The sequence below is a fragment of the Odocoileus virginianus genome, chromosome 21, assembly GCF_023699985.2.
Source record: "Odocoileus virginianus isolate 20LAN1187 ecotype Illinois chromosome 21, Ovbor_1.2, whole genome shotgun sequence".
Classification (NCBI taxonomy): domain Eukaryota; kingdom Metazoa; phylum Chordata; class Mammalia; order Artiodactyla; family Cervidae; genus Odocoileus; species Odocoileus virginianus.
In genome coordinates, this window is record NC_069694.1 from 18,116,731 (window position 1) to 18,260,909 (window position 144,179).

The 144,179-nt window shown below is 39.8% G+C and overlaps 1 pseudogene; it reads left to right on the forward strand.

Annotated features, from left to right (window-relative positions):
- Positions 1 to 10,450: 10,450 nt before the first annotated feature.
- Positions 10,451 to 83,019, forward strand: LOC110139640 (large ribosomal subunit protein eL22 pseudogene; annotated as a pseudogene).
- The last annotated feature ends 61,160 nt before the right edge of the window (positions 83,020 to 144,179 follow it).

Below are 144,179 nucleotides of genomic sequence, written 5' to 3' on the forward strand. Positions count from 1 at the left end.
AGTTTAGGTTAACTGAAGAACAGAAAATAATAAACTTTTAAGAAAAATAGGCTAAAGATATATAGACATTGTTATACACCATCATTCTTGGGCTAGTCATCAAACTCTGCTTTAATTCATTTCAGTACCTAATTTTTCAGCCCATATATTAGTATAAGTAAGAATATTACAAGGAAGAGTGATTAATAAGTTGCTTTCTAATGCCTGGATATAAATCATTAGGAAAATGTATACTATTAAAAATGTAAAGAAATGGTCTAGTGAGCTCTCACTGCTGGCTATTTCCCCCATGCAGCACCTGCAAATTATCTTTGCCAAGACTTCCTGCGTGCTCTTATATTTGCTGCTATCAGTAGGGATAAAAACCAAAATTAAAATCCCCATTTGCTATCAGTAGGGACTAAAATCGAAGTTAAAATCCCCATAAGTTACTGTGACTTGTGGAATCAAAACAAGAAGTTATAATTGTATTTTCAAGGATCTTCCTGAAACATATTTTCTCGGAGATATTCCATTTATGATATATATTTTGTTTCTATGGACTTCCCAGGTAGATCAGTGGTAAAGAATCCTCCTGTCAAGCAGGAGACACGGATATGATCCCTAGATCCAGAAGATCCCTTGAAGAAAGAAATGTCAATGTACCCAGTCGGTATTCTTGCCTGAGAAATCCCATGGGCAGAGGAGGCTGGTGGGCTAACAGTTCATGGGGTTGCAAAACGAGTCGGACATGACTTAGCAACTAGACGACAGCAACAATCTATAAGCTGATTCTTTGGTGGTTATTTATAAATAAGCTCTTATACTGGTGTCACTTCACTGGCATCGATAATGTGATTTGCCCCATTAGCAAAACCATAATTGTGGAATTATTTGCATGTTCATTCAGCTATTGTTTATTAAATGTCTGAGATGCACTGGGCACTGTGCTAAACAATGGACACTACAGCATAATCAAGTAAGACACAGTTAGAGATTTGTCACAATTTCTTTTCTTACACAGGATAGGAAGTGAGAGAGGCAATAATGCTGAGGAAAAGTGTTAGCGTTATAATAGCCAGTGGAGCATCTATCAGCAGGAACCCAATCTTGCCTATGATATCAAGGAAGGCTTCTCTGACAAAGTGATACTTAAATTGAGATATTAAGAATGGGTAGAATTTAGCTAGATGAAGGGGTATTGGGGAGTAGTTGAGGGAAGAGGGTAATAAATTCTGAGCAACAGAACAAATTTTAACAGGATCAGAGGCAACGTGAGTTGAATAAAGTAAGATAGGAAACATGGAAACATGAGTCTGTAAGATAAACCCAAACCAAACCATCTAGAGTCATGTAACTCTTGTTAGAGTGTTTTATGTTAAGTTACAGTACTGAGTGATTTCATTTAGAAAGATGGGAACATCAAATACACAATTTCAAAAGATTACCCACTACATATCAATTTCTTCATATGCAATAGAGGTAATGTGGTCTCTTGTAGCTTTCAAATTCTGTGAGATATAAGTTAAAAAAGTCTTCGCAGATTTGTTTAGCAATCTATGTATCTGAGTAATGATGGTTCCAAAAGACCATTGGCTTAGGTGACAAAATTCATTTTCTGAAATGCCAAAGAATGTCTAAGGAGAACTGTCTGGAAAAAGATATGAACTTATCTCCTCATGGCTTCCTTTGGCTGAGCAATGGCAGAACAGTAGATCTGACCAAAAAAACAACCATTCTGTACGTGCTACCTGACCATGGGGTCATATTTTACCCTTGCACATAGAATATATGTTCCTTTTTCAAAAAACAAGAGTCCAGAATTCTGGGTCCTTCACACCAATGAGATTATAAATAAAGATATTACTATGTTTTTTTCAGTAATATATTGATGCTTTAATGTTCAATAATCCTAAATGTACTTACTTACTTGCACACTCTTGTCTCACTTAAGTTATGTTTTGGGAAGTGAAAGATAGGGGTGCAAAGTTGCCTCTGAAAGCATGGGGTTCACCTGGCCTTAGGTAAATGTATAGAAGCCACAGTCTACCCTGATGTAGTACTGCTCCCACCTCTGTATTACAGTGTTGAATTAGGAAAAGACAGTATATTTTGTGGCTGATTGGTTGGTTAAATTCCAATTATAAGCTGATGTACAGCAATAAAGAACAAGCTATTTTTTTCCATACAATTCAGAATTTTTTTCACTTTAACTATTTTCTTTTTTCTGGCTGGAAATTCTTGTGCTTCCTCCAGGTGTTAACACAATTTTTTATCAGCTCAGGTTTTCCTGCAGGTCACAGGGCTGAATTCTAGCAGAGAGAAAGTAGGGAGAAAAAGAAATGCCCATTAAGAAAAATTTCCATTCACACATGCTTTCATATCCAGACACAGAGAATTTTAAGTCTGAACAGGGATACTTCACCTGCTTTATCTCTGTCTTCACCCTTCTCTCTCCAAAGAAGGCAGTGAAACAGTGTAGATTTTGCATGCAGTTGCAGGACTGTTCATTTACATATCCTAGCTGACTTAAGTCTTGGGGAATGCTTCTTCCCCATTTCAAATGATCCCTTCCCTGCACAGATATACTGTTATTATAATATTCATGGCATCTCTTTACATCTTTTTCTTTCCCAGGGGAAAATGACTTATCTGAATGGGAATTTGCATGTGAAAAATTGTATCCCAGGATCATATTCTCTGACAATGAGATAAAATTAGAAAATAAGGATAAAATATTAATAATTAGGAACTCATGTGTTTAAAAATATATAAACTTCATTCCTTTTTTAATTTATTTTTTTATTGAACGATAATTGCTTTACAGAACTTTGTTGTTTTCTGTCAAACCTCAACATGAATCAGCCATAGGTATACATATATCCCCTCCCTTTTGAACCTCCCTCCCATCTCCCTCCCCACCCCACCCCTCTAGACTGATACAGAGCCCCTGTTTGAGTTTCCTGAGCCATACAGCAAATTCCCATTGGATATCTATTTTACAGATGGTAATGTAAGTTTCCATGTTACTCTTTCCATACATCTCACCCTCTCCTCCCCTCTCCCCACGTCCATAAGTCTATTCTCTATGTCTGCTTCTCCACTGCTTCCCTGTAGATAAATTCTTCAGTACCATTTTTCTAGATTCCGTATATGTGTGTTGTTAGTACATGATATTATCTTTTTCTTTCTGACTCACTTCACCCTGTATAATAGGTTCTAGGTTCATCCACGTCATCAGAACTGACTCAAATGCATTATTTTTTATGGCTGAGTAATGTTCCATTGTGTATATGTACCACAACTTCTTTATCCATTCATCTGTTGATGGACATCTAGGTTGCTTCCATGTTCTAGCTATTGTAAATAGTGCTGCAATGAATTATGGGATGCATGTGTCTTTTTCAGTTTTGATTTCTTCAGGGTATATGCCTAGGAGTGGAATTGCTGAGTCATATGGTAGTTTTATTCCTAGTTTTTTAAGGAATCTCCATACTGTCTTCCATACAGACTGTATCAATTTACATTCCCATCAGCAGTACAAGAGCGTTCCCTTTTCTCCACACCCTCTCCAGCATTTACTGTTTGTAGACTTTTTGATGATGGCCATTCTAACCAGTGTGAGGTGATATCTCATGGTTTTGATTTTAATTTCTCTAACAATGAGTGATGTTGAGCATCATTTCATGTGTTTGTTAGTCATCTGTATGTCTTCTTTGAATAAATGTCTGTTTAAGCCTTTTTCCCACTTTTTGATTGGATTGTTTGTTTTTCTGGCATTGAGTTGTATGTATGCTGCTTCTATACTTTGGAAATTAATCTTTTGTCAGTTGTTTCATTTGCTATTATTTTCTCCCATTCTGAGAATTGTCTTTTCACCTTGCTTATTTATAGTTTCCTTTGCTGTGCAAATGCTTTTAAGGTTAATCAGGTTCGACTTGTTTACTTTTGTTTTTATTTCAATTACTCTAGGAGATGGGTCATAGAGGATCTTGCTTTGATTTATGTCATCGAGAGTTCTGCCTATGTTTTCCTATAAGAGTTTTATAGTTTCTAGTCTTACATTTAGGTCTTTAATCCATTTTGAGTTTATCTTTGTGTATGGTGTTAGGAAATGTTCTAATTTCATTCTTTTACATGTAGCTGTCCAGTTTTCCCAGAACTATTTATTGAAGAGGCTGTCTTTGCCCCATTGTATATTCTTGCCTCCTTTGTCAAAAATAAGGTACCCATAGGTGCATGGGCTTTCCATCTTGTTCCGTTGGTCTATATTTCTGTTTCTGTGCCAGCACCATGCTGTCTTGATGACTGTAGCTTTGTAGTATAATCTGAAGTCAGGAAGGTTGATTCCTCCAGCTCCATTCTTGTTTCTCAAGACTGCTTTGGCTATTCAGGGTCTTTTGTGTTTCCATATGAACTGTGAAATTTTTTGCTCTAGTTCTGTGAAAAAGGTCATACAACCCAACAATCCCAGTGCTGGGCATATACACCGAGAAAACCAGAACTGAAAGAGACACGTGCATCCCAATGTTCATTGCAGCACTGTTAACATTAGCTAGGACGTGGAAGTAACCTGGATGTCCATGAGCAGATGAATGGATAAAAGCTGTGGTACATATACACAGTGGAATATTACTCAGCTATTAAAAAGAATGCATTTGAATCAGTTCTAATGAGGTGGATGAAACTGGAGCCTATTATACAGAGTGAAGTAAGTCAGAAAGAAAAACACCAATACAGTATAGTAATGCATATATAGAGAATTTACAAAGATGGTAACAATGACCCTATATGTAAGACAGTGAAAGAGACACAGATATAAAGAACAGATTTTTGGAGTCTGTGGGAGAAGGCGAGGGTGGGATGATTTGAGAGAATAGCATTGAAACATGTATACTACCATATGTGAAATAGATCACCAATCCAGGTTCTATGCCTGAGACAAGGAATGCAGGGCCAGTGCACTGGGACAACCCTGAGGGATGGGGTGGGGAGGGCAGTGGGAGGGGGGTTCGGGATGGGGGACACATGTACACCCATGGCTGATTCATGTAAATGTATGGCAAAAATCACTACAATATTATAGAGTAATTAGCCTCCAATTAAAATAAATTAATTAATTTTAAAAATGTCATTGGTAATTTGATAGGGATCACATTGAACCTGTAGATTGCATTTGTTAGTATAGTCATTTTCACAATATTGATTCTTCCTACCCAGGAACATGTAATATCTCTCCATCTGTTTATGTCATCTTTGATTTCTTTCAATAGTGTCTTATAATTTTCTGTGTACAGTTCTTTTGTCTCCTTAGGTAAGTTTATTCCTAGATATTTAGTTCTTTTTGTTGCAATGATGAATGGTATTGATTCCTTAATTTCTCTTTCTGATTTTTCACTGTTAGTATATAGAAATGCAAGTGATTTCTGTGTATTGATTTTGTATCCAGCAACTTTGCTAAATTCACTGATTAGCTCTAGTAATTTTCTGATACTATCTTTAGGGTTTTCTATGTACAGTATCATGTCATCTGCAAACAGTGACATCTTCTTTTCTAATCTGGATTCCTTTTATTTCTTTTTCTTCTCTGATTGCTGTAGCTAGGACTTCCAGAACTATGATGAATAATAGTGATGAAAGTGGACACCATTGTCTTGTTCCTGATCTTAGGGGAAATGCTTTCAGTTTTTCACCATTGAGAATAATGTTTGCTGTAGGCTTATCATATATGGCCTTTACTATGTTGAGGTAGGTTCTTTCTATACCCATTTTTTGAAGAGTTTTAATCATAAATGGGTGCTGAATTTTGTCAAAGGTGTTTTCTGCATCTATTGAGATTATCATATGGTTTTTACCTTTCAATTTGTTAATATGGTATATCACATTGATTGATTTGCATATATTAAAGAATCCTTGCATTCCTGGAATAAACCTGACTTGATCATGATGTATGAGCTTTTTGATGTGTTGCTAAATTCTGTTTGCTAAAATTTTGTTGTGGATTTTTGCATCTATGTTCATCAATGACATTGGCCTGTAGTTTTCTTTCTTTGTGCTGTCTTTGTTTGTTTTTGGTATCAGGGTGGCCTCATAGAATGAGTTTGGAAGTGTTCCTTCCCCTGCACTTTTTTGAAAGAGTTTTAGAAGGTTAGGCATTGGCTCTTCTCTAAATGTTTGATAGAATTCTCCTGTGAAGCCATCTGGTCCTGCGCTTTTGTTTTTTAGGAGATTTTTGATCACAGCTTCAATTTCAGTGCTTGTAATTGGGTTGTTCATAATTTCTATTTTTTCCTAGTTCAGTCTTGGAAAATTGAACTTTTCTAAGAATCTCTCCATTTCTTCCAGGTTATCCATTTTATTGTCATACAGTTGTTTGTAATAATTTCTTATAATCCTTTGTATTTCCGCATTGTCTGTTGTAACCTCTCCTTTTTCATTTCTAATTTTGTTGGTTTGAATCTTCTCTTTTTTTTTTTTCTTGATGAGTCTGGCTAAAGGCTTGTCAATTTAATTTATCATCTCAAAGAACCAGCTTTTAGTTTTCTTAATTTTTACTATTGTTTCTTTCATTTCTTTTTCATTTATTTCTGCTCAGATTTTTATGATTTCTTTCCTTCTACTAATTTGGGCTTTTTTCTTGTTGTTGTTGTTGTTTTTCTTCTTCTTCTTCCAGTTATTTTAGGTGTAAAGTTAGGTTGTCTATTTGATGTTTTTCTTGTTTCTTGAGGTAGGACTGTATTGCTCTAAATTTCCCTCTTAGAACTTCATTAGCAGCATCCCATAAGTTTTGAGTTGTCGTGTTTTCATTGTCATTTGTTTCCAGAAATTTTTTTATTTCCCTTTTGATTTCTTCAGTAACCTGTTGGTTATTTAGAAGCATATTGTTTGATCTCCATGTGTTTGTGTTTCTTAGTTTTTTCTTGTAATTGATATCTAGTCTCATAGTGTTGTGGTTGGAGAAGATACTTGATCCAATTTCAATTTTCTTAAAAATACTGAGGTTTGATTTGTGACCTAAGATGTGGTCTATCCTGGAGAATGTTCCATGTGCACTTGAGAAGGTGTATTCTTCTGCATTTGGATGGAATGTCCTGAAGATATCAGTGAGGTCCATCTCATCTAGTGTATCATTTGAGACTTGTTTCCTTATTAATTTTCTGATTTGATGATCTGTCCATTGGTGTGAGTAGGGTGTTAAAGTCTACTACTATTTTTGTGTTACTGTCAATTTCTCCTTTTATGTCTGTTATTGTTTGTCTTATGTATTGAGGTGCTCCTATGTTGGGTGCATAGATATTTACAACTGTTATGTCTTCCTCTTGGATTGATCCCTTGATCATTATGTAGTGTCCTTCCTTATCTCTCGTAACCTTCTTTACTTTAAGGTCTATTTTGTCTGATATGAGGATTGCTACTCCAGCCTTCTTTTGCTTCCCATTTGCATGGGATATATTTTTCATCCTCTCACTTTCAGTCTGTATGTGTTTTTAGGTCTCAAGTGCATTTCTTGTAGACAGCATATATACGGTTCTTATTTTTGTATCCATTCAGCCAGTATGTGTCTTTTGGTTGGAGAATTTAATCCATTTACATTTAAAGTAATTATTGATATATATGTTCCTATTGCTATTTTTTTAATTGTTTGGGGTTGATTTTGTAGACCTCTTTTCTTCTCTTGTATTTCTTGACTATATAAGTCCCTTTAACATTTGCTGTAAACCTGGTTTGATGGTACTGAATTCTCTTAACTTTTGCTTGTCCGAAAAGCTTTTTATTTCTCCATCAATTTTTTTTTATTTTTTCCATTTATTTTTATTAGTTGGAGGCTAATTACTTTACATCTCCATCAATTTTAAATGAGATCCTTACCACACACAGTAATCTTGGTTGTAGATTTTTCCCTTTCAATACTTTAAATATATCCTACCATTCCCTTCTGGTCTGCAGTTTCTGCTGAAAGATCAGCTGTTAAGTGTATGGGATTTCCCTTGTATGTTACTTGTTGCTTCTCCCTGCTGCTTTTAATATTCTTTCTTTGTGTTTAGTCTTTATTAGTTTGATTAGTATGTGTCTTGGCATGTTTGTCCTTGGGTTTATCCTGTATGGGACTTTTGAACTTGATTGACTATCTCTTTTTCAATGTTGGGGAAATTTTCAACTATAATCTCTTCAAAAAATTTCCCACACCCTTTCTTTTTCTCTTCTTCTTCTGGAACCCCTATAATTCAAATTTTGGTGCATTTGATATTGTCCCAGAGGTCTCTGAGACTATCCTCAGTTCTTTTCATTCTTTTTACTTTATTCTGCTCTTCAGAAGTTATTTCCACCATTTTCTTTTCCAGCTCACTGATTTGTTCTTCTGCTTCAGATATTCTGCTACTGGTTCCTTCTAGAGTATTTTTAATTTCAGTAATTGTGTTGTTTGTCTTTGTATGTTTATTCTTTAATTCTTCTAGGTCTTTGTTAATCAATTCTTGCATTTTCTCTGTTTTGTTTTCAAGGTTTTTGATCATGTTTATTATCATTACTCTGAATTCTTTTTCAAGTAGTTTGCCTATTTCCTCTTCATTTATTTGGACTTCTATGTTTCTAGCTTGTTCCTTCGTTTATGTAGTATTTCTCTGTCTTTTCATTATTTTTTTAACTTATTGTGTTTGAGGTCTCCTTTTCCCAGGCTTCAAGGTTGAATTCTTTTCTTCCTTTTGGTTTCTGCCCTCCTAAGGTTGGTCCAGTCATTTGTGTAAGTTTTGTATAGGGTGAGATTTGTGCTGAGTTTTTTTTTGTTTGTTTCTTTTTCCTCTGATGGACAAGGCTGAATGAGGTGCTAGTCCTCTCTGCTGATGATTGGGTTTGCATTTTGGGGTTTTTGTTGTTGTTGTTGTTTAGATGAGGCATCCCAAACAGGTTGCTACTGGTGGTTGGGTGATGCAGGGTCTTGTGTTCAAGTGGTTCCCTTTGTGTGAGTTCTCATTATTTGGTCCTCCCTAGGGTTAATTCTCTAGTAGTCTTGGGTCTTGGACTCAGTGCTGGCACTCCAAAAGCTCAGGGCTTGATCTCTTGGTCAAGGATGAAGATTCCACAAGTGGTTTATTATGGCATTAAGTGAGGTTAAAACAAGTACTGAAAAACAAGAAACCAAAGATGAATCCCAGACAAATGGCAGTTACAAAATCAGGCAAATAATAATTAAAATAATAGAATATACACATATACATATACACCCATGAGCAAAATGAAAACAATCCAACAAAAATAAAGTACAGTGGATTTACCTGGCAAACAAAGTGAATCAAGAATTATATTTACTAATTAAGAAAAGGTAACTAAAGCACAAACTATAAAGCAAAACTAGAGCAAGGTGCCGACTGGAGAACAAAGCAATGAAAATAAAACTAACAAATATGTTGAAAGGAAAGGAAAGAAAGAAAAGAAAGAAAGAGTAGATATACAAAGTTATATAAAGGTAGATAAAGAAAATTTATATACATTAAAGATTGACTTTAAGGGGAAAGAACAGTAGGAAAAGCAAACAAAATAATAAATGTAGAAAAAATAATAAGTTTAAAATACTAAAAATTAAAACTAAAAAAGAGAATAAAAGACAAAAAAAAAAGGAAAACTCTACAGAACTGCAAAAGCCCAATGTAGAGGCAGAGGTTTATAACAGCAATAAAAAATGTGACTAAAAAAAAAAGCTCAAAAGCTTTCATAGTGCCAATAAAATTGACAACTACAACAGGGGGTGGAAGGGGGGAAGGAAAAAAGAAAAAAATCCAAAAGAATCTACAGAGCAAGCCAAAAGATAAGAATAATAAAGGTTTTTCTTAAGTCACTGCTGTCAGAGTCCTTTCCCTCGCTGGGGGTCACAGTCCACCTCACCTCCCTGGGACGCCCTCCATCACTGTGATGATCTCTGGACCTGCTGTGGGGGCAGCTCAGATTCTAACCTGGTCCTCCTCCTCTGTGTTCTTGCCTCCAGTGCCCACAGCTAGCTGAACTAGTGCATTTTCTTTTGCAGGAGCTCTCAATGACCTTTTATATATTCTGTGGACACAGAGTCTGCCTAGTTGAGCTTGTGGATTTAATCTTCATCTTGCACAGCTGGTGGGAGGGTTTTGGGTCTTCCTTACCCACACTGCCCCTGGGTTTCAATTGTGGTTTTATTTCCACCTCTGCATGTGGGCCGTCCACTGGGGTTTGCTCCTGAGGCTGCCCTGGAGGACTTGGGTTTGCCCCTGTGGGGCCAGGTGTGGAGGTGGTGCAGCTGCTTGGGTCACAGGGGTTCTGGCAGCACCAGGTACTCGGGGGAGTTGGCGGCGAGGGCAGCAGGAAATATAGTGTTCTAGAAGGGAATGGCAACCAGTATTGGCCAATACACTCCAGTATGCTTGCCTGGAGTAGCCCCCTCCCTGACAGGCCACAGTCTACAGGGTCCTAAAGAGTTTGACACAACTAAAGTGACCCTTCGTGCATGGACGCAAGACCCTTTTTGCCCGGGGCAGCTCTGCCCCAGGGAGAGTTGAGCATGAAGGTGGCTCAGCTGCTTGGCTTGCGGGGACCCTGGTGGCGCTGCGTGTGCAGGGACGTGGACCGCCTCCACCTCAGGAGTTACGGCCCTGTCAGAGCCTTTTTTTGAGCCTCTTGTAGTTGGCGATCAGAAGGCCTGTTTGGCCACTCTTTCTCCATAGCTCCGTTTGTTCAGGCACTTAGACGGCTCCCTGGCCTGGGGTCCTTCTCTGTTGTTTGGCGCGTCAGGCACATAGAGTGGCCGCCCCTGGCTGGGGTGCTACTCTGTAGACTGGTGTGTCAGGCACTTAAAGGGGCACCTGGGTGGGGTCCTGCTGTGTAGTTCAGTGCCTCGGGCGTTTGATGGGCCAGCCTCTCTATTGTTTAGGTGCCGCCGCTGGCGTGTGGGGAGAGAAAGGCTATGGTGATGGCTCCCCCCCATACATGTGACTCAGCAGGATCACCTTGCTTCCATGGCTGCCGGGCTTTCCTCCACCGGCATTTCGCACCACGATCTCCTCCCTCACCTTCCCACCATCTCTCTCTCTGCAGTCAACCGCATCCCTTACCCTGGATCGCTCCACACTCCGCAAATTCCAGCTCCCAGCCGCTGCACCTTCCAGGGGCCCTCATCCCTGTCCGGGGTATGTATGGCTGCAGCAAGGACTGTCTGATTCTCTTTCCATTTAGGCTGCCACAGATCAGCTGTTTCACTCTCAGCCTTAAATGTTTCTCCTCTGACTCACACAATTGCCCAACTGTGGGGATCAGACCTCTGCTTCAGTTCCCCCACCCACCACAGGTCCAGTCATACTAACACTCCTAGTTCCTTCGTCCTACCGAGTTTTCCATGGCTCTATATTCTTTTCCACTGGTCAGGTACTCCTGTTTGCTCTAAGCTGGTGAGAGCATGCATGCACTTCTGTGTCTGAAGGTGTATTCCTGATGTATCCATGCAGAGAGATGTACTCCACATCCACCTACTCTTCTGCCATCTTGTTCTTCCCTCCATTCTTTTAAGTAATTTATTAACCAACTATTGTGATGAATACTAGAAAATATTTAGAACTGAAATAAAGATTAAACATTACATACCAAGTTTTGTGGGATATAGATAACAAATTATCAAGACAGGAATGTATAATCTTAAATGTATACTTTAGAAAGAAGGATAACTGAAAATTATTGAGGTTATCGTTCAACTGGTATAAAGAACAATATAGCAAAAAACTAAAAGCAGGCAAAAGAATGAATATAATGAAAAGAGGATGAATTAGTGAAATGAAAAATCACCATAAATATAATTTGCTATTTGAACAAAGTAATAAAACATATAACCTTTTAGTATGATTGATCAAGAGCAAAAGAGAAGACAGAGACTTGCTATCAGCATATTATAATATTACTCATATAGTAGATATCTTTCTGTGACAGCATAGTCACAAAGATGGCAACAGTCCCCATAATAATCTCTATAGTAGATGCAATTGTAACAAAAATTCTAACAAGGATTTTTTCACCAAACTTGAAAAATGCATCCTAAAATTATTTTGGAAACAGAATTAAAATTTGACAAAATGATATTTCAACATGACAAAGGAGGAGGAAGTAGAAGAAAAAAGGAAACAGAAAAGAAAGAGGGAAAAAAGCAGATCAAGAGAAAGAAATATTCTTTCCATCAGCTTTCCAGAATTTCTACAAGGTTATCAAAATTAAAAGAGAATACTGATTCAGGATAAAAATAGATTAACAAGTATAAAATTGGACCAATATACAAATGGCAGCCTGGTATTTAGTAGAGGTTACATTAGAGATTTATTGATATATCAAATAAAATCAACATGCAAAAGTGATGGTTGCTTTAAAAATGCCCAGTTCATGACAATTTTACTAAGAGCAATTTCAGTAATGCTTGTTTAGAGTGAGATGAAGAGAGAATAAACAGTCTTTATCAAGTCTTTTTAAAGACTTCTATCGTTATAGACATGAAGATACACAGAGGTAGAAATGGCATGGGGTCAACGGAGTACTATTTTTTTAATCTGTGAAAAGCCTTAGAGTCCAACTATGTTTTAATGTGGTTATCCAACATCGGAGAAATTGTTAATGCAGGAGAAGCGGGGGGTAATTGTGTAAGCAAATCCTTGAGTAGATGAGAGAAGATGAAATACAGATTATATGTGGAGGAGTCACTTTACTAGTAGGGAAAATACTTTTGCAGTTACACAAGAGAAAGAAAATAAACAATATCTCCTGGAGGAGGGCATGGCAACCCACTCCAGTATCCTTGCCTGGAGAATCCCGTGGACAGAGGAGCCTGACAGGCTCCACGGGGTTGCAAAGAGTCAGACATGACTGAACGACTAAGCGCACACACACAGCGCTTTCTTAAGGCTACAGCTAAAAAAAAAAAAAAAAAAAAGCTCACTTTCCCATTTTTCCTATTCCTGACCCTGTTGGAACACAGAGGAACCTCCTACTTTTGATGAAATATCAGGGTATTAATACCACAGACATGTTTTAAAGGACAAATCCAAGATGTCTCACCGTCCCACCCACTTCGCTCCTCACCGCTCATCAGTGGCTGTTTACCCACGCACATTCTTCCCATGCCCTCTGTCCCACACCCAGAGTGGGAAAGATTGCCAATTTCCAGGACGGAATAGTGCTCATAGCCTTTGCTGCATTCACAATACGCCACCTAAATTCAAGAAAATCAAATCAATTCTATTTTCTTTCTCTGTTGAAAACTAGGTAGCTCAATTTCTTGGGCTTGAGGTTTTATTTCGGAAAAAAAAAATGATAAAACAAAGTTCTCACAAACAAAATTCCTTAGAGCTCAAGTGTTTGGAAATATTACACTGTTGGTCTTTTCATTTTCAGCTCCTCTGGCAGTAGATGCACCATAAGGGGTCTCCAATACCTCAGTCCTGCTGCTCTTAGAGTTTGATTTGACATTTTAAAGATTTGAAGAAAGTAAAGGATTCTAACCTTGATATGTGTTTCAGTTAATGAAACAGTATCATCTATCTGATATCAAGCACAAAGGGAAACTTTCAGAATTATACACAGAATGTTTATACCTGGAGGTAATGAGTTTCCCATCATTAACACAATTAAGCAGATGTCAGACAACTATTCCATGAGAATGCAGGGAGCATAGTGACCTCCACTGTTCTGTTTGCCCAGCATTCCTCCCCAATTCTACGTAAGATGCTTTTTTTGACATTCCCATCACTGGCTTCCAATGGAAACATTCATGTTTTTATTTGACTCTGAATGCAATTTATTGGCTTAGTAGTAGGAAAAAAAAAAATCAAAAGGGACCATCAGGGAATTTTCCTGATGTCATACTGGATCTGACAGAAATGCTAGGGTGTTGAGTTAAAATTTTTGAGCTGTTGAGCCAGACTCCCCAAGTTCATATTAGTCCCTCCACCTGAAGCTGAGAATAATCTGAAAGACGTAGCACAGAGGATTTTTAGTGCAGTGAAAATACTCTATACGATACTGAAATGATGGATACATATCATTGCATATTTGTCCAAACCCGTAGAATAACACCAAGAATGAGCCATAGTGTAAATTATGGGTTTTGGATGAAAACAATGTGTCAGTGTAGGTTCATCAACTGTAATAAATGTTCTACTCTGATGGGGGATACTGATAATGGGGAAAAATAAGTATGTTTGGGACCAGGAGGTATATGTAGGAAATCCACATACCTTCCCCTTAATAATGTGAAGTTCTCCCCCAAAAGTCCCTAATTTTAAAACATGTTTTTAAAAAATTAGAAAGCATTAACATTATGATTACTATCAACTCTTCATTGGCCATGCATTTGTTGAAGCAGAGCTAGGTGACGAAGAGGGAGAGTCTCTGGGCTTTCAAGCGTGTTTCTAGGTATCCATGAAGCCAAATATGTCTTTGATCTTCCAATATATTATTTTTGCTGAAATAAAAGGAAACCAAATTAAACAACATTTTTGGTCAATGTCAGGTGGTCAACAACTCTGCCACTCTACTCTTCAGTGATCCTGTCTACCTCAGATTGACCTACTTGTAAGACCCTTTGGCCAGGCCTTTGCTCTCTGTTATCCTTCCATAACTCTATCTGAGCTTATAGTGTGTTAGCCAGCTATAGACATGTAAATCACTGCAGCAGAAAAAATATTCAGTCCTTACTTTCCAGAAAGAAATTTATAAGGTTATGAGAACTTAAAAAATATTCATACGTGGTAGAAAGATACTGCATTGTCAAGGTAAAAATAAAAGTCGTTCTTTTCCTCTTTACCTAGGAAATGTAATATCTTTATCTAGAATCCATTCTCTCTCAACCTCTAGGTCTTAAATGCCATTTTAGCAGATATTACCCTTTTATTTTTTTTTTTTTCATTTTCAGTAATAAAAAATTACCTAAAATTTAAAAGGCAGAGGAAAACTGGGCTTAAGATCTTGAAGTAAGAATTTAATAAATACTCTTAAAGTCTATTTATCTATCTATCTACCTACCTACCTATCTATCTACTATTCAGTGGGGTTAATTGCTACCCAGATTAAATGGGTAGGTATGGAAAAAGGTAGGTGCCAAATATTGAATATAGAACTAGAATAACTTCATGAACTTCATTTTAGGGAGATATTTTAGTATAAGTATAGGATAAACTCATTGAAAAATCTGCATGTAGCTAGAAAGGAAGGGAATAGAATGCATTAGTTGAGAACAGATATTTCACTTTTTCTGAAATCTCGGAATTGTACTTCTATTTTGTGTTTATGTATAAGAAGTCATTGGTTGAAACATGATATTATCTGGAGTACTTCAAATATCCATAAACCTATAATACAATGAAAATAATGGAGAATTGAGTTTAAAAGGTAGAGTTTCAAAATCAAGCTCTACCACAGCTATTGTTGGGCAATAGTTATTTGGGCACCAGTAAGCACATTTTAGTCATCTGTATTACAGAATAACACAATTTGCTATAGTATTATTATAATATCTAAGTGATAAAATATAGAAAAATATTATAAACTATGAAGCATATATGCAAATAAAGATAACTACACTCTGAGTCTTTAATAGTTATGGACTTCTGCTTTATTTATCTTTATGTTCTTTCAGCATCTAACATAATGTTCCCAATTTTCTAGTAAGTAAAATCCAAATTTCTTAATATTAGTTTTAAAACATCCTTCATAATCTAGCCCTTGATCATGTGTCTTGCATTATTTCATGCCACCTTTTTAAAATCATATTCTCTAATTGTAGTGATTCTGCCATTCTGAGTTCATGAAATAAATGGTCCTTTAACACCTGGGGTCTTTGCATATATTCTTCCCTGTGCCAGGGGCCCTCCTAATTCTATTCTCTCGGTTATATCTTACTCAAAATTCGGCTCATTCTTTCTACCATTTTTTGAAGGATGCCTTTCACGATATCCCATAGATGGGATTTGGTGCTTCTCCTGTGTGTCTTTGTAATATTCTATATAACTTGCTAACATATCACTTCATACTCTGCAGTTTACAAATGTTCTGAGAAAAAAAGTGTCAGTCTTATTCATTTTGAACAAAAGCATAGCAAAGAGCCATAGGGTATGTTCTCAGAGAGATATTTTTAGAATGAATTCTAGTGTGTCTTAAGAAAATATTAATAAATGAAAAAAATTCTAATTTTATCTTATGGGGATCTGATATTATTTAAGAAACAGTTCTTGAAAAGAGTAATTAGAGGATGTGTAACCTTCTGAAAGGAGAAGGCAATGGCACCCCACTCCAGTGCTCTTGCCTAGCAAATCCCATGGATGGAGGAGCCTGGTAGGCTGCGGTCCATGAGCTCACTAGGAGTCAGACATGACTGAGATACTTCACTTTTACTTTTAACTTTCATGCATTGGAGAAGGAAATGGCAACCGACTCCAGTGTTCTTGCCTGGAGAATCCCAGGGACAGGGGAGCCTGGTGGACTGACGTCTGTGGGGTCGCACAGAGTCAGACACGACTGAAGCGACTCAGCAGCAGCAGCAGCAGCAACCTTCTGAAAAGATTGTAAAGAGAGATGTGTATTTTCAGATATGATTTCTTGTCAAATTTGTGAACATATTAGTAGACTGACATTAAATTCAAAGTTTGTGTGGAGAGGCCAAAATATAACAGATATTAGATATCTCTAACAGTTAGTGAAGACAGTTCTTCTTGAAAAACTCTTCAGAGCCACTATTTGAGAACTAGTTACATGTATCCTGCATCTGTCATCTCATATTGAGGATGTAAAAAGGACACAGAAGGAATTTGTGAGGAGGGGTTTTTTGCAGAGAACCAGTGGAGGGCTGAGTCTGTTTCTCTCTCCCTCACACTCCCTCTCCCACAGATATCTGCACCTGAGGGAAGGGTGGGGGAATCAACCTCCTTCCACTCAAGCATAAAATTGAGGGGCTTCAGTGGGACCATTCACAGAATTTAACGTGTGCAACTCTGAAAAGCAGGGCAGGTGCATATCTGATCCACTTGTGGGAAATTGAGAAGGTGAAATAGATGGTCAAGTAGCCTACTTAGTGAAGGAAAAGCAACTTGGATGGATAGTCACACACTCCCTGAGGTTTGAGGCAGATGATACATGATCTTTTCCCATGGACCAAATGCAACAAAGAGAGCCAGTGTCCAGCTAACTGTCTTGTTTTCAAGAGGAGAACTTGCAGGGAAAGAGGACTCCAACAGAGTGGGTTCTGTGTGACTTGGACTTCCAAAGGCAGTCAGAATCCAGAAGAAAACATATTGTCTACATCCAAAGGCCCAGGAGGGAAGCCTCTAAACACCTCGTGACAGCATCCCCAGAAGGTCACCACCAGGCCCCAAATGCATAAAGCCATTTTTTCAGAATGCCAAGTCAGCAGAAACCCTGGGACAATTTTACTCTTCTCTCCCTCAAGCTCCAACCCTGCTTCAGGGTCAGACAAGAGAGAAGATAAAAAGTAAAAGCCAACCATGTTCCTTCTACAAAGACAAATGTCACACAAGTGCTTCAAAGCCAATGAAAACATTGTATAAGACATTAGGAGTCAGTGGCCTTCCAGAAGGAGCATGTGGATTTAAAAGAATGAGAAAGAAATTTACAAGAAAAATTGGACCCATAAAAACAAAGCAAAGTTTAAAGTATACTTTAAACATTCATTGTTTTATTTAGCTATTTTTAGTTCAGTTCAGCTCAGTTCAGTCACTCATTTATATCCAACTCTTTGCTCCCCCATGGACTGCAGCTCTCCAGGCTTCCCTGTCCATCACCAACTCCTGGAGCCTACTCAAACTCATGTCCATTGTGTCAGTGATGCCATCCAGCCATCTCATCCTCTGTCGTCCCCTTCTCCTCCTGCCCCCAATCCCTCCCAGCATCAAGGTCCTTTCCAATGAGTCAACTCTTCACATGAGGTGGCCAAAGTTTTGGAGTTTCAGCTTCAGCATCAGTCCTTCCATTGAACACCCAGGACTGATCTCCTTTAGGATGGACTGGTTGAATCTCCTTGCAGTCCAAGGGACTCTCAAGAGTCTTCTCCAACAACACAGTTCAAAAGCATCAATTCTTCAGTGCTCAGCTTTCTTTATAGTCCAACTCTCACATCCATACATGATTACTGGAAAAATCATAGCTTTAAATAGATGGACCTTTGTTGGCAAAGTAATGTCTCTGCTTTTTAATGTACTATGTAGGTTGATCATAACTTTCCTTCAATCTGTGAAAATATTTCATAACATAAACACAGAACACCAAGTTCTTCTGTACCTTTGCGGGAACAATCAGGGGTGAGATGATGTGAGCACCATAGAACAATGCTAAATTATCCCCATCCCGAGAGAAAAGAATTTAAATGCTAGTCAGCAGCAATACAACCAAGTAGTCAAATTAAATCATTTCTATTCAATCACTAAGAAAAAATATTCTGTTATTCAATCTGTACTAAAAAAAATGAATGATTTAATTTTTTTTTTAACTCTTAAAACAACTGATTCTAGCTGAAGGACAAATAAGGAAGTTGGGTTGATGGGCATTGAAAAGGAGACCCCATGAGAACAAAGGAAGCAGAATTAGTGAGAGAAAGCTATAGACAGAGATGGGTCTCCTTGAGTCGTCCATGTTATCATGTCATAAAATTTCATTGGAAAGGGCATAACTACTTCATTTTACAGATTAGGATCCAGAATGATAAGTTAATTTACTTCTGGTCAAATATAGTATGGCATTTATACTATAAATAAATAAATATATAATATTTATATATAAATAGCATTTCTTTCATACAATTATTGAGATCTTCAGTTCCATTTCTGAGAATTTTATGTTTTTATTCTTTGTCCATTTATGTATTAGGTTATTTTTTGTTGCTGCTTATTTGTATAAATTAGTTACATATTCCAGATATTAATTTTTCAGTTCCAATGTTTCTATTGATTTCTAATGTTTTTACAGTGTAGTTAGATGAGTCTTTGGTTGATTCTGGTTCTTTGATCTTTATTTAATTATGTCTTTTGCAAGGGTACACAGTCAATTTTTACAGGGTCCTGTCTATGCTTGAAATGACTGGGTTTGCTAACATTGACTGTGATGGTCAATGTATGTTTATTGGAGCAGAATTTCACTGTGTTATTCAGATCATCTAGAGCCTGAGTGATTTGACTGCTCAATCAATTTTTATTGAGGGCAGTATGTTAAATTTTTTTAAAGTATTTGTTGATTAGTAAGTTTATCATTGAAATTCTTTTGATTTTTGTTTATCATGTGTTGAAGCCATCTTGTAAAATCCTAACTGGTAAAGATTTGGGCTGTTTCTAAACTTTTCCTATTACAAATCATGCTACATTGAATATTCTTGTACCTAAATTTTCAAACACATATACATGCATGCTAGTAGGATAAAATCTAGAAAGAAATAGATCAAAGCATATGCACATTCTTAATATACACAGAGATTTTACCAAGCAATGCTTCCTACAGTTCAAACTGCAGAAATTGATTGGCAAAAAAACCCTGCCTAGTTAGAACTGAATAAATTTTGAGTTAATGACTATCATTGGTGAATAAGAACCTTAGTCAAACCTGGTGAAATCTTTAAAAAGTTTTACCCTCTACTTTTCCAACTCAAACTCGTTTCTCTGCATCTTGATAAGGTGGCTATCTTTGCTACAGAATCTTAAAATAGATCCATTTCCATTTTCAGAAAACTTTGATTTTGTTCTAATATATATGTATTTTTTTCACCTGTTCTTTGGCATTCATGGGTGTCAGTGTAATATCCTTGGATGAAAAGACTGAAAAGTCGTATCTTCTATCTCACAAATCAGAGTGTACCCGAAATGAGAGTATTAGAGAGAAACTACCCACGTTTTGCCAGCTACTGTGAAAAACACATAAGAAAAAAAGGATCCTCTAGTCTTTGAAGAATATCCCAAATAAATTTTGCAAGTTCCAATTTTCATCTTCTTGAGAAATATTACCATGTTCCCTCCGAATCACCAGGATAAGTTGTTGCCATTAAATTCAAACAGCCACTTTACTGACTTGAGGCCAAAGGTTAAAATGCAGGCATATGAACTGAGCAAAATGACTGTGTTTTTCTTCTGAGGGCATGTAGCTGAAATTTTGTTCTTAAAAATAGCATGCAAAGGTGTAGAGAAAATATCATTGCCTTATTAGGACATGGTGCTCACCTTCAGAGAAAAAAAAAGTATCTTCTGGGGAAGTTTCCATGGGGTGAGGAGAAGAGGCAAGATGTTCTACTGAGAGCACTGGAATCCTGACCAAGGACTTGAAAGTTAAGTCCCATTGTTGTTTCTGTCAGTCTCTCAGTCATGTCCGACCCTTTGCGACCCAATGGACTATAGCATGCCAGGCTTCCCTGTCCTTCACTATCAGCCAGTTTGCTAAAACTCACGTCCATTGAGTCAGTGATGCCATCCAACCATCTCATCCTCTGCTGCCCCCTTCTCTTCTTTCCCTCAATCTTTGCCAGCATCAGGTTGTTTTCCAATGAGTCGGCTCTTTGCATCAGGTGGCTAAAGTATTGGAGATTCAGGTTCAGCATCAGTCCTTCCAATGAATATTCAGGGTTGATTGCCTTTAGGATTGACTAGTCTGATCTACTTGCTGTCCAGGGGACTCTCAAGACTCCTAAGCAATTTATTTAATTTCTCCCAGCTTTGGTTTCATCACCTGTGAAATGGGGTTTCAACTACACAGGTCTACTTACACTTGAAATTTTTTTAAAAATACAGATATTTACTGTAAATGTCTTTTCCTTATGATTTTCTTAACATTTCCTTCTCTCTAGCTTACTCTCTTATAATACCTATAGCATATAAAATGTGTGTTAATCGATTTTTATGCTAAGTTTCTTCTCAATAGTACTATTGATAATTCAGTTCAGTTCAGTTCAGTCACTCGGTCATGTCTGACTCTTTGCAACACCATGGACTGCAGTACAACAAGCCTCACTGTCCTTCACCAATGCCCAGAGCTCGCTTAAACTCATGTCTATTGACTCAGTAATGCCTTCCACCATCTTAGCCTCAATCACCCCCTTCTCCTTCTGCCTTCAATCTTGCCCAGCGTCAGGGTCTTTTCCACTGAGTCAATTCTTCGCATCAGGTGGGCAAAGTATTGGAGTTTCAGCTTCAACATCAGTCCTTCCAATGAATATTCAGGACTGATTTCCTTTAGGATCGACTGGCTGGATCTCCTTGCAGTCCAAGGGACTCTCAAGAATATTCTCCAAAACCACAGTTCAAAAGCATCAATTCCTTAGTGTTCAACTTTCTTTATAGTCCAACTCTCACATCCATACATAAATACTGAAAAAATCATAGCTTTGTCTCGACGGACCTTTGTTGGTTAAGTAATGTCTCTGCTTTTTAATATGCTGTCTAAATTGGTCATAGCTTTTCTTCCAAGGAATAAGTGTCTTTTAATTTCATGGCTAGAGTCACCATCTGTAGTAATTTTGGAGGCCCCCCAAAAATAAAGTCTCTCACTGTTGCCACTGTTTCCTCATCTATTTGCCATGAAGTGATGGGATCAGATGACATGATCTTAGTTTTCTGAGTGTTCTGTTTTAAGCCAACTTTTTCACTCTCCTCTTTCACTTTCATCAAGAGGCCCTTTAGTTCTTCTTCACTTTCTGCCATAAAGGTGGTATCATCTGTGTATCTGAGGTTATTGATATTTCTCCCAGCAGTCTTGATCCCAGCTTGTGCTTCATCCAGCCCGGCATTTCACATGATGTACTCTGCATGTAAGTTAAATAAACAGGGTAACAATATACAGCCTTGATGTACTCCTTTTCCTATTTGGAACCAGGCTGTTGTTTCATGTCCAGTTCTGTCTATTCTTGACCTGCATACAAACTTCTCAGGAGGCAGGTCAGGTGGTCCAGTATTCCCATCTCTTGAAGAATTTCCACAGTTTGTTGTGATCTACACAGTCAAATACTTTGGCATAATCAATAAAGCAGAAGTAGGTGTTTTTCTGAAACCTTCTTGCTTTTTCAATGATCCAACAAATGTTGGCAATTTGATCTCTGGTTCCTCTGCCTTTTCTAAATCCAGCTTGAACATCTGGAAGTTCACGGTTCATGTACTATTGAAGCCTGGCTGGAAGATTTTTGAGCACTACTTTCTGAGCATGTGAGATGAGTGCAATTGTGCAGAAGTTTAACCTTTCTTTGTCATTGCCTTTATTAGGGATTGGAATGAAAACTGAACTTTTCTAGTCCTGTAGTCACTGCTGAGTCTTGCAAATTTGCTGGCTTATTGAGTGCACCACTTTAATAGCATCATCTTTTAGGATTCGAAATAGCTTAGCCGGAATTCCATCACATCCACTAGCTTTGTTCACAGTGATGCTTCCTAAGGCCCACATGATTTTGCATTCCAGGATGTCTGGCTCTAGGTGATGACTACACCATCATTGTTATCTGGGACATGAAGATCATTTTTGCATAGTTCTTCTGTGTATTCTTGTCACTTCTTCTTAATACCTTCTCCTTCTGTTAGGTCCATACCATTTCTGTCCTTTATTGTGCCCCTTTACATGAAATGTTCCCTTGGTATCTCTAATTTTCCTGAAGAGATCACTAGTCTTTCCCATTCCATTATTTTCCTCTATTTCTTTGCACTGATCACTGAGGAAGACTTTCTTATTTTCCTTGCTATTCTTTGGAACTCAGCATTCAAATGGGTATATCTTTCCTTTTCTCCTTTGGCTTTCACTTCTCTTCTTTTCTGAATTATTTGTAAAGCCTCCTCAGACAACCATTTTCCCTCTTTGCATTTCTTTTCCTTAGGGATGGTCTTGATCATTTCCTCCTGTACAATGTCATGAACCTCCATGCACAGTTCTTCAGAGACTCTGTCTATCAGATCTAGTCCCTTGGATCTATTTCTCACTTCCACTGTATAATCATAAGGGCTTTGATTTAGGTCATACCTGAATGGTCTAGTGGTTTTTCCTACTTTCTTCAATATAAGTCGGAATTTGGCAATAAGAAGTTCATGATCTGAGTCACAGTCAGCTCCAAGTCTTGTTTTTGCTGACTGTATAGAGCTTCTCCATCTTTGGCTGCAAAGAATATAATCAATATGATTTTGGTGTTGACCATCTGGTGATGTCCATGTGTAGAGTCTTCTCTTGTGCTGTTGGAAGAGGGTGTTTGCTATGACCAATACATTCTCTTGGCAAAACTCTGTTAGCCTTTGACATGCTTCATTCTGTACTCCAAAGCCAAATTTGCCTGTTGCTCCAGGTAGCTCTTGACTTCCTACTTCTGCATTCCAGTCCCCTATAATGAAAAGGACATCTTTGGGGGTGTTAGTTCTAGAAGGTCTTGTAGGTCTTCATAGAACTGTTCAACTTCAGCTTCTTCAGCATTACTGGTCAAGGCATAGACTCGGATTACTGTGATATTGAATGGTTTGCTTTGGAAACGAACAGAGATCATTCTGTCATTTTTGAGATTGCAACCAGGTACTGCATTTTGGACTCTTTTGTTGACTGTGAGGGCTACTCCATTTCTTCTAAGGGATGCTTGCCCACAATAGTAGATAACAATGGTCATCTGAGTTTAATTTGCCCATTTCAGTTCATTTTAATTCACTGATTCCTAAAATGTCAGTGTTCACTTTTGCCATCTCCTGTTCAACCACTTCTAATTTACCTTGATTCAGGGACCTAACATTCCATGTTCCTATGCAATATTGTTCTTACAGCATCAGACTTTACTTCCATCACCAGTCACATCTACAACTGGGCATTGTTTTTTCTTTGACTCTGTGTCTTCATTCTTTCTGGAATTTCTCCACTCTTCTCCAGTAGCATGTTGAGCACCTGCTGACCTGGGGAGTTCATCTTTCAGTGTCATATCTTTTTGCCTTTTCATACTGTCCATGGGGTTCTCAAGGCAAGAATACTGAAGTGGTTTGCCATTCCCTTATCCAGTGGACCTCATTTTTTCAGAACTCTCCACCATGACCCATCCATCTTGGGTGGCCCTACATGGCATGGCTCATAGTTTCATTGAGCTAGACAAGGCTGTGGTCCATGTGATCAGTTTGATTAGTTCTCTATGATTGTGGCTTTCATTCTGTCTTCCCTCTGATGGATAGGGATAAGAGGCTTATGGAAGCTTCTTGATGGGAGAGACTGACTGAGGGGGAAACTGGGACTTGTTCTGATATGCGGGGCCATGATCAGTAAATCTTTAATCCAATTTTCTGTTGATGGGTTGGGCTGTGTTCCTTCCCTGTTGCTTGACCTAAGGCCAAACTATGATGGAGATAATGAAGAAAATGGTGACCTCCTTCAATAGGTCTCCTGCATGCACTGCCACACTCAGTGCCCCCAACCCCACAGCAGGCCACCACTGACCCATGCCTCCGCCAGAGAGTCCTGGACACTCACAGGCAAGTCTGGGTCAGTCTCTTGTGAGGCCACTGCTCCTTTTTCCTGGGTCCCAGTGTGCATAAGATTTTGTTTGTGCCTTCTATGAGTCTGTTTCCCCGGTCCTATGTAAGTTCTGGCAGCTCTGTGATGGGGTTAATAATTAAATTGGGCAGAGTCAAAGGCTACACATAGATCTTTCATTACAAGGTGGTTGACACCCCTAACAACCCTGCTGTGCATGGGTCAACTTACTGTCTTGTTTCATTCTCTCAACCAGACGGTGGTTAAAGTGATGTCACTCAGTCATGTCCAGCTCTTTGTGACCTCATGGACTGTAACCTACAAGGCTCCTCTGTCCATGGGATTTTCCAGGCAAGAGTACTGGAGTGGGTTGCCATTTCCTTCCCCAGGGGACCTTCCTGACCCAGGAATCAAACCCCAGATCTCCCTGCATTGCAGGCAGATGCTTTACCATCCGAGCCATCAGGGAAGAAGGTGGTTAAGCAGAGGTAAAACAAAGAACAACAGGTGCTCATTTCTCTCATGGAGTTTACAATCTAGTGATCTCAAAAGCAGGTATGCACCTTTGCCAGCTGAAACTGTCTACTCCACTCTGATTCTGATTAATTTCTACTCATCCTTTAAGAATCATTTTAGGAGAACTTCCCTGGTAATGGAGTGGATACGAATTGATCTGTCAATGCAGGGGACATGGGTTGAATCCATCATCTGGGAAGATTCCACATGCCACAGAGCAACTAAGTTCATGCACACAACACTGAAGCCCACTTGCTCTAATGCCTGCCAGCCACAACTAACGAGCCCCTCTGCCACAGCTACTGAAGCCCCCAGACCCTAAAGGCAACAGTCACAATTACTGAGGCTGCATGCTGCAACTATTGAAGCCCATGTGCCTAGAGCCTATGCTCTGCAACAAAAGAAGCCACCACAATGAGAAGCCCGTGCACCTCAACTAGAGAGTAGCCCCTACCCGCTGCACCTAGAGGAAGCCTGCATGAAGCAATGAAGACCCAGGCTGGCCAAAAATAAATAAATAAATATAGCAATGTGTTAAGGTCAAAAATAATACACATACATACATATATATGAATCATTTTAGAAACAAATTATTCCATTAAACTTTTCCAAGTTAGATGCTATGATGATCAGATTTATGGATTAATTTGGTTCAGCTACAGTCCTCAGCTATTTGATCAAACAGTATTTTAGGTGCTACTGTGAAGGTATTTTGTTGCTAGATGATTAAAGTCCATAATTAATTGACCCTAAGCAAGGAAGATTATCGGAAATAATCTGGGAGGGCCTGCTTCAATCAATTGAAAGGAACTTATAGCAGAGCTGGTGCTTCCCTGTGAAACAGTAGGTTCCACTTTTGAACAGCAGTGTCAGCCTTTGCCTGAAATGTCCAACCAGCTCTTATGATGGCCAGCTCTGCAGATTTCAGACTGACCTTGACAATCATGTATGTCTGTTCCTTGCAATACATACATTCGTACACGCACCAGTGAAATAATGACTGTACCAATGAATGCAACAATCAGTGAATTAATGAAAATTAACACTTCCCTAGTTGAACGCTGACTGATACAGATGCTTCTATCTTATTTCTAACATAACACTTATTACTCTCCTATTATAATTGTCTCTGTTATAACTAGTTTTTGGGAACATAATAGATAAATTCTCCTTGCTAGGAGAACACCTGTCACATAGTGAATTCTGTATGGATTTGTCTAACTTAATTAATTTTTGTTAACTGCCATTAGTAAATATCCTCTAAGGAGTAAGCCTTTGAGTGCTAGGAAGACCTCAGTTTGAGTTTTGTCTCTCATTAACAGTGAGGTTTCAGGCAAGTTATCTAATAATTTTAAGTTTTTTTTCTCCTGCTTTAGTATGTTTGGGCTGCTATGACAAAAACATGATAGACTGAGTGACTCATACAACAAACATTCACAGCTCTGATGGTTGGAAGGTGGAGGATCGAGGTGCTGACAGATTCAATGTCAGGTAAGAATCTGCTTCCCGGTCGTAGGTTGCTATCTTCTCACTGAGTCCCTGTATAGTGAAAGCAGGAAGGGAGTGCTCTAGGATCTTTTCTGTGAGAGTGCTAACAGGGCTTCTCCGTCATGACCTAATGACATTCCAAAGGCTCCACGTCTAATATTACACTTGGGGTAAAGGTATTAACATATAAATTTGGGAGGGACATTACCATTACATTCATCTTCCTTTCAGCAAAAAAAAAAAAGTTAGTGATAATGATAATATATCTACTACATAGAGTGATTTTAGAAGGTATGAGAATAATTGCATAAAAATATCTTAGCATGCCCACTGTCACACATTAAGAATATGATAAATATTTGCTATTCTTGTTCTGATAATCAACTGAAATGTAGAACAACTCTATGTGGCCTTTCTTTGAGAAATGTCCAATTAATTATCCAAAGCAATTAATCTTTGTATCTGTGCCTTATTCCTGATGCTAGATGCCTCAGAGAACAGCAACTTGGCTGAGGTGCCTGCTGACCCAAATCTCTCCAATGGACAGCGAATAACTAATAAGGTGCTGATCCCGCTTTTAGGATTCTCTCACACATGCATGCATAGTGAGCCCAATGAAATCTCAAATAATACTTTCTTTTCATAAACATACCAAATCCATACAAGAATATACAACACCTGTCTCACTCAACTCTTCCCTGAAAAATCCAGCAATGATAATCCACCACCACCAAGGGCACTCATATCTATGTGGCCCTATCCCTTCAAAGCATTTAATATTAAACAAACTTCCTTGAACCTTAGAGCAATCCTTTAATGCATAGAGGGCATTTGCAAGTTCCCTTAGGCATTTGATGAGACAAATGATTTTTATATTGGTCTATCAATTGTGTGAAGGAATTTAGACTCGTTGCGGCCTAGATAAAGACACTGGGGAACATCTCCCACTTACAGACTCTGTTTGCTAGTGTCTCTGTCGTGAGAATCTAGATCTTATGTACTCAAAACGTTTTCTGGGAGTCCCAAAATACAGGGATGAAATATTGCTTTTTCTTTTCAAGTTCCAACTCCAACATTATGAGTTTTACACCCTTGTGCAATTCACTTAACCTTTCTGAACCTCAATTTCTTTAACTGTAATGTTGGTAATAGTAGTATCTCCCTTAGAGGATTGTGAGGATTATAGTTACTAACATAGGAAGTAGCTCATAGGATCCTTCCAAGAAATGTTAGCTACAAATACCTTTTCTTTTGAGAGGCCATTGTATGGTATAGGAGAACAGACTGACCCAAATGTTTATTCCCCAACCAAGCTCAACAGAGACACATAGGCTGACATATTTACCAGAACAGCCAAACAGTGAATAAAGAAAGAGTATAGCAAATGTCTATATTCATGATGTAGAAAGGTCATGGTTACAGAGTATTTTTCATTTCACCAATTTCCACCTGTGATTAAGGAAAGCACAGTTTACCTATGTTTTTCCTTCATCAATATCAGTGCCTACTCATGAGATCCATATGCTAAGTATAGAGAAATCTATCAAGAATATTATTACAAAGACAGTTTTAAAACAGCGTGAAAATCTTAAAATTTATGAGTTTAACTTATTTCCTTCATTTCCTAAGTTATGATCTTTTTCTCAAAGGATAGATGCTCTGATATAGTATCATGAAAACAAATAAAATGTTTAACCCTTTCTTGCTTAACAATATGAGCAACACTGCCACACTCTGAATTTCTTCTCCATATCACATCTATTCTGAAATCTGAGCTCCAATAAATTTTTTAATATAAGATAATGTTATTTATTTCCCAGAACCAATAGCTTAGTTTGTGTCTTGCAGCTGGTGTACCATATCAAAAATTCTGATAACACTATTAGGACCCTAAAACATCTTCATGAGATGGAATATTGAACGCTTCTATTGGTCATTTTCTGAGGCAATTTGATATTGTCCCATTTGGAAAAAAATAGAGCACTTATATAAAGGCTCCCAGAAGCAGCTCTTTACTTCTTTCTCTCAGCTGCAAAAAGAGAACTTACTATCTGACATCTACCAACTCTGTTTATTTCTGTGAATATAGCAAGCCTCAGCACCTTGTCCAGCTCTCTATCATCACCTCCGCCTTTATTCCCACATCTGTCTGCACATTTCACTAACTAACCTAATCTTTCCCACATCCTTCCACTCTATCCTCCAAAATATACAGGCTGCCTTATTAAAAAAAAAAAAAAAGTAAAACCTTTATGTCCTTAACTTGTTCATTGACGTTTCTGTTAACCTTTCTCTCCCCACGTAATTGAATGTGGTCTTTCCACAAGGATACCACTTGTCCTAAGCCCTTTCAAGTAGAAAGTCACTTTTTTCTCCTGCACTCCAAACACTTCAAGGCTAAGAAATAGGCAGAGTATTCCTCATATTATTTTCACTCCCAAGCTAATTTTTATCCTTCGCCCCACCCACACACAGACACACAAAAATCTGAGACCATAGGTTTTGAAGTTTTAATCATTGTAACTAACAACCACTATCCCTTTCCTTTTTTTGTAGATCTCATTTTCTAACCTCTCCTTGGCATTCCTCTCATTTCTTTTAAAATGCTAAGGTGCTCATAATGTCTGTCTTCACCTCTTATCTGATCAGGTGTATCCTTGAAAACACTTTAGATACTCTTGGCTAATCCACTCATGACTCTGATCTCTCTTTTTCTTAACTTTCTCATTTATAGTTATCTTTTCTGTCATCTCAATTCAGCCACCAGTTACTATCACCAGTATCATTCTCAATATTTGCAACTTCTCCTAGCATTCAAACTTATTGATTCTACAAACCCCATGTGAAAAAAAAAATCATATTTTTTTTACACTGCCCAATTATTAACTCTAATTTCAATTAAGGTACAATCTCATATATTACAATGAACTGAGTATTAGATTTCTGCTTGTTCCCCATACTAGCAAATATTTAATGACAGCTGATTTTTTTTTACTTCTATCCATTCTAGTGGATATCTAGTAACATTTCATGTAAGTTTAAATTAGCATTTCTTTGATTACTAATGATGTTGAGCATCGCTTCATGTGCTTATTGAGCATTCACCTGTTTTATTTTATGAAGAACCTGTTAAATCTTTTAATATTTGTGTATGTGAAAGTATGTGTTCACATAAAGACTTGTACAAAATTTTCCATAGAAGTTTTAACTACAATTGCATGAAAAAAAAAAAAAGTGAAACTGAAGTCTCTCAGTCATGTCCGACTCTGCAACCCCATGGACTGTAGCCTGACAGGCTCCTCCATCCATGGGATTTTCCAGGCAAGAATACTGGAGTGGGTTGCCATTTCCTTCTCCAGGGGATCTTCCTGACCCAGGGATTGAACCCAGGTCTCCTGCATTTCAGGCAGACTCTTTACCACCTGAGGCACCAGGGAATCCCTACAGTTGCATACAATAACGCAAACATAAAACCATTATGAAATGAATGAAAAAAATGAATGAAAAAAAACAGACAAAATAGAGTTCATACTGTATGACTATTTGTTTGAAGTTCTAAGACAGGAGAAACAAGCCATAGTAACAGAAAACCTATCAGTGTTTGCTTGGAGCTAGAAGCAGGTGGGTGGTGGTATAGTTTGCAAAGTACACAGGAAATCTTTGGGTTGATGAAAATGCTATATGTTAAGTTAGCAGTAATTTCATGAATATGCACACATTAAACCTCTGAATCAGTTCAGTTTATGGTATGCAAAATATACTGTAATACATATTATTTTTTAATGAAAACATTAATTTCAACTTGGGGCTAATAGGAAACACTGAATAAGGTAATGTTTACCCCTCACTGCACTCAGGGTGATTAATAATTCAAATGGTACAATGAAAATAAAGTTATTATTTAGCGAGTTCTACATATGACTCTGTATATCAGGGTAATATGTGGCTCAATCATTTTCACTTTGGATGAGGAAAATTTGGGCCGTGATGCAATTATGACTCTCATGAATAAGAATGAATGAGAAATTGAACCTTGCTACCTAATGAAGTATGCATGAAGATTATTTGTCCAGATGAAAAATAACAAGAAAAAGAAAATTTTACAGAAGAATAATCCTTTTAGAAATTTGCAGCCAATTTAAAACTATTCAATAACAAAATATAAAAAGATAGAGTAACATTTTGTGTTGAAAAAAAACTGTAAAGTAGTATAATACATAATAAAATATATAGTCATATATATTATGTAAAATATTTTATAAGCACTATTAAGTATTATTTGGGATGTTTCAAATATCCATAAGAGTATCACACTCTTATTGTGTTTATTCTACCTTTGGGATATAAAAGTTGTTTAAGAAAAAAACTCTAAGGCAAAGAGTTGAAGTTGAAAGGTTCCTCAACACTTAGTATCATTAACAACTCTGTGTCTGTTGGTGAGATATTGCACAAGGGTGTTTTTACTTATGTATATCTTAGACAATATTGATGGTTTCTCTGAAATGTGAAACCTGATTATGTGAATTTGCTTCACTATTCTGTGACATTGCTTCAAGCTATTTTTGTGCCTTATCTATCAATCTCTTTCAACTATTGTCATTTGAAAATGGGATTTCCGGACACCAGCCAAAGAACTTGAAAACAAAACAACTCACTAGTATGGGAAACTGGGTATTGGTGTTTTCTTTAAAAGAAAAAAAAAAAAAGAGTGTGTCATTTATCAGCTGCCTTTTCTTTTCCAAGAAAGAAAATCATGAGAATTCCAGTGCCATTCTTATCCTCAATCCTGGCCTCTCTGGGAGCTGTTATCTTCATCTCTTTAGTGCTGGGATTCTGAAATTTCAAAATGATTTGCCTAAGTGCAAGTCTTTTTCATCCATTGTAGCAGTCACTTACTCTCCTCTTTCACTATTAAGACCCATGTTTTTCAGTTATGGAAACTTTTATGCTATTTCTTTGGTATAAAGTCCTCTCTTTTAATCTGTTCTATGTTTATGAAATAATAGGTGTTCTAATACTGCCTTTCCTGGATGATTCCTCAATTTTCAAAACATTCTCCCCAAAGCCAATGTAATTTGATCTGCTTTTGAAAAATCTTCCCTGATTTCTATCATCTAACACAAAGAATTTGTGGGAAAAATAGAAATAAAGTTACTGCTCCTGGAAGCTCAGCTTTTCTGATAATGAGTAGATTGATAACTTTCTTTCTCATAAGGAAAAGCCCCATGCTCAAGGTTGTCTTCTCATAAGGACTAATCCATAGAAAGAATTTAAAAAACAACAGAATTTAAGGGAAAATGTAAAAAATTGTAACACAATTGGAATTGGATTCTCAGAACAAAATGAAACACAGAACATGCTAGAAGTACTTTTCCATAAGTAATGCCTAAGAATTTTCTAGAACTGGTGAAAGACACTATTTCACTATTTATAGATTCTAAACCCCAGAAAACCCTGAGCAGGATAAATTCTAAAAATAATAAAATTTAATTTACAAAATAACAAGTGGAAGCATTTTCAAACTGCTAAAAATAAAGATTTTTCATTTTAAATGAGCAAAGGTAATAGAGACAAATCATCTTCAAAGGAGAAAGGAGATTGGTATTTCTTAACAGAAACTAGAAAGGCCAACTGACAAGACAATAGCATCGTTTAAGTGTTGAAAGAAAAATATTGTCATATTAGAATCTTATATCTTACAAAGAAAGTATCCACCAAAACATGAAGTTGAAATAAACATTTTCAGAAAAACAAAATCACAGAGAAATTGTCACCTGAGTGACTGAACCAAAAGTAACCATAAAAAGAATTTCTTGGGCTCAAGGAAAATGATGTCAGATGGATGCACAGAAATATTAAGAGGAAAAGGTCCACTGTAAAGGGTAAATGTTGACAGACTGCAGCGTTCAGTACAGTTTAGATCTGTGTATTCATTGCTGTTACCTGGTGGTTTCAAACCCACAGTAGCCAAAGATTTTTACTCTTTTATGTATTTCATGATGGAATATGTCTAGACCATCCCGATCTCTCTTTCCAAAAAGCACGAGACATAAATAAAGCTGACTGTCACGTGTCTTACTGTAACAAAAGGCTCTATCACTACACGGGGATGCATCGCGCTTATAAAAATCATCTAGGCTGCTGTTCCCACTCCTTCACTCCTCCTTGTAACTGTCATCTTCTCTGCAGCACCACCTTTCTACCTTTCCTACAGAAGTCAGGGAGGGTCCCTGGCAATGCCTGCCAGAGATGCTGCTTTGATCTGGACAGTGCCCCCAGGGTACTGAACCATTCAGTCATTCCTGAGTACAGAAGAACTTGGGCTCTGATCCAGGTCCCATTACCTCCTATGGTAGGTGACATCTAGGAAATCACTACACTCTGAGCTTCAGATGTCCCTCTCTGTGAGATAGAGGTCATATAAATAGGTATGGCACAAGATTGCTATGCTTTGACCATCCCAAAGCTCTGGGTTCCAGGTTCCGGGTTTTCATCTCCCTCATAGGTCAGGGACACCCAGGGAAACATGAAGGGGCTTCCTTGGGTTCTCCCCTGTGAGATCCACAGCCCTTTCCACCAAAGTGTTGGTCACTGGAATGAAAAAAGGGCCATGTTCAGGGTGTGTGAGAGCACTGCAATCCTGAGTAATTGGAAAGCACATCAAAGAATGTTTTAGGGTTCCAGACAGCTTTGACGCTGGAATGGGAATGAATGGCTCTGTGGCATCTAAATGAGGAAAACTGATGGGAATCAGGTGTTCATTGGTGACCACATAGCCTTAATAATCACATCAGCCATCTCTGCAGATACTAATGTAAAAGTCTCAGGGAAGAAAAAGGTGGGAAATATGGGAGTGCCGTACATATCCCTAAAGAAGGGGACAGTATTTTTGCTTACAAGAAGAGGGCTTTGCATGCTGTCTTAAATAAAATGGAGCTTTTTGGAATCTGGTAACCACACACTATTGTATTCAATTCTGCTTCTACACATTCAGGTAGAATGTGAAGTCTGACTCAACCCCAAGACTTAAGATCTTAGTTTTGAACCGCACCATTTGCCCTTAACAAACAAACCATACCAGTGGCCTTTGGTGAGAGTTTCTTATTGTAGGCGTTTGTTGATATTTGGCTCTTTATATATTGTAAGTGGTGATTTTTAATTCTCATAATACTGTCACATTTAAAATATTTCTAAAAATTATTTTACACTGAAATAAAATATAGTAGTGGAATGGGAATTATTCTTCTGTATGATTGTCATCAACAATATTCATCATATACCCTCTGTGTGCTGGAAACTCTGGAGAAAATTAAATATAAGATATTACCTTATATGCCTCCTTAATTGGGAGGTTAAAAGGAGTCCTCCTGTATGCTTCTCTAATTAAGGGGGTAAAAGTGATTTTCTCATACATACAGTCTGGTACAAGGCAATAGACACCAAATGAGAATGATAATTAAGTGGTTCCTAAATCGACTGGTCATTTAGATCATCTGAATAGTTTAAATTTCAAAAACCTAGATCCAACCCCCAAAGACTGATCTGATCATTTGGATTGAGCTGATTCTTGGGCATTGGAGTATGAGTACAATTTTAACATAAATTTTTAATATATTATTTACACCTACAAAGTAAAATTTTAAAATTATAAAAATGTAATGAGTTATGTTTTACTCATCTGTTCTCTCGTCTGCTTTCTCAGAAGCAACCATTTTTACAAGTATGTTAATCCTGTGAGTGCACACAAACACACACATCTTGTTTTGAAAAAGTTAGCCCAACATATACACTGTTCTTTTACTTTTTCACTTAATGGAACTTGAGATTGTTTTATATTTTCAGGGAAAAATAAAAATCATGTGCACAAACTGTGTCAGTATTGAGACTATTCCTCTTATGCCCAAGTATTGGGGGAAAGATCATCATGCTGAAAGAAGGAGAGGGTGAGATGTATGGAGAAAATAACATGGAAATTTACATTCAGTTCAGTTCAGTTCAGTCGCTCAGTCGTGTCTGACTCTTTGCGACCCCAAGAACCGCAGCATACCAGGCCTCCCTGTCCATCACAAACATCCGGAGTTTACTCAAACTCATGCCCATCAAGTCGGTGATGCCGTCCAGCCATCTCATCCTCTGTCGTCCCCTTCTCCTCCTGCCCCCAATCCCTCCCAGCATCAGGGTCTTTTCCAATGAGTCAACTCTTCGCATGAGGTGGCCAAAGTATTGGAGTTTCAGCTTCAGCATCAGTCCTTCCAATGAACACCCAGGACTACATTACCATATTAAATTAGATAGCCAATGGGTATTTCCTGTATGACTCAGGAAACTCAAACAGGGGTCTCTATAACAACCTAGAGGGGTGGGATGGGGAGGGAGATGGGAGGGGGGGTTCAAGAGGGAGGGGGTATATGTATACCTATGGCTGATTCATGTTGATATTTGGCAGAAACCAATGAAATTCTGTAAATCAATTATACTTCAATTAAAAATAAAGAAATTTTAAAATAACACCAGGCATACCAAAGTATGTCAGTTGGCAATTTTAACTGCAAACTACTCAAATTCCAAAGAGGAATTTTCAATACAACCAAAGTAAAGTGCCTTGCTTGCATGCATATGATGTTTCAGTCATAAATATGAGACTAGATATGGATACAAAGCAGGACAATTTCAGTTTCTTACTTATTATAATTCCCATGAAAATTTTGCTAACTGTAACACTACTGCTTATGGCCAAAGTAAAAATGATGTCCCAAAATATGATTATATCAAAAGAGAAGGAAACCAGAATGTTTGAAATAAAATCTAAAATGAAGCATAATAATATTTAGGCTGAAATAACTGGAAAATCATGGGCTCTCCTATGATGAAAACAACGGTCAATGATAACTGAATTTCACTTCTTTCTATTTGACACAATCTAGTTTTCTTAGTCTTTTCAGTTTTGAAGTAAAAGTCAATTTCATCTGAGAGGCAAATGCTGATGTTATTGTTATTACCTTAGATTTTAGAACCAATTATTGCCAGAAAATCAAGAATTGAGAATCCCATTAAGAGAACTGGCAGGAAATTTCTGCCTGATTTGTGTAATCTTACCATCAGCATTTCAACTGAATTGCTGGGAAGATGGAACAAATGTAATGCTTTTAATAAAACAAGCATGTATATGGCATGCAGGATAATTCATTTTTCTGCCGTAGCTTTCATTTTTTCCCTATAAATTTGGGAAGTTGAACTAGATCAGAAAATTATGATTTGTGCTCCAAAACCAGCCTGCCACCTGCATTCACATATAAAGATTTATTGAAATACAGTCACACCATTTATTAGTACATTGTTTAGGGTTGCTTTTGTCCATGATGTCAAAGTTGAGTAGTTGACACTTGGATCATAAACATGGCCATAAAGCCAAAAATATTTATAGAAGTTTATAAACCACTAAATTAAATAATGACTAGTAAGCTTTCACATTTGTGGTACACCTGCTATATTCCACATTCTATACTAACAACTTTCTGTGCTTTATTTCATTTGTATTTGCAAAAATGTATAATAAGCACTAAACTTTAGTACCTAAACTCATCTTGGGGGAAGTGATCCTAGTTCAGGTACGATGGTTTTAAGGTCCTCATTCTTTATACAACACTTGTCAGTCTAATTAAGGACTAGGTGTATTTATGGAATGTGTATATCAGATAAGATGTGATGGATTTAAGAAGTAAAATGCATGAGTAAAATAAATGTTAGATAGGCTATTTGAGGCCAGGCATGATGTCTTTCTATTTCCCTAGTAATTATCACAGAACTGTCCTGTAGTTGGCACCTATTAAAAGTTGCATGAATGCATCAAGTCTGTGATCTTAAAGCCCCTTAATATTGTATGAGATGACAAAAGACAATATACAACCACAATAGAAGCCAGATATGTTATGGTATACTCCTCTAAGAGACATAAGAAAAGTAAGATGTGTTATTCTTGGAGGGAGCAATCAAAGTTGAAGCTTTCTATAATGCCCTTGAATCAGAGAATGAACAGGAATGCAATGAAGCTTGGATCTAGCTGCAAAATCTGTCTTCCAGAGCACAGCCTTAAAATTCCAGTTAATTCTGCAAGGCATAGAGTACTTACCGTCACACATCTGGAGAATACAAGTACTAACTACTCTTTCTGCATATTTTCTTGTATGTGAGGAGGCCTCCTAGAGAAGGGGCTTGCTTTCTAACTAGAAAATGTTATGGCTTATGTTATAACAATAAATAAATGTTATAACATAAACAACAAATAAATAACATAACATAAATGTTACATGTCCTCAGGCCACACCTCATTCAAAACACTCAACTGAAAAATTCCTAACTTCCTGTAGTATTAATAATTCTCAAAGTGGTCTCACAGGGCTCAGTTTCAAATCCGAACCAGAAAAAGTATTAAGTGATGTTATATAGATTTCATGTAATAGAGTAAGAGATCCCCAACCAAATCTAGGGGTTGCCAGAGTTGGTTAAATGTTACTTTTATGTATTCTCTGGTTTTATGTGCCTATCACTTTGAAACTCTTATAAATGAAAGGTATTTGCCTGTCCTCATCTGCAACAACAGCCCTTCACTAAGTCAAAAACTGTTTACACTTGAATGACTCAACTCAGCTCAACACTAGGGCATATTTGTGACCATAGTGTGATTGAAAGGCACAAGCAAAGAACACTTAATCTCCTCTGTCAAATCTCCAGTATTATATTTTATATCAACTAGTCCATGTAGGAGCAAAAGCCAATAGTGATTAAACTTCTGCAGGTCACAAAAGGAGGAACTGTGATGAGGTGCCAGCCACCCACTGATGATTTCCTGGGATCATCAAAGCTTGTTGTCTTGAAGGAAGGAAGGGTCACACTGTTCACCTATCATACATGCGAAGTGAGGATAGCAGCAACACACACAAGGAACAAGCAAGCAAATGAGCACACAGAATCATATAAATAATTAACTTCAGAAGCAGAATACCAAGTGACTAACAACAACTTCCCGCATAGTCACACATGTGAATGGGAATATAGAAAGCTTCCGTTCTTAATATTACAAGACACTGAAAGTCTTGGATTTCATAAAAAAAAAAAAAAAAAAAAAAGAAAGCCAGTAAAATACATGCACTTGGGTTAAAAATACATCTCATTTTCAAGGAAGTTCTAGATTGATTTTAAATCTTAGCATGCCCCTGAAATATGGTCAAAATTGACTTTCCTTCTGATTAACCTCTCTGAAACCTATGTACCATCCCAGTGGTTTCAGAGTCCTTATAACAAAATCCTCTACTTTTAACTTGAGAACCCAGACCACCTGCATCCACAAAGATTGGGTTCTGACCTTTTGTGTCAACATGACTCTTTCCTATTTGTTCACGAAGATTCTTGGCCAAGAATATAAGGCTATAAACCAATAAATAACTTCACTATTGGTTCCAGGAATTCTCTAAAAGCCAATATATTTGATTGAATAGTTTGCTCATCTGAGCAAACAATCCCTGCTCTAGGAACAATGAGTTGGTCACTTAGCCAAAAAACTCACTTATCAAACAGCTATTCATCAAAACTCCCTATAAGACTTACTCCCCTGTGTCCACCGAATCAAAAACACTACCTCAGGAACTTTACCCAAATCCCACTCAGAAAATGTGCCTCGAAGGACCTGTCTTAAAGCATTAGGGCTCCCAGAGCTCAACCTCCTACCAATATCTACTTCTGACTTCTTTTTGAGGTGCTATTGAGACTGGCAAAGTGCTACTCTCCCTTCCTGCAGCAGGTTTAATGAGCTTAGTTTTGAATAATAGTTTATCCTGATGGTCTTTCAAGATGTTAATAGTCAATCTTTCCCAACTATATACCTGTCAGCTGCAATCTCCCCTGCTATCTAAATGATTAAACTTCAGTAAGCATGGTGGGAATGTAGAAGAGCAAGCTACTGAGGACGTAAATATGGAAAACCTATTCTACTTTCAGGCATTTAAATGAGCTTGTCAGAAACAAATAAGACCACAATTTTATCTAAAATCAAAAACGTGATTTTGTCATATACATGCATATTCATGAATCATCAAATACCTTTAAAAGACTCTCGTGAGATTTTCTGATTCACATTTCAGATTATTTAATAAGAAGTAATAATATGTGAAGAGATAGGAAAAAGAGAAAGAAATATTCCAAACACAATTTGTAATATACATTTTGTTATTTTAAATAGCTTCTCAACACTCGTTCCCACCCCCACCACCTCAATTCCCTTACTTCCTCTCCTGGTAAATGGCTTTGTTGACATCAGGTGTCCAACAATGCTGCCATGTTATTTTGGAATGTTAAATACCCCATGTTGGCTCAATTTTATCAGCCAGAAAATTTTCTCCTTTCCATCCTTCTCCTCCTTCTTCCTTATTTCCTTCCTTCCTTCTATTTCCTTTCTTTCTTTTTCTTCCTTTCTCCCTCCCCTTCCCTCTCCCACCCCTCCCTCTTTCCTTTCTCTCTTCCTTCCTTCTTCCTTCCCTCCTCTGATTTGCTTCTTCTGTTTTCTGTATTAATAATATATAAAGAGTTCTAATGATGCTATGCTAGTCTATATCAATAAATAACTGGAAATATTATGTGAAATATGCTTTATAAAAGATCATTTCATGACAGAGCCTGTTTTAAACTTTTCTGCTCAATTATATCTATACCATTTGACCTCTGGGAGATAGTGAAGGACAGGGAAGCCTGGCATGCTTCAGTCCATGGGGTCATAGAGAGTCGGACATGACTGAACAACTAGACCTCATCTTCTGCTCTCCTAGGGGTCACATGCTCTGAGTCATTCTAGGAGTTTTTATTTATTACTGATTGATTACTCATTTAATTCTTCCTGTGCTGTGTTATACTGTGCTTAGTCGCTCAGTTGTGTTCAACTGTTTGCAACCCCTTGGCCTGTAGCTCACCAGGCTCCTCTGTTCATGGGGATTCTCCAGGCAAGAACACTGACGTGGGTTGCCATGCCCTCCTCCAGGGGATATTACTAACCCAGGTCTCCCATATTGCAGGCAGATTCTTTACCATCTGAGCCACAAGGGAAGCCCAAGAATACTGGCGTGGGTAGCCTAGACCTTCTCCAGGGGATCTTCCTGACCCAGGAATCAAACCTGGGTCTCCTGCATTGCAGGCAGTTCTTTACCAGCTGAGCTACCAGGGAAGCCCTAAGTTTTTCTGCTCAACTCCAGTAACAGAATTAGCTATATATTAAGTGTTGTTTCCCTGGTGACTCAGATGATAAAGAATCTACTTGCAATGTAGGATACCCAGGTTCAATACCCGGATCTAGAAGATCCTCTGGAGAAGGGAATGGCTACTCACTCCAGTGTTCTTGCCTGGAGAATCCCCATGGACAGAGGAAACTGGGCTACAGTCCGTGGGGCCACAAAGATTAGACATGACTGAGTGACTAACACTTTCACTAAGTGTGGTGGTTTAGAAGAATGATTCATGAAAACATCCTAGTACTACATTTTATGTTTGTTTTGTTGTGTTTTAAAATGCAGGGTTTTTTTTATCATTTAGATATGGTGAGGCCAACAGATCAAGAGATGATTACAACTGGAAAGACAGTTTGTTACTCACATTGCTCCAGAGAAGGGGGCACATCAGGCCACACAGGACTACACAGGAAAGCAGCCAGGTTAATTAGGAAGCAGCAGTGAGGGGAAAGTATAGGCAGGAGCCCCAAGTGTGGTTTCTGCGGGAAAAGTAAGACACCACAGGATAAGTAGGCTTAGAATAAGCTAGTCTGAAATATTTCTGTGTACAGCACTTCTGGGTGATTAAAAGGTCTTTTAGGTTTTATTATGCCAGTAGTCATATAGCAGTTTTCAGTTATGGTTTCAATTTCCATTTTCTGATAAAAAATGATGTTGAACACTTTTATACATGCTGGTTAGTACCTCTCCAGGACTTTTTACCATTTTTCACATTGAATTCTCTGTGTTTTCTCCTCATTTAATTTGTAGAATTCCTTTATCTATTCTGAATATGAGTCTCTTGACAGGTAAGTATTTTAAAAATAATTCCTCCTAATATGTGACTTGACTTTTATCTTTCTTAACAATGTGTTTTGACAAATAGAAGACCAATGCATGGTGGCTCAGATGGTGAAGAATCTGCCTGCAATGTAGGAGACCTGGGTTCGATCCCTGGGTAGGGAATATCCCCTGGAGGAGGGCATGGCAACCCACTCCAGTATTCTTGCCTGGAAAATCCCCATGGACAGGGAAGCCTGGTGGGCTACAATCAATGAGATTACAAAGAGTTGGACACGACTGAGCAACTAGGCACAGCACATGCAGTTTTTTACTTTAATTTATTCTTTATCCATTCATCTGTTGATGGACACTTAAGTTGCTTTCATATCTTAGCAATATGCTGCTTTGAACATGTATCTTTTTTAATTCGTCTCTTCAGTAAGTAGACAGTTACATGTAAAAGAATTGAAATTAAAACATTCCCCAATACCATATACAAAAATAAACTCAAAATGGATTAGCGACCTAAATGGAAGACCAGAAACTATAAAACCCTTGGAGGAAAATATAGGCAGAACACTCTTTGACATAAATCATAGCAGTATTTTTTCAATCTGTCTCCTAAAGCAAAGGAAATATAAGCAAAAACAAGAAGACAGACCTTCTTGAACTTAAAAGCTTTTGCACAGCAAAATAACCCATTGACAAAATGAAAATACAGCCTACAGAATGGGAGAAAATATTTGCAAATGATATGAACAATAATGGGTTAATATCTAAGCTATATTAACAGCTCATACAAATTAGCATTGAAAAACAAACAACCCAATTAAAAAGTGGACAGAAGACCTAAATGGACGTTTTTCCACAGGAGAAATGCAGGTGGTCAATAAATATGTGAAAAGACGTTTGACATCATCAGGGAAATGCAAATCAAAACCTCACACCTGTCAGAATGGCTATCATCAGAAAAGAACACAAATAACAAATGTTGGCAAGGATGTGAGAAACCCTCGTACACTGCTGGTGGGGATGTAAATTGGTGCAGCCGCTGTGGAAAACAGTATGGAGTTTTCTCAAAAAACTAAAACCAGAACTACCATGTGATCCAGCAATTCCGTTCCTGGGTATATATATCCAAAAGAAAGTGATTCCTACCAGTTCTCTTTTAAATCCTCAGATGGATATTATGACTTTGAATTCTGTTATAAACTAGATTCTTTGATAAGGACCAAATGTGACTGATCAGAAAAATATAACAACCACATAAGAAACCCCACAGTGGGAGAAGGCGAGGGTGGGATGTTTTGAGAGAACAGCATCAAAACATGTATATTATCTAGGGTGAAACAGATCAGCAGCCCAGGTTGGATGCCTGAGACAAGTGCTCGAGCCTGATGCACTGGGAAGACCCAGAGGGATTGGGTAGAGAGGGAGGTGGGAGGGGGGATCAGGATGGGAAATACATGTAAATCCATGGCTGATTCATGTCAATGTATGACAAAAACCACTACAATATTGTAAAGTAATTAGCCTCCAACTAGTAAAAATAAATGAAAAAAAAAAGAATTTGTACAAACAAACAAACAAACAAAAAAAGAAACCCCACAGTGTGGCTACTTTCCCATAATCTTTCATTATTTAATAAATCTATATTGATTTAATATATACATTTAATATATACTCTGAGACTATAAAGCTGAACAAGAAAAACATGGTCCTGAACCTTCGGAACTTCGGGAACTTCTATTATAGTAGGGTAAATGGATCAATCCATAGACCAGAAAAATAATAATTGCATGCTGTAATGAGTGAAATAAAGGAAAGTGCTTTGACAGAGAAGAAAGGGGCCAGGCCAACCCTCAGATAATAACAAGTGATCAGGGAAGATTGCTTCAAGAAAATACAGAGCATCCACAGAAAATTAAGCTAACCCTACAATTTAGCCGAAGAATTGATGCTTTTGAACTGCAGTGTTAGAGAAGACTCTTGGGAGCCCCTTGGACTGCAAGGAGATCCAACCAGTCCATCCTAAAGGAGATCAGTCCTGAATATTCATTGGAAGGACTGATGCTGAAGCTGAAACTCCAATAGTTTGGCCACCTGATGCAAAGAACTGACTCGTTGGAAAAGACCCTGATGCTGGGAAAGATTGAAAGCAGAAGGAGATGGGGACGACAGAGGGTAAGATGGTTGGATGGCACACCAACTTGATGGACATGAGTTTGAGCAAGCTCCGGGAGGTGGTGATGGACAGGGAAGCCTGGCGTGCTAGATGGGGTCGCAAAGAGGACACAACTCAGTGACTGAACTGAACTGAACTGCAATCTATCCAGCAACTTCACATGCAAATTGCTCACTGAGGCAGGTAAGAGAGCACATCGACAGGAGGGAGGTCAATTGCTTAATTTGCTTATTTATCTGACTTTGGAAGTGGAGCAGACAAGACTAGAAATAAGAGCAGGTTTGTAAAATACTGCAGGTGAAATCCCAAGATGGGCTGTCAGTGGTTCTCACCAGAAAAACCATGTCAATATCACCGGGAGTCCTTGAAGCCTGCTTGTGCCTACACACATAAATGCATAAAATAAAATAATTCTTATGGCACAACAGACACCCAGCCTACTACCAGGGAAATGTCCAGAGATCCAGAGAGAACGTTTGGTCTTGTGGAATTCGATCTGGCCAACTTATAGTCATGGGACATAAACTATTCCAATTTCCCCCAATTCTCTCTGGCTGAAGTTTATTTTAGCCTTGCAACTGATATGGTTTATTATTTTTAATGGTGTTCAGGGCAAAAGTACAACATATTTCTCAAACGGAGCCTTGGTTTGTTCCACAAAATAATTCAACTTCTTCAGAAGACCCTGCAACTTTCTCAGCTAATATAAAGTGCTTTGAGATCTAGCACATTGCATTTTCATATAAACAGTTCATATTTAGAGTGTAGAGGCATTTTTGTCTAGCAAGGAAAACACCAAATTTTTCTTTCTCTTTTATTAGATCTAAGTTAAAAAAGAAACATTTCTTTAAAAAAATTTTGTTATCTTCTTCAATTTTTTTTTCTATAACCATTCTGTGCTGCTACTCTCACAATTAAATAGAAAACACAGCACGACTATTTTCTATGAAGGCTCTGGATTCTTTTCACCAAGGGTTCTCTGAACTTACTGTGTTTCAGAATGTTAAGACACATAAATTATAATATCTGGTGACCAGATCTCAGTCTCCTATGATCAAAACTCAATTAAATATTTATAAAATCTATTTGGTGAGATGGCCCCATGGTGTCCAATATTCAGCTGTAACAGAGAGGAAGAATGCTAGAATTTTTCCCTCTGTTTCCATCCTCAAGAATAAAACTGGAAGAAATGTTGTCAGTGAGATATTGTTTTTTTAGGACTGATACTCTGAACAAAGACTTGAAATCACTCCTAGACGAAAAACGAGTGCCTCAGAGAATGCAAGAAGAAATACTGCAAAATGTGTTTATGAGGTTAAAGTTAGCACAATAAATTGTTTAATCCTCTCTAGGTGGAAATTAGATAGATAAGTAAAAATTGTAAATATATGTGTATGAGGGAAAGAGAGTTATATGCTGAATTGTTTCCTATCAAAATTCTTATGTTGAAGTTCTAACCCCATTCCCTCAGAATATGATTATATTTTGACATAGGATCTTTACAGAGCTAATTAAGGTTAAATGAGATCATTAGGGTGGATCCTAATCTAATATAACTGGTGTCCTTCTAAAAAGAGACTAGGACACAGACATAGAGGAAAGAGCAAATGAAGATGTAGGGAGAAGACACAGCATTGTTCTCATTGAAGATAAATAGGTAGATGTATCCTCTAAAGACTTTCCCAGGTGACACGTAGTAAAGAACCCGCCTGCCAAGGCTGGACATGTAACAGACGCAGGTTCGATTCCTGGGTGGGGAAGATCCCCTGGAGAAGGGCACAGCAACCCACTCCAGTATTCTTGCGTGGAGGATCACATGGACAGAGGAGCCTGGCAGACTGCAGTCAGCGGGGTGGCATGGAGTAGGAACGACTGAAGTGACTTAGCATGCAGCACACAGGCATGTAGCCTCTAAAAGTCCCCTGCCTTCAAGAACACAATAGCCAGGCATGTATAAAGCAGGTTGGCTAGTTTGATTAAGATTAAAATGCATGTAGAGAAGTAGACAATACATTTGAGAACAAGGGTACTAAAAAGGGTACTGACTGCAGGTTAGGCGACCTGGGCTTTTGCCTTGCTTCTGCTACTGAACAGACTCGCCACACCCGAGTCAGTCTGTCCACGTACTGAGGCCTCTGTTTCTTCATCTGAGAAATGGGTATCATAAGATTTTCACATTCCCCTCAGCAAAAGTTATGAGGATCAAATGAGACTGTGAATAAGAAGATGCCTTGAAAATTAGTGCACTGTATAAATATAAATTATTTTTTCAAAAATTACAGTTTGTGCCCCAAGTAGAGAAAACTAAACTCTCAAAGCAAATGCATTGTTCTTATGTCAAGACATTTGCATTTACTTCAGAATGGGGTCTTGCTTATAGCAAGAGCATTTTCATGCTAGAGGAAGGATACTAATTAGCTATCTGTAAAAACAAAAGGGTGACCTTTCTATTTTTACTGTAGAAACTGTAATTTAAACTTATGCAAGTAAATTTGTATTAAATTCCAACTAGCATTTTGTTCTCTAATTTTCTGCTAATTATGGATTGCAGCTATTCGATTACAATAAATGTATACATGCATATTGTTCAGAAATATGTTCATTTAAGGTATGACTTTTATTGTCTTTCATTATGACTTTTATTGTCTCTTTGGTAGACCTGTTGGGGAGATTATCTCTTGTATTTCTGGGAGAACAAGGTGTTTTCTGATACACAGAGAGGCATATTAAGTTATGGAAAATATAGCAATATATCCATGTAGCAGCATTTCCAAATTCCTATTTCTATTAATATGGAATTAAATAGAAAATATCTCCCCATATAAAATTTACTGGCATGTCATCTTTTAGCATGCTAAGAGTGTCTCTACAAATTCTGAATTTCACAATTCACGATTCGTGAATTGATAGTTTAAAAATGTTGCTGTTTAGTCGCTAAGTCGTGTCTGAGTCTTTTGTGACCCCATGTACTGTAACCCACCGGTTTCCTCTATCCATGCGATTTCCCAGGCAAGAATACTGGATTAGGTTACCACTTCCTTCTCCAGAGGATCTTCCCAACCCTCGATTAAACCTGCATCTCCTGCACTGGCAGGTGGGTTCTTTAGCACTGAGCCACCTGTGAAACTCATTTAAAAAATAATCCTAGCTAATATTTTTGATAGACAATTATGTACCAAGAACTGTAAATCCTTTACATGCCTTAACTCATTGAATCTCTAAAACAAAGCTACAATGTGCTTGTTATCTTTACAGATCAGGAAAGAGTTTAGAGTGTGTATCTCTCAGGATTCATCAAAGGAAACAAATAAAAACTACTTTAAGTGTTTAGGGCAGAATTTTTAAAAATCATTCTGTTAAATCATTCACAATTAATAAAAAACTCTTAATAGACATTTTTAAAGATAATGGCAGACACTACATATCAAAGCATGTGGAATGCATCAAACACACTTGTTTGAACGATTTTGTCATCTTAAATACTTACATTAGAAAATGTTGAAGCCTCAAGATGAATGAGCTAAGCATTCACACTAAGAATTAGGTGGTCCACTAAAAACCGTAAGTAAACCCAAATAAAATGAAAGAGAAGAGAGAACAAACATATAAACAGAAATTCATAATTTTTTTTAAAAATCCAGTAAAAAAGTTGGGTTTTTAATAAAAATTGTAACAAATTTACCTATGTTAACATTTTGAGAGAAGAGAGTAGATGCAATATTATAAATGAATATAATAAAGATAATATAAAGAATAAAAAGATGAGAATATAATATTAACAACTCTTTGTCATTCCTAAGGAAAACATGCAATTTACAAGGAAGAAATTGAAATTTTGGATAGTTATATAATCATTAATGAAATTGAAGCAGTGATCAATCTATAAACTAATACCAGGTCCTGTTGGTTATAAAAGATAAGTTCTACAAAAATTTCCACAAATTTCTGTACCCATTCTCCTGATCAACAGAAACGGAGGATTATTCCTCAATTCAAAGTATGATACCAAAACTAGACAAATCATTATGGGCTTATTTCATTCATAAATAAGGAACCAAAATTCTTAAAAAAAACAAAAAAAAAGTTTAATATTATAATGAAGTAGTGCATTAATAAGATAACATATTCTGCCCAAATTGGACTTATGGCAGATATGCATGCAAGAATAGTTTATAAAATCCAGTAATGTAATTTTCCACAGTAATGGTCTAAAAGAGAAAATTATATAATCATCTCAATAGATGCATAAATGTGACAAAATGCAAAACCTATTCATGATAATAATCTATTAGTACATTAGAAATAGAAAGGAACATCCTTAACCTGATAAAAAACATATCTCCCCAAATCATACATTATTATAAAGCATTAGCTTTAAAATTAAGACAAGAAAGTACATTTATTACTTCTTTTTTGCTTTGTTTTTGTTTTGTTTTATTTCAACTGTTAATGATTCTTTTTTTTCTTACTGTAGTATATTTGCTTTACAATGTTTTGTCTGCCATAAAGAGTGAGGTAAGTCAGAAAGAGAAAAACAAATATTGTATATTAATACATGTTTATGGAATCTAGAAAAAGGGTACGGATGAACCCGTTTGTAGGGCAGGAACATCTATCACTTCTAAATGACAGTGTGTTGAATTTTCAAGCTACTAGCATTAAGCAAATGAAAGAAACTAAAGTCAAAAGAATTAGAAAGGGCATTAAACTGACATATTCGCATTTACTTTCATTCACCTACAAACCCCAGAAAATGCATAGAAAAATAATTAGAAAACATAGAAACAGTTAATAAGGTGAATGGACATAAACATTACATAAAAGTCAGATATATTTTTATTCTCCAGCAGCAAAAATGAAGAAAGCACAATTAAAGAGAGGAATCCATTTAGAACTGGATCAAATAAATATTAAGTGCATAAGAATAAATAAAAAAAATCATGCTCAATATCTGCAAAGGAAAAATTCTAAAACTCTGTGAAGTGGTATTCAAGAGTACCAAAGAGATATAAACCATGTTTATGGACAGGTAGACTTAATGTCATGAAAATGTTAGTTTTCCAAAAATTAATCTAGAAGATGAACAAAATTTCAAAACCTTCCCCAAAATGTTGGTTTTTTTCTTAGTAGAAATTTAAAAAGATTATTCTAAATGTGTATGACAAATTTAAGGCTGAGCATACACAGGAAAATTCTGAGTAAGAGCAAGAGGGAAGTATTCTCTTTACTATATATCAGGATTCATTATAAAATGTAATAATCATGGATAGGTAATAAGACTATAGGTCTTTGAGATGACAGATATATTATGTGAGATGAAGAAAGAAGAGATTAGTCAATAAGTAATAAGTCTATTTGAACATTCTTTGGCATTGCCTTTCTTTGGGACTGGAATGAAGACTGAACTTTTCCAGTTCTGTGGCCACTGCTGAGTTTTCCAGACTTGCTGGCTTATTGAGTGCACAACTTTAACAGCATCATCTTTTAGGATTCGAAATAGCTCAACTGGAATTCCATCACTTCCACCAGCTTTGTTCATAATGATGCTTCCTAAGGCCCACTTGACTTCACATTCCAGGATGTCTGGCTCTAGGTAAGTGATCACACCATCGTGATTATCTGGATCATGAAGATCTTTTTTGTATAGTTCTTCTGTGTATTCTTGTCACCTCTTCTTAATACCTTCTGCTTCTGTTAGGTCCATACCATTTCTGTCCTATATTGAGCCCATCTTTGCATGAAATATTCCCTTGGTATCTCTAATTTTCTTGAAGACATTTCTAGTCTTTCCCATTCTATTATTTTAGTCAATTTCTTTGCATTGATCACTGAGGAAGGCTTTCTCATCTCTCCTTGCTATTATGCATTCAGATGGGTATATCTTTCCTTTTCTCCTTTGCCTTTCGCTTCTCTTCTTCTCTGAATTATTTGTAAGGCCTCCTCAGACAACCATTTTGCCTCTTTGCATTTCTTTTCCTTAGGGATGGTCTTTGATCACTGCCTCTTGTATAATGTCAAGAACCTCCACTGATAGTTCTTCAGGGACTCTGTCTGTCAGATCTAATCCCTTGAATCTATTTCTCACTTCCACTGTATAATCATAAGGGCTTTGATTTAGATCATACCTGAATGGTCTAGTAGTTTTCCCTACTTCCTTCAATTTAAGTCTGAATCTGGCAATAAGGAGTTCATGATCTGAGTCACAGTCAGTTCCCAGTCTTGTTTTTGCTGACTGTATAGAGCTTCTCCATCTTTCACTGCAAAGAATATAATCAATCTGATTTTGGTATTGACCATCTGGTGATGTCCATGTGTAGTCTTCTCCTGTGCTGTTGGGAGAGGGTGTTTCCTATGAGCAGTGCTTTCTCTTGACAAAACTCTGTTAGCCTTTGTCCTGCCTTTTCTGTACTCCAAGGCCAAATTTGCCTGTTGCTCCAGATAGCTCTTGACTTCCTACTTCTGCATTCCAGTTCCCTATAATAAAAAGGACATCTTTTTGGGGTATTAGTTCTAAAAGGTCTTGTAAGTCTTCATAGAGCTGTTCAACTTCAGCTTCTTCAGCATTACTGGTCAGGGCATAGACTTGGATTACTGTGATATTGAATGGTTTGCCTTGGAAACGAACAGATCATTCTGTCATTTTTGAGATTGCATCCAGGTACTGCATTTTGGACTCTTTTGTTGACTATGAGGGTTACTCCATTTCTTCTAAGGGATGCTTGCCCACAATAGTAGATAACAATGGTCATCTGAGTTTAATTTGCCCATTTCAGTTCACTTTAATTCACTGATTCCTAAAATGTCAATGTTCTCTCTTGCCATCTCCTGTTTGACCACTTCCAATTTGCCTTGATTAGTGGACCTAACATTCCAGATTTCTTTCCATATTGCTCTTTATAGCATCGGACTTTACTTCCATCATTCATCACATCCACAACTGGGTGTTGTTTGTTTTTGCTTTGGCTCCGTCTCTTCATTCTTTCTGGAGTTATTTCTCCACTCTTCTCAGTAGCATATTGGGCACCTACCGACCTGGGGAGTTCATCTTTCAGTGTCATATCTTTTTGCCTTTCCATACTGTTCATGGGGTTCTCAAGGCAAGAATACTGAAGTGGTTTGCCATCCCCTTTTCCAGTGGATTGTGTTTTGTCCAAACTCTCTGCCATGACCCATCCATTTCCTGTGGCCCTACACGGCATGGCTCATAGTTTCATTGAGCTAGACAAGGCTGTGGTCCATGTGATCAGTTTGATTAGTTTTCTGTGATTGTGGTTTTCATTTTGTCTGCCCTCTGATGGATAGGGATAAGAGGCTTACCGAAGCTTTTTGATGGGAGAGACTGACAGAGAGGGAAGCTGGGTCTTGTTCTGATGGGTGGGGCCATGTTCAGTAAATCTTTAATCCAATTTTCTGTTGATGGGCGGGTCTGGGTTCCCTCCCTGTTGCTTGACCTGAGGCCAAACTATGGTGGAGGTAAAGAAGAAAATGGTGATCTCCTTCAAAAGTTTCTGTGCATGCACTGCTGCACTCAGTGCCCCCGACCCTGCAGAAGGCCACCACCAACCCACGCCTCCACCAGAGACTCCTGGACACTCACAGGCAAGTCTGGGTCAGTTACTTATGGGGGGTCACTGCTCCTTCCTCCTGGGTCTTGGTGCACACAAGATTTCATTTGTGCCCTCCAAGAGTCTGTTTCCACAGTCTTGTGTAAGTTCTAGTGGTTCTATGGTAGGGACCTCCTCCAAGAGGGCTTATGCCATACCCAGGTCTGCTGCACCCAGAGTCCCTGCAGCAGGCCACTGCTGACCCGGACCTCCACAGGAGAAACTCAGACACAGTTCTGGCTCAGTCCCTGTGGGTTGGGTGTGTGTTTTGGGCCCTTCCAGGTCTGAGCAGCTCTGGCGACCAGGTGCTTGGCAAGCACATTGTCCCAGGTGGGCCATGCATCTTAATCACCTTCCTGGTCCCGGCCAAGTTGTGTCTTTGCTGCACCATGAAAGCACCATTTCAGGTGTGCCCTATGTCTCCTCTGGAGAGCTGATCTCAGGCTGCAACCCTCCTGGTGGGTGTCAACTATCCAGGATCTCAGGAAAATGTGGTTAGCAACTGGGAGCCTCTTTCCAGTTTGGTGGAAGATGCCATCTCTGGGGCTGAGACAGTAGCAGCCCCTTGCCTTCCAGCTCTGGCTCTTGCAAGCCTGTTTCTCTGCCTCCGGGTGGGCAGGAACCGGTATGCAACCAGCTAAGTCTCCTTTGGTATTCGCTCAATCCTTTATTCTGTGAGCAGGCCAGGCTCAGGCTAGGTTGTTAGGTTAGGACTTTTCTCAAGAAGGTTTTCTTTTCTGCAGTTGAGGTTAGGCATGTATTCTGTGGGTTTTCTGTTTTTTGTTTTCTCCCAATTGTGTTGCCTTCTGAGATCACAAAACTCCCCACAGACCCACCTGTAAGAAGGTTTCCTACTGTGTGGAAGCTTCTCCTGCTTCACGACTCCCTCCTCAGGGAAGGTCTCCATCCCTAACTTTTTGTCTCTCTTTTTGTCTTTTATATTTTGTCCTACCTCCTTTCCAAGAGAATGGGCTGCCTTTCTGGATGCCTGGTATCCTCCGCCAGTGTTCTGAAGTTGTTTTGTGGAAGTTGCTCAACATTCAAATCATCTTTTGATGAATTTGTGGGGGAGAAAGTGGTCTCCCCATCCTATTCCTCCTCCATCTTGAAGATCACTTTGACTGTGTGTATCACAACAACTGTGGAAAATTCATAAAGAGATGAGAATACCAGACCACTTAACCTGCCTCCTGAGAAATCTGTATGCAGGTCAAGAAGCAACAGTTTGAACTCGACATGGAACAACACACTGGTTCCAAATAGGGAAAGGAGTGTGTCAAGGCTGTATAATGTCACCTTGCTTATTTAACTTATATGCAGAGTATATCATGTGAAATCCCGGGGCTGGATGAGGCACAAGCTGGAATCAAAATTGCCAGGAGAAATATCAATAATTTCAGATACGCAGATGACACCACTCTTATAGTAGAAAGCAAAGAACTAAAGAGCCTCTTGATGAAAGTGAAAAGGGAGAGTGAAAAAGTTGGTTTAAAACTCAACATTCAGAAAACTAAGACCATGGCATCTTGTCCCATCACTTCATGGCAAATAGATGGGGAAACAATGGAAACAGTGAGAGAATTTATTTCTTGAGGCCCCAAAATCACTGCAGATGGTGACTCTAGCCATGAAATTAAGACACTTGTATTCCTTGGAAGAAAAGCTATGAACAACCTAGATGGCATATTAAAAGCAGAGACACTACTTTACCAACAAAGGTCCATCTAGTCAAAGCTATGGTTTTTCCAATAGTCATGTATGGTGTGAGAGTTGGACTATAAAGAAAGTTGAGCACCGAAAAATTGATGCTTCTGAGCCGTGGTATTGGAGAAGACTCTTGAGAGTCCCTTGGACTGCAAGGGGATCCAACCAGTCAATCCTAAAGGAAATAAGTCCTGAATATTCATTGGAAGGACTGATGCTGAAGCTGAAACTCCAATAGTTTGGACACCTGATGCCAAGAACCAACTCATTGTAAAAGACCCTGATGCTGGGAAAGACTGAAGGCAGGAGGAGGAGAGGTTGACAGAGGATGAGATGGTTGGATGGCATCACCAATGCAATGGACATGAGTTTGAGTAGACTCCAGGAGTTGGTGATGGACAGGGAAGTCTGGCATGCTGCAGTCCATGGGGTCACAAAGAGTTGGACATGACTGAGTGACTAAACTGAACTCAACTAAACTGAATAAGTCAAAAATTAGTCAATAAGTAATAAACTTCCCTGGTAGCTCAGTTGGTAAAGAATCTGCCTGCAGTGCAGGAGACCCTGGCTTGATTCCTAGATCGGGAAGATCTGCTGAAGGGATAGGCTACCCACTCCAGTATTCTTGGGTTTCTCTGGTGGCTCACCTGATAAAGAATCCTCCTGCAATGTGGGAGACCTGGCTTCCATCCCTGGGTTGGGAAGATCCCCTGGAGAAGGGAAAGGCTACCTACTCCAGTGTTCTGGCGTAGAGAATTCTATGGACTGTACAGTCCATGGGGTTGCAAATAGTAGAACACAACTGAGCAACTTTCACTTTCACTTTTCAGTCAACAAGTTAAGTAGGGGGAAATGGCTATTCATAGAGAAAAAGATGAAGTTGGACCTGACACATTATGCAAATCTACTCCATATGAATCAGGACTTAAACATCACACATAAAAGTTAAAGCTCTTAGAAAATATAGGTTATAATATTTTAGTCTTTGAGATATGAAAAATTTTTTTATATGTTTACTGTTAAAAAAATTTTAACCAACAAACTATGCTGAGCTACATTAGGGTCAGAAAGATCCCCTAGAGTAGGAAATGGCAATCCACTCTCATATTCTTGCCTGGAAAAATCCATGGACAGAGGAGCCAGGTGGGCTACAGTTTAAAAGAACCAGGCACAACTGAGCACACACACATTAAAATTAATAATTTTGTTCAGCAAAATAAAACTTTAAGGACTTTTAAGAAAGTGAAAACACAGGCCCCATGCTTGCATGATATATTTTTATTACACATAATAGACAAAAGATTAATATCAAGAAGATATAATACAATATAAATTAGCATCCAAAACAAATACAAATATAGAAAAATGGGAAAAGAAATGTTAGAGTTCTTCACAGAGCAGGAAACATATGACCAGTAAACGTGAAGAGCTATTGATTATGTCAGAGAGAGAAAAATTAAGACCATAATGAAACACCATTTCACATCCTTTCAGTTCACAAAACTTAAAGTATCTGAACATTCCAAGTGTTAGAAAGGATGAACGAGATCACTAATATTTTTCTCATAGGGATAAAAATAAGCACAATCACTTTGAAAAAGCTTGATTTTATAGTCAATTTTTGACTTCTCGTATATCTGAAGGTTCAGTAATTCAACTCATTTTGTACACAAGAGAATCTCTTGTGGAGGTTTACTAGAAGTTTCGTTCAGAATATTCATAGCAGTGCTCTCTGTGATAGCAAAAGCTTGGGAATAACCCAGTTGCCCACTGAAGACTGTATAAACAAAATGTGTTTTATTCACATGATAGAACTTTGCATTGCAGTTAAAATGAATTAACTACAGTGTCATACAACAAGCTAAATGAATCTTAGTCATATATTAAGTGAAATTCTAAGTCTCAAATGATTACATGAAGCATACTCTATTTTAAAAGCTGAAAATAACTTTTAAAAAAAGACATAGTATTTTAGGAATTATTATAGAGGCAATGAAAATGAGAGCAAGGGGACAGTCATAGGAATCAGAGGAGTGGGGATTCCTCTGGAGGACAGAATGAAAAGGGTGAAGCATATAGCTGGATGTAGATTATTTTCAAGGTCTTGGTTGCAGTTTTGCATGACAGGCTCATGGATGCTTATCAAGTTATTGTTTATCTTACATATAGTAGTGTGACTATGTTAACTGCAACCTCCTAATTTATCCCCCTTTCCCCTTTATCACATTATTAAAGACAACTAGCTGAATATATAAATAAATGTGGGCATTCATTGACCATAGAGAAAAGTGTATCAAAGGATAACAAAAGAAAACTGCCTGTGTTTGTTCCTAAATACTCAGTAGAAATTCTCCTTTATATTACTGTGTGAACAGCCAAGGTTGTAATGGTGCAGCAAAAAACAATTACAGGTCATTAATCATGATCTAGATCTGTTCCAAAATGATTTCAATTTCTAAGGAATTTTGCCCTAAAAGTTATTCTCCCTGGATGCATCAGTCCCTCAGTTGCTACACACACTTCAAAGGATCCCAGTTTATGACAGTTTAAATAATTTATACTCAACAAGTAAAGCAAAGCATGAAAATTAAAGACATCTTAAATCATTTTTAGGTTGCATAAGCATAATAGAATAATCTAAGAAGTAATTACATGATACCATGAGTGTGAATAAAGTCTAGCTCATGAATTAGGTTGCCTGTATCCTTTCTTAGTTCTCTACAAATGAGTCTGCATTTTAGAAATTTAAAGAGAGTCTAAGCTAAGACCTCAGTGAAATTCTCTTTAGGGGCAAACAGGCTGACTCCTGAGTAGATGTCTGATATATGAAACAAAAAGTAAAAAGGCATTTTCAAGACATTTCTTTTTTCTCGTAGATAGAGGAAACATCCCTGTTTATCAAATTCATCAGCAGCTAAAATATGTTGCAGAATGACAATAAAGCTGTCATGGGGAAAATAATCCTAACCAATTTGCTTCAGATGAGTCAACCCACTGGGTTATCTTCTCCAAAGGAGTGGAACGGTAACACCACAGGAGCGGACGCAGCAGGTTTAGAGGAAGGAGGACTATTATTTCAGTGGTGAAGTGAACCTGCTTAGCAGGGTCAGCGAGCAATTGAGAGCCTCCCTTTATCACAGTATACTGAAAAAAGATAAGTTTAAACTGCCTTTCAAATTAGCAAACCACACATAATATGTAAGTTTGCATTTGGTGGAAAATGCTCAGAGATCCACCTTGGGTATGAGCCACAAATTTAATAGCTTTAAACCACTCTGTATGGATAGAAAGAGTAACTTCCTAAGTTTCTGCAGAGAAAAAAACAAAACCAAAGAATCACAGTCTGATACCTGTGGCTGTAAACTGATGTCATTGACAATGAAGAGGCAGAAGAGTAAATAGGATGTTTTGAATCAAGACCAACCAGCCAAATATATTCTTATAGTGCTTGATTCACCTAGGGCTGCTATCACAAATTGCCACAGATTCAGTGACATTCTCTCACAGTCCTGGAAGCCATTAAGTACTGGATCAAGATATTAGCCCATGGTTATTCTTGCTGGATACTCTGAAGAAGAATCTGCTCTATGCTTCTCTCCTAGATTCTGATGATTGCTGATGATCCTTGGTGTGCCTTGGCTGGTAAACTCCTCTTTCCATTATCTCTCCATTTTTTAATGGAGTTTCCCCTGAATCTCATCACATAATGTTCACCTAATGTGTCTGTCTCTGGGTCTCTTCTCTTTTTACAAGATACCAGGTATACTAGATGAGGGTCCACCCTAATTAAGCAGGATCTCATCTTAACATGATTACTTCTACAAAGATACTATTTCCAAATAAGGTTATGTTCATGGGCCCTGGATGTTGGCTTTTTAATGTATTTGAGGTGGGGGGAATTCAACCCACAACAATAATCAGTGGGAAAGTTTGAGGAGAAAGAAAGAGAATTATGGTCATAAAAAATGAAATTTCCTTCCCTGCCCTTTTATTCTGAGAACATCATCTGATTAAACATTCTGGGAATTAATAAGTTTTGAACAGCAAAGACCAATAACACACTCATATGTCTCAAAGGCTAAGAAGGTAACACTACTGAGTGAAATAAACTGCTTAATATGAGTTGATTTACTCACTTTATTCACTTTAAAAAAAAAAAAAAAACCCTTAATAGAAAGTTTAATCCCCAAATCCTTTTTCAAATCACCATGAACCTTTTCATCATGTACCTTTTCCATATATATTTTCCGTGCAATTTTCTCAATTCTCATTATGGTTTGTTTTACACAGGCATCTTGCATTGAACTTTTGACAGAGACACTTCGCCGAAAATGTAGAAATACTTCTAATTTCCACGAAGAAATATGTTTTGTCTCAATTTTCTTGAAACACACTCTTAGTCTAGCATATATCCTCTAACTTTTGATAGAATTAGAGGCAGAAAATCATTTCTCTGCTCAAACTATAGTAAAAGCACAATGGCATGTAGTGGTTGACACACAACTTCAGTAATGGGTATCAGCAGGGGAGAGTGGGGTTTGCCGCACGTGTCCAAACAAAGAAGCTACTCAGCTTCAACCAGTTAGCACCAGAAGAGCAGGCATGGGCAGTCCTGAGTGCAAGATGTCCAGGTAAGACATTTGAAGAGAAACCAGAAATCCAGTTCTGATTTTTCAAGAGAAACCACAAAACCCCATTTTTATGAAAAATCTCCATTGATTTTTTTTTTAGAAAACATAAAAATATTATTTCAAGAAAGCCAAATAAAACCCAACTGTGAATTAAGTTCAGTCATAGAGCACTTGGACTGCAAGGAGACCAAACTACCTCGTCCTGTATATGTTAGTTCCTCAACTGTGTCTGACTCTGCCACCCCATGGATTGTAGGGCACCAGGCTCCTCTGTCCATGATTCTCCAGGTGAGAATACTGGAGTGGGTTGCCATGTCCTTCTCCAAGGGATCTTCCCGACCGAGGGATCGAACCCAGGTCTCCTGCATTACAGGCAGATGCTTTACCATCTGAGCTGCTAGGGAAGCCCAGTCCTAAAGGAAATCAACCTATCAACCTTTAATATTCATTGAAGGACTGATGCTAAACCTGAAGTTCCAATGCTTTGGCCACCTGATACAAAGAGTTGACTCGTTGGAAAAGACCCTGATGCTGGGAAATATGGAAGGCAAAAGGAGAAGGGGGAAGGGAGGTGGCAGAGGATGAGACAGATAGCATCACTGACTCAATAGACATTAATTTGAGCAAACTCTGGGAGTCAATGAAGGACAGGGGAGTCTGGTGTTCTGCAGTCCATGGGATCACACAGAGTCGGACACGACTTCGCGGCTGAAGAAATAGGCTACTAGCCATATCCTTGAGACTGCCAGGACAGCCATTTGAATGAATAGTTTTCCCTTTAGAAAGACTGACTTGCCTGCCTCTTTTCCTATTTCACCACTTTCTGTCACTGCCTCTTCCTCTTTCTCTTTATCCTCTCTTTCTCCCTCCATGACTAAGTTCTGGCTCTCAAAATATGCTCTCTTCAAACAGAATTTGAAAAACTGAACCTAGGTAATCAGCTAATAAAATTAAACTATTGTTACCTAATTTGTAGAAGAAAAATTAATCTATGAATAGGAGAATCTTGATTTTAAAGTTTTCTTGCACAAAGCAGCCCATGTTTTTTACCACTGACAGAAGACTTGATTATGTATAGTTTAACAGCTTTAGCTCTCTGCAACCCATGTTTATTGGAGGTTATTTTCCATTGCATACATGAAATTAGGCACTTTTTATGCTAATGTACCGGGGTTTTTTTTTTTGATAGACATTCATCATTCTCATTAGCTACACAATAAGAAAATCTTTCTTCTTTTATCTTCTGAAATCTCAATTTCACAAAACAAAGGAAAAGGGTTCTCTTACTAGAAAGTTCAAAGAATGACTCAGTGCCCCAGAAGTTGAAAATGCCAAATGCTCATGTTTCACTATCAGGTGCACCAGCTAGAATTTTGAAACCCAACTTAGGACCAAAAAGTAGCAGGATCTGTGCACAATCCTTTCTGGTGAGAGTGCTAGAAGAATTGACCAGTTTATAGAAATCCACCTTGAGAGGCAGCAGGGACAGTAATGGTTCTGGCTGTAATGAATGATATTCAGCATTTGCGAACTGGTGTTGTCAGCTTGAATATCTATACCCAGGAGCAATGTTCAGTGGCAGTGCCCAGAGGGTCTTCATGCCCCATGGCATCACTTAGGCACTGTTGCTGGCTGTGGAATCTCTGAGCTCAATTTTCCACATATCCAGAATGTGGATGATGTTGGGAAAGATTGAAGGCCGAAGGAGAAGAGGACGACAGAGGATGAGATGGTTGGATGGCATCACCGACTCAATGGACATGAGTTTGGGTAAACTTCGGGAGTTGGTGATGGACAGGAAGGCCTGGCATGCTGCAGTTCATGGGGTCGCAAATAGTCGGACACAACTGAGCGACTGAACTGAAACTGAAAACTGAATTTCAAATAACCAGATAATTTTTGTTGCTTGTAACCAAGTTGCTTGATTTGTATAAAAATTAAATGTTAATAGTTATAGTATTTGTCTCATGATGCCTAAGAATTTTGCCTCATGAATAGCTTCCAGAACCACTGTTCTAAGAGACGGAAGCAAAGCATAGTGGTTACTGTCACAGATTCCACCTTAAATCCTGGCTCTGCTATTTATGCTTCAGTTTTCTCATATGTAAAAAAAGCAGTGGGTGCAATAATAATGAACAGCTATGAGATTTTTTGTGAGGATTAATTAGGTGTTTGAGCATAATGAGCACTCAATAAATGTTGCCTATAGACATTATTTTCTCCGAAGCTATGTCACACAATTATATGGGACACACTATTGGCAGAGCCATTCCATCTGGATGCATGGTAAAGACACAGAGCCAGAGAGGAATTACAAGGCCCTGAAGCTAGAGTACTTAGGGTTTCAATCTCTTTTGAAAGCAGTCAGCTGATACGGGAGTTGGATTACTCCAAAGTATAAAAACCTAAGAGAAAAACTGCAAATAATATTTGTTGCTTTAATGCTTCCCTCCAGATTCTAAAAATAAAAATCCTAGGAAGTCTCACCATTTCCATTCCTACAGCTTCTCCTCAAGTCTGGCATTCTCGCAAGTCTCTTGGGATCTATCAGAGATTATAATTGGAGATCTCTGCCAGTGGAGTTTATATTATAGAACAAAATGTATAAATAAATTAATGATAGAGTAGTAGGAAGGTAATTCATTTAACATTTGCCCTGTAGTAAGTGTTAGGGGATATAATTGAGCAAGACAAGAAAAAATCTAAAGTGCCTAGAGTCGGAAGTTACAGCAAGTTACAATTTTAGAAGAGGTTGATATTTGAGTAGAGTTAAGAAAATCAAGGAACTACCTGTGTGTGAATAGCTCTGGAAAGAGCTTTCTAGGAAGAGGGAACAGCCACTGCAAAGGCCCTAAGTAAGTTACATGTCTAGTCTTTTGAAAGAAGAGCAAGGAGTTTTAGATGGAGCAGAGTCAGTAGGGGAAATACACTGGATGAGATCACAGAGAAAACTAGAAATTATTTTGTGGAGGCCTTTGTAGTTATTACAATGATTTTGACTTCTGAGTGAGATGAGAAGCCATTGGAGAATTTTGGAGAGCGAACCAACCTCATACAGCGTATGTTCTAATAGCATCATTCTAGCCACAGTGTTGACAATAAACTATAAACAGAGATAAGGCAAGGACAGAAACAGGGAGACCTGTGAGGCAACCACTTCAGGAACCCAGCAGAGCAATGACGATGTCTTATCCCAAGATGGTACTAGTGCTCATGGTAAGAATTGATCATACTCCATTTACAGTTTGAAGGTAGAGTCGGTAAGAGTTCTGGATACTGATGCTTAATTCTTCCCTGTGTCTTGTCAATCCCACTTCTGTGCTTTGTCTTGTCTCACACCAATGGCCATCTCTCCCACTACACTGATGTAAGAGGTTCACTTCAGACATTATCATCCTAACTTCCTGAATTATCTTCTATGGCCCTTCATGTATTCTACAATATAAACTCCTTAATATAACTCTCAAGACCTTTTATGAACTGGCACCTGTCCATATCCAGACTTTAGCTACCTCTATAAAGGTCCGTCTAGTCAAGGCTATGGTTTTTCCAGTGGTCATGTATGGATGTGAGAGTTGGACTATAAAGAAAGCTGAGCACCGAAAAGTTGATGCTTTTGAACTGTGGTGTTGGAGAAGACTCTTGAGAGTTCCTTGGACTGCAAGGAGATCTAACCAATCCATCCTAAAGGAGATCAGTCCTGGGTGTTCATTGGAAGGACTGATGCTGAAGCTGAAACTCCAGTACTTTGGCCACCTCATGCAAAGAGTTGACTCATTGGAAAAGACCCTGATGCTGGGAAGGATTGAGGGTAGGAGGAGAAGGGGACGACAGAGGATGAGATGGCTGGATGGCATCACCGACTCGATGGACATGGGTTTGGGTAGACTCCGGGAGTTGGTAATGGACAGGGAGGCCTGGCGTGCTGCGATTCATGGGGTTGCAAAGAGTCAGACACGATTGAGTGACTGAACTGAATTGATCCCTCCAAAAGCGCAATTGACTTCAGTCAAAGGATACTGAATGACTTGCCCTGTACTCATATTGCTACTTCACATGTCTATGCCATCAGACCTACATTCCTCTTCCCATAACGTCTCTCTCCAGCACTTCATCTTGCTGACTTTTACTAGAGATCACTTAATCCAGTGTTTAATGAAGAAAAGAGATTTCAGGAAAGGAAAAAAAAATGTCAACAGCCAACTACAGAATATTGACCACATTTATGAGAAGCTGGGAGCATAATTATATTTCTAAGAGAGATGAAGATTTCATATGTGCAGAAGTTTCAGTTAACTACACATCAGCAAAAGCATTACAGAAGAAGGAAATTCAGAAAAACACTGTTTTTGTGTGTTAAAGTACACTCTTCGTGTCACTTAGTCAAGGAATGACCTTAAGCATTTTCAAAGGACTCTTTCCATTGGAGAAAAAGTAGACCCTCTACCCATAACCTGCATCCAAGAGAATTTGAGGAAACAATCTGATATAAAAGTAACTAAGGGAGTGATATAACCTTCTTAAGTTTTTAAAAGATTATATGGGTTCCTTTGTATAGGATGGCAAGTAAGCAAAATTTAGGACAAGGACACCAATTAGGAAGCTATTATAGTAGTGGTTCATGCATGAAATGGTGAGGCCTTAGACTAGGATTGTGGCTCTGAAGATGGTGAGAAGCAGCCAGATGCAAGATGTATGTCAAAAATAGGGTAGGTATAGCCCACTTGGGAAGGCTTATTCACGCTCAGATATAACAGCATGAGAGGAGTCAAGAGTAACTGTAGGCTTCTGTTTGAAGCAATGATGTCAGGACAGTGGTTTGTACAGTGCTGTACAAGGTATTGGAAGGTCTCTGTGAAGTCAGATATACACCAACGTACATGAATGTGAGTGACCAACATCTTCCTTTCTGCCAACCCTTCGGACAGCTCCATCACCTGGCTAGAATCTATGCCGGCTACCTGAGGCTATGACATTTAAGAGTAAGATGCCAGATGAGCCATCTTCTCAACCTTGGAAACTTGTCCGGCTAGTTCCCACCATGAGCAGTTGCTGGGGATGTCTCTTCAAATGTGCCCAGACATTATCTGCACCAGGCCAGTTTATAATCTAACACAGAAAGAACATTAAAACAAGAAAGAATTCTAGTGTTCAGAACACCAAATCATCTATAAATATTCTCCAAACTTACATAATTATCATAATAACTTGCTAACAATGTAGATTCCAGGACTCACCTTGGATCTACTGGGTCAGAATTTCCCAGAAAGGCAATTGTAAACTCATTATTTTTCTTTTTTAACAAGTTCCCCCAAGTTAGACCAATGATGAGCTCAGTTTGGGAAACACTGGTCGACACCCAAATCTTCATTACAAGAGGAAATAAAAAGCCCCAAGGAGTTAATTTCAAAAAGAAACAGTTCCCCTCCTGCAACTGAGAGTTTTACTTTTTTGCTTTCTTCTTTTAACTTTCCTCACTCCCTGTGCAATATATAGAAGTTACATGTTTTTGATCAATTTCGGAGAGGACTTGCTAACACTTCCTAATCATGTCTCCCAGGAGAAGTGACTTTGGAAACCTGAAATGGTTTCGGGAACTGCTCTATCCTTTCCTCATAAAAAGCTCACCTTGAAACAGAGGCAGACAGTCTCTACTCTAGGAAAATTATTTCTTCTTAATTGGAACCATCTAGAGAGATTTGGACCCATAGAGGCTCTCTGCCAAGTCTAAAAAAAAAGAAAGGTGTCCCTTTGTCCTTATTATTTTCAAGATGATACATGTGATCTAACGGTTTTTGCACACCATGAGCCTCTCGTTGACATCAATAGGCATTATGCATGTAAAAGGGCAGCAGGAGTGGCTCATTATCTCCAGCCCAAGCAGAGAGAAATGCAATAATCATCGTTCTCTCTTTTCTTCAAGCTTTTAACTGGTGATGGAAACATAAGTAACCTTAATGCATTGGGTTAGGGTGAGTAACACCTTTTTCAATTGGCAGATGGGATTCAGTACCTGCTTGAAGAGCACAGAGGACTCAGTGAAGGAGCCACGGATGGAAGGAACTATTCTTATCTCTAAAATGGAACAATTTGATTTGACTTTGAGAAAAACAGTGGACCCCCAATAATGCTTTCCAATATGCCCGAACTCTTAGGTAAATGAGGACTTTGTGTGTCCATTAAAGTTTAAAGTTATCTACATCAAAAATAAAAGTTGACTGGAGAAAATGTCACACCAACTTCAAAAACATTATTAAGTCAAACCACTTTGTTTATCGAGTCTTCTGTTCTTTTTCTGGTCTAGACACTGCTGTTGAATTGATAGAGCTTTACATCATAGATCGCACGAAGCCAGTTAGGTCTCAATTACCTGTTCCAATGAGAGGAGCCTGGCACAGATCGTTTAAAATAGAAAAGGCATATCTCTGGATCAAAGCATTGGCTCTTCTTCCCTCTGAGAAGCAATATTATCATCACTTTGAGTCTTTCTCTTTTCCTGTTTACATTCTGAAGCTTCCAGGAGAAGAGAGTCATTCATTCATCACTTCCTTTGCTGAATCAGAAATTATAAGAAAAAACATTATTTTTTTTCCTGATAATGACTCCTCTCCACTTGTGTAGGCTCTCAAACTGCCTACTCTGTTGTATCTCACTTCTTTTCCCAAAGGAAAAATCCTTTTAAGATTCTTTTGGTCAGCATCCTTTCAGAAAGGTGATCTTTTAATTGAGAACTAGATTTCAGGATTAAGATTTTCCCTGAATATCTGTCAAGTACTGTTTCAGTCACCCAACCATTAATGTCAGTGGTACTCCTTTCAAGCCAAGCTAATTCAGGACAGTCACGCCATCAAGCATGATAAATAACAAAATCAATACTATGAAAATTGAGATGACAAAGATCTCAATTTCTCTAAGTAATTCATTGAGAACAGAGCTTTACTTTTGTCTTTGCATTCTAAGCTACAGTAAATATTCTGTTCTCTTTTTTTTTTTTTTTTTTTTTGCTGCCAATAAAAAACCTGGTTTTTTGTTTTAGTTTTTGAAATACATTTTGGCCACAGCCTTTTCAAATGCAGCAGAACATAGGAAGAAGCCCGCCTGATCCTTGCTCTCCTAGGGCTATTGCCAGAGCATTGATTTACCCTTGAATCACCATGTTCCCTGTGGGTCTTTCTGCTGGAGACCAAGCCACTCAACTCCACACCTACTCCATGTACTCAGAGCTGATACCTCTCACTCCCTGCTGTAAATACACATGTGCACACCCCTAACACAAGATTGCATACCTGGGTATGAAGGAAGAGCTAAAAGTATCCTGCCTTCTCAGGTGGTAATGGGCAAGAAAAAAATCCAAGAATGAATTTAAGTATTCTTTTCATGCTTCAGGCTGTGTCGCAAGCCTATTATTGTTATCAAACCACCTTTCTTTCTATAAAACCACCCTGGCCCCTGAGCTAGATGATTACTTAAGAGGAAGGACTGTGATTGATACTTCTTTGCAAGACTCTCAGTTCAATGCCAATCACACGGTAATGGTCAAGAAATTCTTATTAAAACGGGCAGAAAATGTGATAGGTTTTTTGCTGTTGCTGCTGCTAAGTCACTTCAGTCGTGTCCAACTTTGTGCAATCCCACAGATGGCAGCCCACCAGGCTCCCCTGTCCCTGGGATTCTCCAGGCAAGAATACTGGAGTGGGTTGCCATTTCCTTCTCCAATGCACGAAAGTGAAAAGTGAAAGTGAAGTCGCTCAGTCATATCCGACTCTTAAAGACCCCATGGACTGCAGCCTACCAGGCTCCTCCGTCCATGGTATTTTCCAGGCAAGAGTACTGGAGTGGGGTGATAGGTTTTTTAAATCATATAATTTAAACCCTTATTTTAAAAATAGTAAAATGTTTTCAGAAAAAATGAAATGTAATCTCTGAAGTCACATGCTTAACCAACAGGAACCTAAGACAGACTAGATTCCAGGAATTGAATCCATGAACATCCAGGCTTTTTGTGTTTCAAGAATCCGGTCAATTAGATCCTCAGAATGATTCAGATATAAGAGATGCAGAGTTCCACACTTCCAGCCACTCAACTAAGGTGTCCTGTCAGGGAAGAAGGCCAGAAATTCAATTTGATAAGGGTGAATTGGGCATCTGCTACATACAAAGCTCAGTGTTAGGCATTTGGAATAAAATATAGTAAAGTATATTGGTTTATTTATACTTCACAAAAACTATGACTCAATTGTCTTTATATAGATCACATACTTAATGAGTATAAATGTATAGTAAACAAGTACATTTTGAATGATTTTTATGAAAAATAATGTTGTTACTCAAAGGACAGAGTATTTTTATTCATTCACTCATGTATTCACTTATTCAAAAATACATGTTGAGAATCAAACATTTTCCAGGCCATCTCTCAGACAATTGGAACACAAAAATGAATAATTCCAAGTCATTATTCTTTGTGACCTTACATACAAAAAGAAAAGTAAGGACAACAGAGTGAGAAAGATGTTATAGCAGCAACTCTGTTCTATAACAGACCATTGGCATGTTCATGAGAAAGAAAAGTCAGTTCATAAAATATTTTAACTTGAAGGACACTCATTGAGCAGTTATAGGTGAGATATGTTCCAGATGGAAGGAAAAGATTGAGGCATTAAGAATTGGCACCATCTTGATAAAGGTTGTGGAAGAAGAAGGGGAAGAAGTCAGCGAGAACCACAGGAAAGAATGGGGAAAAAAAGAACATATCAAAATATTTAGGAATTGATAAGGATTTTGGATTTTATTCTGTGAGCAGTAGAAGCCAATGAAAGTTTTCCAGCAAAGAAAGAATTTGGTCAGATTTGAAGCAAATTGGGGAAATATGCCTGACAAAGCATAGACAGCTAAATGATGCTTGAAGTCTTGGGTTAGAAACAACTGACTTTCAAATTAATACACAGTGGGGTTTTGATATGGAAGCAGAAAGGCGGTAAAGGATTTGATAACAAATTAGATTTTGGACTTTGTGCTAGGCAGAAGAAGGACTCCCCACAATGTCTCTGCTTTAATCTCCATAAACTGTGAACACATTACCTAACATGGCAAAAGAAACTTTGTAGATATTAATAAAGTTATGAACCTTAAAATGGAGAGAGTTATAGGATGACTCAGATAGACCCAATCTAATCCCATTAGTCCTTAAAAACACAGATGCTTTCCTAGCTTCCCAGCGATGGTCAGAGAGAGGTGAAATGAAAGAAGGGAGAGATTCAAAGTGTAAGAGGGATACAACCCTCCATCTCTGGCTTTAAATATGGAGAAAGGGGGCCAGGAGCCATGGAATATGGATGGCCTCTAGAAACGGAATGGGCCTCAGCTGATAGCCAACAAAGGAGGAGAGATCTCAGTCCTATAAAAACATGGAACTAAATTCCGTCCTAAAACATAAATAAGCAAGGAAACAGATACTCTTCTAAAAGCTTCAGAAAGAAACATAGTCTTACTGACATCTTCACTTTTGTTTGGTGAGATCTGGTAAGACCTATATCAAACTTCTAACCTAAAGAACTATGAAATAATAAATTTAAGTTGTTGAACCCACCAAGTTTGTAGTAATCTGTTGTGGTAGCAGGTGAAAACTAACACAGATTTGAAAACAAAACAAAAAAAAATGAGTCTAAAGAATTCCCAGGTGGTAAGACCTGCCTCTTAAGAAACCTGTATGCAGGTCAGGAAGCAACAGTTAGACTGGACATGGAACAACAGACTGGTTCCAAATAGGAAAAGGAGTCCATCAATGTTGTATATTGTCACCCTGCTTATTTAACTTATATAGAGTACATCATGAGAAATGCTGGGCTGGAGGAAGCACAAGCTGGAATCAAGACTGCCAGGAGAAATATCAATAACCTCAGATATGTAGATGACACCACCCTTATGGCAGAAAGTGAGGAATCACTAAAGAGCCTCTTGAGGAAAATCAAAGAGGAGAATGAAAAAGTTGGCTTAAAGCTCAACATTCAGAAAACTAAATCATGACATCTGGTCCCATCACTTCATGGGAAATAGATAGGGAAGCAGTGGAAACAGTGGCTGACTTTATTTTTCTGGTTTCCAAAATCACTGCAGTTGGTGATTGCAGCCATGAAATTAAAAGACACTTACTCCTTGGAAGGAAAGTTATGACCAACCTAGACAGCATATTAAAAAGCAGAGACATTACTTTGTCAACAAAGGTCCATCTAGTCAAGGCTATGGTTTTTCCAGTGGTCATGTATGGATGTGAGAGTTGGACTATAAAGAAAGCTGAGCGCTGAAAAATTGATGCTTTTGAACTGTGGCATTGGAGAAGACTCTTGAGAGTCCCTTGGACTGCAAGGAAATCCAACCAGTCCATTCTAAAGGGGATCAGCCCTGGGTGTTCATCGGAGGGACTGATGTTGAAGCTAAAACTCCAATAGTTTGGCCACCTGATGCGAAGAGCTGACTCATTTGAAAAGACCCTGATGCTGGGAAAGATTGAGGGCAGGAGGTGAAGGGGACAACAGAGGATGAGATGGTTGGATGGCATCACAAACTCAATGGACATGGGTTTGGGTGGACTCTGGGAGTTGGTGATGGACAAGGAGGCCTGGCATGCCATGGTTCATGGGGTCGCAAAGAGTCAGACACGACTGAGAGACTGAACTGAAGAGAGACAGAAAAGAAGAAGAATCTTCCAGAGATTTTGTACAGGAAAGATCAGAGAGGTAAAGAGAAGTCAGAGCAAATAATAGAACCAAAAGAGAAAAGAACTCTAAGAAGGAATGATCCAAATTGATAATTGCAAGATGTCAAATAATACTGGACTAGTAGCCTTTGCCAAAGATAGTCTTCAAATCTGTGAACAGACTCTTTGAAGGATTAAACCAAAAGCTAGAAACAAAGCCTGTGCCAGGTGGACTGGCATCCCATAAATGAGTTGGTAATTTGCAAGAGATGATTTGACTCTAATTTGAATCAAGAGAGGAAAACTCCACAGAACCAGTAAAGGCATGAAATGTGGTTTCTGTCTTCCTTCTGGCTTTATGTTTCATGAACATACACCCTAATAGGTTAAACTGGTTAGTTTTAAAGAACTTAAAGTACTATTAGAAAGCTAGAATGATAGTGATTTACTCTATTCTTTGGGATTCCAATGGCATGAAGTGCAACGGCTAAAGAGCTAAAAAAAACTCTAGCTGATCCTATTTTCCCACAGGCTTTCAAACTTCTGAATGACTTTAATTTAAATACATCTGTTTATACCTATACCGGCGGTTACTATCTTACTCAACTTAGTATTTCCAGCACCTAATCAATGGTGGGAACTTAGTAGGTCTGGAAAATTTCTTTCCGGACAGCAGTGGTGAATTAAAAAGCCTCATAATAAGTTGGTGAAGTCATAATAATATCCAAAACACGAATTATCACATGACTTTCAAAGACTCCCATTACCATGCATAATATTTATAATATCTGAACTTAGTTCTATTAAAACCCATACAAAACAAAGTTAACATTAGCATAGAGATAATATTCAAAGTACTACATGTTCCCGCATACCTCACAGAGCTTTGTTCCAGAGAAGAATTGTTCCCAGGAAGTACCTTATCCTGACAAGGCTGGTTTGGCACACAGTTGTGATGTATGTCCTTGACTAAATTCAAGTTCACAGGACACAATGCATATTTTCTTTTCTGAAATAACAGAGCATTGTCTTGCCCCAAGCATCCCTGGGAATACTTGGGTGTTATTTGAAAATCTCTTTGAGATTCTCTGGGCAGCTTTTTTCAATATTTCCCCAAGTAGGTCTTCAGTTCTCTTTGTCTACATTATCCTTAGCTGGCTTCTCTCTTTAAAGCTTGCCTCAGCTAGAGCCTCAGGGCTCTCTCACAGCCCACCTCCATCAGAGCCTAAACTCATCAATTTAGTTATATGGAATCTATAGACTGCTGGGGGATTTAGAGACTATTCGGTCCCACCAAGAGGAAGAGAAAATGGAATCAAAGGAACTGAGGTGAGATGTTCAGGAGAGAAGGCTTATTAGAGGCAAAGCCAGGATGCAATCCTTGTTTATTGACTCAGAGGTGAATGTTCTTCCCACAACATACAAAAATATGCCCACTGTTTCTTATAGGATTCAACCAACTTAGACAAGGTTTATATTCCTTTCCCCCTTTGCAAAATGATTCTTCTGGTTCTTTCTCAAAGTATTAGGCTGATTAATACTGCCTAAGGCTCAGATGGTGAAGAATCCACCTGCAATGTGGGAGACCTGGATTCTGTCTCTGAGTTGGGAAGATCCCCTAGAAGAGGGCAAAGCCACCCACTCCACTATTCTTGCTTGGAGAATCCCCATGGACAGAGGAGCCTGACAGGCTACAGTCCATGGGGTCGCAAAGAGTCGGACACAACTGAGTGACTAAGGACACAATGTGTAGATTGTTAAACCAACCATAAAACCCCATGGAAATCAATCCATGATTTCCTCAGTGGTGGAGTTGTGACATCTTTTGGAATTCATGTTATTTCCCTCCCCAACTCACTTCTTTCTGCCCAAATTAAATTACATCATTTAATCTTTTATTTATCCATTCATTCATTCATTCATTATTTATTTTTATTTATTCATGTATTCAATATTTTGTATTTATAAGCATTTATATATCATTTAATATTATGACAATCTATTTCTAAGCACTAAAAATACAGAGATGAAATAGAAATGTTTGTGTGTGTGTGTGTGTGTGTGTGTGTGTGTGTGTGTTTGCTTGCTTGATGTGAAAGGTCACCAAGAGATTTGGTTTTATCTTCTTTATGTGTTATGCTTTTACTAGTGATATGGACAAGTTTATAGGCCCATGCAAATGGGAAAGGGGAAGTAGATTTCAAAATAGGAAAATCTGAACAAGAATTTTACCCCCCAAAATAGCTTTTATTTCTTCAGTGCAAGTGATTTACAAATAGCTTAATTTGTGACTGTCAGGTATATTCTGTTATTTCTTTGTAGTGATAAGAGTTTCCTTGGAGACTGGCAAAATCCAGGCTGGGAAACAGATTTTTAGACAGATAAAAAGCCATCTTCTATTTCAAGCATAGCATTTGGTCTCCTCCTTGTACTATATATGTGCTCAGTCATGTCTGACTCTTTGTGACTCCATGGACTGTAGCTTGCCAGACTTCCCTGTCCATGGGATTATCCAGGCAAGAATACTGGAGTGGGTTGCCATTTCATCCTCCAGGGGATCTTCCTGACCCAGGGATCGAACCCATGTCTCCTGCATGTCCTGAATTGACAGGTGGATTCTTTACTACTGAGAAATCTGGGAAGCACTCCTTCTACTAGATAACTACTTAAACATAAGAAAGATTTGATAGATAGGTGATAAATAGATACATACATATATATGGATGTAACTATAATTCTTTCAGGGATTTCTGGCCCAAGATCTAGATGCATGCCGTTCCCTTTGCCATGCTCTGGTTAATCAACTGATTCTTTTGATATTTAGAACATGAGAGATTCCTACAGTTTCCATGATCCTCAGATTCCAAGATTCCTCAGATGTCCCTTCGGGTGAGTGTGCTCGGAGGAGCCTGAGGAGCTGGCAGCCCCCATCTGCCGCATGCCACAGCAGTTATGTCTGGACCAGGTTCTGCTGGTGGCTGCTCTCTCTTACTAACTGAGCAAGCAGGGGACGAGGGCTGGACAGTTTCCGCCCAACACAGCTTCTCTGCTGAGCAGTCTCCGCTCTGAAACTCTTGTCACCCTGGCCAAGACAGAGCTGCCTGGCAATCTGAAACTCCTTCTTCCTATTTACCCTTCCTTCTCTTTCATAAAAGTCGTTCAGGCACTGTGGGTGAGAGTCCCCTCTGCATGCTGCCAGTCTCAGGGGCAGAACTCAAGGAGATAAATATTAGTCAAAGGATGTTTTATACTTCTTTTGTGGCTTCTAAGAGCTCTCGACAAGTTTTCTTTCTAATTTCAAAATTCTTTGCTACAAGAAATCCTCACCCATATTCTACCCATCTTAGGAAAGAAGAGAAAATGGTCTACAGGCAATCCTTGTGGGTATGCCATGATTACTGCTTCCTAAGAGGGAAGGAAGAGAAGGCAATGGCAGCCCACTCCAGTACTCTTGCCTGGAAAACCCCACGGACGGAGGACGCCCGGTAGGCTGCAGTCCATGGGGTCAGTAAGAGTTGGACACAACTAAGCGACTTCACTTTCACTTTTCACTTTCATGCATTGGAGAAGGAAATGGCAGCCCACTCCAGTGTCCTTGCCGGGAGAATCCCAGGACAGGGGAGCCTGGTGGGCTGCCGTCTATGGGGCTGCACAGAGTCGGACACGACTGACTTAGCAGCAGCAGGAAGAGGGAAGGTGTTTGGATGATGGACCACGATTGTATTGAGTTACAGGTTTCCTTGAACTGGGGGGCAGGGAGGGGTCTTGAAGCCAGGATATTTCTGTTGTGTAACAGAAATGTTGCAAAGGAGCAAAGCTGACTAATTGATCTAAATGAAGAAAGAGATGTGAGTTCAAAAGCCTATTGGAGTTTCTGTTTCTTCCCTCTGTAGTAATTACATAAACCATCTTTTGTAAAGAAATTGCCAAGGTCTTTCAGGAATCAGGAAACACTTGTGATGTTCTAGGGGACAGACTATGGACTGATTCATGCTCTCCAAAAATCCGTATGTTAACAACTTAACCCACCATATGACTATATTGGGAATTGAAACTTTAAAGTAGTGATTAGGGTTCAATGAAATCTTAAGAGTAGGACTTTAATCTGATAGGATTGGTGCCCTTTTTTATTAATTATTTTTTTTTTGGTCTTGCAGCACGTGGGATATTTGTTCCCCAGCCAAGGATTGAACCTTAGCCCCCTTCACCGAAAGCACAGAGTCTTTACCTCTGGACCACCAGGGAAGCCCCAGTGCACTTATAAGAAGAGGTAGAAACACCAGGCCTCTTGAGCTCTCTTTATCATGTGAGGACACTGTAGGAAGGTAGCCACCTACAAGCCAAAAGCAGATGCCTCAGAATGAAACCTACCTTGCTGACACTTTAGTCTTAGACTTTCCAACTCCCACAATTATATGAAATAAATTTCTGCTGTTAAGCCATCCAGTCCAATTTTAAGATGACTAATACAGGCATTAGGACAATTATTGTCTGTGCCTTTCCAAATATTGTCATAGGGCAGATGGCCAAGAGTCTCCTAATACAGTGACATATAAAGATACCTTTTAAGAAAAAAACCACTAATTTTCTCCTTTGGCTTATTTCCTATTAGATGACTTTTACTTCTTTTATATATTAGTTAAAATATATAACTCAGTACCATTTATTCTTTGATTAATTCAGAAACATCTGCAAAGTTCTGCTAGGACCCAAATAGTATCTCAAAAGAAAAATATTACAAAAAGAGTTAAACTTTCAAAATCAAGGCTACGGTTGGTACAAAAGTGTGTGTGTGTTGGGATGGCAGAGGAACATGTAATAGACAAGAGACAGAGCTATATAGGTAGATAGAAGAAAAAAAAAAAGGATGCCTTTAAAAATTCCACTAATTGTTGTTTGTTTTCCTTTTAATAGAAAAATGTTGGAAAATAACAAAGAATGAAAAGTCAATGGGAAGCCCCCTTTCTAACAGACATTTTTCTCTTACAATCAGTTAAAACAGTGATTTTATCTCTAATAAAGCAAGGTCATGTTTTGTTTGTTCTTTGCAGTAAGTTTATATGGGGTTGCTTAGAAAATTGAGAATGGAAAGGCTGAATGATAGTTACAAAGTCAACTGTTGGAAAGTCAGGCAAGATACACTAAATGAAGAGTGGTGATCAGATTCCCCTCACAGACTCTTGAATAAGCACAGACACTAGGACTGCTTTTCTTAGACCATGCTCCTCAGGGTCCCTGGATTTCCTAGAGATATATCAGGGGACTCCTGGAGTGGAATAGGGACCCTAATCAATTGGTACTTAATGCTCCCTTCCTCAGCCCCTCTCTATTTCATCAAAATGTTTTAAAACCAATCATGGTAGGTGCCTCCCCAAAAATGTTCAACTCCTGGTCTCCACATTGTGTGAATATATTGCCTTACATGGCAAAAAGGACTCTGCTGATTGCTTACGGATTCTGAAACAAAAAGATCATCTTGGATAGCACAATCACAAAGATTCTTATAAGAAAAAAGGGAAGTAGGAAAGTCAGAGTTAGAGAAGGAGATTTGACATCAGAAGCAGAGGGCTAAGTGATGAAAGGGAGCATGAGCCAAGGAATGTGGGCAAAGGCAAGGAACCTGATCTGCACGAAGGCTTCCCTGGCCGCTCAGGAGTAAAGAATCTGCCTGCAGTGCAGGAGACCTGGTTTCAATCCCTGGGCCAGGAGGATCTCCTGGAAAAGGGAATGGCTACTCACTCCAGTATTCTTGCCTGGAGAATTCCATGGACAGAGGAGGCTGGAAGGCTACAGTCCATGGAGTCTCAAAGAGTTGGGCACAACTGAGTGACTAACATTTTCACTTTCTTTCAGACCTCCCCTAGAGCCTCCAGGAGAAATGGAGCCCTGCTGACACCTTGATGTTAGTCCAGTGAAACCCATTCTGCATTTCTGAAGTCCACTCTGGACTTCTGACTCTCCCAGCTATAAGGTAATAAGTATGTATTAAGTCACTCAATTTGTAGTAATTTACTAAAGCAGCAGTGAGAAACTAACACACTGATTAACTAACACAAATATTTCTGTAACTTTAATATATATAAGCTTCATCTAATATTTTTATAAAATATTAATTTTTCAGATTCCACTCCCCAGAATTCTGATGTGAGTTGTCTTCTGGTTATTCTGAGAACATGCATTTTTAAGGAATACTTCTTCCTCTGCACATGATTCTGATTCCAAGTTTTCAACACTGAACGAAATCAGATTCACCATAAGCAATCTCATAAGATGCAGGAAATCATGATACTAGCTGGAATAACGTTGCCACAAATATCCCATCCACCCTCTAGTACTTTCAGCAAACATCCCTAAGAAAGACGCATCAAACACTGAACTCCGCCTTGTGTGACACAGCAAGTTTCCAGTGTAAGCTTCCATCTTACAACTGTTCATTGTGTCAGTACATTGCAATGGAAGAGTTATTATTTACTTCACCAAAGAAATAATAAGTGTAAGGAATTATAATTTAAAAGATCTGGGTCTTACAATCAGTAGAGATTGATCACACACTCTTCTGAGTCCCTGTCTAGATGTATAGCACCAGATTTCCCATCTCTGAACCTCAGTTTCCCCACATGTAAAATGAGAGTTTTTAACAATCTCGTAAGTACTTCCAGCAAGAATGTCCTCTAACTTATGGTCCACTTGAGTCTACTTGAAAGCAAGCAAAAGATACCAACAAATTCCATTTTTTTTTTCCTTTTGTCTCTGATCAACTTTGCTTCCTAAGGACATTCAAGAATGTATGGAATGTATGGAAAAGGGTTTCTTTTCCACTTTCAGGTGTCTACATTCTTAGGAAAATTATATCCCTTCAAGGGGAAACATCAGTACAGCTAGAATATGCCTAGTTTCAATGACTATTTCTTTACAGGCACACTTTCCCTCCAAAGAAGGTCATGGCATATGTAGGGCTTGCCTGCTCACCTGGCAGACCTACCATCTTCAATCACTCTGAGGCTCATGCAGCATCCTATTAATCATCTAGTCCCTTTGTTTCACTACTTCTTTCTCCCGCTAGACTCATCCTTGTCAGTCCTTCGGTTTGGCATAATTCCTAGAACAAGGTAAGTGACTACCTTTCTCCACTCTGAATTGCTTAAAACAGACATGGAATATTAAGCTTACTCTGTGGGGTGGGTGAGGGGTTGTTATCACATCTCACAAAAGGATTACAATGTACAATTAAGAACACCTACTCTAGAATAAGAAAAGGCACTAGTTCAAATCCAGGCTCTGCCAATTACTAATACTAGATATGCATCTTTGGGAAAACTACTCATCTTCTCCTTACTCTGGTTTCCTTAACTACAGATATAGAGAGACACAGATTTATATCTAAATCTATAGAATGAAAATGACAATACCTAATTCACATCATTATGGACATTAAAGATAATGTTTGTAAGATACCTGGCACCCATTAAAAGCTTAGTATGGTAGATTTTATTTTACCTATTATTCTTGTCAGTGAACTTTGGCATGTTCAAAGCTTAGGGATCTAGGATGACTAGACTCACAGTCATATCATAAAATTATAAATATCAAGAATATTTGGCATAAAGAGAGAGAATACAGGAGACAAAATAATTGCCTTTAAATATATGAAAGAATGAATTACATATGTTCTGTCCATTTACTGAGAACAGAACAAAATTTGATAGGGGGATTTCTTTTCAGCCTAAAAAATAATTTATTGACTTCTAGGACTGTGTGGGAATGGAATGGACTCCCTTGAGAGGTAATGAGTATTCCATGGCTGAAGGAATTCAAGGGAAGCCCAGCTAGCCCTTTGGTGGGAATGTAATATAAAAGATTCAAGCATGGAATTAACTATTGGATTTTCATGACATTAAAAATACCTTCTAAGACTGAAATTCTATGGTTCTGTGATTATTACCAGCCCCAAAAGAGGAAGCAGGAGAAATGTTTTAAAAGGTGAAAGAAAAACCAATCAATTTGGCTATCTACAAGAAATTCTTGAGAGAGACAGACGGGCTACAAATGTTGGCAGCATTAGTAAAACTAAGGATTGGTGATTGAAACATTCTGCATCTTCCCATTGACCATGGCACTTAAATGTGCTTTTCTCAGTTGCAGTCCTGTAATGCCAAATGCATTATGTAAAACCTAAGTGAATGGATAGATTGTGAGAGACTCTTTAAAATGTAAACTCAATGGCAAAGCCCATTACATGAAATTATGTTTACTTAACTAGCTAAGGGCTTCAAAGCAGTTAAAACACATAAACCACCTTTTCTCCAGCTGAGAGATCATGAAAATGGATATGAAGAGTGTTAACAAGTATCCAAGGATTTGTAAAATGTCAGGCCCAGTGAACTCGAGTTTTAGGAAGTGTACATCCAAATGTTTTGAAGTCTTAATAAAGGCTGCATATTGCTCTCTCACTAGATCACTATCTTTGGCTCTCTCTCTCTTCCTCAAAATGATTCAAGCATGTCTCATAGAAACAAGAAATTAGTAGGCTCATAATTGAAAAGAAATTATGGTAGATACTTTGGACATTATTTATAAGGAAAATTCAATAGAAGCATTTGAAAAAAAGCTGATGATGCATGTATGTACATGTGCCTGCACACACACACACACACACACACACACACACACACATTACAGACTAATAGACTGATATCCTTCTATAATACTAACAAAGTTAGGTGTTGGTCTTAGGGCCTGACATAAATACTAGGATGGGCTTTCACTATGCAGTTCAAATCACTTTTTAAAAAACAACATTCTTGAACTGTGGTACTGGAGAAGACTCTTGAGAGGCCCTTCGACTGCAAGGAGATCCAACCAGTCCATCCTAAAGGAAATCAGTCCTGAATATTCATTGGAAGGACTGATGCTGAAGCTGAAACTTCAATACTCTGGCCACCTGGTGCAAAGAACTGACTCATTTGAAAAGACCCTGATATTGGGAAAGATTGAAGGTGGGAGGAGAAGGGGATGACAGAGGAGGAGATGGTTGGATGGCATCACTGACTCAATGAACATGAGTTTGAGTAAACTCCGGGAGTTGGTGATGGACAGGGAGGCCTGGTGTGCTGCAGTCCACAGGGTCGCAAAGAGTTGGACATGACTGAGTGACTGAACTGAACCGAACTGATAGTTTGCAAAGGGCTTTCACATCTATCTTTATTCTCACTCCAGTCTCTGTTGAACCAGGCAGGAAGAAAATTTGAGGATCAACTGTATTCTTCATATCATACACGGCATCTATGACCAGCACACACTCATACAACATGCACCTCTGAGAAAACATTCAAAGTAGAATCATCCAAAGATGCTGATGATTTTTTGTTTCATACAGTGATTATTATCAAAGTTCTATTCACATTTAGAATATTCACTGAAAGACAAGAAATAGGTTATGAGTCCAGAACATCTTGCAATGTTCAAGGACTTTTCTGTCACTCAAGAATGTATATATGCTTTTGAAGAGAGAATTTTATTATTTGCAGGTTCTATTTAAGCAAATTAGAATGACTCCAGTGTTAAACTTTGGTGACAAGTTGCACATTTAGTTTCTAAAAGCCTTTAAAAAGAATGTGTAGGTAATCAGCAAGAAATGAAAATCTATCCATTATGCCCTGATTCTATCAGCAAATGTTACTATAAATAGGACCTAATAAAAGGACCAGAACAAAGCCCTCTGGTCAGGAGCTGGGCCCCAAATCATCTGAAATTCTATTTAGGAGATTAGATTGAAACCAATTCAATCCTTAAACAGAGGAACTAACATTAGACCTTAACAGAGATAACAAGATACAGTGATAAATGACATCAGAGGTGACCAATCAGCCTAACAGGACTGGAAAAAGCCTACAAGTCATTCAATTTGCTGCTTTTTCAAGTAAATCACTAATGGCCACAAGCTGGCTCCACAGGAGCTGTGGGTGTGACTTATGACCAAGCCTGAGAGGCTGAACAGTGTAATTAATGGAACATAGAAAGGATCTAACACTGCCCACGCCTCTAAACCAACCACTGCTGAATGCCCATGGGATGAACTGAAATCTCAAGTTTTTCTCCAAGGTGCTTTCCTTTTCAAATGAAATTTAATATGACATAGCGTTAAACCTTTACTATGAATAAAAATCATAATAATAACTAACATTTATTGAGCACATAGCATGTGTGGGTATCAAAATTCAGAACACCATGAAAAGGAAAGAATTCGAGATTTAGGCAGGTGTCTTGGGTTATAAAAAGTAAAAATGGCAAGGCATGAACAATGCAGACAAGAGCAGTATCTTTTTTAGGATTAAAGAAAAAACTACTGAAAGCAACCCTGGATCTGGGAGAGCTCTGAGAAGTAGCTGCTCATCAACAACTGCTGAATGCAGGGAAGAGCAGGGGACATGCAGAAAAGCAGGCTACCAGCTAATAAGTACAATGCTCCAGAATGCTCTGTGTTTATGTGAAGGAATTTACAACCCAGAAATCACTGCTGCAAAGCTTATACTTATCTCGTTACAAGCATGCCTGCTCCTGGAGTTTTCCTGTTCCCTAACTCAGATTTCAAGAGAAAGGGGGGATAAAGTCACAGTAATAAGAACTGGAAGACAAACCACTATATTTAGATATAGATTTAACCCTCTGTCTATATACGTAGTGTCCGTGAGGCACAAAGCTGCTTAATCTTCCTCTCTTTGTATGCTTCCAAATCCCATCTCATTTTGCATCCTGTGTGCTCGGCACAAATGCCAATCCCCTTTGATTCAGCCCTGATGTCAAGTGACAAAGGGAAGCATTCCCACTTGAACTCCTTCCCTTTCAGCCTTTTTGCTTCAAGTCTCCTTCAAACAAAGAATGCCTCTAATTCCTGGCTTGAGACTACTTTCTTACATGACGTGTAGCCTGGTGTGGCCAGGCACTTAAGGGGAAAAAAAGGCAATGCCTTAGATTCCCCCCATGATGTAAATTAGAGAGTGGCAACCCCATCAGGGTCCTCCAATGAAGCTGCCCGCTGAGTGAGAAGCTACTGAATTTCCATCTATGTGCCTCATACCATTGGCGGCTATTGTTTAAATAAACATTACTTTGTATTGCATTTTTAAAAAATTCAATACATGTTGATGCCTGGTTAAAAGGAAAGAAAATTGCAGTATTAAAAGACTAGTATTTTCAGAGTCTTGTGATGTAAATTGCTAATTTAAAACCCAAAATATTGTTAAAGTGTCTTTATTTAATAGCAGGTGATTGCAAGCTGTAATTTGCAAGCTGTGGATGCAGATGGTAATGTTTTCCCTCCCTTTTCAGCACTGCAGTACAGTATTTATTGCAGATCTATGCAGACACAGAACAGCCAACTGTGAAAGAAAACATTCTGCAAGAAGATTAACCACGAAGTTCGTAAGACCAACATGGCTTTTGAGACCTGATCCACTCTGTCAAGGCAGGGTCCTCTCCTTCCAAGCTTAGAGAATGTTTGCTCACCAAAAGACTCTGAAGTTGACATCACTGGTCTGCCAGGTCCCCGCTAAGGTTAAAATACATGAGTGAGAGAATGATATTTAATTTGGGCTTCATTTATTTATTCTCTGGCTGGAGAAAATCCAGGGAAGAGATGGAATGTAGAGATAGGGTTGGAAGATAAAATATAGGACTCTCAGTTAAATTTGAAGTTCAGACAGACAAACAATAGTTTATTAAGATAGGTGTATCCCAAAGTGTTTGGGACATCCTTACACTAATAAATTATCGATTCTTTATCTGAACTTCAAATTTAACTGGGAGACATGTATTTTAATTGGGAGACATGTATAGGAGGGCATGGCTACTTACTCCTGTATCCTTGCCTGGAGAATCCCATGGGCAGAGGAGACTGGTAGGCCAAGGTCCATAGGGTCCCAAAGAGTGGGACACAACTGAAGTGACTTAGAACGCACACATACACGTGTTTTTATTTGCTTAATCTTGCAACTCTGTGTAGCGAGAAAGGATAAGTAAACAAACCACAATGTCATGTTCAAACAACAGACGCGGCACTTGATGTTTACTGAACACTGGGCTAGGGATTTGCCTTCTGCTGCCCATGTAATCATGGCGAAGATTTGTCAGTTAGCCTTATTTTGAAGATTCATAATTGCGGTTTAGAGACCTTTGGTAACCTTCCACATAGAGTTCACAGCAAGTCTGAACTTGTTGAGCAAGGTCTCTGTGACTTCAGAGCCTGAGTTCTTTCCATAAAATGATACTGAGGCCTCACCTTTGCTCATTCTCTCCTGCAATACTCAGGGCATCTGACAGAAAATCAGTGCCGTTCACCAGCTCCTGGTGGCCTCCCAACTCTCTCAGTTCAGTTCAGTTCAGTCGCTCAGTCGTGTCCGATTCTTTGCAACCCCATGAACCACAGCATGCCAGGCCTCCCTGTCCATCACCAACTCCCGGAGTCTACCCAAACCCATGTCCATCGAGTCGGTGATGCCATCCAACCATCTCATCCTCTGTCGTCCCCTTTACCTCCTGCCCTCAATCTTTCCCAGCATCAGGGTCTTTTCAAATGAGTCAGCTCTTCGCATCAGGTGGCCAAACTATTGGAGTTTCAGCTTCAACATCAGTCCTTCCAATGAACACCCAGGACTGATCTCTTTTAGGATGGACTGGTTGGATCTCCTTGCAGTCCAAGGGACGCTCAAGAGTCTTCTCCAACACCAACAGTTCAAAAGCATCAATTTTTTCAGCACTCAGCTTTCTTTATAGTCCAACTCTCACATCCATACATGACCACTGGAAAAACCATAGCCTTGACCAGATGGACCTTTGTTGGCAAAGTAATGTCTCTGATTTTTAATATGCTGTCTAGGTTGGTCATAACTTTCCTTCCAAGGAGTAAGCATATTTTTAATTTCATGGCTGCAATCACCATCTGCAGTGATTTTGGAGCCCAGAAAAATAAAGTCAGCCACTGTTTCCACTGTCTCCCCATGTATTTGCCATGAAGTGATGGGACCAAATGTCATGATCTCAGTTTTCTGAATGTTGAGCTTTAAGCCAACTTTTTCACTCTCCTCTTTGACTTTCCTCAAGAGGCTCTTTAGTTCTTCCTCACTTTCTGCCATAAGGGTAGTGTCATCTGCATATCTAAGGTTATCGATATTTCTCATGGCAATCTTGGTTCCAGCTTGTGCTTCCTCCAGCCCAGTGTTTCTCATGATGTACTCTGCATATAAGTTAAATAAGCAGGGTGACAATATACAGCCTTGACATACTTCTTTTCCCCTTTGGAGCCAGTCTGTTGTTCCATGTCCAGTTCTGACTGTTGCTTCCTGACCTGCATACAAGTTTCTCAAGAGGCAGGTCAGGTGGTCTGTTATTCCCATCTCTTTCAGAATTTTGCACAGTTTATTGTGATCCACACGGTCAAATGCTTTGGCATAGTCAATAAAGCAGAAATAGATGCTTTTCTGGAACTCTCTTGCTTTTTCGATTATCCAGCAGATGTTCGCAATTTGATCTCTGGTTCCTCTGCCTTTTCCAAAACCAGCTTGAACATCTGGAAGTTCACGGTTCACATATTGCTGAAGCCTGGCTTGGATAATTTTAAGCATTACTTTGCCACACTCGTGCACCGTCCGCCAACCCTCTCAACCCTGCAACAAAACAAACCAACAAACAAACCCATCTACATCCCACCCTGTGGGTGCATGCTAAGTGGCTTCATTCATATCCAACTCTTTGTGAGCCCATGGACTGTAGCTTGCCAGGCTCCTCCGTCCATGGGAATCTCCACTCCAGCTGGAGTGTGTTGCCAAGCCCTCCTCCCAGGGATCTTCCCAATCCAGACATTGAACCCAAGTCTCTTACATCTCCTGAATTGGAAGGCAGGGTCTTTACCACTAGCGATGCCTGGGAAGCCCACCCCAGTGACAACTAAAGCACTATTTGCTTTCATTTTTATTTTCAAAAAGGATAACAGCTGTTTCCCCATGCGTGTCATCCAAGTGAACTCCTGATAATTATTATATTCTCTTTGATTTGATTGTAACTGATTACAAAAAGACCTGGGAAGTCTGGCCTTCTTTGAGCACTTGACCTTACACATTGTATGGAATTCCAAAAGTGGTGATGCAGGACTAGAGCAAGAACAAGGAGGGAGCTATTGATTGTTGACTCAGTAGCCACAACTCGCTTCTTTCCTGTTAATTCAGGGTCCACTACCTTACCAATGGCACCATAGCAGAGCATGATTGAGCGGTAGGGCTTCTCAACAGGCGTATTGTTGGCATTTGGGTGACATAATTCTTCATCACAAGGGACTCCTCTGAATAGCATATTTCTCCTTCCTGTATCCTGGATCCTAAGTACTGCAATAGGGCATGTAGTCACTTTGTAAACCTAGAACAGCCCTACTCATTTCTAAATCCGTCTGTTGGGGCAGGGACACCTCCATCAGGCAATCTGGTTGTCTCTTTACCTTAGTAGCCGTGGTTTGGTGGCCAGAGTCATCCAGGTCTGGCCAATGTAGACCTGAAGGGAAATCCACTTGGAGCTTCTAAGAAAGATTTCCTCACTAAATGAAAGAGAGCCAGGGACAGAAGAGTTCTCTTTCATCACTGGGTGTGCTTGTGTCTATGTGAAATGTGGAGCTACCACAGCAATTTTTCACCCGTGGAGGCAAAAACTGAAAATGGGAAAATGGCAAAGTACAAAAAATGGAAAAATCCTGGGCCTGTGATGACATCACTGAGCTGCAAATTAGCAAACCTTGGGACTGCCTGACTTGAAGCGTGTTATCCTTGTTAAAGGCTCTTGAATGGGGGAGGGGGGACACTCAAGCCACTTGCAGCTCAGAAGACCCAGCTGTTACATGATCCAAGGGCTCTGGACATTTGAAGGGAGGGCAAGGAAAGAACTATGATGGGTGTGGGGTGCCAGAGACAACTTTGGCAGATGATGGTACAATTATAGGGGGAGAGGGGAAGGGGTGAAATCAGAGTAGTGGAATTAGAAGCCTAACTCTATCGCTAAATAACTTTGCAACCTTGAGTAAGGTCAGTCATTATCTCAGCCTTAGTTTCCGATCTGAAAATTGTGAGGATGAAATTTACGCAAGTTTTTAGCTCACACCTACGGGCCACCCTGCACCTACAGGACTGCTGTTTTTCACTGGCCCCTCCTCCTGACGGCTGTGTGTTCAGCCATACAGACCACTAACCCCACAGTCTTACAGCCGGGCCTCTTCACTCATCACACCTGTGCATTTTCTGAGCCACTTGAATTCAGGGACCCAACCTAAACCCACTCCCTTCACCCAGCTCGCTATCTGCCTACACTGCAGCTGTGGCTCCTATGAAAAAGCTTGTGGCAAAAGGGGAAATGAAAAGAAGCCGGTCCTGACATTTCCTGTTGACAGTTCCCATCCTGTCAAAGATGGAATCATGGATGCTGTCAGTTTAGAGCAGTTTCTTCAGGAAAGAATCAAAGTGAATGGAAAAGCTGGAAATCCTAATGGAGATGCTGTAACAATCGAAAGAAGCAAAAGTGAGATTACTGTAACTTCTGAGCTGCCTTTTTTCAAAAGGTATTCGAAATATCTCACCAAAAATATTTGGAGAAACATAATCTATGTGATTGGTTACAAATAGTTGCAAAGTTACAAATTGCATTACTCCAGTTTAATCGAGATAAAGAAGAGGAGGAAGATGAATATTTTGTATGATATCTTGAATAAAATTTGGGCTTCCCAGGTGGCTCAGTGGTAGAGTCCACCTGCCAATGCGGGAGACGAGGGTTAAAAACCCACCCCTTCCCATCCTAGGAGATGTAGATATTATATTTTATGGCTCTAACATGAGTGCCATTTTGGTCAAGAATCAGCCTCAGGATCTCTGCTATTTCTATGCGTCTTTATGTCTGCACCAAATGAATTCCATACTAATTAAAATACCAAAACCCAGTTCTGAGACACCCACAGTTTAAAAAAATCACCAATTTTTACTTTCAAGGAGCACCTAGCATACAGAATACATAAATGTTAACCTTGCACATTGCATCCCATCCTGTTAAACTTCTTATTAACGTTTATTTGCAGAAAAATAAAAATTACTTCTCTTCATCTACTTAGGAGTATTATATAAACCACTTAGATACAGGATTCTCTAGTGCCATCTAGGGGATTTCAGACCACAAAAAAAAAAAAAAAAACAACGAGAATCATCGGCTCAACTGAAACAGAAAAACAAGGACTGAAAAATCAGCTATGACTCGCAATGCAATTTCTTATACATCCCCAATAATGTTTCGGTAATCTTTTATTTTACAGTTTGGATGGCTGAGCAAGATCACACATGGTGCAGTATCTGGGGAACACATAAATGGGCAAAATATATGACATTGCACCCGTGCTCTGTAGCCTGATATTTCAAAAACATAACCTTGAGAGAAAAGGTTTCCCTATTTAAATCAATGCCTCTTTCTAAAACCAAATCAAGCAGGGTTTGCTAATATTTTAAAATGTGTTCTCTACATTCCTCATTCCTACGTATTAATCAGGTGCAGTTAAGAATCTCAGCAAGCTCCCTATAAAGTTAAAGAGAAAAACCAAAAAGTGATGCACTTTGCGAAGACCTCACCTTCATCCTCAGGCCTGAGCACAGGGCCAAGCAGATTGAGGTCACAGCTAAGATTTCATTTTACTGAACTGAGGTCAGTGAAGTGAAAATCGCTCCATTGTGTTCCATTGACTACACAGCCCATGGAATTCTCCAGGCCAGAATACTGGAGTGGGTAGCTGCTCCCTTCTCCATAGCATCTGCCTAACCAAGGGATGGAACCCAGGTCTCCCACATTGCAGGCAGATTCTTTACCAGCTGAGCCACAAGGGAAGCCCAAGAATACTGGAGTGGGCAGCCTATCCCTTCTCCAGGGGATCTTCCTGACCCACGAATCGAACCAGAATCTGCTGCATTGTAGGCAGATTCCTTACCAGCTGAGCTACTAGGGAAGCCCAAACTGGGCTCAGTAACTTCTAAATGGTGTTGATTGACAATGTGCAGTCCGTCACTTCTAATATGCTACGGGTGACCCAATTACAGTTGTCTCCATGGACCTCAATAGCACATTTCTGGGGAGGTTTACTTGTGTGATGACCCTGTGTGAGGCACTTTTCTCATCGGGGAGTGCATTTAATCCTTCCCTCCAAACCTCTGATTCCTATAAATATCTAATTCCTATTTTATACAGGAGAAAACTGAGGCAAAGAGAATGGAATAGCCTCTTCAAGGTAACACAGTAAAAAATGTATAAGCAAGGTTTCAAATCCATATCAGATTTTAGGCTCAAGCAGTATGCTTCTTCCAATAAGTGGAATTTCAAATATAGTATTTAAATATGACTACCAAATATCTTGCAAACTATTTCAACCAAAGGGAAAATGCTCGTCAAGCTGAACCCTGTGAAATTCCTGACATTCAATCATTCTGTGCTATAGAAAGAGCACTTATGTGCAATTCAGCACATGGGAAGGCACACTCAAAGAAGTCTGGGGAGAAAAGAGACCTGTGTCTGAGGGTGTGAAGTACCCTGGGCTCTGTTGTGTGCTCACCACCCCCAGACTCCAACCCTAGGCATCTTGTACAAGCAGCAGAATTCCCACACAGAGAGACGGTCTTCATGGAGAAGCCGAGGAAGGGAAGAGATTTTGTGTCCAGGTCAGAGTGGGGCACGTGAAGAGCCTGACCACCTGAACAAGGGGCAACATCTGGCCTGGGTTTCCAGCACCCGCATGTGAAACGACCCCACTCCAGGCCTGAGGTCACGCCTGCGGGGAGCCCGGCAGGGCCCCAGTGATGGTGTCCCAAGGTGAGGACCGCTGGCCTTCCCTCCCTGCTCCTTAGGGGTACGAGCTGAAGTTCTAACAATTCCACCTGCTAGGTGTAGCTCTTGTAAACAGGCCCCAGGTTCCTATCACTGTGCTGGGCTTCTGGCCTGAGGTCATATCCTCTCTGTCTTCTTCCTCCTCCAGACACAGTGCTATGCTTCCTACACACCTCCTGCCTGCAGCTGGCAAGCTCCTTGAGCCTTCAATCTTACCTTTCATAGTCCTTTTCCTACGGAAGGTTCACCTCGCCTCCAAAGCTAAATCCGTGTCCTTTTTATGTGATCCTTTAAGGCTGGTAGGAGGAAAAGGTAGCTTTTGTTGTGTATAATTTGCCATAAGTTTTTCAGTTCTTCGCTACTGCAGACATTCTTCATTAAACTGAATTACCTCCAATGATGCAGCTTCCTCATGTATACTCACGTGCCTGTCAAGATGAAGGTTCCTAAACTTCACCTCCAAGATGTATCGATTTTATTTATCCCACAAGTATTCTGTGATAGTAGGTGCTGGCAAGGCAGCTCTCACATAATTTCTTCAGATTAACTTTGCTAATATCTGGCTTAAATAAATGTTCTTTCTCAGTTGCTTCATTTGGCTGTAATAAGTCTCCATGAAAGAGTGAATGTGTTGAGTTTGATGGGGTGATCAGCAATAGATGATGGGTGGGTAGATATTTTATCTAGCAATGGGTCAGAGCACCTTATTATTTTACAAAACTGAAAAGCATTGACTGTTTAATGGTGACTCTCAAGCAACCCTGATGGAGCCTCAATGGGCCTTACAAAGGCCATATACTTGAAAGTAGAAATGATCAAGGCTTATTGGTTCTCATTCCAATAAAGCTAATGACTTCTGCTTAATATGCAGTCAAAGGCTAATTGGTTTTAAGCAAAGATTTCATAACTTACTTATACTTTGTTTCAAAATACTTTCTCTCCATCCTTACCTTTCAAATATAGCAGAGGAAAATATAATTTATATATGAGTATATATAACGTCCTTCTTTTATTCAACCCATCTCCATCTACCTATAAAGGAAATATTTTACAGAGTTGTCAAAGTAAACAAGGAGTGACAGAAACTGGGGTCCACAGAAATGGCTGTGCAGAAGCATTTCATGGAAAATTAAAAGACAGGAAAGAAAACAAAAATTGAGCATGGACAGATGCTGTGGCAAACAGGTAGGAGAATGAGAGGAGTGTGAGCAAAGAATTTAAGAAATACTATCATGCATGATGAAGGGGAGCATCTTTGACTTTATTGAAAACAATCAAATAAAATAACATTTCTCTATTATTTCAGAATGCTGAACTATAACCAGTTAACTATGATCCTACAGTGAGACCAGGCCATGTGGAGCCCTAAGATTTACTCCTGATAATCTGAGGTGAAGAACTAACTCATTTGAGAAGACCCTGATGCTGGGAAAGATTGAAGGCTGGAGGAGAAAGGGACGACAGAGGATGAGATGGTTGGATGGCATCACTGACTCAATGGACATGAGTTTGAGTAAACTCCGGGAGTTGATGCTAGACAGGGAGGCCTGGCATGCTGCAGTCCGTGGGGTCACAAAGAGTCGGACACGACTGTGCAACTGAACTGAACTGAAGATTTGCTCAGATTACATCACCTCATGGGAAATAGATGGGGAGACAGTGGAAACAGTGTCAGACTTTATTTTTGGGGGCTCCAAAATCACTGCAGATGGTGACTGCAGCCATGAAATTAAAAGATGCTTACTCCTTGGAAGGAAAGTTATGACCAACATAGATAGCATATTAAAAAGCAGAGACATTACTTTGCCAACAAAGGTCTGTCTAGTCAAGGCTATGGTTTTTCCAGGGGTCATGTATGGATGTGAGAGTTGGACTGTGAAGAAAGCTGAGTGCTGAAAAATTGATGCTTTTGCACTATGGTGTTGGAGAAGACTCTTGAGAGTCCCTTGGACTGCAAGGAGATCCAACCAGTCCATCCTGAAGGAGATGAGTCCTGGGTGTTCATTAGCAGGATTGATGCTGAAGCTGAAAGTCCAATACTTTGGCCACCTCATGCGAAGAGTTGACTCATTGGAAAAGACCCTGATACTTGGAGGGATTGGGGGCAGGAGGAGAAGGGGACGACAGAGGATGAGATGGCTGGATGGCATCACCAACTCGATGGGCATGAGTTTGAGTAAACTCCGGGAGTTTATGATGGACAGGGAGGCCTGGCGTGCTGTGGTTCATGGGGTCACAAAGAGTCGGACACGACTGAGTGACTGAACTGAACTGACACTAATGTGACATACAATAAGAAAGACTAGTAGCATTGTGACTTTGTGTAGAATTATCCTGCCCTATTAGCCTGCCCTATTGCCTCTAGGGCCCAGGATTTATGGCATTATTTGGTTTTCTGATTTTTATTGTCAACTCTACACAGCATCCTGACAGCCAATGTCTCTGCTGTTCCCCTTGCCTCAAATATTCCTCACCTGAAAAAAATCTCACAGTATCAATTCTGAGTTCCTCTGAAAGAGAAGAGGATTATAGATAGAGAATGAAATAACACTTGAGATTAGACCTTTAGTGGGAATCTACCCGACCATTTAGCAGGGCCTCAGCAAGTCTGTAAACCATCAGGAAGCTCATTAAAACCCAAATTCCAGGGTTCCATCCTCAGAAATGATGACATCCAGACATTCAGTATTTGGAGGCCCAGTGATTTTCTTTACAGCCTTATTAACAAAGAGAACACTAGGAAAGTTCTCTTTGCTGACTTCTTTTTTGGCATTTTTTTTTTTTTTTTTTTGCTTGTTTGTTTTCTGTTGACATGATCTGTCGACAGAAAGGCACTGAAGATAGTAAGCCTCATTTTAATTGTTGACAACACATTCTATCACCTTATACCACTTGCTTATTGCAGTCTTGGTCACTAATTTTGGATTTCACTAAGCCCCAGTTTTACTAGTCAATGAAATGAGATGTTGAAGCTTTTCTTTCTTCAATATGTTGTTTTTTTTTTAAATATCCTATTGGATGGTTTGAGATGCACATTATTCCTGACCATGAAAGGCTTATTACATTTTAGGCATTTAGGTGTTTAGCTAAATTTATGGCATTACATTATAAGTTTTTGATGTAATATTCATTAGTGACATCTGAAATGTGTTGACAAGTACACTGGCATTGATTGGAATTAGAAAAACTAAGTTGGTTTAACTTTTAGATTGTCTACAACTGCATATTTCTGACTCTGTGAGCTTAAATAGGTAACTTTACCTTTTTGATCTTCATTATTTCATGAATAAAATGACTATTAGAAAATTATTTTAATAAAGATAGGGAGTGACTAAAATAAACACAATAGAATCTTAGTGGCTCGATACAATAGAAGGTTGTTCTTATTCACCTAGTGTTCAGTATGGGTGTTTAACATTGTCTTCCATGCAGGTATTCAGGGATGCAGGCTCCTTTCATCTTACAGATTTGTCATCCCCTTCACTATCTGTTGGGCTTCCCTTGTAGCTCAGTCGGTAAAGAGTCTGCCTGCAGTGCAGGAGACCTGGGTTTGATCCCTGGGTTGGGAAGATCTCCTGGAGAAGGAAATGGCAACCCACTCCAGTATCCTTGCCTGGAAAATCTCATGGACAGAGGAGCCTGGTGGGCTGCAGTCCATGGGGTCTCAAAGAGTCGGGCACAACTGAGTGACTAACACTTAACACTTAACTTCACTACCTGTAGGACTTCCCTAGTGGCTCAGATGGTAAACAGTCTGCTTGCAACACAAGATATCTGGTTCAATCCCTGGGTCAGGAAGATCCCCTGGAGAAGGGAATGGCAACCCATTCCAGTATTCTTGCCTGGGAAATCCCATGGACAGAGGAGCATGGTGGGCTACAGTCCACAGGGTCTCAGTTGGATACAAATTAGCAACTAAACAACAACAACAAATGGGCATATATGACTCCAAAGAAGCCTGGAAAATAACTTGTGTTGGCCCAGGAGAAAAAGAAACTAGGGTCTTACAAATTCATAACATCCTCTGCCAAAAACACTTTTATCGATGGTTGTAGAGAGGGTCATGTGAGATAATGAGCATGCAAAACTACTTTGTAAATTATAATCTGCTGTGAAACTACAGAATGCCATTTTTATTATAATTACTATATGTAATGTCTCTGTGAATACCTTACCACCAGGGAGTGGTAGCCCCTTTGGAAAGAAGAGAGTTTATGGATATAAAAAACACTTAAAATTTTGGGATTAAGCAAACTCTAAAAATTATGTTTTATGAAACGGGCAATCAGAGCCCTTTTCTCCAACTTGGGCGCCTTGGAATGCCCTGAAATTTCTTCTTCCTCCATAGTAGTAACAAGTTTTGTATGCAGAGAAACAATTACTGAAGCACTTTCCAGGTTATCTCAGTGGTCAGATTATTTGCTGTAAAATTGAAGTTTATATATGATACCCTTCAATGCCAGAAACAATGAGTTGGAAATATAAAAATGAATCTACCCATAGTATTAACTAATTAACTAAAAATCCATGCTTAATATTCTCGAAGAGTAAAGCACTGTGATGGGGAGATAGGGCACATCAGAAATCATATAAACCAAGATAAAAACAATTCTCAGTGTGATCTCTTCAATCAGATTTTGAAGGTCTCACTTCTAAACCATTTAATGTTTGAGATCAGGTCATGGTATTTTTTTCAACAGTCTTCTCACAAAGTAGCATGAGCAGCACAATTATTCCACTAATTTTAAAAGAGTTCACTTCTGTTTGTGTCTTTCAAATGATGGAACATGGAGAAAATGAAAATGCAAAAGATTGAATTAATTATATTGAATAGGGATAAAGCAGGAATGATTCATTTATTTAATTTTTAGCCAAGAGAAAAATTGAAGGGACTTCCTATGAGGCAATTAGCCATTCAACCTTTGTAATTTCAAACAAAGCAAGTGAATCAGACATTTAAAGGGGTTTACAAAGATCTCACAAACTATAGGAGGTAGAGTACAGATGCATTTGCAGACCACTGTGTTGACTAGTGGGGATGATGATGCCTGGTTGCGTGTAGTGACCTGGGTGGGTCTCCATGTCTCCATATTACATATAATCTCCGCGCTTGTAAATAGCCTGTGTTCAATGGATAGGGTATGAGTAAAGCAGTTTGTTCAAGCCAGTCCAAGTTTACCCTTATTCTCAGCATAACTGATGGCTCGGCGAGTCAAGAATCTGCCTGCAGTGCAGGAGCCACAGGAGACGCGGGTTTGATTCTTGTGTTGGAAAGATCCCCTGGAGGAGGGCATGACAACTCACTACAATCTCCTCGCCTGGAGAAGCCCATGGACTGAGGAGCCTGACGGTCTACAATTAAAGGGTCATGAAGAGTCAGACACAACTGAACAACCCAGCATGCACATTCACTCTGTAGAGTGTTCCCAGTTTGGACAATTCATTACATGGACAGGCTGTCAATGGATATGTGTTCATGGCTTGATAAGCAGAACTTGGGAAGCTGGCACTCATGTCACCTCATAACAGCTTCAAAGATGATCAAAACATCAAGATGCACAAGTAACTGAGCACAGAGAAAGTAATAGTATTTCCAGCTCACAACTAAAATTCTTACTTTCCTTCCCAGTAACATGGCCAGAGAGGTCCGCAGCAACAAGAAGATGGCCAATCAGCACTGACCTGTGAACTTCCACCCCAGAAATAGGAGGTGGGTGGTTATCTGAGAATCTGTATGAACTTGTATCACCATTGCTAAAAGCCTGAACTTTGGCACCCGAAGTAACTTGTCCAATCTTATTAAAATGCAGTATTCCTCGCTTTGATCCAGTAAAAATAATGTCTCTATTAATCAGTTCTTCTGTGTATTCTTGCCACCTCTTCTTAATATCTTCTGCTTCTGTTAGGTCCATACCATTTCTGTCCTTTATTGATCTTCACGTCAGAACATCTTGATGTCCTTTAAGATCTTCACGACCCAGATAATCATGATGGTGTGATCACTCACCTAGAGCCAGACATCCTGGAATGTGAAGTCAAGTGGGCCTTAGAAAGCATCACTATGAACAAAGCTAGGGGATGTGATGGAATTCCAGTTGAGCTATTTCAAATCCTAAAAGATGATGCTGTGAAAGTGATGCACTCAATATGCCAGCAAATTTGGAAAACTGAGCAGCGGCCACAGGACTGGAAAAGGTCTGTTTTCATTCCAATCCCTAAGAAAGGCAATCCCAAAGAATGCTCAAACTATCATACAATTGCACTCATCTCACACGCTAGTAAAGTAATGCTCAAAATTCTCCAAGCCAGGCTTCAGCAATATGTAAACCGAGAACTTCTAGATGTTCAAGCTGGTTTTAGAAAAGGCAGAGGAACCAGAGATCAAATTGCCAATATCCACTGGCTCATCAAAAAAGCAAGAGAGTTCCAGAAAAACGTCTATTTCTGCTTTATTGACTACGCCAAAGCCTTTGACAGTGTGGATCACAATAAACTGTGCAAAAGTCTGAAGGAGATGGGAATACCAGACCACCTTACCTGCCTCTTGAGAAACATGTATGCAGGTCAGGAAGCAACAGTTAGAACTGAACATGGGACAACAGACTGGTTCCAAATAGGAAAAGGAGTACGTCAAGGCTGTATATTGTCACCCTGCTTATTTAACTTACATGCAGAGTACATCATGAGAAACGCTGGTCTGGAAGAAGCACAAGCTGGAATCAAGATTGCCGGGAGAAATATCAATAACCTCAGATATGTAGATGCCACCACCCTCATGGCAGAAAGTGAAGAGGAACTAAAGAGCCTCTTGTTGAAAATGAAAGAGGAGAGTGAAAAAGTTGGCTTAAAGCTTAACATTCAGAAAACTAAGATCATGGCATCTGGTCCCATCACCTCATGGGTAAGAGATGAGGAGACAGTGGAGACAGTGTCAGACTTTATTTTTTGGGGCTCCAAAATCACTGCAGATGCAGCCATGAAATTAAAAGACGCTTACTCCTTGGAAGGAAAGTTATGACCAACCTAGATAGCATATTAAAAATCAGAGACATTACTTTGCCAACAAAGGTCTGTCTGGTCAAGGCTATGGTTTTTCCAGTGGTCATGTATGGATGTGAGAGTTGGACTGTGAAGAAAGCTGAGTGCCAAAAAATTGATGCTTTTGCACTGTGTTGTTGGAGAAGACTCTTGGGAGTTCCTTGGACTGCAAGGAGATCCAACCAGTCCATCCTAAAGGAAATCAGTCCTGGGTATTCATTGGAAGGACTGATGCTGAAGCTGAAACTCCAATACTTTGGCCACCTCATGTGAAGAGTTGACTCATTGGAAAAGACCCTGATACTTGGAGGGATTGGGGGCAGGAGGAGAAGGGGACGACAGAGGATGAGATGGCTGGATGGCATCACCGACTCAATGGGCATGAGTTTGTTTTGAGTAGACTCTGGAGGTTTGTGATGGACAGGGAGGCCTGGCATGCTGCGATTCATGGGGTCGCAAAGAGTTGGACATGAATGAGCGACTGAACTGACTGAACTATTAATCAATTAAATCCTTTACTTATATTTTCCAAGGGTGAATCTTAAGTATATTTATTTATTGCCTCATGATTAATTCTGAACTTTATTAATCATAATGATAACATTTCATATGACAAGAGGTCAGAGAGAATTTGGGCAGCATCCAGTTCTACACACTTCAAGTTACAGTACCCAGAGAGAACGCTTATTGAAACCTGGGGGGACTCTCCCAGCCCCCAGCTTTCGCCTGGTGTTCCTGCATCCTCTATCCAAGTCAGCACAACACCAGCACTTGACTTCTGCTGGTTTCCAGTTCCTGCATTAATGTTTGGAAGCATTAATACTGGAAATGTATTTCTTTCTCTAGAAGAATTAAGAAAGAGAAAATTAGTTTAGCATTCAGACAAGATCAAGTAAGTTCAGGTATGATCATAGACTAAGCTAACATTCAGTTAGAGAAAGATCAGTTCACCTAAGCCATTCTTTCTAATCTGGGGAATAACTGTAAAACTCTTGATTCCTCCTGAGATAGCATCTTGCCTGCATGTGTGCTAAGTCGCTTCTGTCATGTCTGATTCTTTGCAACCCTACAGACTGTAACCCACCAAGCTCTTCTCTCCATGGGATTCTCCAGGCAAGAATACTGGAGTGGGTTGCCATGCTCTCCTCCAGGGATCTTCCTGACCCAGGGAAGATCAAACCCGTGTCTCTTACATTTCCTGATCCAGGGAAGATCAAACCCGTGTCTCTTACATTTCCTGATCCAGGGAAGATCAAACCCGTGTCTCTTATATTTCCTGCATAGCAGGAGGGTCCTTTACCACTCACACCACCTGGGAAGCCCTGGGATAGCATCAGTCAAGAGCAAATGATATGCTTTCTCCTCTTAAAGTTCTTGGAGCCCATGGTCTTCCACAATCGGCCATAAAAATTCTCACAACCCTCCAAGTAAGGATCTTTCCTTTGTTCACTGTTGTGACCCCAAGGCCTGACCTAGTGTCTACCCAGGAGCTATTTCATACATATTTGTAAATTCATGAAGAAATGATGAAATTCCCCAAGGGAAAATGCAGCCAGAATATGAGTCTGCTGGGCAGTAAGCAGCCACGTGTCCGCCTCACTGCCAGGACTCTGTAGAGTTGAGGAACCACCAGAGTCCCTGGGAAAACTGAGAACAGCCTTAGAGCCCAGAAAAACCAAGTAAGAAAGAGGTTTGCAGAAAAGTCATTAGCACTGCAAAAAGAAAAGAGTCCTTCCTGGATGAGAATACTAGCATTGCAGAGACACAGCAAAAAATATAGGCACAAGGTAAATTGCTTATTGTGGAGGGTAATGAAAGTGAAAGTGTTAGTCACTCAGTCATGTCTGACTATTTCCAACCCCATGGACAGTAACCTCTGTCCGTGGAATTCTTCAGGCAAGAATACTGGAGTGGGTTGCCATTCCCTTCATTCAGGGAATCGTCCCGACCCAGGGATGAAACCCATGTACCCTGTATTGCAGGCAGATTCTTTATCATCTGAACCATCAGGGGAGGATAATAGCATTTGGGATAATAGTGGAGATGGTTGCTGATAGCTGTAGACAACAGAAATAAGAACTCAAACTGGCTTAAATAATCCTAATGCTATATTTTCTGACATAATTGCTAGCCCAGGGTAGCTAGGCTTGTGGGCTGGGGAGTTCAGAGAGTCAAAATGTCATCATTGGTCCAGGTTCCCTCCAACCCCTGGCTTCTCAGAATCCTCACTATCAACATGACCTCTGAATGGCAGCACCATGGCTGAGGCAAGTGTCAAATCTAGATAATAATGCCCACAGGAAGAAGAGAGACAAACACTCCCTGTGGCTCTCTTTGTTTTATTTATGTATGTGTTGTTCATTTATTTTTGAAGAATGCATGCTCTTTATTACTATTAATGAGGCTTGTAATCCCCTGACTATCGTTTTCTCCCTGAACCAGAGCAAACATAATTCTTAGAGTCAGAAACTGCAGCTCTCCTTTACCAGCAATGAAACTTTTCCAAGAAGCTCTCAGAGTCTTTCCACTCACGTCACATTGATTGGACTCCACTTCTTTTCCTAACACATTCCTCAAAGCAAATGGACATCCCCTTGCTGCTCTTATAGGGGCTGTGATAAGCTTAGGCTAAAGCCTATGGCTGCATAGGGTGAATACCTAAAAAAAGAATTATGCTAGAGAGAATAAAAAGAAAGTGCGGTGTCAGCACCCATTAGGACTCCAGAGTAAGAGCATCAATGATTAATTAGCAACCTGGGTTAACTCTGTGACAGGTGAAGACTGTAGCAATTCCCAAAGAAATATCTCACACAGGTAAGGTACTTAGTTTAAACAATCTTTCCAGATCTCTGAAGAGGATGACTACTGTTATCCTACTATCCTCTTTCCAGATAAGGAAACAAAGGTTCAACTGATGCACACACCAAGTTATATAATCAGGAAGTGGCAGTTGCATATGAGGAGTCAAACAGTAAGTGAAGATGTGTCTGACTCCCTGTAGTCAAAATTCTAAGTCACAGAGTTTTGAAAGAAAACTTCCAAGCAAATGTCCGAGACCCTAGAAAACCGTATGTTAGATGTATTTCAAGAATCATAATTACATTATTTTCGTACAACATTTATTCATTTATTCAGTGACTTATTATGTGCAAGACAAATTGCCAAATACTTGAGACTAAAAAGATGAAAAATACTCCACCTTTGTGTAAAGTCCTGAGTTCACCTAACAGGCAAGAGTGAAAGGTAATCATCAACCATATGTCCTAATCCTAAAATGTCATCAATTGGAAAACATACAAAACCACACTGAGAAAGGAAAGGGGAGAGAAAATACATTAAGTGCACATATTGGTTGTAAACCACATAAGTTTCAGAGTGGTTCTAACCTGGAGGGAAAGACTGTCAGAAGAGGAGCGCTCTGCCAGCCACAGCACAGGTTCTATAATAAGCGAGACATGCAATGTTTCATGCAGTCGCAGAACTGAGTGTTCTCCAAGGAGGGTGTGGGGGTGATAGATGGAAAAGTTAACATTTTAAATACGAGCACTGGAAAATTAGTTGAGCTTTCCAGATAGAGAGAATCTAGGAAGAAAGAACACAATAAGATAACTGGTACAGATGAACCTAGTTCCAGGGTAAGAATAGAGATGCAGATGTAGAGAATGGACATGTGGACACAGCAAGGAAGGGGAAGGTGGAATAAATTGGGAGATTAAGTTTGACATAAATACACTCCCATGTGTAAAATAGCTAGTGGGAGTCTGCAGTGTAGTCCAGGGAGCTCAGCTTGATGCTCTGTGATGACTTAGAGGGGTGGGATGGGGGCAATGGGAGGAAGGCTCAACAGGGAGGGGTTTTATGTATACAATATAGCTGATTCACCTTGTTGTACTGCAGAAACTTCCCTGGTAGCTCAGCTGGTAAAGAATCCGCCTGCAATGCACGAGACCCCAGTTCAATTCCTGGGCGAGGAAGATCCCCTGGAGAAAGGAATGGCTCCCCACTCCAGTATTCTGGCCTGGAGAATTCCATGGAGTGTGTAGTCCACGGGGATACAAAGAGTCGGACATGACTGAGCAACTTTCATTTTCACTTTTCCCTGCAGAGACAAATACAACTTTGTAAAAGAATTATACACCAATAAAATATTTTTAAAAACACATGGTGTGGGAAACAACAGTGAATAATCAGTTCATTGTGGCTTCAAGGCAGAATCTTCCTCATTAAGGCAAGGGGAAAAAGACACAGTGAGAAAGGCAGAGAGACAAAGAGAAAGAGAAAGAGGGAGAGAGAGAGAGCTGGGTACACATATAATTTAGGGCTTTTCAGCATGAAACATTCAGCTACCCAATTATTCATTGAGCTACTGGAGCCGAATGCCTCTTGATGAGAGTCCTTAGCCCCCCACTTACTGGCCTGGCCCTGTAACTTTGTTTTCCTGAGCCTCATCCCCATCCTGTGTAACAGTGGCAGAGTTCCCAAGCCTGCTTCTCAGGATGAAGTCTCAGGGCTTACTGCCAGGCTACCCAGGAGGCCAAGAGCTCAAAGCTTGGTGTGTGGCAAGCATCCAATAAATGATAGCAGGCTAAGAAAAATGGGGGAAAGAGTTCATTACTCAGTCTTGACATTAAAAGAAACACCTCTCTTGGGTGCTACTCATACCCCTTCAGGAGAGCAAGAGGGTTTAGACAGAGAGACTGTGACCATAAATGTAAAAACAGCCCAGTGCCCCTCATTTCTGCTACCACCTGGAAAAAAAAAATGGCAGGGTTGAATCTAGGGGAGAGCAGAGTGGAGATGACAGAGAATTATAAGCTGTACCACATAGTAATTTCTGGAGATGGCATGGGTGGGGGAGGATGAGAGAATCTCCCCTGAGGTGTGGATGATTTCAAAATAAGGAGACTGGTGTCCTATTTCATTTGAAGATGGTTGAAAAATGGGAGGTTTACAAATGAATCAGTGGGGCGTGACAGAACCAGACTGAAGTGCTTCTTGTCAAAAGAATGGATCTCAATCTTCCAGCAAACAAAAGCCCAGGACCAGATGGCTTCACAGCTGAATTCTACCAAAAATTTAGAGAAGAGCTAACACCTATCCTACTCAAACTCTTCCAGAAAATTGCAGAAGGTAAACTTCCAAACTCATTCTATGAGGCCACCATCACCCTAATTCCAAAACGAGACAAAGATGCCACAAAAAAAGAAAACTATAGGCCAATGTCACTGATGAACATAGATGCAAAAATCCTTAACAAAATTCTAGCAAACAGAATCCAACAACATATTTAAAAAATCATACACCATGACCAAGTGAGCTTTATCCCAGGAATGCAAGGATTCTTTAATATCTGCAAATCAATCAATGTAATACACCACATTAACAAATTGAAAGGTAAAAACCATATGATTATCTCAATAGATGCAGAAAAAGCCTTTGACAAAATTCAACATCCATTTATGATTAAAACTCTCCAGAAAGCAGGAATAGAAGGAACATACCTCAACATAATAAAAGCTATATATGACAAACCCACAGCAAGCATCACCCTCAATGGTGAAAAATTGAAAGCATTTCCCCTGAAATCAGGAACAAGACAAGGGTGCCCACTCTCACCACTACTATTCAACATAGTTTTGGAAGTGTTGGTCACAGCAATCAGGGCAGAAAAAGAAGTAAAAGGAATCCAGATAGGAAAAGAAGAAGTGAAACTCTCTCTGTTTGCAGATGACATGATCCTCTACATAGAAAACCCTAAAGACTCTACCAGAAAATTACTAGAGCTAATCAACGAATACAGTAAAGTGGCAGGATATAAAATTAACACACAGAAATCTCTTGCATTCCTATACACTAACAATGAGAAAACAGAAAGTAAAATTAAGGAAACAATACCATTCACCATTGCAACAAAAATAATAAAATACTTAGGAGTATATCTACCTAAAGAAACAAAAGACCTATACATAGAAAACTATAAAACACTGATGAAAGAAATCAAAGAGGACGCAAACAGATGGAGAAATATACCATGTTCATGGATTGGAAGAATCAATATTGTCAAAATGGCTATACTACCCAAAGCAATCTATAGATTCAATGCAATCCCTATCAAACTACCAACAGTATTTTTCACAGAACTAGAACAAATAATTTCACAATTTGTATGGAAATACAAAAAACCTCGAATAGCCAAAGTAACCTTGAGAAAGAAGAATGGAACTGGAGGAATCAACCTGCCTGACTTCAGACTATACTACAAAGCCATAGTCATCAAGACAGTATGGTACTGGCACAAAGACAGAAATATAGATCAATGGAACAGAATAGAAAGCCCAGAGATAAACCCACGAACCTATGGTCACCTTATCTTCGGCAAAGGAGGCAAGGATATACAATGGAAAAAAGATAACCTCTTTAACAAGTGGTGCTGGGAAAACTGGTCAACCACCTGTAAAAGAATGAAACTAGAACACTTTCTAACACCATACACAAAAATAAACTCAAAATGGATTAAAGATCTAAATGTAAGACCAGAAACTATAAAACCCCTAGAGGAGAACATAGGCAAAACACTCTCCGACATAAATCACAGCAGGATCCTCTATGACCCACATCCCAGAATTTTAGAAACAAAAGCAAAAATAAACAAATGGGACCTAATGAAACTTAAAAGTTTTTGCACAACAAAGGAAACTATAACCAAGGTGAAAAGACAGCCCTCAGATTGGGAGAAAATAATAGCAAACGAAGCAACAGACAAGGGATTAATCTCAAAAATATACAAGCAACTCCTCCAGCTCAACTCCAGAAAAATAAATGACCCAATCAAAAAATGGGCCAAAGAACTAAACAGACATTTCTCCAAGGAAGACATACAGATGGCTAACAAACACATGAAAAGATGCTCAACATCACTCATTATCAGAGAAATGCAAATCAAAACCACAATGAGGTACCATTATATGCCAGTCAGAATGGCTGCTATCCAAAAGTCTACAAGCAATAAATGCTGGAGAAGGTGTGGAGAAAAGGGAACCCTCTTACACTGTTGGTGGGAATGCAAATTAGTACAGCCACTATGGAAAACAGTGTGGAGATTTCTTAAAAAGCTGGAAATAGAACTGCCATATGACCCAGCAATCCCACTTCTGGGCATACACACCGAGGAAACCAGGTCTGAAAGAGACACATGCACCCCAGTGTTCATCGCAGCACTGTTTATAATAGCCAGGACATGGAAGCAACCTAGATGCCCATCAGCAGACGAATGGATGAGGAAGCTGTGGTACATATACACCATGGAATATTACTCAGCCATTAAAAAGAATTCATTTGAATCAGTTCTAATGAGATGGATGAAACTGGAGCCCATTATACAGAGCGAAGTAAGCCAGAAAGATAAAGACCATTACAGTATACTAACACATATATATGGAATTTAGAAAGATGGTAACGATAACCCTATATGCAAAACAGAAAAAGAGACTCAGATGTATAGAACAGACTTGTGGACTCTGGGAGAAGGCGAGGGTGGGATGTTTCAAGAGAACAGCAGTGAAACGTGTATATTATCTAGGGTGAAACAGATCACCAGCCCAGGTTGGGTGCATGAGACAAGTGCTCGGGCCTGGTGCACTGGGAAGACCCAGAGGGATTGGGTGGAGAGGGAGGTGGGAGGGGGGACCGGGATGGGGAATACAAGTAAATCCATGGCTGATTCATTTCAGTGTATGACAAAAACCACTGCAATGATGTAAAGTAATTAGCCTCCAACTAATAAAAATAAATGGAAAAAAAAAAAAGACTAAATAAAGGAAATAAACTAATTCAAATGTAAAAAAAAAAAAGAATGGATCTCACCCCATTCTCTATGTTCTGAAGACGCTGAAGGGCACTCAGTATGATTCTAGGCCACTGAATGGAGAGGCACAGAGGCTGGTGGGGCATCATGCCGGCACACTCCTCTGGACAGTGGTCCACATTTTGGGCACTTGGGCTGGCAGAAGCCCAAGTGACAACCCCTCAACCCCAAGAAGCAGAAGTGAAGCTGAATGCTAATGGAATATGGATGGAGATGGAGACATGCATGCCCCCACATAACACAAGCCCACCACCCTAGCTGTGAACTCAACATTAAACAAGTCCTGATAGAGACAGTGTATGCCACCCAGTCCCCCTGCCAGATCCCAGGTCTTCCTACTTTGAGCCTTGAACAACCCCCACAGTTGAGACCAACCCAGTGATGATTTGGAAAACTGTCACCAGCAGAAACTCAGGACATGAAACGCACAGGCTAACCTCCTTCCCAGTAACCCAGATGCCATCCTCGGAGGACAAGAAAAGGAACCTCACTGAATATCTGCCCCAAGGACACTAAGCTTTAAACCAGTAGAACTTTGGGATTATGTTTTCTGCCATGTGTTAGTCTGTTCTGACAGCTGCAACAAAACAGCCTATACTCGGTAACTTACAAATAATAAACATTTGTTTCTCACAATTCTGGAAGCTGGGAAGTTCAAGATCAAGATGTGGATAGATCCAGTGTCTGGTAAAGGCCCACTTCCTGGCTTCTTGTATCTTCAAGTGAAGAGTAGAGTGAGCAAGCAGGCTCACCTGTCTCTTCTTTAAGGGCACTAATTACTTTCTTAAGGGCTCCACCCTCATGGCCCAATCAACTTTCAAAGGGCCCACCTCCTAACACCATCACATTGGGGGTTAAGGTTTCAACAAATGAACTTGGGGGGACACATACATTCAGCCCACAATATATTAAAAGAGGCCATGAGAAGATTCATGAGTTAAAATGAGTTTCATCATAAGAAACCCAAGTTTTGTGCATTCTAGTTTTTCCCAGGAGTTGAGAAAATTTCTGCTGACGTTATTGAACCTTTGATTTTGTCAGTGGTTAGGTTTCACATTTACATGGTTTGCCAAATTTAATCCTTCTAAGTAGATAGCTGCTACTGTTATTTCTATTCCACAGGTGAGAAAACTGATGTAAGAATTCTGTGCTCTCATGTATGTATTGAGCAGAAACAAGAGTTAAAGGAGTAACAAGCTATTTTATTCTATCTCTCAAACACAGCAGCAAATATCACCTTCATGGGGGAAGAGTACAAATAGCACCTGACACCCTTGAAATACTATCTAGTAAAAAACGTGTGTTCCCAGCCCATGGGGTCTCCCCTCCCATATCAGATGAGGACAGCAATATCCCAGGCAACTTTGTGATGGAGTTTTGGCCAGCGCCTCTTGTTCTAAGTGGAAAGCCTGGACTCTATCTAAGCTGACCAGCCTTGTAATCCTACATCTGTGTAAACTGGGTAACATAATTTCTCTGTGCCTCCCTTTCCATATGCATCCAAGAAGGTGAAAAATCCCAATGTTTCAGTATTGTAACAAGGACAGGAAACAAAATATGTGCAATGCTTTGTGTAACACCTGGCATAATGCTGTTACTTTTGCCATCTTCACAGCCTCATTCACAGATACCTGTTCATTTATTAATAGGGAGTGAATTTCTCCTCTCTGACTCATGAAAGGTATATTTACAAATTTAAAAGTTTTCTCCCTCCCAGGGCATTTCACTATCAGCCTCATGAAAGTCATAGCACCTTTAAAGACACAAAAGGATCAATTTATAAAAGAAAGATTTAAAATTCCCTGTCAGGTTGGGGATTTTTTTTTATTAGATTAAGATTTTCCATGGATCAAATTAAGATTAAGATTTTCCATGGGTCAAATCCCTTTCCTAAAACAATAAGAACATCATTTTAATTTTTTCTTTATTTCTAAACTCACTCTCTTCAGAAAACAAGTGAGATGGTCGAGAAATGAAGGTAATATATTTTGTGAAATATTTGTTATTAAAAAAAAAAGAAATAGAACATCAAGAAAGGAGATAGAGTCAACCTGTTCTTCCAAAGTCATGCCAAGCTATGGAGTCTAAAAACAACAGACTTGATCTGAGTGTCTTATGAGCCAAAACAAAAGTGTTTGTGTTGTTCCTGGGAATTTACACCTTTAAAGCATCTCCACCTACATGTTTTATTTGTTCCTCTCAGGAATCCAGTGAAGAAGAAATTATACTCCCCATTCAGTAGATAAGGAAACTGAGATTCCAGAAAGCAAAACCATCAGACCCAGACATCTTAAATCTGTTCAATGGCTCTTTGACTCTTCTGTTACCCCAAAGCCACCTACTTTCCAGGACAAGGTAGAATTTTGAAGCAGAAAAGGACTTTCGAGTTTTTAGAGAGTTATTTTGAATTATGCATGTGTTTCAATACTCACATAAATAGTATTAAATCTAATAAAATAATATTGAAATTAATGGTTATCAGTGGTACATGCTTGACAACACATCTGGCCACTTCCTTTGGGTTTGAGATTGTCTATTTGATGACACAGAAGTAGCTAGAAGGTCAAATTATATATTAGGGCATGATCCAGGTCCCTTTGGTTTTCTAATTTTGGGCATCAAGTGTCTAACAAGAGTCATGTCATTATCCCTGATAAGTCATGAATTACTCATGTTTTTAAAAACTCTCCATGGTTAAATAATACTTAGCAACATCATCCTCCAGAAGCACTTCTCTCCAGTCATGATTAGCCCTTTCTAATGATTCCTCTCAGCTAGGATTTTTAGTGTTTTTTAATTGCATATTTTATGATATTTTAATTTTATGTTTATTCATTATTAATCATCTTTATTATATTTTAATTGTCAATGCAGCATCCTAAGCAGTGAGAGGGAACACTTCACAAATAAGAATATTAATTTATTTGCCTTAAAATAACAATTAGGATTTTAATAAAATTACTTCTCTTAATAGGTCTCTGTGGAATGCTACTTCCCCACCCTTTAATGAACTAATGAGATACAAGGTGAATTTCATTAAGCACTGTGCTCACTTCTAACCAAAAAATTGTGAGCAACAATAGTAAACGTTCAAAATATTTACCTAAAGCTAAGTTGCTCATTCCCTCTAAGAGTTGTGAACAAAGAACTAAACCTAAATGCATCTTCCCTCATTCTGGTGACTGTTGAGAGGATTGAATACATTGACACTACCCATCCCATTGTGGTCTCCAAACCACTTTGCAGTTTACTTGCTCCCCTATCAGGAAAGGGCTCCCTATGAGCACAGTTCAGTTCAGTTCAGTTCAGTCGCTCAGTCGTGTCCAACTCTTTGCAACCCCATGGACTGCAGTACACCAGGCCTCCCTGCCCATCACCAACTCCCAGAGTTTACTCAAACTCATGTCCATTGAGTCAGTGATGCCATCCAACCATCTCATCCTCTGTCGTCCGCTTCTCCTGATTTCAATCTTTCCCAGAATCAGGGTCTTTTCAAATGAGTCAGCTCTTTGCATGAGGTTGCCAAACTATTGGAGTTTCAGCTTCAACACGAGTCCTTCCAATGAATATTCAGGACTGACTTCCTTTAGGATTGACTGCTTGGATCTTGTTGAAATCCAAGTGACTCTCAAGTGTCTTCTCCAACACCATAGTTCAAAAGCATCAATTCTTTGGCACTCAGCTTTCTTTATAGTCCAACTCTCACATCCATACATGACTACTGGAAAAACCATAGCCTTGACTAGACAGATCTTTGTTGGCAAAGTAATGTCTCTGCTTTTTAATATGCTGTCTAGGTTGATCATAACTTTCCTTCCAAGGAGTAAGCATCTTTTAATTTCATGGCTACAGTCACCATCTGCAGTGATTTTGGAGCCCCCCAAAATAAAGTCTGCCACTGTTTCCACTGTTTCTCTGTCTATTTGCCATGAAGTGATGGGACCGGATGCTATGATCTTAGTTTTCTGAATGTTGAGCTTTAAGCCAACTTTTTCACTCTCCTCTTTGACTTTCATAGAGAGCTCTTTAGTTCTTCACTTTCTGCCATAAGGGTGGTGTCATCTGCATATCTGAGGTTATTGATATTTCTCCCAGCAATCTTGATTCCAGCTTGTGCTTCTTCCAGCTCAGCGTTTCTCATGATGTACTCTGCATATAAGTTAAATAAGCACAGTGACAACATACAGCCTTGATGTACTCCTTTTCCTCTTTGGAACCAGTCTGTTGTTCCATGTCCAGTTCTAAGTGTTGCTTCCTGACCTGCATACAGAGCACACAACTCTGCAAAACATCCTCAGTTGCAGGACCATTCAATGTAATAATATTGACTATTGATGATGCTGTCTTGCACCCAAAGATGTCACAGGGCTCTAGCCCCACAAGTTCTCAACACCAGGAGAAGACTGCTGGTCCAGTCTTATAAACAGGGGAACCGAAAGGCAGGGAGAGAAAGCCACCTCTATGCTGCTTCCTGGACATGGTGGAAAGTCACATGGAAGAACAAGCTGGCCACAAGCAAGCTGAACTTGCCTGGTGCTTCATTAGACATGGACTATCTTAATGGCTCTTGAATTTGCCATTAAGTTCTCCTACTTATGTTGTCAACACAGGAAAGAAGTTGTGTCTGTTCTTTTGAATGATTATATTTTTTGTATTAAAAAGCAGAGACATTGCTTTGCCAGCCAAGGTCTGTATAGTCAAAGCTATAGTTTTTACAGTAATCATGCACAGATGTGAGAATTGGTCTATAAAAAAGGCTGTGCACCAAAGAATTGATGCTTTCAAACTGTGGTGCTGGAGAAGACTCTTGAGAGTCCCTTAGAATGCAAGGAGATGTAATCAGTCCATATTATAGGGAATCAACCTGAATATTCATAGGAAATATTGTTTATGAAGCTGAAATTCCAATACTTTGGCCACTTCCCAGATAACTCAGTTGGTAAAGAATCTGCTTGCAATGTTGGAGACCCTAGTTCAATTCTTGGGTCAGAGAAGGAATAGGCTACCCACTCCAGTATTCCTGGTCTTCCCTTGTGGCTCAGCTGGTAAAGAATCCTCCTGCAATGCGGAGACCTGGGTTTGATCCCTGGGTTGGGAAGATCCCCTGGAGAAGGGAAGGCTACCCACTTCAGTATTCTGGCCTGGAGAATTCCATGGACTACAGTCCATGGGGTCACAAAAAGTCAGACACAACTGAGTGACTTTCACTTCACTCACTGACGTGAAGAACTGACTCACTGGAAAAGACCCTGATGCTGAGAAATTGAAGGCAAAAGAGAAGAGGTTGGCAGAGGAGGAGATGTTTAGATAGCAGCACTGTCTCAGTGGACATGAATTTGAGCAAATTCTGGAAAATAGTGGAGGACAGAAGAGCCTTTCAGGCTACTGTCCATGCATACATACTAAGCAGCATCAGTCATATCCAGCTCTTTGTGACCCCATGGACTGTAGCCCGCCAGGCTCCTCTGTCCATGGGATTCTCCAGAAAAGAATACTGGAGTGGGTTACCATGCCCTCTTCCAGGGGGTCTTCCTGATCTAATGACTGAATCCAGTGCCATGTCTCTTGCATTGGCAGGTGAGTTCTTTACCACCAACACCACTTGGGTGGCCTAGGCTACAGTCCATGGGGTCGCAAGGAGTTGGATACAGTTTAGGGACTGAACAACAACTACAACTTTTTTGTACTGCTGTCAAGGTTTGTTTTAATACCACCCGTTGATCTTCAGCTTTCTTGTCACTTGACCATTTTAATAATCTGCTTCCATGTTGCAGCAGTAATTTTTGAAGTTGATATTTCCTCTTTTGGCAGACAACGCTACAACCATTGTGAAATTAACCTAATATTCTTCCAATATCATTTTAAAAATAATGCCATTATAATGTCTTTTTTGGTCATATCTGTTACTGTAGGGGGTGTTGTGATGTGTTCTTATATTGTTGATTTTCCAAACGCACAATTTATAAAAATCCCTCCCCAGAAAAGAAAGACAAACGTTAGTAAATCTTCCCATGTAGGTAGAAGTTTTTTGTTTTGTTTTGATCAGTGGTTAAAACAATTCCTTTCACATGACTTTACTGTTTTCCTTTGAGGTCTCTGAGAGTAAAATAATTCACTTCAATGGAATCACTGCCATTGGTCTATTTACCACCCTGAAGTTTATCAGAACATGACTACTAAATGCAATCAGCAGGAAAAAAGAAAAGCAACTCCATGAACTCTCAATTAACAGTATGATTCGTGCCCTGACACCCACTCCTACACACACACACACACACACACACACACACACACACACACACATTTCTGCAGTGTAGTTTCGCCTCCAGACATCTTTTAAAAAGTATTCTGTAAAGTAAAGTAATTAGCCTCCAACTAATAAAAATAAATGAAAAAAAAAAGTATTTGGTAACTGATTAGGAGAATGAGTCCCTCTCTTTCTTTAAATGACCCAGTAAAGTATCATTGTAAAACCTTCTATTATAAAGTCCAATTCCCATGATATCATGAAAACCAGCCCAAAAAGAAGAACCACAGAAATGTTATTTGTTGAGACTAGAAATAAGAAGGCCTTCAGAGCTCTCATCTCTAAGTTCTCTTTTGATCAATCAAGAAGTGAAGTCTAACAGAGATGTCATAAATCTAAAGATATTTAACACCATAGCAACCTAAGGAATAAATCTAACAACAGCAGGACCCACTTCAAAGAGCAGAGGGTAAATGTGGGAAGTAAAATTATCTTCAGCAAAGTGACAAAAGAGAGGGACAGTTCCAAAAAACACTTGGGTTAATTTTATTTCTCTTTCCATGAATCAATCATGAATCCTTAGAGGAAAGCGTTGATCAAAATATCTTTACAAATAACAGTAATCAATAGGGATGACACCAACATATAGTCTGATTTCTGAGAATTAAACCATAAAGTCAACATTAAGAAATGTAAAACATGCAGCAGATGCCTGAAAGACACAATGATTTTGTATAAACAAGCAAGTAAATCAAAATGGACTTTACATAATGAAAAGTACAAGCTTATCTAAAGAATGAGAGGACCAAGGGCAAGGGATGGAGAAGGGGCCCCTTGAAGTTTAGGAAAACAGAGTCAGAGAGCATGGTGTTGGCAGAAGAGGGGGACCCTGGCTCACAGGCTTGAGTCTTCCGGCTCCTGCACGTTACTTTTGTGGAGAACAGACTTGAGTTACCTTAGCTCATTATCACTAGACATTAAACACCATCCTAACACAAACTCCCTTTGCTGTAGTGCTGTGTTAACTAGGCAGTCTTCTAATTCTCAACTCACTTCCATAATAGATGTGCCACTATGTTGGTAGTTAAATTTATCTTGGGAAATCACCAAAATTGGCATTTCAGTTGATACTTTCTCAACTGTGAGTTTGTTTAATCTGGTTTATGAAAACAACTGGAAAAATACCAAAATATATCTAAACCGTTTAGGTCTGAAACTGCCTTATCCATCTTTCCCTCTTAGGCTGTATCTCTTCCTCAGAGTCGTTGAATTCCTGTTGTCGGCCCACCATCACCACATCTTAGTGCCCATTGCTAATTGGCCCCTCTAATTGATCTCTGCAGCTTCAGACTAGCCCCCTAGATTAGGTTATCCTCACTTCCCCAGCTTAGAGGTTTTAGATCTCTAGATTACAACTATGACTAAGACCCCTGATATCTGGGCACCCTACCCAGGTTTAATCCAATAAGAAGAATAGATCAGATAATGGAGGACTCAACCTTCAGGCAAAAGATAATAAAGTTGACAATTTAGAGTGAGACCCTAATGCCTTCTTAACAATTTTGTTATATTTTCTTCTTCTCTCTATTGTCCTTCCCCCAGACTTGGCTGAAACCCAGAGAGAAATCTCCTGACTTCAGGCCCTACTGAAACCCACCAGCAGACTTCCTGTTTTTCTTAGCTGGAAAGCATGCTTAGGATTCTGTGTCTCATATGAAACTGGGGACCCAAAGGTCAAGGGGACAATTTGAAATGCTTTCATCAAATACCCATGACCCTTTAGGAAAGCCACCTGGTGTAGAGTCAAGGAACTTATGAGCTGGAAAGGACCTGAGAGATCATCTAATCTCATCCATCTATTATGACTCCATGTACATAGCAAGACTTTTCCAAAGTCACATATATAAGAAATGAGAGGGAAAACTATACTCACCCTCAAATCCAAATATTTTTCCATTCCACCAAGCCTCTTCTTAATTTCATTCAGTTCAATTCAGTTCGGTCGTTCGGTCATGTCTGACTTATTGAGACCCCATGGACAGCAGCACACCAGGCCTCCCTGTCCATCATCAACTCCTGGAATTTACTCAAACTCATGTCCGTCAAGTCTGTGATCCCATCCAACCATCTCATCCTCTGTTGTCCCCTTCTCCTCCTACCTTCAATCTTCCCCAGCATCGGGGTCTTTCCAAATGAGTCAGTTCTTTGCATCAGGTGGCCAAAGTATTGGAGTTTCAGCTTCAGCATCAGTCCTTCCAATGAATATTTGGACTGATTTCCTTTAGGATGGACTGGTTGGATCTCCTTGCAGTCCAAGAGACTCTCAAAAGTCTTCAACACCACTGTTCAAAAGCATCAATTCTTCAGCACTCAGCTTTCTTTATACTCCAACTCACATCCATACATGACTACTGGAAAAGCCATAGCTTTGACTAGACAGATCTTTGTTGGTAAAGTAATGTCTCTGCTTTTTAATATGCTGTCTAGGTTGATAATAGCTTTTCTTCCAAGGAGCAAGCATCTTTTAATTTCATGGCTATAGTCACAATCTGCAGTGATTTTAGAGCCCAAGAAAATAAAATCTCTCACTGTTTCCATTGTTTCCCCATCTATTTGCCACTTTTTAATACTTTGATAATTAATTTCATTATCAGCAAATAAATGGGTTGAATTTTGAAACTTGTTACAATCTCTTTACAATTGTAAAGATTGTTACAATCTCTTTAACAGATTGAGACAATCTGTTATAGTCTCAACAACCTTGCTGAGTTGTTGAGACTATAACAACCTCGGCAATGTTTCTGGTATCAGATTCCTATCCCTATTTCAATTGAAATTGTAGAGACAAGGAACTATTAAGACACTATTAATTTGCAGGAAGTTCTGGTAGCATTGCTCAGCTGGGGGAATGTAAGACATTATCCACCACCTATGAAACACATGCTGCCTGAGAATGATGCCAACACAGAAAGAAGGTAGATCTGAGAGCTAGAGACAACATCCTGACAACGTCCCTGGGACATCTGAAACAAGTAAGCTTCAAGTTAGGCCTGACTTCACACCTGAAAATTGTAGTTCTATGAATTTAACGGGGAAAAAAAATCTCATTTTTACTTCAAGTAGTTTGGGTTCTGTCTCTTTCAGTTGAAATCAGGAAAAAACCTAATACAATGATAACATTTTCATGCAACTTGAAGGAAAGTGATGGTCAATGATAAGGTTCTGAATTGCAGAACAAAGTATTAAAAAGTGGACTGAGTATTCCAGAAAGCCTTGAGTCAGAACTGTGATCTGGGAAGGAAACTATCTTCTCTAGAATCCAGTTTTCTCGTCTGTAAGACAAGATGGTACCTCCATCATAGCGCTATTTTGAGATCTAAATTAGTTTATAAATGTAAAGTGATTAGATCAGTGTCTGGCACATATCTATATACTAGTGTGCATTTTATATTGCTGTTGTTGTTGAGTCGCTGTCATGTCTGACTCTTTGCAACCCGATGGAATATATAGCCTGCCTGCCTCCTCAGTCCATGGATTTCCGGGGCAAGAATACTGGACTGGGTTGCCATTTCCTTTTATATTAGACATTAATTAAAAATGAAAGCTAAAGTGTAACTTATGGCAAAGGCCACTTGGGCTACACTCAAGTTGGGAGACCTCATTACTCCTGGCCCAGCACCCAAGGAAACTGGGGGAGCCCCAGATAGCAGGGGTTAATGAAAGGGCTCACTTCCACAGCTTTGAGAATCACATACAGGTTCCAAAAGTGACCCTGCCAGGTAAGTGCTTCATTAACATGAGTGCATTTGTGTGTACGTTTTAGCTTTACTTTTTACATTCTGGAAGAATCAAGATCTTATTTTATGCTGTGGCAGCTATAGTCATCATACTGCCAATTGAATTCTTCAGCCCAGGTCCAAAAAGACAGTGACTTGTCTCTCTCATCATTTTTATTACAGTGATCTTGCCAAGCTCTTAGGTTTTGAGGAAATCCCTTACTCATCTCATTTCCAGGCAGAGCACAAGTCAGAAAAACTGAGTAACAAACTTCTCCCCTTAGAAAAACACTTCCTCGCTGCAATGAACTGACAGCATTCTTTTGAACTCTGCCTTTTCCATGTTTGTGATGTGAATAGACCTTGCAATTAATTACCAACATGAATAATATATGACTGTGAGCCCAAGAAATAAGTCAAAGGTTCCAATTTTTTTTTTCTCTAGTTTCACCCGTGAGTGTTCTTGCAAATTCATGTTCCATTTTAAACATGTCAACATATTTGGGGATAGAAACGTTTTGGTGCTGGTCGTCTCAAAGGTGGCTCATTAGTGAACAGTTCATGCAATTGATAAGTTACCAAACGAGGATGGAGAAACTAACATTTCTTATCTCTGCCTTTGCATGTTCAAGTGTCTCAGATGTACCGATGAAACTTTATTTTGTCTCTGACTCTGTCTCCCTCCCCTTTCTCGTTTTCTCTCTCTCCACTGTGTATCACAATAATTAGTTAGAACAGACTGGAGTTTTGCCAACATGTAAACTCCTTCAGTGTATCCTTTGGTCACTTTTCTTTTCCCTCTAACCACAAGCTGGTGGGTGGTGATTGTCTCTAAGTCGCGTCCAACTCTTGCGACTCCATGGACTTTAGACCACCGGTCGCTCAGTCTGTGGGATTTCCCAGGCAGGAAAACTGGAGTGGGTTGCCATTTCTTTCTCCAGGAGATCTTCCAGACCCAAGGATCGAACCCAGATCTCCTGCATGCATGCTGATTCTTTAGGACTGAGCCACCAGGGAGTGACAGGCCTTTTTGAAATAAATTGAGGCTTTGCAGCGACTGCAAGATTTCAGTTACAGTGTCTGCTATCTAAGACATAATAAATGCCCAGTGAAGGATATAGTTTGAAGTTCCACAGGAAAAAGAGATTGGGCTAAAACAATAGTGGGCTTTTTTGTTTGTTTGTTTTTTACATTCTGGCTGCAAGGCATGTGGGATCTTAGCTCCCCAACCAGCAATCAAACCCATGCTTCCTGTGGTGGAAGCGCAGTCCTAATCACTGGACCACCAGGCAAGTCCCAACGACAGACGTTCTTTATGACAACACTAGAGCTAAGTTAAAATGGTGATGCTCACTTTTTTGGGCATGCTTTCTAGGTATCCTCTTTTTTTTTTTTTCTCTCATTAATGACTGTGAAAACCAATATGGGAAGCAGCATGCACAGGCTAATTTGGTTGACCGACTAAATCAAATGGGCTGTTAGTGAATTACTAGCAGGGCTGTAGATTTGCATGAATAATCTTGGCTGATATCCATAACATCGCAATCACACTTCTGCTAGTCTGTGTTTCATGAGGGCTGACTGGGCATAATTGCTTCCTCTCTGGTTGTGCCAGTGAACTACCATTCCTGGTGCTGACTGCTCAGGGCATCAAAGAGCCCCACTCCTCTGAGCCTAACAGAGGTGGGGGAAAACCAGGCCATTCTGTTGCTTTCTTGACAAAGGAAAATGTATAATCCTTCCTCCCTCTTCAATATCTCTAGGCAAGCATTTAGCAGACAATAGAGCCCAACCTCCGGAAGCAGAGACCTAGGCTTCAGTTCCAACCTGATCAGGTACTAGTGCCAAGGACTTTAGCAAATCATTTCAATTCTGTGCCACTCATTTCCTCATCTGGAAAATGAACTTACTAATGTCTACCTTTCAAGGTTCTTGGGAGAATCTGATGACAGATAAAAAGCAGGAGCCTAGGAGACAGTAGTTCTTAGTAAAAATTTCAAAGAAAGTAAATGAAAAAATTAAGAAACAGAATTTCATATATATATACTTACCAGGTGGCTCAGTGATAAAGAAGCTGCCTGCCAATGCAGGGGATGCGAGTTAGATCCCTGAGTCAAGAAGATCCCCTGGAGAAGGAAATGGCAACCCACTCCAGTAATCCTGCCTGAGAAATCCCATGGACAGAGGAACCTGGTGGGCTACAGTCCATGGGGTCACAGAAGAGTGGGATGTGACTTGGCAGCTAAGCAACAACAATAGCAATATGTGTATATACTTTGCAGTACACTTGAAATTAATGTAACATTGTAAATTAACCATACCTCAATTAAAAAAATAAAGAGAAAAGGAAATAAAATATTAATAGTATCATAGCAACAATAGTACTATTGTTATTATTAAACTAATTCTATGAGATATTATCAACAAGATTATGTAAAAATGATTCCAGGAGTTTCCTCCGGATTGTGTGAATAGGAGCTAGCTAGGACTGGGGTTTACTCCTTCCCTCAGCAAGAAAAACTTCTCCCTAACTCAGCTGCCAGTGGGAGGGGGCTGTTCTTCCCAGCAGGAGGACCTGAGGGACCCACACCTCCCAAAATCTATGGGTCCTGGGGAAGCTAGTTTTCCCACACAACCCCTATAACAGCAGCACCTAAGTCCTGAGAATCTGGATTCCAATCAGCATATCTGTCTTTTCCCTCCACATCATACCCACTTGACAAGGCCCCTGTCCCATGTTAGATTTTCTGTCTTTCTCTGTTTGAGCTGCTGTAACAAAATACCCCAGACTGGGTAACACATAAAGCAATAGAAATTTGTTTCTCACAGTCTGGAGACTGGAGTTTAAGATCAGGGGGCCAGCGAGGTCGGGTTCTGGTGCAACCCTCTCTAAGTGTCTTCACATGGTAGAAGGGATCTCTGTGCGGTTTCCTTATAAAAGCATTCATTACATTGGTGAAGGTGCCATCCTCACGACCAAATTACGTCCCCAAATTCTACCTCCTAACCCTAACCCCCGAGGTGTTAGGATTTCAACATGGGGATTTGCAGGCACACAAACCTCCAGACATAGCCCGTTATAAGAAAGCACGGAAGCAGAGGACAAGTTTCCTCTTCAGATCCTTATCCCCGAGGTTTGCCCAGCAGAGTACCTGGTCCTCAAGCACATTTCCTTGGGGATCATGCAAGGTATCAGGACTGTGTACTTTATTTTCCTGCTAATTCTTGTTGCATAAATTTCCCAGATGCAACCTGTTCCTTAACCGCACCCTGTGATACTGAGGAATTTTTCTGGAGACTATTGTGCTTAGTCACACAGTTGTGTCGGACTCTTCGTGGCCCTTTGGACTGTAGCCCACCAGGCTCCTCTGTCCATGGGATTTTTCAAGCAAGAATACTGGAGTGGGTTGTCATTTCCTTCTCCAGGGGATCTTCCCGACTAGGATTGAACACACCTCTCTTGTGTCTCCTACGTTGAAGGCAGATCCTTTACCCACTGAACCATTGGAGGAGCCCTGGAGCCTATTGCACAAGTCTAAAACTCTGGAATCTTTTCTACCAATCAATTCTAAAGATCCATCAATGAATTCTAGTTACATTATTTGTCATTAAATGGCATAGAATTTGTTCTCTGGCCAGAGCACTCTACTAACCTCAGGAGGGCCAATTAATTAAAGCCTCCTCAAAGTGTTTCGTTTTTGTCTTTATCATGTGGTCATTTCGTATATTTAGTGGGAAGGAAAGAAATACAATAGATTTAGCAGGACAGAACAAAAATACATCCTCAGTGGTACCTGTGTCACCCATTGATTGATAATAAATTATGAACCAGGCTCTATACAAGTCACTTAATAGATAGTATTTTACAAAATTCTGACTTACCCTCTGATAAGAGAACTGGGATTCAGGGCAGTTAAATAACTTGCCTGAGGTCACACAGCTAGTGAGTGATGAAAAGAGTTTGAACTCAGTTCTGTTCTTGTAATAATAATTTATCCTGCTTCCTAAACAACTTGAATAGCCAAAGGGAAACTCAGAGCAGATAAATTGAGCTGGACTCGACACCCACACATTTAGTCTCTTTCTTTCCAGTCACTAAAAAGGTGCCCCAAGGGCCTGAGAGTCTGCATGTGTCTCTGTAAGTGATCATTTATTTCCAGAGAGTGACTTAGTCATCAAGGAATAAAATAAGTAGAGTAGTTCTAGACACACAAATCACATCGCAGAGTAACTTTGTACACTGATCAGCCCTCATAAGGCTCATATTTAAATTCCTGTCATATTCAAAATGTTGGAAATATAAGCTGAGCTTTTTCAGTGAATAGGAAGAATAAGGACCGAGTTTCTAAAGTTATAGCAAAGTCTACAAAACATGCAAATGAAATAAAATGATATTTTTCAAGCTTCACAAGCTTCATAGTGTTTCAAATATTTACAGTTTTTAGGGGCTAAAAGTACAATCCCCTTAGAACAGCAAAAAAATAATAAATGAGCAAGTCAGCACTACAAGTCACTTGAATATGCTTTATAAACTCCATTAATATTACCATAAATAGTAAACACGTTAATCCATAGGAAAGTAAAAATGGAACTCACATTTGTTTAGGACCAATTGTGTACTAGATTCTGTTCAGGAATATAATCCCATTTAATCTTCAGAGAGTAAATATTGGTATTTATTTTTGCTTCCCATCATCTTATTCCCTCCCCTACATTTGAGTAATTCTCCACCTGATGAGTCTTGTTGCAAGGCTGAAACTGTCTCTCACTTTGGAAGTTGCAACCCTTTCAGCCAAAGTCAACAATATGCTCCAGTTTCAGAAAACCAGTTATGCCGGCCCCAGAGTATGAACAAGGAATCAGTGAGACAAAGAAGCAGCAATTCCACCGCTATCCATGATAGTATCCCTTGACAGCATCTCTTGACTTTGGCCATTATTCTTTCTGCCTCCATGCCTGATTCCTCATCACTTCAGGTGATCCAATGAATCCCATTTCTGCTTAACTCAGCCAGATTAGGTTTCTGTCACTTGCCACTCAGAACCCAGCCTGATCCACCTTACAACAATCTATCCTTTGTCAGGAGTACTATTATCCCTATTGTATAACCAAGACAATGCAGCTTTGAGATTTCTAATGATCTTTCCAAGATCATGAAGGTTGTAAGGAATAGTGCATCAGTGACAGAATTGTGCACAATAGATTCTCTCTGTGTTATGATAAGAAGTACAAAGTGGTACCCAAAGTTTGTGTTAGCACTGCCATCACTTGATGAAAACTACCCAAGGAGACAGCTGCCGAATGCCTCCTTCTCCAGAGTTGGAGTTTGCAAGGTTGAATTGTTAAGCAAATTGACTTAAGAGACCAGAATCATATGCTGTCTTTTGTCAGGAAGCACTCTCACTATCCCAAGTAGAAGTGAACTTCTCAGGTAATACTGTGTGTTTTGATATTGACATTGCTATTTTGGCCTTGCAAAGCCAACCACCTGGGACCTTGTGCAGAGTTTAACCTCAGGAGATACAGGAAGCTTCATCTAAACTCCAGCCCTGCTCACTCCACGACAAGTGAGGGGAGGATGGGGAAGGAGGAGAGAATGTTCTTCCATTATGCCCCAGCACAAGAGAACTTCGGGGGCAGGGGGGCGGGGGCGCAGGTCTGCAGCTCCTCCAAATGGAGGCTGAGTGTCACAAGGCTGTGATCTGTCTGTTTTCTGACACAAGGAAGGAGCAGTGAAGATAAGTATTGCAGAACATGAGCTTGTCACTTCTGTGTTTATAAAATGCTCCTTATTTGTACACGGCAGTTAATGGAAATACATTGAAAGGAAGCTGGAGGAATCCAGTGTTTTGAAGTTCAAGTTTTTCTATCTTCCATTGATCACATACGTGGATAAATAGACTTGCTGGGTAGAGAGCGGACTGAGAGACACTCCAAGCAGTGATGACTGGGACTTCCCTACCAGCTGGCAGAAGAACCTGCCTCAAATGAAAATGGACACTGGTTCTTGTGTTTAAATCCAAACAACACTGCAGAGTGTCCTCCACGGTCTGCCAGATCTCTGTTAGGATGAAATAGGACCCACCAGTGGGTCTGGGTCTGTAGAAGCCCTTGCTTTTCAGATGGGAAAGGCTGATTCATCCCACCTCCCCTTAAAACCTTTGAACAACTGGCCTGAACATCCTTGTTGTCTTCAGAATCTGGGCTTCAGGATGTGCTTAGGTTCATGTCTTCTGAATGTGCCTGTGTTCAAACTCTGCTTCTGTGTTTGTTACTCCTAATTTCTGCCCAAGTTCTTTGCTCTTTATGTATCTCACTTTAGTTATCTATAAAATGGGAATTATAACAGGACCTACCACACTGGTTTGTCATGAAGAATAAATGAAATCTTTCCTTGAAAAGTTCTGAACATAAATTCAAAATGATGCCTGTCTACAAATATTCATGCGCCTCTTGGCTTCCAGAGAAAGATGAGTTAAAATTTTATGATTAGCTCAGTGCTTCCAAACTCCCAAGTGCCCCAGCATGGCCAAGTTACCCCTCCACTTCCCCAAGCCTCACTTCCACGTGTGTGAAAATAACCAGAGGTAGACTGTTGTTGTTCAGTCACTAAATTGTGTCCAACTCTTTGCAACCCCAAGAACTGCAGCATGCTAGGCTTCCCTGTCCTTCACTATCTCCCAGAGCTTGCTCAAATTCATGTCCATTGAGTCAGTGATGCCATCCAACCACTTTATCTTCTGTCACCCCCTTCTCCTCTTGCCCTCAGCCTTTCCCAACATCAGGGTCTTTTCCAATGAATCAGCTCTTGGCATCAGGCAGCCAAAGTTTTGGAGCTTCAGTTTCAGCACCAGTCTTTTCAATTAATATTGATAAACTTGCTGTCCAAGAGACCCTCAAGAGTCTTCTCTAGGACTACAGTTCAAAAGCATCAATTCTTCAGTGCTCAGCCTTCTTTATGGTCCAACTCTCACATCTATACCATGGCTACTGGAAAAACCATAGCTTTGACTATATAGACTTTTGTCAACAAAGTGATGTCTCTGCTTTTTAATATGTTATCTAGATGTGCCATAGCATTTCTTCCAAGAAGAAAGCCTCTTTTAATTCCATGGCTGCAGTCTCTGTCTGCAGTGATTTTGGAGTCCAAGAAAATTAAATCTGTCACTGTTTTTAGTTTTTACCCATCTATTTGCCATGAAGTGATGGGACTGGATGCCATGATCTTTGTTTTTTGAAAATGAAGTTTTAAGCCAGCTTTTTCACTCTCCTCTTACACCTGCATCAATAGTCTCTTTATCTCCTCTTCACTTTCTGCCATTAAAGTGTTATCATATGCATATCTGAGGTTATTGATATTTCTCCTGGCAGTCTTGATTCCAGCTTGTGAGTCATCCAGCCCAGCATTTTGCATGATGTCCTTTGAATAGAATTTAAATAAGCAAGGTGACAATATACACCTTGATGTATTCCTTTCCCAATTTTGAACCAGTCTATTGTTCCATGTCCGGTTCTATTGCTTCTTGTCCTGCATAGAGGTTTTTCAAGAGACAGGTAACGTAATCTGGTAGACTATAAGAAGCCAAATGGGCTTGAGGCAAGAGTCAAATGTAAAAAACATAGAAGCTGTCAAAAACAACTAAAAATTGGCAGGGATGATTAAAAACTTTCCTAGACAGAAATCAGGCTTCTTACTGTTTCTTGAGCATGCAGATGATATTCTCACCTCAGACCTTTACCCACACTGGGCTCTCTGTCTGGAACTCTTCCACCATCACGTTCCAGGGTTGGCTCCAGCCCAAAGACCAAAGACCACATTCTCACAATAGTCTCCCCAACTCCTCTATCTCAGTTAAGCAACACACACATGTACACACACACACACACACACACACACACACACACACAGACTAGTCCCTTGTCCTGCACTGTTTTATGAAGCCCACTGATTATATATTTGACATATTTATTTGTGGTCTATTTGTTTCCTGTCCCCCTCCCACCCCCACCCTACTGGAACATAAACTCCTTGAAGAGCCGTGTCCCTCCCGCAGCCAGAGGAGCAGCTGGTACATGGTAGGTGCTCCAGGAATACTTATTTGATGCATTTAAGAATGAATTCTCCATTACTCTAGTATTTACTATACCAGTTAACACTGTGGCTATAATCTACTTACTTCAGTCTCAACGCAGTTGAGTGGCCAGGGTTTTTCAAGGTCACCCGAGGACGATGATTTTCACGCTACGCTCTCTGGCACAGCTTCCCAAGCCAGACAATTCCTGACACATTCAGGTCTCAGGGCCTTCACCTCCCTCCTAGAGCAGAGCTCTTCCCATATTCTGAGTGGGGCTTGATGAGGAAAAGCTTGAGAAGCACTGTTACTGGGAGCCTGTGATTCCAGAGAGGTGCCCCAGGATCCCTAGCTTAGCATGGTGTGGCATGATATGGTGTGGCATGACAGGAATCCAGTGGCTTGACTCCTGGATGCCCCACCCCATTTCCAACACAGCGTCTCCAGTTCATCACTGCTTTATGCAGTAAATGTCTAAAAATTGTGATATGCAAGAAACAAGTCCACAGTAACTTAAATCCAGACTTGAGCAATCCAGACAGAGGCAGATTATATCCTTGGAGGCACCCTTGCAGACCCTCTACAAAAATAAACATCTACCACCCTTCAATGGTGAGTGCCTCATTGACAACATTCCTCTAAATCACAAATTATCCTGCAGAAGGTCATACGTCCTTGATACCTTAGAGAGAATGAATTCATTAACCCATTTTCTGAAGAATTTTCAGGAGAGCTGCTGTCCAAGGAAGTGAGACAGAGCCATAGCACTAGGACATGATCAGAAAAGGCTTGAAGGGAGGGGGGACACCAGAGACCAATGACCTGTCCCAATGTCACCCCTGCTCATACTGGTTATTGATTAATGCTGTCCCATTGGCCCTACTCTGTCCCTTGCACAGATCTGTTGGCCTGAAGCCATTCATGAGCTGGCAGCCAACACGGCTTCTCATGCAATCCTTCTCCACATATCCTGCCAGGGAAACAGGTTTTCAATGGCCTCAGTCTGTAGGATATTGCTACCCATTCAGGGGTAAATTTCCAGTCCAGGGTAGCATAATAATTCCCATTAATGATGATATTATTCATGCAGCTAAAATCTGCATGCCCCCAGCTAAAACATTCCCTTGTAGAGGCTGCAGCCCTTATCTATTCAGAAATCCTTCATTACAGGTGGGTAATGTGTTTGCTCTGTACAGGAATATGACACACGGTAATGGCCTCCCTCATTGTGCCTCTGAATCCTTTAAAACACCAGGGGATTTTTATGTGCACCTTTAATCACTAAGCCCAGACTTCTGTTTGCGAGCACCCTGCTATCAGAGCAGATGATGGGAAGTGGTGCTTTCAAGCCCTGTTAGGAGAGTCTCATTCATCGCAAATATCTTCTCCACTCATCCCTGGTGCTATTGGCATTTTGAGCCAAACAATTTTTGCTGGGGCAGAGCAGCACTATCCTGCACATCATAAAATGTTTAGCAGCATCCCTGGCCTCTACAAGGCACCAGGAACATCCCATCCACAGTGGAGCAATCGAAAGTGTCTACAGACCATCAAATAGCCCCTCTTGGGCCAAACTGGCCCCAGTTGAGAACCAGGAACACAAAATATAATGAAAGGAAAGGAGAGATATCCCCTATTGTCCTAAAGCCCAAAATGTGAAACCCAGTCTACACACAAAGAACCCACACAGAAGCAAGAAAGCAGGTACTTTTCGTGTCCAATGAAACAGGTAAGCGGGCTTCCTAGCTGGCTCAGTGGTAAAGAACCTGCCTGCCCATGCAGGAGACATGGCTTTGATCTCTGACTCAGGAAGATTCTTTGGAATGGGAAATAGCAGACAACTCCAGTATTTTTGCCTGGAAAATTCCATGGACAGAGAAGCCTGCTGGGCTACAGTCCAAAGGGTAACAAAGAGTCAAACAAGACCAAGTGACTGAGCACAAGACAACAATGGTCTCTAAGTGATGGGAGCAGGAAAATTAACTTGGGTTTTATGGGTTTTAAGCTAAATAAGTTAAGAATCCCTGATTAGAAAGGGTGACAGAGATCATTCTGGATAACTCCCCCATGATACTTAGGAGAAAACTCAAAAATGATAAGTAACTTCTGAATGGTCTCACAGTAATGATGACAGAGCTTGGACTCATTATTCAGGTCCAAGTTTTTAGCTTGCTACTTTTTAATGTATGCCTTTATTTATTCATCAGGCATGTATTTTGCATTTAATCCAATGTAAAGGACTGAGCCAAGGTTTGCAGATGAAAAAAGAGGCATATTTCCCAATAACGACAATGAAGACCATTCATCAGATACCTCTTATGGATCCACGGATGAGGCACTTTAGGTCTAGCACGTCATTCAGTCCTCATTTAAAAAAAAAAATCTATGAGATCGGTACTAGTTCCTCACTGGTGATATTGATAGGTTCAATTAGACACTGGAGCCCCATAACTCAAGAAACATTTACAAAGTGCAGCATTGTCATTGGAAATGTGCCAAGTGTCTTTTAAAAGTGATGTATCCACCTGAGCAGAGAGCAGTCCACAGTCCCTCACTGTTGGTAAGGGAACCATCACCTTCTGCCAGCTACACATGATGAGTAGCAAAAGAAGGGATGGCAGCAGCAGCAGAGCTAGGGTCAAACCCTGGCTCTGCCCTTTTTCTTTGCATCTTTTGAGCTAATCACATAAGTTCACTGGACCTTGATTTCCCTGTTTATAAAATGAAGACCTTAAGACATTCAGTAGGCAGTTACTGTGGCTAGGAAATAGATCATATCTTAAAGTCACCTCACATAGCCCCCCGTAAGAGTGAATATTCACTATTTCCTTTTCTTACTTTTCTACACTTTGGTTTCTTATCTATAAAGTGGAGATAATAAAAGTAGCTACTTAGTAAAGTCGTGAGGTCTAAGAGGGTATATATTGGATTAGCCAGAAAGTTCCTTCAGGTTTTCCACATGATGTTTCCATAAGATAAAATGTATAGGGACTAGAGGTTAATACATATCAGATTTACTTATTTTTGCAAATGCAAATAGCTCTAGAATAACATTAGACGATGAATCAAAGGTGAGGATTCACAGATGAACCGAAGAGATGAAGTATCATGCCTTCCTTCCAATGCCCATTCCCCTTCCTGCTCATTTGTAGATGAACAAGTAAGAAATCTAAGACCTTAAAAATGGAATAATTTTCCCAAGAGTTCTCGGTAAGCTGCTTTGATCCTCCAAGAGCTACCCTGAATCTGGCTGGAAGTAAGTTTCCTGTGGGTCAAAAAAGTGACACACCAGTCACAGACTGTCTCACTACAAATTTCTTTGTGCTATTACTTACTTTGAAGAGTCAAATGTGACTAACAACAGAGTAATGCCCACGTGAAAATACTGCCTCGGCTCCTGCAGGGTCTCCCCCAACTGGCGAAGCCACTGAGTCACTCAGTTCTCAGCAATTATCACTGCTTCAGAAAGCCTTTCTCTGATAATTCTATCAAAAATAACATGTCTTCCACTAAAGGTAACACTGCCTATATCACATCAGGCTTCTCAAAATTCTTGTATTGAAATCTAATCCCCAGCGGGGTGGTATTTGGGGGTGGGGTTTGGGAGATGACTAGGTCACAAGGATGGAGCCTCGTGAATGAGATTTAGTGCCCCTAGAAAAGAGACCCCAGAGAACCCCCTTGGCTCCCCCACCATGCAAAGATAAAGAGAGAAGACAGCCACCTATGAAACAGGAAACTGGGCTTCACCAGACAAGGAATATCTGGCACTTTGATCTAAGACTTCCCAACCTCCAGAGCTGTGAGCTATAAATTTCTGTTGTTTACATTATTCATGAACCACCGAGTCTATAGTATTTGCTTATAGCAGCCCAAATGGACTAAGGCACTTGGCTAATTGCTTATGTTCTCAGAAGTTTAGGTTCTTCTTCTGCAAAACAAGGGTAATAATACATTCCTCAGAGACTTCTTGTGATGAATAAATGAATTAATACGTGCAAAGTGCTTAGCACATGTCAGGGCCAAAAAGTGATATTTATCATTATAATTCTGAGCTTGCTTAGGTGTAAACCTCAAGAGGAAAAGTCAATACCAGTGCAGGCTTTAGAAATACCCCTTTGAAAGGTAAGAAAAATTTCATGCAACAGGACTCCATAAATTGCTCTTTCACTGTGCCTGACAGTGTTAAAGCAGCTTCCCCAAGGACCTCTAATTTATCAGGAGAATCTGCTTCCTCCCTCATGCTTTCTACTCGCCCTCTTTTCTCCCATCTGCACCCTTAGCAGGGAGCAGATTTCCAGAAATCTGGGAAAGCACCTGGAAAACAGAAACGCCATACCAAGAACGGGTGAGGCTCTGGAGCCCGTACAAGGTAATGGGGTCGAAAATGAAGATGTATTAGGGGAAGAGGAGTTACAACTCTGCTGATTAAGTGACGAAGTGAATGGAAATGAAAAACATGGCTTCAATTATTAAGTAATCTTCGCAGCTCCAGGCAAAGGTAACGGATGAAGGGGGCTGGATACCGTTAGAGGTTATAGGAGGATCCGGCCACTGTAACCTGAGGCCTCCCTGTGACACACAAAGGCAGTAACTTTACTCCCAGTGTTTTCTGTATTTGCTCACGGTTTCTATCTTTTCAAAGACATTTTCAATTCTCTGGTTAGCTGGCTCTGCTCACTGAATAAATATAGGAAATGTCTTCAGATTAACACACAGATAAATACACAAGTTTCTGCCTATAACCTGAAAAATTGAGCTGAAATATTTCAATAAGCCATTTTGGATTCTAGATGCAGTGTTTTGCCTAGTTGTTCAGGCATGTCTGACTCTTTGTGACCCCACGAACTGTAGCCCACCAGGCTCCTCTGTCCATGGGATTCTCCAAGCAAGAATACTGGAGTGGGTTGTCTTGCCCTCCTCAGGGAATCTTCCCAACCCAGCGATCAAACCCTGGTCTTCCGTATTGCAGGCAGATTCTTTACTGACTGAGTTAGTAGGGAAGCCCAAGAATACAGGAGTGGGTAGCCTATCCCTTCTCCAGGGGATCCTCCCATGAATTTTAGTTAGAATATTTCAAATAACAATTCAGAAGTTAACTTCAGAATGTTCTTCTAATCAGCTATGCAAGGATCCCAGATAGAATTTCCAAGTTATCATTGCAGTGTCAAACAACTGATGAAGAAAGGGGAGGTGATGATGCAGATTCTCATAAATAGAAACTGTTGTGAAAATTTGCCCCATATACAGACAATTTGGGCTTCCCTGGTGGCTTATATGGTAAAGAATTTGCCTGCAATGCAGAAGACCGAGGTTCCATCCCTGGGTTGGGAAGATCCCCCGGAGCAGGAAATGGCTAGCCACTCCAGAATTCTTGCCTGGAGCATATCATGGAGAGAGGAGCCTGGTGGGCTACAGTCCATGTGGTCACAAAGAGTCAGACACAACTGAGCAACTAAGCGCACACACATACACACACACACACACATTCATAGGTACCTTGGGAGGAGGAAGGCTTGAGTATATTTACCAAGTGATGTATTCTTCACTAATTTAAGTTGTGATAGTGCTTTCCCCCCTGACCACAGGTACTTGCTTGAGTTGAAATCTCTCTCTCTCTCTCTCTGTTTTTCTCTGTCTTCTCTCTTTCTATCTCTCTCTCTCTTTTTTATCTAAGGACACAGTCTCTGGCAGTTTCCTAGAGGAAAGATTTTGTGGCTTAGAGGTTGGGTTAGCAAAGATCACGCAAGATGCCGTTGCAGAGGAAAGCAAAGAACAGAGAACCTCGCAACTCCTGGGAGAGAATGATGGTCTTGGCTCGCATAGACTTTCCCAGTTCCCCCATCTCAGTTCCTAGGAGCCTCGTTGTGCTTCCTGCTCTGTCCAGGGATTACAGGAGAGAGAACCTGATAATTAACTCCCTTCTCCTTGAGACTCTCTTAGTTTAAGGGAGGATCTCAAGTCTCACAAAGGTAATTATCTGATTTATATGAGGCTAGAAGTCTCTCAATCACATTTCTGACAAGTGGCCATTCAGACTCTGCTTGAATATCTCTTATGACAGCGAACTCATTACTTACAAATGTAGCTCATGCCATTTCTGAACAATCCTTCTTGGGCAGGGGGCCAACTGGTGCAAATAAACATTTCCATTAATTAGTCAATCAACTAATAACATCAATTCAAGGCTTAGGATGCAAATACAGCCCAGAGAAAGCAAGGTTAATGACAATCCTATTATGCATCCTTCCCCCAAACCTTCTTTCCTACGGCATTGCTGGCCCACACACTAAACAATGGATCAGGAAGCATGGAAATCTGTTTGTCGGTTTGGCCTCTGTCCACATTTGAGCAGCTAGAAGGATAGTATCAAAAGAAAGAGAAAAAATTACTTAGGAAACATTATAAAGCACTCTGTCTGCCTCCATTAGATTAAAGCTGGGGAGTCATAAAAAATGCTTTTATGGCTCTTTTTGTCCCTAGTTCTTTGTGTAAAATTGTGTTTTTTATTCTGGTGACAGAAGTAATATGTTTTCATTGTAGAAAATTCAAAAACATGGTAAAGCACAAAGAAGAAAATAAAAATCATCCATAACCCCACTACCCAAACAGATAAATACTGTCATTTTGAAGTATATGTTTCCAGAGGGTTTTGCTTTTTTGTTATATTACTTAATTGGGATCATATTTTTCATTGTGTTTTATAATTTGCTTTTATTTAGCATAACAATCTATTATGAACATTTTAACAAGTTACTAGATTTCTTCTTCAACGTAATCTTTAATGGTTATAGTATTTGCATACATACAGGTACATAAACTGTTTATACATACTTCTGTTTACAGTATATACATATGCTATCTATTTATTTATCTGCTAGTAACACTGTTGATGGGCCCCTAGGCTGTTAGCAGCTTGACATAGTATAATATTACACATGACAGATCAGGACCTCTGGGACTGCAGAGAAGAGCCCAGAATCTAGACTTCAAGGGTCAAAGAGTTTCCTGGAGGGTGTGACAATGAATACTACTTTTCAGATTAGAAAGTACAGTGGTAACATCATCTGTTTACTCTTCATGGTCATCCAAGATGGTCTTATCATTTTCCTTGTCCAACTAAACTTTAGACAGACTTTCTCCTGACTCTAAGCCCTGACCTCCCATCTCTTAAAGCATTTAGTTTAGAAAAATCTGTCAATTCTTTCTTTGCTCCTTTGACAGGTCAATCTTTTTAAAAGCTTCTTGCCAGTTTTAGGGACCAAGAAGGTCTTTCTCAAGGACCTGGGAGCCATCCATTGGAAATGTCATCTTGGAGGACAAGGATGCCCCTGTGTCTGTTTCCCCGATAAGGCAGGAGCCTAACTTTGGCAGGCACCTTGCTCCAAGCCGTCAAACTATCTCAGATCATGAGAAAGTTTACTTTTTCTTTCAGTGAAGCCATTTAGAAAACACAGACTGCCTGGAATTTGCCCCCATCTTTGCTCTTAAAAGCTCTCCAGTTCTTGGTTTCAGCAGTTAAGCTCAGACTGTGTTCTGGCCTCTCTTCCTTATTGGAATAGTCTTCCGTAGAGTCTTCTTTGCCTATTAGGCAGCCTTTGCCTCAACACCGTGCAAGTTTCAAGAGCTGCCACACCTGATTGTGCAAGTGAGGAAAACATGTCAACAAGAGCAGTAAAGGACGTAAGAAATTTGAGAGCACCCAGAGCGGGTACCAGCAAAGTGCTTGAGTTCTCTCTGAATGGCCACATGCTGAGCTGCTATAAAGAAGCTGAGATTAACTGGAGCAGTTGTGTTATGCCAATAAGAGTTCTGAAAGCTCACTGGCTGCTCTGTGGCTTCTTCAGCCACAAAATGAGAACAGTAATAGTACCCAGTTACAGGGTTGTTGTGAAGATGAAATGAATTATCACATGAAAAGTAGCCGTTCCTGGTACATAGAGAGTGCTGTTCTTATGAATGGCATTACAATTATTACTAAGGAAGAGCACCGATTTTAGATTCAGAATAGACTGGGAACCAGTGCCAGCTGCATCACTTACTGAGTGAAGTATGCAATTCATTTGTGTCCTTATAGACTGTTCAAAGGTTTAAATTGACTAGCACACACAAAACAAATCATTTACATTGGTCCCATGGTGAGCAGAACTCTAAAACGGCCTTTAAGGTTTCTAGTACCAACTTATTCATTTAAACACTAATATAAAACCTGTAACCTGTAATCTATAACCCTTTACAGGCACTGCTTATAAAGGAATTTTGCAAATATAATTAAATTCCCAAATCAGTTAACCTTAAAATACAAAGATAGCTGCAAATGTATACTCTAATCACCCACGCCTTTTAGAAGCAAAAACTTTCTCGGCTGGTCAAAGAAGAGAAAGAAAAATTCCAAAAGTGAGAAAGATTCAGTATACAGTTGATGTCTGAAGTTGTAGGCACCTGGAAGGACCTGAGAGCAGACTCCTGGGGCTGAGGGTGTATGCCTCTGTGCATGCTAAGTCGTTTCACTCATGTCCAACTCTTTGCAACCTTATGTCCTGTAGACTGCCAGGCTCCTCTGTCCATGGGATTCTCCAGGCAAGAATACTGGAATGGGTTACCATGCCTTCCTCCAGGGATCTTCACAATCCAGGGATCAACACACATTACTTACGTCTCCTGCATTGGCAGGCGGGTTCTTTACCACTAGTGAGCAGCAAAAACCATTCCTACATCTCAGAGAACCTACGCTCCAGAGAACTGAATTCTCCCAACAACCCGCATGTGAGTACAAGTAGGCTCTTTCCCACATCCTACAGATGAGAGCACCGCTTGGCCTATATCTTCATTTCAGCCTGTAAGATTGTAAGAAGGCAGCCAAGCCTGCCCCAGCTTCTGACCTACAGAACCATGAGATAATAAGTGAGAGTCATGTTAAGCCACTACATTTGTGCTCATTTATTATGCATAAGTAGAAAACTAACACAGTCCATTAGTTATGTCGAAAGTTTCTTTTTTTACCCCAAACCTCTTTTAACCACTGTCAAACTCAATCAAAGGCGGATCCAGGGGCAGCCATGTAACACACTCTTTCCTGGGTGCCAATATCCCCTGACCCAAGGTCAAAGTATTACACTATTCCCCAAAGGATACCCTGGCCGCTCAGGCAGATGTCCTGGTTAAAAGTCTAGGGCAGCCTCCAGAGTCCCTTTGAACATATACTTGCTTTTCAAGCCTCAGCACCAGTGTACTAAAGAGATCAGACTGTTTTCAAAATTGAGAATTTCAGGCAAGTCCATTTGTCCCTTTTTATTGACATTTCTGACCTTGCAAGAAAAACATGTTATGTTCTGTTATAAAAATTATCAGAGAGTGCAGCTTGCTGAGTGATGTTTTGTATTAAAGGACAGAATACTCAAAGCCACTCTCCTTGAAGGAGTCCTACTGCCACTAAAAATCTCTAGAATCTTGGTGAGATTTTTTTCCCCCCCTAATGTCAAATCCTCTTTGTTAACTGGGCCTCAATGTTAGTAAGTAGGTGGAAGCATAGTGTGACATTTTCTTGATTGAATCTCTCCGGCAAGTTTAAGTACAGTTTTAAATCTAAAAGTAAAGGCTTAGGCCTTACAAGAAAAAAAATATTATTTTCTAAAAGTTCTTGGTGATTATTGAGGATACCTGTGAACACTGAGTTTGTTTAGATGTTGATTCTTTTGACAAGTCCCAAAACAAACCCCAAACCAAATTAGGATCAAATAAACATAAGTCCTCTAGGCTCTATATTATCCTATTCAGATGTCTTAAGATAGAAAACTTGCTCTATTTAGGATAACCCTGTGACATATCTATCCTAATCTACAGTAACAGAGTGTCCATGTTGGCCAGTATTCATTCAGAATTTAATTAAGTATTTACTCATATATGTTAGGGACAATGACAGATGCTGGAGATGCAAGTTTGAAGGAGATATAGTCCATATGTTGAAACAGAAAAGGCAGATATTAACCTTTATAAGGAACTCAAGCTATCCTTTCATCCTTCCCTATGAATGGATCAAAATTAAAAGTTGGGATTCCCTCATGGCTCAGATAGTAAAAAAAATTAATTAATTAAAAGCTGTTCTGTGTTTTGTAATAAGATAGTTGGGCAACTGAAGGTCAACTCCTACTTGCCTAACTACTAGCTATGTAACCTTGGACAGATCATTTAAGTTCTCCAAACCCCACTTCCATCATCTATAAAATGGTGGGGGGTGGGGAGGTATATGATAATGAGATAATAAAAGTATTGTGATGATGCAAGGAGATGGTCCATGTAAAAACACTTAGCACAGTGCCAGGTCCATAGCAAGCAAGGGGTGATGATGATTACCATTATTATAATGATGATGATAATAAAAGGCCTTACTTGGCACATACTAGTGCTAGGAAGGTGGATTTTTCCGCACGATTAGTGAAACAGCTAGAACTCTGGCTCCCGTGAGCTGTGGCTTTTCTAATTTGTCCCTGTAGATTGCTTGTCAGCAGAGGGTAGGAGGTTTCAATCTTCCTGCAGAAATGCCATTCCCAGCTGGAGAGGTTTAGGGTAATAAGGCATGAGACCTGTGAGAAGACATGTTCAGTTTGGGAAGCTTCCCAGAAAAGGACAATTTTCTAGGTGGACTAGAAGAGAAGAACCAGTGTTGACGAAACGTTCTGATCCATGCAGAGGTAGTTGGAATGGCTAGATCATGTGTGAGAGAAAGGAGATGGTAAAAGTAGAGACCACTAAAATAAGGAGAATCTTGTGAAAAATTTCCTGTACTATGCCGGGGAGCTGAATGCTGAAGCATATTGTGTACGGTTGTGGTATGTTCAAGTCTACATTTTAAAAAGATCACCCCTAGCAACCACGAGGTTGGATTTATAGAAAGGCAAAATGAGAGGCTGGGATCTCAGGAGGCTTTTATGCTGGAGAGGAAGGAAGGGGGTGGTTAAGAAAACAGTCATTATGCTGTGGAATGTGGCACAGGACCATAAAAGAATATGACGTAGTGTAATACGGACCCTACACGTATAGTAGACTGTGACCCCTGTAAATTACAAAGCCCCACAGTGTCTTGCTGATGCTACAATAGGAGTTAACCGCTCTCTACTTTTTGAGCCATCTTCTCCCCTTCTGATGTGAAAATCTGAGTTTCCAGTTACTCTCACAACTTAGCCTGCATCTTGTAATCTCTTGGTCCATGTTAAGCCTTAGTCTAACTGCATGCTTTGTTCAAATCTCCAAGACCTAAAGAGTTTTTTCAAAGGCATAAAAGGTAACTAATTTTACACAAACCACATTTCCACTTCTTCATGGCCTGCCTTCCTCTGGAGAGAGAGAAACCAAGTTTGGGATAATTAGGATGTGGGGAATGGTACTATCCTAGTAACTGCTAGCAACTAGGGTATGACTCTATTACCACTTTACGGTGCAGGGAAGATATTTTCATTTCAAGGGCTGCAAACTCCCTATTAAACCAAAAATATATCAATTAATTCACCTGCAGCATTTTCTGTTGTTGATTTTCTCTTTTGATCCCCTAACTTTCCTAGTCATTCTGAACTGAACTCAAATTAATAACTTATACCTTTGCAATGAACAAAATTTAAAGAAACTTCTGGTTTGAAAATTTTCTTACTGATTAATTTTCATCTTTAAAAGATATTACCAATGTTGTATTTGCATTTAGTTAAAGAAATCAGGGCTTCCCAGGAGGCTCAGTGGTAAAGAAACTGCCTGCCAATACAGGAAACATAAGAGACACAGGTTCATTCCCTGGCTTGGGAAGATCCCCTGGAGAAGGGCATGGCAACCCACTCCAGTATTCTTGCCTGGAGAATCCCATGGACAGAGGAGCCTAGCAGGCTATAATCCATGGGTAACAAACAGTCAGACACAACTGAAGTGACTTATTAGCATGCATGCAAAGAAATGAAATTACTCCCACTCACAATACCTATACCTAGGTGAAAAATGCACAATTGGCAAAAGTTATAATGATTTACTCTTTGGTTGATTTCTTGATTCTGCTTTTCAGATCTAGTAATAGAGAGTAGTTATTATTATTATTATGCTTTTATATTTCAAAACAAGATACATCCTGAAAAATCACTATGAAAACTAAAGTGCACTCATTCTTAAGCCACAAATAAGCTGAAATTGATAAAAATAGATTTTTTTGTTTTTACTTCTAAGTCTGTGCAAGAAACTACTAGCAATTCAACAGACATGAGATTAATAAATATTTCTTGATTATGATCATTTTACAGGCTCCAGAAGATTGTCCATTACTTTTAACACTAGTCATGATTTCCTATGCCTGGGCTTGAAGAAAAATTTACGTTTGAACAAAAGAGGTTCTAGCATCTGCTCTAACATGTATTTTTGACGTTACCAATTTGTGCCATATTTCAATCTCCTCATCAATATATGGTATGCTTAAAAGTTGATCTTTAATCAACATGATTATATAATTTAATGACATAGGAAAACAAACATTCACAAAATATGGAAATTGCCCATTAAAGTTTATTTCAAAATAAAAGCAAAATGAAGAGAGATAACTATTTAAATAAATGTATTGACTTCTTTAAAAACTCAGCTAAAATGTATATTCATCAAGGTCAGTATCCACACCTATTTTTTCTTCTTTGATTCCCTTTTGTCATATTTCTATAAATACTACAGTGCTCCATAAATATTAATTAAGAAATTGACTGTAGTCATGCCACAGATTGACATTCATGTCCCATACTTGGCTAGAACATACAACAATGAATCAGGACAGAGCCTCTGCCACCACCACAAAACACAAATAGCAGCCCAACAACCCAGACTCTAGAGCTTTGTCATCTAATGAGACACATAACTTTCAGCAATTTCTGTTCCATTTTCTTTACATGGAATTTTTTTGTCCTTTCTGCACTGAGACCTCACAAAAACATTTTTTGTACAAATATGCTACCTTATCTAAGCAGAGACTATGATAGATTACAATAGCTCTTTGGTCAAATATTAAAAACATAGGGAAACTTGGGAAGATAGTCCTTTGGTTTCTGCAACCCAGAGTGCTTAAGCTGATTTTAGGCAATTAGCTATCACGGCTGAATTTTCTTCCTGCAATTTGTTTTGTTTTCTCTGGAGGAACCAATCCATCCACTGCTCCTACAAACTTTCCTGAGGCATCTAATATTGGCCAGGCCCTATGCCAAATAGGAAAGTAAATAATAAATATAGTCCCTGACCTCAGGTAGTTTATAATCAAGTAGAGAACATCTGTAACCACTTAAAGTATTACATTAGTTTCTGACTGCAGTTCCCTGTGAATATGACCTGACAGGAGGCTGTGAGGTGAAGCTCAAAGGAAATCATGTGTGTAAAATGATAAGTTTCAAGCCCAGGACAGTTCAAATACCCACACCAGCCCTTGCAGAAGACCACGGAATCAGGGCCCCTGGGTACAGACACTGGGAGTGCTGAAAGAGCTGCTTTCCTGAGAGATGGGTGGGAATGGTACTATTATGGGTGACTGAGAATGCAATGGAACCGGGAAAGAAGAGGTCCTGGAGATATTATTTTCCATGTGTAGCTTTTGAGAGGATAAAGCCAAAGCCAAAATAATTTTCTTTCCTTGAGTATCAACTGTTAAATACCAATTCTTCTTTTATGTACATCCTTCATTTTCTTAGCACCTGCCTGCCTTCCTAAGCTAGTTTTACAAGCCTTCACTGGATGACCTCGGTACATACTGTGTACTAGCACCCCCATGCCAGGAAGTATGCAGAAGGCCCCCTGCTGAGTGCTCCAGGGACGAGCTGCTCTCCCCGGAGAAGGAGGGTGGGGTGGCCCTGCCATGGGATCGAAGGCATGTAACATAGCATGTCCGTCGGCTTGGCGCGAGGCAAGTTCTCTGCCAAATTTCTAGTCACGAGGATATTACTCTTCCAAATCCTGCAGGTCATCCAGGATCTGCACTCTCTCTCTCTCTCTCCTTCCCTCGATCCTTTTGTTTCATCAACAACCAAGTGCTTAAGATCCTGCCTGCTAAATACTTCTCAGAATGGCCCCTCCTCTCTACCTGACTCCACTGGACTTCTGCTGTGGCTTCCTTCTTTACCTTGATGCCTTCAGCCCTTCAGCTCCTTAACATGTTTTACAAAGTCCTTTACAACCTGTCTATACCTAACTCCCCAGCCACATGTCTCACAGTGCGGTCTGCACTTCTTCCTCCAGCACACACGCTGGCCCTTGGTCTAGGATGCTCTCTCAAAACTCTTGCTTCTTCTTTGAGGAAATATAATGACATTACCTCCACATACGGTGACTAACTTGTCCCGATTTATATGGGAATTGCTAGGGTTTACCCTGGAAGTCACATATCCCAGGAAATTCTGCTCAGTAACCCCCTTTCTTGATGGTTCAGATGGTAAAGTGTCTGCCTACAATGTGGGAGACCCGGGTTCAATTCCTGGGTTGAGAAGATCTCCTGGAGAAGGAAATGGCAACCCATTCCAGGATTCTTGCCTGGAAAATCCCATGGACGGAGGAATCTGATAGGTTATAGTCCATGGGATCGCAAAGAGTCGGACAGGACTGAGCGACTTCACTTCACCCCCTCTCTAAGCTTTCCTTGCCCCTCAGGTCAGTACATCTTCTCTGTGCTTCCATAGTGCAAGTATTCTGTCCTCACCACACTGTAGTATAATTATGGATTTATTTATCTTGACTCACCCTTTAACTCTAAGCTCCTTGAGGGCATATTTATTTTCTTCTTTGAATGCAATAAGCACTTAGTAGAAAGGAAGAGAAGGAAGGAGAGAAAGACAGAACAAAAGAAAGAACACAAGACTGAAGTTATGTTACAGTAATCTTGTTGAACTGCAGCTGACAAAGACAACATATACTTCTCTATTGCCATGCTTTTTAAATACGAATATCTGACAGATCACCAGCCCAGGTTGGATGAATGAGACAAGTGCTTGTGCCTGGTGCACTGGGAAGACCCAGAGGGATCGGGTGGAGAGGGAGGTGGGAGGGGGGATCGGGATGGGGAATACATGTAAATCCATGGCTGATTCATGTCAATGTATGACAAAAACCACTACAATATTGTAAAGTAATTAGCCTCCAACTAATAAAAATAAATGAAAAAATAAATAAATACGGAGTATCTGTTGACTTAGTTTTTCTTCGTAAGTGCACTTCTTTCTACAACAGCGCAAGGGGACTTCCCTGGAGGTAGAATGGTTAAGACTCCATGCTTCCATTGCGAGTGCTGCAGGCTCAATCCCTGGTCAGGGAACTTAATATATCACCTGCTACATGGTGAAGCCAAAAATCATAATAATAAAAAATAAAGTAAAAATTTAAAAAAAAAATTAAGAAAACATTCATGGAAGTAGAGAGCAGTATACTACTCAATAGAATATCTTTTCCAGGAATATACTGACTGGGGACTAAGAATAAATGTTAAAAAGCTGCTGCGACAAATAAGCACCAACACTTCAATAGTGGGACATAGTAGAAGCTTGTTTTTCATTTAGATGACGCTGAATTTAGAAAGTGAGGGCTCTTCTACAGCAGACTCCTCTCCTCCATGTGGTCATTCAGAGTCCCAGGCTCTTTGGGGCTAATATCTCTGCCATTCCCTTGGGTTTAGAGACCTCTAACCCTAGGCATCACAGAAAAAGAGCCTAGAAGAGAGATTATGGGAGGCTACATAGGTCAGTCATGATGAGGTTTGTGCACATCTCTTCCCTCTCATGCCATTGGCTAGAACTTGGCCCACAGCCACAACTATCTGCATAGAAGCTGGGAAACGCAGCCTGTGTGCCCAAGAAGAAGCAAATACAGGTTCGATGAGTGACTACCCAGCTTCTGCCACTTCACTGAAACAAAATTTACTCCTACTAGCTGGGCAAACTTGAGGAAGTTAGTTAGTCTCTCTCGGGCCCAGTTTTCTTACCAGTAAAATGGGAATAATAATGGTGCTTAACTCACAGGGAGGTTGTGAGATGAAGCTCAGATGAGGTAATAGACATAAAATGATAAGCTCAAAGCCTGACATAGTCTATGCGCTTCATAAATATGCATTAATTATGATTATGATTATTACCTACTGCTATTACTATTATTACTGGTATTACCACTACTCACTTTTATGCCAAGGACATTTTGAGCAAGAAGTTATCATTAAAATTGTTTTCTGGAGCCCTTAAAAATTTTCTTCTGGAGCCATAGCTGCCTTCACACAGTCTGTCATTTCCTCCATCAATCCCACCCTCAGGTCCTCTAGCTGCCCTTATAAATCCTAAGCCACTAGGAGGAGAGAAGCAGAGAGTTCAGTTCTTTGACCACATATATACTAAATGTCAAGCTTTACAAGTGGCAGTATTATCCATCATCAGACAGTGATAAACTATAATGAAATACAATTTCACTTGTACTCAACCATGTATTTTATGAAGTAGCATAAAGTTTTACCATTAGCCTCAAAACACCTATGATTCCTTTTGTTCTATTTTCCTGGGCACCTTCAACAAAAACAACTATTGATTTTGAGTTGTCTGAAGTACACTCTGTAAAAAATTACCCTCAGTCCATGGCCTTCTTTTTACTACACTCCAATAATGAGGAAAAATAGGAGGATAGCAGAGAAATACACATCCAAGAGAGTTGTATGGAATCTTACAGTTAATGGCAGCCTCCATTTTAATTGTGCTCAAACCTGAATCTAGAAACCAAATCCTAGCACTGCAGATCTGTCTCAAATAGAAACTGACATTCTTTTTAATACCAAACTGAGTCAAAACAGAGACAATAGAGAAATATTATTTCAATTTCACACAAGACTCTTCTCTTCATAGGTTTTTAAATGACCCATTATCGTATTTGATCCTCACAACATCCCGTGATGGAGATAATATGTCCCATAACAAAATAAAGTTTTGAAGTTAGTTAAGAGGTTGCTCAATGTGATAAGGAAGTAGTATGGTGCTAATAAGAACCCAATTCTTCTGTTCTAGCTCCTGGAGCATCACTCATTCCTCATCGTGGAATTCTTTAAAAAGTCAGGAGGCTTTAATTCTGCAATGGATGCAAGGATAAGGTGTGAGTTCCAAGAGCGAGGCCCTTAGAACTGAAGTCACACAATACCTGAATCCGATCTTACTCCAGTGGCCTAAAGGAACATGGGCAGCCATGAAGTCTCCTGCATCCTTAGAGGAAAAAGATGCATCTCTCTCAGCTTTATTTGGGGTCATGGACTTTGGACCATATTGAGGTTGTGATATGTTTTTCACAGTTCTTGGTTTCTGTGTCTCTCCCCCTAAGCCCACATGTTTCCAAGCTTGGCTCCTTTGACATACACCCTTCTACTTGGGTGCATCCTGGTTTTCGATAGTGCGTGATAAGAATTCCACAATGAGGAATAAATTATGCTCCAGGAATTAGAACAGAAAAATTGGATTCTTGTCACAAGCATACTACTTCCTTACCACCTTGGGCAGTAGACACAGTGGCTTGTATGAAAGGAAGCTTTTCAAACAGTGGGGGTTTATTTCTTTTCCTTGCTTATTTCCCCAAAATGCCTGCAGAAAAGAAAGATAATCAGCATCTGAGCTGCTGTGGACAATTCACAAGGACATGCTTATTTCTTCCTAACTGATGGGAATTTATTTTCAGATTATCATTTAAAACCCAGAGCTGACCCTAAACCATTATCCCAGTTACTTACTAATCTTCTCTAGCTTGTGTGTTTCATTACTGCGTGCAATTTCTTTTGTTTTATTATGTCGTGTTTTACCATCCCCCTCCCCACTACTGCTCTGCTCAAGTTTGACGTAAGGTATGTAGGTGGGGGTGGTGAGTACTCATGGAGACATTTGCACGGCATCTGTCTCACCTACAGCACTGTCACCTACGAGCAGAGATCCTTCTACAGAGGCACTAAAACCACCTCCAGGAGGCACAGATGCTCCATAGCTTCCTAGAATCATTTGGAAACAAAGTTCCCTGTGTACACCCATAATTGTCAAACTCATTTGTAGCCTCTCCATTGCCACCACCAACCCCCACTGCCTTCTCTTACCCTAAATTGTTCCCTGAAAATGTAAGTTCTTCCCAAGCATGTGTTACCCAAAGAATAAATGCAATCATCTTACAGAAGCATTTATGCAGGAAGACAATAAAGAACGACTAGAAGAAACTGGTGGCAAGTCAAAAGCTAGTAGCAGCTGATTGCTTTTGTACAACCTGTCTCAGGCAATTTGGTAAGGGTGATTTCAAGCCACCCGTGGGAGACACCCAGCCGGTTAATCGTCTGCCCCAATCTGCATCAGATCTTTCCAGCAACGGCCTCCTCCCCCAAGTCATCCAAATGAAAAGGCAAGTTAGTACACCTTCACCATTAGCTGTTCACTGCAGTGCCGTCTTGTTTCACCTGAACTTTGTCATTTGGAGGCTAATGTTAGATAAAAAAGATAAAAGGCTGCTTTACATTTTATCTAGCCTGTTATTGGAGTTTGAAAGGCTTCTGTTCTTCAACAAAGCCCTCAGTGGCTTGGCAAATGTGACAAATGTGATTAGGCTGGAACGTCATTTTAACAGTCAAACTCAGAGGTAGTGCGGAGTTTCACAGAAGGACAATGAGGACCATCGCTAGAGCCCTTCCTCCATCACCAGGTCCTCGCAGAGGGCTGAGTGCTGCTCCAATATGCATTCCCATCAACACAGGGCACAGAGGTCTTCAGGGCACAGTGAATGGCTTTCCAATTGAATTGAATGCAAAGGAGTTTATATTGAAATAGCCAAAGGATCCTCTTCCTCTCAAAAAGGTCTCCTGGTGGGTGATTTTCATTTTCTCCTTGGCCTTTTCTACATTTTTTTCAGGTTCTCTGACACAAAATTTTATTACTTTCATAATCACTTACTTGAAAATCAGTTGTATAAAAATGAAGACTCCTGAGACCCTGCCTCCAAGAGGGTAAATTTCTATTCTGAAAAATACATAAAATGCAGGTTTTGCCGTGATCCCTACAACCTTAGCTTTATGAAATGATCATCAGCATAGAGAGAGGGAAAAGGTGTCCAGGACCAAGTCTTAAACATCTCTGTAGCTCCCGGGACACAGTGATATATCGAAACTATATTTGTACATCAGGTACCTCATATACGTATGTGCAGACACATATGTGCAAAAGCTCTGACTACCACTTCACGGTTTCAGCTTAGGCATTTAGGTAACATTTATTTCCTGCTGGAAAGGTAATCTAATCCCTAGATTCTGGGAAGTATGTCACCTTTCTGCAGCCACAGAACCAAATATGTCTTAATAAGAGTCCTCACAGCGTAACTGATGAAGCCTCACTTTTCCTTCACCCCCAAAACTTTGGTGTCTTTTCTTTACCAAACTGAAAGGGTCAGGGTTGCTGTCACCATCTGAAAGGATTCAAGTCTGCTGAAGCAAGCTTTCACTGCATTGGAGAGCTTCTCTCAAACTTCTGGGGGCTCCACAGTCAAGGGAAATACCTTGAATTCAGTAGAGAGAAGGGCGCTGTTCCCTCCACTGCCCAGTCTGGACAGTGGCAGAGATACTGCCTGCCTTCTCTCTAAAGTTGCCAAGGTTTTTTCCAGTTCTCTTTTGATTGGAAACAAGACTTGGAGAGAAATTCACACCACCATCCTTTCTCTTACTGAATTGACAGCTTTGTTCTTGCCCCTGCTGTTCATAAAAGGCTACTCCAGAAACCCAGGGTGGTACCTGGCTCTAACTAGCTTTCTTGGAAAAGCAGGGTGTAGAGTGCAGTGGAGGGCATTGGGGTCTTGACTCAGGTAAAGCACGAAGGTGGGGAAAGAACCCAGGCTGAGGGGACTCAGGGGCTCACCGCATCCAACCCTCTTTCCCTCTCCCAGATCAGCTTCTTTCTCGGTATCAGCTGTGTTTTCTCCAAACTCCAGTAAGAAAGCTTGGTTGCTTTGCTCCTATAAGTTCTTATCTCAGATGCTTTACACATCGCAACTGGGATTAACACTTCAGTTTGAAAATCTAGGGAAGGATTCTGACCTGGCTGAGGTTGTTGTGAGGTTAGGGTTCCAAAGCTACACTACATTCATTATCTCACTTGAACACTACCAGAAACCTATTTACAAATATTATTGCATGTTTGCTCAGTCACTCCGTCATGTCTGACTCTTTGAGACCCCACAGACTATAGCCCCCAGGCTCTTCTATCCATGGGATTTTCCAGACAAGAATATTGGAGTGGGTTGCCGTCTCCTCCTCCAGGGGATCTTCCCGACCCAGGGCTTGAACCCATGTCTCTTGCATCTCCTGGATTAGCAGGTGGATACTTTACCACTGCATCACCTGGGAAGCCCACAAGTATTATTACGAGTTTCAAAGATGAGGAAACTGAGGCTAAACAGACTTACGTGACTTCCCCAGTGTCTTGCAATTCAAGAATGAGAGCAGAGAAGCCCCTGCAGTAGAAAATAAAAATAGAAGGCAATAATAAATATGTTGTAATAGTTAAAATCAATATATTGTTTTACTGAGACCATAATAAGCATCTTTTATGCATTACCTCATTATCCTTTCAGCAACTGAATGGTGAAGTTTCTGTTATTATCTTCATTCTACAGAAGAGAAAAACAAGAGATAAGGGGGTTTAATAAGTTGCTTAAAGGCACACGGTAAGGGAAAAAGACTCAGTCACATGTGTGCTCAGAGCCGCTAGTCTATGTGGTCCCTATGCCTAAGAATCTGTTCATCTATTAGCATGCAAAAGTCCACTTTATGAAACAACAAGGATAGATGATATATAATTCATTGAGAAATTGTGTAGGATTCACCATGAGTTCTATAGGAATTCAGAACAGGAAGAAATTAAATCCATGGGACCTAAAGTAGACAGGAAAGATGTCATCAAAGTTCTGGACTCCAAAGGATGTGGGGGAGTTACTTGAACAAAATGTCCGACTAATAGCATTTAGGGAAAGAGGACAGTGTTAAGACTGGAATACAGTCAGAAATAACTTTGGTATTTTTGAGGCTGGAGAGAAGAAAATGAGTAGACTGGAAAAGCCAGTCTCTGGATCTTTTTTTTCCATTACTTCATCTTATTATCATCATTATTTTTTTTAATAATGTGGCACCCTCCTTCAGGATCTTATAAAGACTATGCGCTATATTTCCTCATTAAAATGTGCATACACTCTGATATCACTTACATGTAGAATCCTTAAAAAACGCAGCAAACAAGTGAATATAACAAAAAAGAAGCAGACTCACAGACACAAACTAGTGGTTACCAATGGGAAGGGAGGGAGGGACAACACAGGGGTGAGGAATGGGACGTACAAACTGTTGGATGTAAGATAGACTATAAGGATGCATTGTTGTACAACACAAAGAACATAGCCAATATTTGTGGGATAAAATGGTTAAAATGGTAAATGTTATGTTATGTATATGTTCCTTACCAGAATAAAAGAAGAGACCAAAAAAAGCTATCCCAAAAATAAAATGAAACAACGTTCAGCATTCTTAAAAGGAAAAAAGAAAGCACATGCATTTTAAAAATTGCATCCGTGCGTAAACACTGTAATTGACCCTGCCCCATACAGAATTTCCTTCCCCAAGCAAGCCCATCGGTGAAATCTGATGCAGAGCTCCTGCACTACGATGGCCGAGGTTGGATTGTTTTCTAAATTAAACAGAACCAGGTACTGCCAGTCTATGTGAGGACTACTCAGAACCGGAAAAACTGCATTTTATGTCCTGGTAATTTCAGCCTCAGTCTAGGTTCTCAACATGTCCTGAAGTCCTCTGCTTCCTCATTTGGAAAATCTTTATGGAATACCAAGGACTTAACCCAGTAGCTCAGAGGGTAAAGAATCCTCCTGCAACGCAAGAGACCTGGGTTTGATCCCTGTGTCAGGAAGACCCCCTGGAGGAGGGCATGGTGACCCGCTTCAGTGTTCTTGCCTGGAGAATCCCATGGACAGAGGAGCCTGGTGGGCTACAGTCCATGGAATCGCAAAGAATCAGACACAGCTGAGGGAGTAAGTATAAGGAACTGCAAGGCTTCTCAGGGGCCCTGGCGGTAAAGAGCCTGCCTGCCAGTGCAGGAGATGTAAAAGATGCGGACTCAATCCCTGGGCCAGGAATATCCCCTGGAGAAAGAAATGGTAACCCTCTCTCGTATTCTTCCCTGGAGAATCCCAAGAACAGAGGAGCCTGGCAGGCTACAGTCCATGGGGTCTCAAAGAGTCAGACACAACTGGGTGACTTAGCACTCACTCACTCGAGTCCCTGCGAGGCAGGAACCAGTCTCCAAAACACTCATGTCTTGGTTCTCACCCTGACATTTCTGTCCATCATCCAGCCTTACCTTTCTCATTTCTACATAGGTGGAGTGATGCTTTATCATTTGGAAGGGTTCAGAGTATATACTGATACACTAAATAGTGTACTTATTATACTCCATTATCCTAATACCTACATACTTGATTCACCTCTCATTTGCCTGCTGAACAAATCCTTTTTGGATCATTTCACTCTTACCTCTATGTTTCCTAAAATTCATATCTCTTTATATGTGGATACGATTGACATATATGGAAAGTCGTGTGGCCTTTCGGAAGCCTGGCACCTTTAAAGCTGGAAAGTTAAAAACTTAACTCAACCACTTCCTAGATGATCCTGGGGAAGATGGAACTCACTGGCCTTGGTTTCTGAACCTGATAAGTGGGATTAATAATCATGTCTACATTTCACAGTTATTATATTGAAAAGAAGTAATTGATACCTGGTGTTTAGTATTTTGGAGAAGGAAATGGCAGCCCACTCCAGTACTCTTGCCTGGAAAATCCCATGGGCGGAGCAGCCTGGTGGGCTACAATCCATGGGGTTGCATTTACTTGCTGTTGTTCTTTATTGCCAAGTCATGTCTGACTCTTTACCACCCCATGGACTGTAGCCTGACAGTCTCTTCCGTCCATGGGATTTCCTAGGCAAGAATACTGGATAGGTTGTCATTTCCTTCTCCTGGAGATCTTCCTGACCCAGGGATTAAATCTGCATTCCTGCATTAGCAGGAGGATTCTTTACCACTGAGCCTTAGGGAAGCCCTTGGCATTTAGTAGCTGTTCAGAAAATTACATAGTATATGTATTTTTTCATCTTTCCCAACATGTCTATTGCTTTACATTTTAAACTGTTGGAGAGCAAAACAAATAAACAAAAGTGCTAGAATAACATGCATCATTTAATCCTGGGCAAGGGATGGAATTTCTTGTGGCAACATTAAAGAATCAGTCAGTGCTTTCTTCATATAACTCAAGGTTTGGCATTACTCCTGACTTCAATTATTAGCTAGTGTTGCCCAAACCCAGTTTCTGCTTCAAATGTGATACATGTCCTAATTATTTGGCTAACTGTGCAATAACAGACTTTTTACTTTCAAGCATCAGTTGTGAATCTCTATGTTGCTAAGGATATATTTTAGCGCCAGGGGACCTTGTTAGACCATTTCTTATAATCAATTAGTTGGCATATAGGCAAGGCTATAAATTCTTTAACTGTCCTCTCCCTATAGGTTTTGATAATTTTCTTTCTTCTTTTTATTGAAGATAAAACACTCAAGAAACACCCTAAGCAGTTGCCATTGCATTTTAGATAGTTTAAAAGTTTTATCCTTTTCTGACTCAGCTTCTCATCAAACAGAAAGCAGGAGTCCACTGCAACCCCTCCCTTCCTCGCAGCGAAAAACAAGCCCACTCTGGGATCCCTGAGGATTCTGGACAAAAGCACACAGCGCTTTGGCAAGTTACTGTGGATGCAAAGCACCACCATTAAAGGAACTATTTGAAACTAAATTGATTCTTTGTTCTTTAGCCAATTGGCTAATCCTCCTCTTGAGACGCAGTTCCATTTCAGAAATCTAAAAACACAGCTCTCGGATTGAGACTTAAAAGAAGCGAGGGATGTGCTGACATAGACATTAAGTAGGATTGAGTCGACCAGCAGCTGCATCCTGATGAGCTCACTCAGGATTTCCCCGGGCTCCGCGCTCCCGGGGCAGGAAAGGAGAGAAGAGAAAGGAAAGTGAGAGGAAGGTCTGGGTGTCTGACTGCCCAGAGTGGCCCATCACCTGCGCCCCACCCACTAGATTCCAGCAGTGACCTTTTCCCCTGCTGGACACTTTTTAAACAGTTCCTGACTTTCATGAGAAAACTCTGGTGTCCTGCTCCCCATCTTCACAATATGTTCCCAGGGAGAAACCTTAGGTGTAGGCGGCAAAACCGTTCAATCTGCCACATGTAGTTCGCATTGCATTTCTTTTAAGGGAGGATTAGGGGGTATGGGGGAGGGAAGACAGAAGAATGGGGGGAAGGGAGGGTGGACTAATCTAGGAAAGCAAGCTATGGCCAGAACCTCATGGAGATCTCTCCGAGATCTTCTGAGTATTTATAACAACTTTCTCTTCTTGATTTTTAAGCTTTTGCCATTATTTCATTATTACATGGTGTCTGTTCAATGCGCAAATGTAGAAAGACAAAAATAGAAAAAAAAATCATGATCCCCAAATTCCTTAATCCTTCCAGTCATTTGTATGCATATATAAGTATATATGGGCTTCCCAGGTGGTGTTGGTGGTGTCAGTGCAGGAGACTAAGAGACCTGGATTCAGTCCCCAGGTCTGGAAGATTCCCTGGAGGAGGGCAAGGCTACTCACTCCAGTATTCTTGCCTGGAGAATCCCATGGACAGAGGAGCTTGGTGGATTACAGTCCATGCTGTTGCAAAGACTAGGACACTACCGATGAGACTTAGTACACACACATTTGTATATATACATCTTTTACATAAATGAGATATACTGTAAGTATTTACTTAATTATACATCACTCATTCATTTGGGGCTAGTAAATTATGATAGCTACTTTTATGTGTCGATTTGGTCAAGCCATGGATTCTGAGATATTTGGCTATTATTTTTAAGTGTGTCTGGGGGTGCATTTCCAGATGAGATTAGCATTTGAGTTAGTAAATTAAAGCAAATTGCCCTCCCCACTGTGGGCGGGCATCATTCAATCCCAAAATTCACTCTCTCTGATTAACTGTTTGAGCTACAACATTGGTTTCCTGTACCATCAGTTCCCCTGGTTCTTGGTGTTCAACCTGGGACTGGAATTGCACCACTGGCTTTCCAGAGACACCAGTTTGCATCTCTGGAGAACCCCAATACATAAATATACATTCATGCTAATGTTTTTAGTGGTTGCATACAATTTTGTTGTATTACTCAGGCATGGGTCTTCCCTGGCAATTCAGCAGTAAAGGATCCGCCTGCAATGCAGGAGATGCAGGAGACATGGGTTTGATCCCTGGTTTGGGAAGGTCCCCTTGAAGGAGAGCATGGAAACCCACTCCAGGATTCTTGCCTGGAGAATCCCATGGACAGAGGAGCCTGGCAGGCTACAGTCCATAGGGTCACTCAGAGTCAGGCGCAACGGAGTGATTGAGCTCACTTGCACTCAACCATAATTTAATTTTTTAGTTTCCTGACTGAGCACATTTATATTGTTTTCAAATTTTTAACTATTATAAACAGCTAAGAAGAGCTTTCTTGAATACACATTAATGCACATCGTTCTGAACATCCTGATGGCCACGTGGCTTAATCATCCCCCCCTCACCCCGGCCCCAGTTTCAAGGCCTGGATTATGATAGGTGATGTAGGCCCCGGCTGTTGCCTGGGATGAAGGAAAGCACAGCACTACACACTCCATCCAAAGAACTGACAGGGGCTGGGTCATTTTAGGCCTCCTTAGAAGTTCTAACATCACCACATCCTTGAATTATGATTGAACAGTTACTTCTTGGGGAATTATGATTGAACAGTTACACAGAGCACATGCGTCTCAGACATCAGCTAATTCAACCCTACTAAGCACAGCGTGGGGAAGCACCCGATAAGGTAAACTCCAACCCAACCTA